We start from the raw sequence: 144,179 nt of genomic DNA on the forward strand, positions 1-144,179 counted from the left end.
GCAGGTCTTGGCGAAGGGGCCTGCACGGGCCTGCCTCTGCCATGTTTGCCTTGAACAGCTTCTGTTTTCGGCCCAATAGATTCAGGCGAAATAAACAAAATCGTGGAACTCATTCTAGTAAAAAACAAACAAAACCCATCAGATGTTCATTATTTTGCCAGAAGGTGGTAGCAAAGGTACAATCTGACTCTGGGTAAAATGTGCAGTGTCAGCACTCAATGAGAACAAACACGCCTCCCGGCCCCCCACCCCCCCAAAAAACACACAACACCCCCCCAAACCAGGAAAACAGTGACATGCGCCTGCTTATTTAATTCTTGATTTTTATCGGCTAGCCCTGTTTTTAGAACTCAGAATTATTAAAAGGAAAAAACTATAAGAGAAATAGGATTGTCACTCTGCAAGTTTGGTGAAATGGATGATTCTGAAACAATTCTTTAGTAGTCCAAGCCTCTTCATGAAACTAAATTTCTACCCTGTCAGTACTACTCGCTCTTGAATTTAGGGTCGGAAGTGACAAGTAGATGGATGGTAAGCGGATCGAGCTCCCTGCTTCTAGAAATGCGCACAGTGGTGCGTCAACCGGGCCATCCGACCACAGTCAGCACGCTCTCCAAAGGAAAGCGGTGGAACGAGAAAGAGAATCACGCCATAGCTGCTGTTTCAGAAAGGAAAGGGAACAATAAGAGAAAAAGCGGAGGGAGAGAACGGCGTCAGGAAAACCTGTCTGCATCTTCTTACCCACCTCTGGGGAACGGAGGGCCAAGGCGGGCCGGGCAGCCTGTCCAGAGCCGCGGCATCTCCCAGCCCGGCCTTGGCAGGAGGGGCCTTGGCAGGCTTCTTTAGCCTTAAAATTCTGTCATTCTGTTTCCACAGAACAAAATCCCACAGGCTCCTCTGGCAACAGAGCCGCGGTTGCAATGCCTCAAGTCTTACGGTCAGGGAGTTCCGGGGAAGTCCTCAACAGTGCTCTAATCCGTGGCTCACTTCTGAGCACGGGCACAGGGCAAGGGTTTTGCAGGGTGCGGGGCTGTGGGCTGTGAGGAGAACCAAGAAGCAAAGAATGCCTCTCTGGGCCTGTGGATTCATTAGATGCCATTTCTCAATCCGGCAGTTGGCATGTGTATGTGTGTGTTGTTTTTAAAAATATGTATTTACGAGAGGCCCAGTGTACGAATTTGTGCACGGGTGGGGTCTCTGGGTCTGGCTGGCAATCGGGGCCAACTGGTTGGGGGGCGGGGGAGGGGAGGGACCGCAGGAGGTTGGCCGACCTCAGGAGGTTGGCTGTGAGAGTGCACTGACCACCAGGGGGCAGCTCCTGCATTGAGTATCTGCCCCCCTGGTGGCCCGTGCGGTCATAGCAACCATCGGAATGGTGGCTTAGACTTTTATAGACATAGATTGATTTCAGAGAGGAAGGGAGAGGGAGAGAGAAACATCAACGATGAGAGAGAATCATTGATCAGCTGCCTACTGCACTTGATCCTGCTGGGGATCGAGTCGACATGTGCCCTGACCGGGAATCAAACTGTGACCTCCTGGCTCGTAGATGATGCTCAGTCACTGAGCCGCCGCGGTGGGGCAGCCGTGGGCACATTTGAAGGGGAGCTTTGGACAATGCAGGAGGACACGCGGTGAGCAAGCTCGTTCATTCTGTGGCGCAGCTGGCCCTGTTCCCACACGCACTGGCGCTGGCCCCCCAAGCCCAGGGCGGCTGCGTCTGCTTCAGAGCCCCAGGAGGAAGGCTGGAGAGGAGCCAGCCGGGGAAGGAGGTGAGTGAGGCGGGCTGGGCGCTAGGGAGAGGAGGGGACGGGCCAGACCCAGGGGAGGCCCCTTGTCCAGAGCAGCTGCTACTGGGCTCAGCCAGTTTTGTTCGTTTAGAAATGTAGGCCCAGGAAAGCCAGATCTGTTTTTATCTTAACAACGATAATGGTTCTTTAAAAAGTCAACATTAAATGAGCGTCAACCTATGAACCAGGAGGTCACGGCTCAGTTCCCGGTCGAGGGCACATGCCCGGGTTGTGGGCTCAGTTCCCAGTAGGGGACGTGCAGGAGGCAGCCGATCAATGATTCTCTCTCATCATCGATGTTTCTATTTCTCTCCCTCTCTCCCTTCTTCTCTGAAATCAATAAAAATATATTTAAAAATAAATTTTAAAAAACCCTCAGCATTATGTAGGTTAAGAAGCAACAAAAGCCAAAAATTGCCCCCAAATCTAATCACATTGGAGCCTTGACGTGACCCATGAACCACCAAACTTCAGACTCTGCATCTATCACAGCTTCTGTGGAGTCGCTTCCGGGTGCAGAGAGGGGGTGTGGGGGTATGGCTGCGGGAGCACAGAACCTGGGTGTGAGCCTCCAGAAACAGGTCGACTAAATAAGGAGGATTTTGGTAAGAGTAATAAAATGACAACAACAAAAATCCTTGCTTTTTTTTTAGGCTCAAAAGTCAGAGAAATGTTTAATAGACACACAGGCTGATAGAGATCAATGGCGGGGGTTGGCCCCCACAGATGAAGAGCCCTAAGCAGAGGCAAGGATTTTCCCCAAAGTTTTTAGGTTTTACTGTGTCAACAACACCTCATAACGGCTACGACTCATCCACAGGCAAGGAAGCGGAAGTGTGTCCACGTCCCAGGGCACAGAGCACGGCTAGTTGCCCCCCAAACTTCACTGTACAACCGCAACGCTCAAGCGTGGGGAGATACCGCAAACGAACAAGGTAAGCATTTTGATCAAAGGAACGGCTGTGTGGGGAACGGTTAGGTTTATTTACAGCAGCGGTTCTCAACCTGTGGGTCGCGACCCTTTGGCGGTCAAATGACCCTTTCACAGGGGTCGCCTAAGACGATCCTGCATGTCAGATATTTACATGACGATTCATAACAGTAGCAACATTCCAGTTATGAAGTAGCCACGAAAGTAATTTTATGGTTGGGTCACAACATGAGGAACTGTATTTAAAGGGCCAGAAGGTCGAGAACCACTGGTTTACAGTGATGTCCGTTACCTTATTGAATAGTCATGTTGCTGCTCTGGAAGGAAAGTTATTGCATATCCAACTCAACCCATTGTTCTGACCTTCATGGGTCAGAGACAGCTTTCGAACGACCAAAAGGAAGGAGCAGAAAGTATCTGTTTTACTCATCCAATGCTGCAAAAAAACCCACAAAAACATTATATCTTAAAGTCCCAGTCTCTTCAACCACCTGTATCTCTAGATTGTATTTACTATGTATTTTTGGTTCAGATACTTCAAGAAAAAAATGGTTTATTTGCATTTCAAATTCCTGGGTTCTGCCTCGGTTATGACTCAGATGTTCTGCTGACTGTCTCAAGACTGCTGTTTTATAACGCTTTTCTGACAAGACGCCAGGAATGTTGAAAGAAAAACCAGCTTGAGAAACCTTAGTCAAACCGAGGCAAAGATGAGCAAACGTCACCCACGCGAGGAAGAATCCCAGTTGTCAGCAGATGTTTCGAGTGGCTGGGTTCTTGCTCTGTTGAATGCCATTGCGTAAGCCAACATCTCCTGGCTGCAATCCCTCTGTGTACCCCCTCGGGCTGGGAGGTAGGATGCATTCTCATTCTTGCCCTCAGAATGGTTGAAATTCACAAATACGGTCATTGGTCTTTTCTTCTGAAGTTCAGTTGAAGTTGACAGATAATGGCCGAGGGCCCACTCTGTTCCAGGCAACAGGCTGAACATGGTGCTGTCCCTGCAAGAGACCAACCGGAATACACAGCTTCTGAGGAGGACCATGAAGTACCGCCACGGTGTTTACAGCCTCATGGATGAGGTTCTCTGAGGAGGGGATGTTTTCTGGAAGAGGAAGTGCCGTGAAACCACAGGTGCTGGTGTCTTTTGATCATGAAGTCCCTTTCCCCTGGGAGCCCAGGGCGTGAAACTGAACTTTGTGCAAACCATCAGCGAGTTGGTGGACAGGCCCCTCCTCAGAGGGGCCCATCCTTGGAGACCTTGCGTCAGCCTGTGACTACATTCCGTTCCCAGGCACCTCGCCAGGGGCCAGGCTGTCCCAGGAGCGAGGGCCTTGCCGTCTGGGTTCGTCTGCTTGGGCTGCCATGACAAATACCCCAGACCGAGGGGCTTGAACAACAGAAATTCATTTTCTCACAGTGCTGGAGGCTGGAAGTTCGAGATCAAGGTGTATCAGGGTTGGTTTTGGGTGAGGCCTCTCTCTCTCTCTCTCTCTCTCTCTTTTTAAAAAATAAATTTTTATTGATTTCAGAGAGGAAGGGAGAGATAGAGAGAGATAGAAACATCAATGATGAGAGAGAATTATTGACCCGCTACCCCTTGCACGCCCCACACTGGGGATGGAGCCCACCACCCGGGCATGTTCCCTGACCGGGATTCGAACCGTGACCTCCTGGTTCATAGGTCGATGCTTAACCACTGAGCCACACCAGCCTGGCCCTAAGCCCCTTTTCTCTATTTCCCTCCCCCCCTCGCTGGTTACCCTGGCTGTGACCACTCCTCTGCAGAAAAGACCCAAAGGACTTTGTGATCACAGACGCTCAAGGTAGCACTCTATAAGGGGTTTTCAGCTCTGCACTCTCACTTCTGCTGCTGTTTTCTCTCTACACCATCCCTGGAATGCCCCCCCTCATTTAACTGCTTTTGAGTCTTCCCAGCTCAGCGAAGCCGAAGCCTTGCTTCACCGGGGAGGCGGCAGTGTCTGCCACAGGCAGCAGAGTCACTGTCCAGCAGCTCAGGCGTCCCCCTAACCCAGTGCTTAGGGCAGAAGCCGCAGGCTCCCTGAGCTGGAGTGGCTCCCTCCTCGGCTGGCTGGGTCAAGTGTAAAGTCTGTGCGTAGCATTCCCCTGGGACAGGGCCGCAGGCCCGTCGCCATTCCAGGCAGGACGTTGGAGACGTGCTTTGCGCGGGGTCCGGTGCCGGCTCTCGGCAGCCGCGGCCGCAGCACATTGCCTCATGCCCGAAGAAGCCACAGTTGCCCTTCCAGGCTGACCCAATGGCATTTCATGGTATCTACCCTGGCCCCTTGCCCTCTGGACTCAGATCTTTAGGTTGCAGCCAGAATCTCAGCTCCGAAGATGGAGCCGGGATCGGGTGCCACCCAGTCCTGTGCGCAGGAGCCAGTCTGGATGTGCCTGTCACTTGATAGCAGACAGACACTCTTCAGCGGCGACTCAGGACTCCGGGCGCCAGGAAGCAAGTTGAGGTCAGGGAGTTTGTTTTATCTACTGATTTGGAAAAATATTTCGCCTCCCTGGAACAGGGGTGTGCATTCCGTGTGCCTGAAGCCATAACACTTGGCAAGTCCCCTGTCGGATGCCGAAAACTGTTATACAATGCAGTCTAATTTAGATTGTAAGGCTGCCAGAGGGAGCCGGTCTCGCCCTTGGTCCAGAAGTCCCCTCTGACAATTCTGAGGGCCCAGCAATCCATATCAACCCATCATGATGATGATGGCGGTGACGATGAGGAGGATATCCACTGCTCAGGTTTGACCTGCAGTTCCAGAAGCACAGCTTTGGCTGATCAGAAGCGAGAAGGGGGCCCCCAGGGACATGGGCGCACTTGTGCAACCATTTGGCCGACCCGTAAATGAAGACAAAGGTATTTGACAGTGCGAATTAGAACGGGACGTCTCCCAGCCTGGCTTTTCTTCCACAGCGGACTCTGGCAGCCAGAAAAGCACAGGCATGTTTCCTGTAGTTTTTCAAAGAAGAGGCCTGTTGCATGCCTCAGATAATTTTTTTTCCCTCAAAATTGTCTTAAAAATATTTAATTCTACTTAATTTTGCATGGTCTAGATCAGTGGTCGGCAAACTCATCAGTCAACAGAGCCAAATATCAACAGTACAACGATTGAGATTTCTTTTGAGAGCCACATTTTTTAAACTTAAACTATATAGGCAGGTACATGGTTATTAGCTTAATTAGGGCACTCCTAAGGCTTAGGAAGAGCCACACTCAGGGGCCAAAGAGCCGCATGTGGCTCGCGAGCTGCAGTTTGCCGACCACGGGTCTAGATGAATCTTCAAGAGCAAGCAGCTGAGACTTTGTTCTCTGAGAAACGAACACTGAAAGCAGACAGGTGACCTCAAAACCGGTATATCTGACACTTCCTTCCCAAATGATGAGTAATACTTGGGGGCATCTGTGTGCGTGCACAATTGTGGAAGGAGCATGCGTTTCCAACTTGTCACCCAGCAGATTCTTCAGTCTTCTCAGCTGTGTGTTCTGTTTATCACAGCACAGTGTGTTCTGTGGAACACCAGTCCGTAGGCTAGGAGAGGAAGGTCCCAGGAAAGAAAGTGGGAACTGGAGTTAAGTACAAATGCGAAATGCCAGGTTGAATCAAGTTCAACTGGCGTTTTAATTGTAGGGTCATCCCGAGCCTTTAATGTAGTAAAGTACAAGGAGGCTAGCAAAGAGGGGAGAACTACGCACATCAAAATACAATGAATATCCGAGGGCTGCCCAGACTTATCTAGATAACCGTGTTCTCCTAGACCCGTGGTCGGCAAACCGCAGCTCGTGAGCCACATGCGGCTCTTTGGCCCCTTGAGTGTGGCTCTTCCACAAAATACCACGTGTGGGAGCACACGTACACTGCGATTGAAACTTCACGGCCCATGCGCAGAAGTCGGTATTTTTAGTCGGTATTCACAGAGCCGCAGTTTGCCAACCACTCTCCTAGAGCATCTCCTGGAATTCAGGAATTTAGGAAAAGAATCACTATATTCCTCAAGACTCTTCAGGTTACAATAGGGGCCAAACAGTAGTTTAGGCAAAAAGAGAAAACCATCTGCTCAGGTAATCAAGGCCCAGGCAGGAGCAGCCGGCTGGCCAGGCCGCTGGAGCCGCCTCTGACAGTGGTCACGGGGAGGACCGTGTGCGGGCACCGGGCTCCGCAGGCACCGAGTCCTCCCGTCCTCACGGCAGCCCCGCGAGGCAAGCGCTCCATGACCCTCTGTTTACAAAGGTGGGAGCGGGCGCAGAGAGGTTGTGTCCCAAGGTGCCCTAAGCGGCTGACTCTAAGCCCACACTTGGCACCACCGCGCACTGTGTCTCCGGGGACGTGACTGCAGTCACAGTTCACCTTCTCGGTGTGACTCTCGTGTCCTTGGGCCTCTCTCTGTCCTTGGCCAGCTTTCCCAGGAGACTAGAGGCCTGGCTCCCGCCTCTGCGTGCGCCCCCTCACCTCCTTCCCAGGAACGGCTCCTCCTCCTTCGGGCTCCACGCATGGGGCTCTGGAGAAAGGCTATGCTTCGGCCCTGGCCTGAGGCATGTGCCCAGTCCTGGCGGGCGGGTGTGTGGGGCGTTGGAATCAGCTCTGCTCACACGGCGCTGTGAGGCCAGGAGAGCGGAGAATAAGGATTAGCTGCGCCCACTGTGCCCACATGGTCCTCAGGGGCTGATGGGAGCAGTTCTCCCAGAGAAAGGAGCTGTGTTTCCCAGAAGAGGCCTTGGGCACTGATATTCCAAACCCCGCACACCGGGGTCTTCTCGGGTTGGATGGGATGTGTGGGGAGAGCGCAGCATGGCTCCTGGCACCCCAGTGGGTAGTGGATTCATCGTGGCTGCTCCTTTATTCAGGCTGCAGCAGAGAAAGACCTTCCTTTGGACAGGGGTGCGACACTAAGCCGTGGGAGAACCAGCCAGGAAGCGAGCTGTGTGTAAGAGCCTCAGAGCGGGAACAAGACGTGGCCGGCAGGCAAGGCCTCGGTCTCAGCGGTCAGGACCAGCACAGCCAGGTCAGGAGTCCAGGGAATGAACAACAAGATCCAAAACGGTCAGAAGGCACAGACCTGCTCAGACAGACCGGCCGGGAGCCAACGCCTGGAGCCGGATCTGAGTGAGAGGGCAGAGGCGGCGGCCCAAGCCGGCGGGAGGTGCCGCCGCGGGGAGGTCTGGATGGACCCTGGGGCTGGGGCGCAGGATCCCCGCGGGTGAGGTCAGGGAGCCGCGCTCAGACGCAGAACCGGACACAGGAAACAATGCCTGGGACTCCAAGGTCAGGGGTTGACGACGGAGCCAAGTGATGCCAGAGAGAACTTCCTCCAGTTCCCAGACAGGAAAGTCAACAGAGCACACGGGCTTCCTTCAGCCACCTCGACCCACAGACCCCACAGGCCATCGCCGGCTGTCGGCCAGGGCCGGTGGTCAGGTCCCAGGCGGGGCCGTGCTGGGGGCCCCGGCATGCCAGTGGCTCCCGTCCCGGCTGGCGGCTTCTTCGGGCCAGTCCGCACGCCCGCCAGCCTTGCTCTGGGGACCACAGGCGCGGTGAGCCTCCTCGTTAGTGATGGCACCAGGTGGACCCTCACCACCTCTGCTGTGGTGACTTTCACATTCTACTAGAATAATTACCAGGGACTCCGTGACCTAGGACACGAATGTATTCCCTCACAATTCTGGAGGTCAGAAGTCAAAACTGGGTCTCACGTCTGGCCAGTGTAGCTCAGTGGTTGAGCGTTGACCCAGGAACCAAGAGGCCACCAGTTCGATTCCCAGTCAGGGCACACCCCCGGGTTGCAGGCTCGAGCCTAGTAGGGGGCGTGCAGGAGGCAGCTGATCGATGATGTTTCTCTCTCACTGATGTTTCTATCTCTTTCTCCCTCTCTCTAAAATCAATAAAAACATTACAAAAAATAGGTCTCACTGGGCCCAAATCAAGGTGTTGGGGAGGCTGCAATCCTGGAGGCCCAAGGGAGGCCCCCTGTCCTTCCCCTTCTCAGCTTCTAGAAGCCGCCTGCATTTCTTCCTCTTCCCGGGGCAGCCCAGCATCTCCCAGCATCTCCCCAAACCCCTCCTGCGTTTTGTTTGATAAGGGCCCTTGTGATTACATTGGACCCCACTCCCTTCCGGATCATCCCGGATCCCCTCCTCGTCTCAGCTCCTTGGCTTAGTCCCGCCTGCCAAGCGCCGTCTGCCACGCGAGGAAACACACGCACCGGCTTCGCGGGTTAGACGTGGGAATCTCTGGGGACTGTTGATCAGTCCACCGTTACTGTGTGTTCCCCTTCGAACCTCCAACCAGCTTTGGCTGTGTGTCCTATGCACACACCATTGCTTGCACCGGTGGTTCCAGATTTTGTAAGCACCTGCCTGGCCCTCCAGCTGCGTGCCCCGGATGTCTTAGCTCTCATTGTGGAGGACGGGCTGGAAGGTACGTGCTGCTCCCCCTTCTGTAAGAGCTGTGGCATGCGCTGGAGGCCTGCGTCATCCAGAGAGCCCTGCCAACCTTTACGTTTCCTCCATGAGGGGAAGAATTGCCAGCCACCTCTGGGCCCTCGCTACAGCCGTATACACCCCCTTCACGTAAGCAATGGAAGGCAAATGGGATGGATAGGTCTCTCTGGAAAATCTCGCCTCCCTGTGCTCCAGGAAGAATGCAGAACATTCATCACAGTCTTTTTTTGTTTTTTTGTTTTAATATATTTTATTGTTTTTTACAGAGAGGAAGGGAGAGGGACAGAGAGCTAGAAACATCGATGAGAGAGAAACATCGACCAGCCGCCTCCTGCACATCTCCCACCGACACAGTCTTGTTTGTAATGGTGCAAAATTGCTAACAACCAAGATTTCCTTCGGGAGCAGAATGAATAGATAAACTACTGATAAGACCCTACCGAAATCACCAGGAATGAATTAGAAGTATGCATATCAATAAGGAAAAATATTAAAACTGTAACATGAAGGGAAAACAATAGACTTTTGTTGTTTATGTATATAGGATGTAAAAGTGTAAGAATATGCTGGGGATGGATGCGCCAGCCTCAGAACAGTAGTCTCTGGACCAGAGGGATGGGGATGGCACTGGACAAGGTCATACAAAGGACAGAAGCCACATTGGTGAATTTCACTTTTGTAACGATAAAAAAATGGAAGTGATTGGGAAAAATGAAATATTTGTTATATCTACGTGGTAGAAACCATGTATATTTTGAAATATCCTATATAATAAAAGCCTAATATGCTAAGTGTCCGGTAGACAGGTCGGCCATTAAACCAATCAAAACATAATATGCTAATGATATACTAAGGCCGCTCAACTGCTTGCTATGATGTGCACTGACCACCAGGGGGCAGGCACTCTGACCAGTAGGTTAACTTCCTGCTGGGGTCCGGCTGATTGGGACTGAGTGAAATGGGCCAGACATGCCTTGGAACCCTCCCATGGCCCCTCCCCAGCCCTGATTGTGCACCAGAGGGGTCCCTCGGCCTGACCTGTGCCTCTTGCAATCTGGGACCCCTTGGGGGATGTCAGAGAGCCAGTTTTGGCCCAATCCCACAGGCCAGGCCAAGGGACCCCACTGGTGCATGAATTCGTGCACCGGGCCTCTAATTTAATAATAAAGCATTAATTAATTTAAAAATCTAAGCATAAGACATAGTGTAGTTATTTGGATGATTTTAAAAAGCAATTGTTTTCTATAATTCCATGTTAAAAAGAAATTTGAAATAGTTCCATTAGGGCCCTGGCTGGTGTTGCTCTGTTGGTTGAGTATCATCCCATGCACCAAAAGGTCACTGGTTTCATTCCAAGTAGGGACAACTGCCCGGCCCTGCAGGCTCAATTCCCAGTAGCTGGAATGTAGGTGGTAGCTTTTCTCTCTTTTTCTCTTTCTCCTTTTCTCTCTCTCCAAAAATCAATAATAATAATAATAAAATAAATAGTCCCATTACGAAGTCAAACTACATATTGAGCCAATGAATGAGTTACAGTTTTTCAACACTGCACCCCAACTAAAAATTGATGTAGCACGCCAACTTCAAGTTCTTCAATTATTATGTAATTAATAATTTGCCTCCTTGTCTTCTTAAACAGCATGGCCAGTGAGAATTTATTCTCTTATTCTCCTTTTATACAAATGCCACTTGAAAAGGGGAGAAGGAGGGTTTATACCAACACTAATTCTTACTTAAAATCTCTGTTTGGATGATTTCAACATGAACTCACAGGGTAAGATCAATGTTCTAGAATTTTTCTCCCCCAGGAACTTATGCAACAGATATTGGAACTAGATGAAAACATATGCTAGCTAAAACTTTTATAATGAATGCAGAATTATCTTCACTATAATAATATTGAGTATCAAAACAATAATATGAGAATCAACCTCAGTAGGTCTAGGTTTCTGCCTTATACAACATGTTCCAGGCAAGTTCAAAAGTAATTGCCATTTAGGAATTTAACTCCTGCCCATCGTTTTCTAGTCACCTGGCACTTGGTACAGTCTTTACTCTGCGCATCGCTTGCACTAGTTCTCCAGTCTTCTCATCGGCGTGAGAAACCTAGCTCCATTATCTTTATTTATTTACTCATTTGATCAACCCCCTGGTATGTAACTAGTCTACCACCTCCACTGCCACCCCTTCCCCTGCCCGTGTCCTTACTCCTCGGGGGCTGTCCCCATTTGCTGGGCTGCCTGTCCACAGAGAGACTGTTCTCACCCTTCCCGACACCCCATCTAGTGTCTCCCTGTGGGGAAGCCCTCCTCTTCATGTCAGCACTCTCACGAAGGAGGAGGGATAAGATGAGGTGCAGGTGGGGGGGGGGAGGAGGAGGAGGGGAACTGGATGAGGTGCAGGTGGGGGAGGAGGAGGAGGAGGGATAAGATGAGGTGCAGGTGGGGGAGGAGGAGGAGGAGGGATAAGATGAGGTGCAGGTGGGGGGGGAGGAGGGATAAGATGAGGTGCAGGTGGGGGAGGAGGAGGAGGAGGGGAACTGGATGAGGTCCAGGTGGGGGAGGAGGGGGAGGAGAGATAAGATGAGGTGCAGGTAGGGAGGAGGAGGTAGAGGAGGAAGAGGAAGAAGAGGAAGAGGTGGTGGAGGAGGAGTTACATAATATGTACTATATAATATAACTAGAGGCCCGATGCAGGAAATTCAAGCAAGGGGCTACCAGCCGTGGGCAAACCACGGCCCGTGGGCCGGAGCCGGCCCGTTTGAAATGAATAAAACTAATAAAAAAAGACCGTACCCTTTTATGTAATGATGTTTACTTTGAATTTATATTAGTTCACACAAACACTCCATCCATGCTTTTGTTCCGGCCTCCGGTCCAGTTTAAGAACCCATTGTGGCCCTCGAGTCAAAAAGTTTGCCCACCCCTGGGATAGGCCCTTGCAGTCCAGGCTTCGTCCGGAAGGTCGTCCGGAAGGTCGTTGGGCTGTTCAGTCTAATTAGCATATCACCCTTTTATTTTTATAGATATGTTCGTAGACTGACGCTCACCCAGTGAGCACACCGGCTGGGCTATGTGTGCTTTTGTTAATGAGAAGCCCCTCGTCCTAACCTCACTACAGACACGTGGAGCCATTTACGAAAAGAGCTTTTGAAGAACCTGCTCCCTGCTTGGCCTCCCCGGGCTCCGGGTCTCTGCTCAGCCCGGGTGGCCAGCTCTCAGGGCGGTCAGTCCCTTCCTCCCGCAGCCCTGGGCCGTGGAGCAGGGGCTCCTCTCCGCTCCCTCACCTCCGCAGGCTTTGTGCAGAAACGCAGGAGGGTTTACCTCCAGGCTCTGTCTCCTACAGCCCCACTTCCACCCGCGTTTCCTTTTCTAGATACGCCCCAGGAGTCACGTGGTTTCCCCAGGGCTGCGGCTGCTCTGCATGTTCCTTCTGGATCTGGAGCTTTCCTGGGGTTCTCTGGGCATGTGGCTGGCATTGCACCCGGCCTGGCCTGGCCGTCGGTGCGTGTCTACGGAGAAGCCACGGCGAGGATGGAAAGTATGCTTGTCCCGGATCAGCAGCAGAGACCCCGAAGCTTCTGGCAACACCCACACCACAATCTCCTCTTTCTTCAGCCGGAGGAGAGCGTGCCAGGAGCTGTGCTGGGAGCAAAGGGCCCTGCCTGGGGTTCTGGCTGGTCCCACATGGCTTTACTAAAGATTGAATAGCCCACTTGGCAAACGCGCTTGTAGAGCAATGCGTGCTGACGTCTTTTGGGGCAAAGAACAATACTGGAGTCCTGGGGGCGGAGGCTGGAGTTTGCCCCGAAAGGAACAGACAGCCGGACCACCAGCTGTCCTGGAAAGAGGTCAGTCCTGGGGAAGGAGGTGGGAGCATTGCGGTGGGGGAAGAGCACCCTTTGTTCTCTGAGGCCGGCCAGTGAGGCCGCCTGTGGCGGTGGGTGCCCTGGGTCTGGGCCCCGAAGGCAGGGGGGCAGGACTCCGGGACAAGGTGCAGGATTTCAACCGATGCTCTGTTTCTCCTCCAGGATTTTGGAAACTCACACACACACGCACACAATTTAACTCATCTAGACTAGAAAACAATCCTTGGCCTTATGGGTAGATTTCGTGACCTGCAAAATGCGGAGAACAGGCCTTAGCACACAGGGCTGCCGTGGGTTCCGTGGGACAACCCAGCTCAGAGGAGCTGCAACTGTGCTCGTTCAGTGTGTTTCCTTGCCGGCCAGCGTGGCTCAGGGGCTGAGCGGCAGCCTATGAACCAGGAGGTCACGGTTCCATTCCTAGTCGGGGCATGTGCCTGGGTGCGGGCTCGATGCCCAGTGTGGGGAATGCAGGAGGCAGCCGATCCATGATTCTCTCTCTTCATTGATGTTTCTCTCTCTCTCTCCCTCTCGCTTTCTCTCAAATAAAAATACATTTTAAAAACTGCGTTTCCTTTCCTCTCCATAGTGAGCGACGCGAGGAACTCCTCCCAGGGCAGCTTCTGCCTCACACACCATGGGCTTGCCGGGGCCTCCACTCCACCCTGACAAGCTGCTTCTTTCTCCACAGGTTTTATTTTGATAAAATATCCTTGTGTGTGTGTCCTGGTGGCTCACAGCAGTTACGTATCTGTTGTTCCCGCAGAACTGTAAAGAAAATAACGACACAAAATAAAAGATAAAATGTCAAAGTGGAAAGCACCTCAGGTGACCCAGGTTAGTTCCACAACAGGCTCTGCTGGTGCTCAGATGGAGACAATTCTGTTTATGGGACTGTCCTCCCCACCACAGGGCATTTAGCATTTTCGGTTCCCTTCGTTTTTGTGACAACCCAGAGACACCCTGCACCGTTCCCGATGTCCCTGGGGTGGGGGACAGTAATGTTCTGTTGAGAACCACTAACGCCTTCACTTTCACTCGCAGACATGGAGGGCTGCAGAGGTCGTAATGACTTGCTGAAATGGCAGAGTGACTTAGCCAGGGGAGAAACCCAGCTCTCTAACTCCTGTAGGGAAGTCTTATTATTTGCTTTACCTGGATTGAGAATCCGAGCTTGAGAGTGGTTAAGGACATGCCTGAGGTCACACCGTTTGTAAATGGCAAAGCCTGTGTCAGCCCCAGACCCGGCTGGTTTTAAAGCCCACCCGTGACATTCCCTCACATGACGCTCATCAGGGAGCTCACATCCCGCGAGAGAATGGAGACCCTGGCATGCTCCACGCTTTCTGCAGGGAAGGGGTACTCTACCTCTGCTCTGGTATTTCTAACATTTCCCAAGTTTCCTCATAAGATCCTGTAACAGCTGACACTTCAAAGTGATAGGGGATGCCGAAGCATCTAAACATCTTTTGGGTATTATCCACCGATTCACCCATCTTGAATCGGGCAGATAATTCAACCTGCCCCAGTCATGACCTGCCCTCTGTCCCAAGGTTCCCGGGGGATTGACTTGATGGGACAAAGTGGCTGGAGAATGGAGTCATCACAAGACTGGCCACAACACAGCCACGCCGAGTTCCACGCGCCCGCCACGCCACCTGCCAAGACCAAGTTCCGTGAGTAATTGGAATTATATTGCTTCTGTCATTTTGTTTGAATTTTAAAACCTATTGCGGCTTTATAATTTAACAAGTGCTGTAAGTCGAGAGATTTTTATCTCCCTAATTTTATGTTTGTGCACCTCTAAGTAACGTTGCCATCAAAAGTCATTTGAGATAACACTAGACGGCTTGTGAGAGCTTTCCTTGTAACCGCTTTTATTTGCTTTAAGTGGAAAGCGATCCTTTTAAGAAGCAGCACCCGAAATGGTTTGGACCTTTCTTCAGGAGGTGCTGGTAGGGAGTGTGTTTCTTTGAATGCTGCCAATGGTAGAACCCTTGCTCCTGCGGTCACGGTCACGGTGTGTCACCGTCGTCGTAGCCGACGTTTCGTGTCCCTGTGTTTTCCTTTCCGGAACGCAGTCTTGGTGGAGCTGCCTCTCACGGCGCCCCGCTCCTCTGCACCCTCGCCCCCGGCCTCGGGCTGGACACGGGTCCAGATGATGTCAGTCAGACGTGCTGGAACGCGAGGCTTGCAGCAGTGACACAAGGACTGGAGATAGTGGCAGCCGATTCACCCTGTGGTGGAGGCCCAAAGAGCCCGGCTGTGACTTTCTGTGTCTTGACTCCCAGTTTTACCTGCTTTCTGTCTTTCTCAACAGCTGGTCAGTGGTTGCTTTTTTTTTTTTTTTTTAAATATATTTTATTGATTTTTTACAGAGAGGAAGGGAGAGAGATAGAAAGTTAGAAACATCGATGAGAGAAACATCGATCAGCTGCCTCCTGCACACTCCCAGTGGGGATGTGCCCGCAAACCAGGCACATGCCCTTGACCAGAATCGAACCTGGGACCTTTCAGTCCGCAGGCCGACGCTCTATCCACTGAGCCAAACCGGTTTCAGCTGGTCAGCGGTTGCTTTAATTCCATGGGCTAATCCTTATCTTTCCACAAATCCCTTTGTTTATTTACTAGTGACCTGGTGCACAGATTCGTGCACATTGAAAGGAAATTAATTAGAAGGTGGCCAGCAGGGTGGGACTGGGCAAGACGGGCCCGTCTCTCCCAGTCCCACTCTGGAGCCAACATCCCGTGGTCCCTCCCCAGCTGGCCACACCTGGGGTGGCGCCGTGGCTTGAAGGGCCTCTATGGAGTGAGTGGGGTCCCTCTGGCAGGTGGGGTCCCTCGGCCTGGCCTATGGGGATTGGCTGAAACCGGCTCTCCGACATCCCCCAAGGGGTCCCAGAGTGCGAGAGGGCACTCTGCAAAGTTGCTGTTGTACAGGGTGTGGAACACAAATGCAGGTGTGCAGTAACCAGATTCAGGGCCAACAGTGCCCCAGCAACAACATAGCCCACAACAGAAGGTGGAATCACGCAGCCTCGCTAGGAATTGAGCTCCCTCCTCTCTGGTTTTGGGGTGCGTCACCCGAGAACCGCTGCTGCCAAGTCACTGCAGCTCAGCAGCTCCTGTGTTGAATGCCTGCCTCCTGGTGGTCAGTGTGCATCATAGCAACCGGTCAGAGGGACACTTAGCATATTAACCTTTTATATATAGATGTATTTATTTAATTAATTTATCTTTATTGTTGAAAGTATTACAGATGCCCCCTCTTTCCCCCATTGACCTTCTCCTCCCCCAGGCCTTCCCCACACTATTGTCTGCATCCATGGGTTATGCATATGTGCATACAAGTTCTTTGGTTAATCTCTCCCCACCTCTCCAAAAATCCCTTTATTTTTGATTAATTTAGCCAGACTCGATTTTTGTTACATGCAACCATTGATGGAGTCATAAGAGTGAAGCTTGGTTTGTGATAAGGCCAGGAAATTTTGTTTGGAGTCAACAAAACAATGTGGAAGTAAAGTCACATGTACAGGATTTATTGGGGCTCCTTGTCTGGCTATTTGTTCTAGAAACACTTATTGAAAGACTAGAGGCCCGATGCACGAAATTCATGCAAGGGCCTTGGCCCTGGCCCCCGCCCGCTGCTGCTGTGGCCAGGGGCCTCTGCCACCTCTGCCTTGGCCCCTGCCTGCTGCGGCTTTGTCTGGAAAGAAGGATGTCTGGTCTAATTAGCATATTACGCTTTTATTATTATAGATGCCGTGGGGACTAGTGTCATTAGAGTTGGAGAGAGCTGGTTCTCTCAGCGCCGTGTGTGACTGTGAGCATGCGACTTAGCCTCTCTGAGCGTCAGCTCTCTCGGAGGTGAATGGGGAATGACGGCTTGGAGGAGTAGTGACCATCTTGGTGTCCCACTGTCGAGGGGAGTGTGCTAGTGGGACCTGGTTAGGAAGCAGCAATCACCTGGTCCTCAGCAAGATACGTGCATGCTGCCGACGGACGATGAGCCCCAGGAAATGTTAGGGCTTTGCCATCTCGGCAAGTTTCTAGAGCCCAGTGATCTGGGCATTTGGAGATATTCCGAGCAGCGGTTCTCAACCTGTGGGTCGCGAACAATGAAAATACATCCTGCATATCAGATATTTACATTACAATTCATAACAGTAGCAAAATTACAGTTATGAAGTAGCAACGAAAATAATTTTATGGTTGGGGGTCACCACAACATGAGGAACTGTATTAAAGGGTCGTGGCATCAGGAAGGTTGAGAACCACTGTGAGGGAGAGCCAGGTTGTTGTATCTTGCCTTGCTCACCGCTGAGAGTGAGGTACACAGCTCGGTGAGCCTGTTTGGGTGTCGGAGGCATGGGTACCCCGGTTGGGCATGCTGCTTTCGCTCGGTCACTGGGCAACCCAGAGGGTGTGGGTTCGAATGGGGCCTGCAGTAAGACATGGTCCTCCCAGCTGCCCTGTGACTGGGGCAGTGGTCGGCAAACTCATTAGTCAACAGAGCCAAATACCAACAGGACAACGATTGAAATTTCTTTTGAGAGCCACATTTTTTAAACTTACACTATATAGGTAGGTACATTGTTATCAACATAATTAGGGGACTCCTAAGGCTTAGGAAGAGCCACACCCAAGGGGCCAAAGAGCCGCATGTGGCTCGCGAGCCGCGGTTTGCCGACCATGGTCTTATGAAATGTAGGTAATAAACTCTTCTTTCAAAGGCAGTTGCCTCTGTCTGCCACCTCACCTTCCTGATGAAAATAAGCCCATCTCTCCTGGCTGCAAACATTCCACAGCTGCCCCGGGTCCCAATTCTGTTTTTTTTTAATTGATTTCAGAGAGGAAAGGAGAGGGAGAGAGAGATAGAAACATCAATGATGAGGGAGAATCACTGGTCAGCTGCTTCCTGCACTTCCCCACATTGGGGAATCTCACCCGCAACCTTGTGCCCTTGATCAGAATCAAACGCAAGACCTGCCTCAGTCTGCAGGCCGGCGCGCTATCCACTGAGCCAAACCAGCTGGGGCTCCTGGGTCCCAGTTCTGTGCGAATGCTCAGGAGGTGCCCGGCTCTTGGCAGTGTCCACGCAGGGCATGTGCCTCCAAGGCCCGAGGCTCTGTACACTGTGGACACCCCCCCACCCCCCGCCATAATACCAAATACTCTTCAGCTGCTGCAATTTGTTTGTTGTTTTTAAACTGGATTTTCATGTGTTTTTCCTTGTTCAAAAGAAGAATAGGCCAACCCATTATTTTGCTTCATGGTCTTTGAATAGAAGCAAGAGGCCCCCTGGGTTTTATGTGGTGGAACATGTCTACGCCGCCCAAATGTAGACTTTGCACAATGTGGCTCTTGCCCCCAAGCCCAGTAACTGGACATGCGACAGATGTGTCACCCGCAGTGTCCGTTGGATGTGCACATCCCTGGCTGCTTCAGAATGACCGCCGCTGAGAACCAGCAGCTGCTGCTCCGAGACGAGGAAACAGGACTTCTAAGAAAACGAGTGATTCCTCACTAGAGGACAAATCGAACAGAAATAGAACCACGGGGTTAGGTACACAGTACACGTTTCCCCCCTGCAAAATAAGTGTGATAGCTTAAAACAAGACACGTGATAAAGTGCTGAGTTTAGAAAATTAAGTCGAACATTAAAGGATTGGGTAGCACCTCTACACACTTCAGGCTCGAACAAAACCCCACAGAGTTCTTAGCATAATGTATTAACGCGCAGTAACCTCCATCGGGCGAGGAATGACAGAGCCGCGGTGCCTTGGTTCTCGGTTTGCTTGGTTCCATCTGGTGGCAGTGGGCCCTCTCTTAGCTCCCCAGGGCCTCCCCCCCCTGAAATGCAAGGATTGGATGGCCGCATCCTCCCATTCTAAAATTCTAACGTGAATAATTTATGCGGGATCCTCTCTATGACTCTTCCAGGCCCATCTTTAGGTCATTAAATGGAACCTCCTGTCCCTCCCACCCCCTGTAGAGACTTTGCCTCTCAATTTATTAGCACTACCTAAGACTTTTGATGTGCCACAATATAGACACATGCACTTACATTTTATAATAAAGAAATGAAAAATAAAAAGATGAATGGCTGAAATGGAAAACTCTGACAATTATCCCTCAAAGCAAGGAGGGTAGCTCGTGTTCAGCGCAGTTAGAGTCGGGGGTCCCACCATTGGGTTGGCAGATGGGGGCTCGGAATTGCTCTCTGATATGGAAGTGACCGTTGACTTGGGCAACTTCAATCCTCATGCGGGTAGACTCCAGACCCTTGTTTTGCCCGTGGAGTGCTTGTTAGGAATATGAGCGATAGTTAAACATCCGGGTTCAAACCCCAGCCCTGTCACCTATGACCAGGGCGAATGCAGACACATTGTTCCAGGCTTTGAAGCTCAGTTTCATCATCTCTAAAACAGCTGACGAGAATCCGGCCTGGGAGTGGCTGTGGGGATTGGTGAGACAATGCACGCAGGGCACTTAGCCCCTTGCTCTTGCTGAGTGGTGCTGGAGAAGCACTTCCTGTTGTTACGCTCTATTGCCACGGTTCCCAACCTGTGGGTCGCGACCCCTTTGGCGGTAGAACGACCCTTTCACAGGGGTCACCTAAGACCATCCTGCATATCAGATATTTACATGACGATTCATCACAGTAGCAACATGACAGTTATGAAGTAGCCACGAAAATAATTTTATGGTTGGGTCACAACATGAGGAGCTGTATTTAAAGGGCCAGAAGGTTGAGAACCGCTGGTCTATTGCCTCTGCGGGCCAAAGAGGGGCCGCATACTAAACCTGACAGGCTCAGGGGAGGCCTGCAGGGTGGGCCTTACAGGCTCAGAGACCAAAAGTAACCACCCAGGAGGGTCTGAACATTAACATTCCCAGCGAAAAGCAGGTCCTGGGGGTAGTCACATCCTAGGCCTGTAGCTTCCTTGACAGAGGTCAGCCTTTACCGTAACGGAGCCTGTCTGTTGTCCTTTTGCATCGGAGATAACGTACCTGTGAAATGTCAGAGTAATCTCCTTTTCCAGACCTCTCAGGGCACTGCCACACACCAGAGCACGAGCCCACAGACACCCTCATTGTTATCTTGTTCCCAGAAATGCCATCTCCCTGGGCTGTCAATGCTGATGGTTAACTGTCCTTTACTCTTCACCCAACCTCAGAGGCTGCCCCACTTTGCTTTCTCCCGCCCCCTTCATCTCCCGCCATGGACTTCCTGCGAGCCTCCTTCCACCTCCTCCTCCGACTCTGATGTATCAACTCAGCTGCAAAACTGCCGTTTTCTCAATTCCTGGAGATTTCGTTTCCCAGCAATTGTCAGTTTGGCCCAAATAAGCTCATAACAATTCTCTACAGCAGTGGTTCTCAACCTTGGCTGCACATTAGAATCACCTGGGAATCTTTTTAAAATCCTGATTTCTGGGCCTCCTCCTCCGGAAATTCTGTTTCTTTGTGATGGGGTGGGGCCACAACATTAGTCACAAAGAAACAGAATTTCTGGAGGAGGAGGCCCAGAAATCAGGATTTAAAAGATTCCCAGGTGATTCTAATGTGCAGCCAAGGTTGAGAACCACTGCTCTACAGGTTTAGACTTTTCTTATGTCGACACCTTGGCCCTCAGTCCTGTGCCTTATGATCTTGTAGGATTAGGAAAGCTGAAGACAAAATGAGATGTGATTTGTGAACACAGTAAAGGATGCTGGAGGAAAGGAGTGTCCAGTGTAAGAGATGAACTATGTTGCGCGTGTAGAAAGATCACAGCGGAGTTGACAAAGGCAGAGGTTCACTTAAAAATTATATAAAAACCCCCTCCAGTATCCGACTGGGGAGGAACATAACGTCCGGTCTCCCGTGAGACTGTAATGCCTCAGACATTTTAATAAGCAGAGGGCTGGCAGGGAGGGCTCTGCCTGTCATTTTGATGGTAACAACAGGAAACAGCCAATGGTTTCACACCCTGTTCATGTCCCTGGAGAATAACATGAAATAGATGTGAAGCAAAAATAGGTCTTTTTCTGCTTGGGGTGGACATTTGTGTTTTTTGGTCTTTTGAGCGTCCAGCTCTTCTTTGTGAGCACCCAGCTTATGGGACACGTCTGGGGAGGGGGCAGCACCCATCTCCCACCCCGAAGCCAAAGGGCGCATCTTCTTTTTCCAACCTGCACCCACCGTCAGGCCCTGACTTATACTCTGCAAACTGGACGTGGCTCTCAGCCTTCGGCTCTTCCCCGAGGGCCGTGGCCACGCGTGGACTGGCTCTTTCCGCTGCAGGTCCTGGCCAGGCCCGGCCTCCTGAGCTCCTGGGCCTGCCTGTTTGCTGGGCCTGGTTGGGAGCTCCCACTCCTTTCAGTTCTTTGAGCTTCCAATAGCCTTTGGGTGAAATCTCTTTTTGCTGAGAGTCCCCATTGAGTTTGTACCCAGAAGAGACCCTGAGGACAGACCTGGAGTGCAGGCGGTTTATTCGGCAGGTGCAGGGAGCATTGGGGAGGAGAGTGAGAAGAGAGATGGGGAGGGGGAGGGAGCTAATGAAGGGCGTGCACTCAGCCACGAGGGCTCGGCTCTGGATCCGCAGAGGAGCCTGGGAAACCGTGGTGGGAGCCAGGGTCTCAGCATGGTCTCGCTTAAGTGGGGTGGGCCCTGGGGTGTTTATACACCGACCTTGGGTGGTGCTGGGCTGCTCCTGGGGGCTCGCCGTCCCGCCCTCTGGCTTCTGCGTTGGGGAAGCTCCAACCAGACATTGGCACTGGCCATTAACTAAGGCGGGAGCACACCGGCTTGTCCTGCGTGGCTTCAATTTTTGGCCAGAGAGTCATACCTCTTCCCTTAGGTGGCTTGAAACTCGCCATCTTAGTGCAGTATGTTGTGGATGCTCTTATAGAAAAGACAAGAGGTAAGCAACAGCCAGGGTGTGGAGGAAAGGGAACCCTTACCCTGCTGGTGGGAATGTAAATGGGTACAGCAATTATGGAAAACAGTGGCAGTTCCTCAACATTTAAAAAATAGAAGGAACATATGACCCAGCAATCCCGGTCCTGGGTGTACACCCAAAGGAAATGAAATCATATCTCAGAAGAGACACCGGCGTTCCCGTGTGCATGACAACATTATTCCCAACAGCAAGGACATGAAACAGCCCGCATGTCCTCCTGGGCAAGTGGATCATGAAAATGGGACACACACACAGTGGAATATTATAAGGAATATACAAGGAAACATTATGAAGCCACAGGAAATGCTGACATTTGGGACAACATGGGAGAAACTGCAAGGTACTGTGCAAAGTGAAATAAGCCAGGCAGAGAAAGGCCAATATTGTACAGTATCACATGTGGGATTAAAGAGTAGCTGATTCCATATAAAATGGTGGTTGGCAGGCACTGGGTGCAGAGGAGGAGGGGAAGTAGGGAGATGTAAGTCAAGAGTGTAAACTTGCACTTGTAAGAAGTTCTGAGGGCCCTGACCGGTTTGGCTCAGGGTCTGCGGACTAAAGGGTCCCAGGTTCGATTCCAGTCAAGGGCATGTACCTTGGTTGCGGGCACATCCCCAGTAGGAGGTGTGCAGGAGGCAGCTGATCAATGTTTCTATCTCATCAATGTTTCTAACTCTCTATCCCTCTCCCTTCCTCTCTGTAAAAAATCACTAAAATAAATTTTAAAAAAGAGGGTCTGAGGGTTAATAGTGCAGCATGGTGACTATAGTTAGTAATGTGGTATTGGCCGCTTGAAAAGTTGCTGAGAGTAGATTTTAGGCATTCTCACCACACACACACAACTATATGAGGTGATGTATGTGTTAATTGTCTTGGTCTTGGTAAATATCCACAATATGTATCACACAAGTTGTACAATTATATTTGTCAATTATTCTACAAGAAAGTTTGAAAAAATATTACCAGTTCTAAAAATTAAACAAAACCAAAGTAATAAGGTAGATTTTTCACCTAATAGTTAAGATCTATCCATGTCACTCTCTATGAGAATAAAAAAATAGCATAATACAATTTCTATATTGAAATGACACATGCATGCACAAGAAATACTCTTTTTCAATGATTTAGACCCATCTACATATATTAGAAACAGAAGAGTCGTATGGAGCAAAAGGAATGAAGAGAGCAATGAAGGGAAGACATTAAAATAAGATAAGAATCTTGCAGATTGGTACTGAATGTGCCAAGAGTTGAAATAAAAAATTTTGTACCTGAGGTTAAAAATAACACCACCAAAGCGATTCACTAGAACAGGAATGATTTACAACTTGAGATACTTAATACACTTACTTACACTTGAATATAAGAAATTGCCCAAGTAGAAAGTCATTTCCATGTCATACCTCAAGACTTCCAAGAGTCTGTAAAATGACAGATTTGAGTAAAATAATCTTTGTTACTCCCCCTCCCCCTGCTCCCTGCCACCCCGGCAGTTAGTACAGGGAAAAAGAAATAAAGGCTGAAAGAATATTTTTGTAGGATGGATGAAGAGCAAAGAACATTTAATGCCAAAGGAGTTACCAACAATTGGAAAATATCAATGTGGGGGTTGGGGGCCTGGGTGCAAAAGATGATGGGATTCAGCAAAGAAAAAAACACTCATAGACACAGACACCAGTGTGGCGATTACCAGAGGGAAAGAGGGGTAGGGGAAGGTAGAAGGGGGCGTAAATGATGATGAAAGAAGACTTGATTCGAGGCGATAAACGCACAATACAGTCTACAGATGTATTACAGAATTGTGCACCTGAAACCTATACAATTTTGTTAACCAATGCCACCCCAGTAAATTCAATAAACATTTTAAAAAATTGAAACACGAGAAATGTTCATGGGTCTTATTTAAGAATAATAATAAGAGCCTGGCCAGTGTTCCTCAGGGCTTGAGCATCGACCCATGCACCGAGAACTTGCCGGTTCAATCCCGGTCAGGGGGCGTGTAGTAGGCAGCAGATGGATGTTTTTGTTTCTTATCGATCCTTCTCTTCCTCTCCCTTTCCCTTCCTCTCTCTCTAAAATCAACATATTTTAAAAAGAAGAAAAGACAAAATATATAAATAATAAAATGGAGATAAACACATAGCTATTAAAAAAAAATAAAAAAATAACCGTGTAAGCTTGATGAAACAATTTTCTCCACTAATGTCAGAGTGAAATTTAATGTTAGCAACATGATCACCAAAAATATAAGAAGACAAATGTTAAGAATTTTCCTGATGTTTTCCTCATGGCATTCTATTCTATTTTAGTCTCATGCATCAGCTACCCAAGATTTAAGACCTCGTGGAATGTACTCGCTGGAAAGAAATAAAAACTATATCTTCCCACATTGTACATGGCGGTAACAAAAACTTTCCTCATCACCTTTAATTTCTGCTCACAGCATTACAAAAAAATAATGTTCTTATTTATTTTTGGGGGGATCCGGCATTTTCCTCTTTAGCAAGGAAACAATCAAGAATTAGGGGATGAGGTGTTGTATAGCAATGTGTTAAGACCTCAAAGCTGGTATTTAGGATCTTTGGCTTCTCATATTCTTTGCATAATCAGAAATCCAACATAATATTGGAATATTCTGAAAATTATTTAAAAAGTTTATATGTATATGAATTTATACATATATGCTAATTTTTATTTTGGATTTATCATTGATGAAATTAAATTTTAAGTGCCTACTTCATATATCATTCTTGAAGGAGGGAATGCAGGATTAAAGGAAAAATATCCTAGCCCTCATGGAGTTTATAGTCTCACGGATTAGTGATGGTTAATTTAGAGCACGAAGTGTTCAATATGTTGATGCAATGACACCAGGAAAATTATTTTTATAAGATGTTTTTGAAATTGAATATATTTTTGTCCTGCTCAAGTGTCTCTTAAACATAGCCCGTGTGGCTGTCATAACACGATTGACGATCACAAAGAGTTAAATATAACTTGGGTCAAATCACATCCCCAGGCAAATGAATGTCTGATACAACGGGCGTAAGCTGGAGCACCATAGCTCTTGACACACTGTGGATGTTTGAAGGCTGAATTAAACAAGAACATTAAACCCCGGGCCTGACATCTTTGTAGCCTGTGTACTTAGTACATTAGGATACATTTTACACTTTTATCACTATTAATATACACTTGATCTAGAAATTAAATACATTCCTTCTAGCACAATCCTCTTTTGCTTCCATATATTCTGCTTATTCCTCTCCTCATCCTCAAAGTCCTGACCCTTTGTACAGCCATTTCTATTTTTTCCTGTTTTTTGTTTGTTTGTTTGTTTTTTCCCTAATCACTCTGATGTACCTCCTTCTCCTTAAGGGAGCTGAGCTCCTGCTGTCTTTGTGAACTATGTAGAGAGAGGAAGGACTATTGAACCCGCTCTTGTCTCAAGCTTACCAGGAAACATCTGAGTGTGGGAACCCAGGGCCAATCTCAAGGTAATTGCCAAGTGGTTCCCCCAGGGGAGCCACCGTCACCAAACCAACGTTATTAAATAAGGTCTGTTGTGCACATTTGTAATTCCTTAACTAATAATAAAAAAAAAAAAAAAAAAAAAAAAAAAAAAATAAGGTCTGTTGTGATCGGACAATAGCTACTTCCAAACAAGTTACACATAGCCACCTCCTTTTGGGTTTGGAAGTCATTTATTTCATCGCATTTAGTGAACACTCTTTACCAGGCATTCCAGGGCCTGTAAGAACTGCCATGTATTCACTCCCCACTGCATTCGAAGGACTTGGCAGCCATCCTTTCTGATCCTTCCTTCTGCCACACCAGGGCGATGACATGGTCTCCATGTTAGAAGTGAGAAGGTTGAAGAACAGCGAGGAAACTGAAGGTCAAAGAGCCTCGGTGACCACCTCAGGACGTGTTTGTGAGGCTTCTCAACGCCTCCTGTCTTCATGGAATCCGGCTCCGAAGCCTGGTCCGCGCAGACACCCCTCCCAGAAAATGGGAAGAGAGCCGGCTGTGACCGGGAGCCCTGGAACTCGGATGGGGAGGGAGGTGCTGCGGGGGCTTTGGAGTCATGTAAAGGCTGGAGGGACAGCGTCGGGCCCAAGAGCGTCCGACCCGACGGCTGTGCGTTTTGGCCTGAGGAAACTTTTCTAAAATTTCACTTTTTATGTGTCTTCTCAAATCCTTGCTGGACGAACGCAGGGTACAACTAAATAAACCAATGAAGTATAGTCAATATTGGTGTGCGTGAAGTTGAGGCCCACCCACTGTTTTTGTGGATGGAATAATCTACATCAAATGACGTGTCCGTAAGTCAGTGATATGGGAATTCTTCGTGTGGCTTGCAAATCCTAGAAAACTCATGGTGATACTCAGGTTAAACCACGGACCGGCTCTGTATTTTCCGGAAGTCTTTCTAATGTCATTTTGTCTCAGAACATCTCCAAAGAAATGACAATAAGACTGGCTGATGGAAACTTAAGAGGGCAGGAATAGCCCTGGCTGGTTTGGCTCAGTGGATAGAGCGTTGGCCTGCGGACTCAAGGGTCCCGGGTTCGATTCTGGCCAAGGGCATGTACCTTGGTTGCGGGCACATCCCCCGTATGCAAGAGGCAGCTGATCGATGTTTCTCTCTCATCGATGTTTCTAACCTCTATCCCTCTCCCTTCCTCTCTGTAAAAAATCAATAAAATATATTTTAAAAAATTAAAAAAAAAAGAGGGCTGGAATACAGAAACAAATGTGACCCATCAGGCGATAAATCTGCTAGGGCCGTGTTTTCACAAGCACCCCTCAAGGCCACATTTGACTGCCGTTTCTGATGAAATTGAATCAGAAACTTACCTAGAAAAAACACATGACCACTATTATTTTTAGTGCTGGCAAAAAAATCTTAGATTTGTATTAAAACAAAACAAAAGGATGGGGCCAATTAACAGAGTCCCTGCTAAGGAAAGCTAAGACCTAGAGGCAAAGTTTTAATTTTTTCATTGATTTTCCTCCCACATCTTGAATGTTTTCTCAGAAACACCAACTGCATGTTAAAAATAAGATCCCAGCACTCATTTCACGACAAACATATTCCTGAATTCTGTGCAATATTGTTTCATCTTTTCTGCCTCTAGGGGGAAGTGTGTTTTCAACAATTCCGTCCTCGGAAGGTATTTTCTTTGTGGGCTACGGCGTTGGGGAAGGTCTCTAGTGTGACTTCAGGAATGGCTTGACAGGAAGAGGAGACTCTTTGACAACCTGGAAGGGCTCCTTCCAGGATTTGGGGGAGAAGGTCAGACGGACGACAGTTGGTGGAGAAAACTCTCTGGTGGCATTTCTAACAAAGAACCACATGCTAAGGTTTCCCATGTAGCGCTGTCTGGCCGGCGAGCGGAGGATGAATGTAGACAGGGGTGTTACTTCACAGAGCTGAAAAACAAGTAGTCGAATATTTTATAGAAAATTTGCCACTGTATTTTAGCAACTTAAAGTTAAAAAGTATGGTTTGTAGATATTGATGAAAACATTTCTAAAGCCTATAAAAAAGTAGTAGTGTCTGTCACATCTTGTTTAGGGCTAACATTGTTTTTAAGGGTTTCTTTTCTTATGTGTTTACTCACACGTTCCACAAACTAAATTTCATCAAACTTTAAAAATAATTTCTATATCTGTAAATAAAATTAGCCCCTTTCAGTACTGTGGGTTACAAATATTTCCCCAGGTTTTTTTTTTTTTTGGGGGGGGGCTAATTTTATTTTGCAGTGTTTCCCTGTAACTTTCTTTTGTTTTTATTCAACAATTGTAGCCTGAAAGAATGCACTCAGTGAACAGGTTAGCAATTCTTTGAGAGTTAAAAAGGTGGTGTTCCCCCCTCCCCATTTCAGTATTTTACAGATTGGAAAGAAACAATATTTAAAAATTGACAAGTTATTTAAATATTTTTTTCCTTCTTTCTGGGTGTGATTCATCTTCATGTTTATAAATGTTGCAAAAAGCCTATTATAAAATGTTAGTAATCTTACTGTGTTGTATATTCTCAAAACTTCACTCAAAGTGAATTTTTGGTATAAAGGATGGTATCATTAAAGTGAAAGCTAGCTTTGTTCCCTCTCTCACCTGGTGCATAAGGTGGGACCCGCTTTATTTCTAACCCAGTTCCACATGGACATGTTCCCAGGGGGTGAAGTTATTAAATATGCCGTGCACATCCTTTAGGCCCCAATTCTTCATCTAGTGAGTGCTGGGTGACGTCCAGTCTTTTCCAGCCTTAAGACTGGAGAACTCCACGACACTCATAATATTCACACGGATTTTCAGCTGCTTGGGAAAAATCTAATTTGATGGAAAGTAAACAAACCCATTAAATTAAAATCTGTATGCTTGTATCACTTGGTGGGTATTCCTATAGCCTATTTTCATTTGAAAGCCCCCTCTTTTTTGGGGGGTTGTGGAAATCATCATTTCTGCTCTTTGGGAAAACCTAAGGGTGCGTTGAGCGGCAGTGAGAGCAGCGGCACTGGCTTTTCTGGTTCTGCCGCCCAGGTGGGGGCTCTGCCCTTCCCGGCCTGGTGCTCTTGAGTGACAGCTGGAATCTGAGAGCTCTGGACCGGAGGCCACCGAGGGGCCCACAGGCACCCACACGTCAACTCCCTGCCCTGCGCGTGACCCTGGGCAGCGGGCAGCGCCTGCAGGGGGAGAGGCATGCGCGCCGCCCGCCCGCCCGGTGGCACTGAACTCCCAGGCTCCCGAGTGAGCCCAGGCTCCACGGTGCGCAGAACCCTGTCGCCACTGGCCGGCGCTCCCCAGACACAGGGCACAGCCGGCAGTAACGGGACACCCTGGTTCCTGGCGCGTCCTGGCCACCAATTTGGAAATCCATAAAAACCCTTGGCTTTAGCCATTGTTCTCCCTTCCTTCTTTCTTTCTCTGTTTCCTTCCTCCTCTCCCTCTCTCCTGCCTGCCTGCCACCCTCCCTCTCTCCTAGGAGTTCAGGGAGGATTTCATTGCTGCGAAGCTCTAAATTTCCATGTCCATCCTGTGGGTCTTCCCTCGCTCGCGCGTTTAAGTTTTGTGCAGATAGATGCCTCTTTTGCTACTAGTTGGCAGCGCCGATGAAATGAATGGCAGTTTTCACAGGGGTTAGAAGCCCCTACCTCAGGGGTCATGGTGCATAGTCTGAAAGGTGCATGACCCGGAGGATGAAAAGTCACCCATAATTACATTTTCGGTTCCAGAAAGACCTGCACGGAGGATGCTATGAACGGGGGCGAGCGCTGACGCCTGGAGATGCCGCGTCTCTGGAACCCCGATTTGCAGCGATGGCTCTTTGGGGCCTTGGTGTCTAAACGAACGAACACAACAAACACACACGAACTCGGATGCCTGGGCTCCAGCCACGCGAGGCACTAGTGGCTCCCAGTTCCTGCCGAAAGGGGGCGTGCGCCTCAGGCCGATGCATATTTGTGGAGAACGGCACCCAGGCGTCACATGAAAGACCATTTTAAAACATTTTCAATTTATTTTAATTTGCGGGACTTCAGTGTCCCCAAGGCCGCACGTTCGCATTGCAAATGACCTCAGCGTGTGACCACGGGATGGGGGTCAGGTTCCATTCGGAGCTCCCTGCAGCGCCGCGGACTCCGCGGGCCACGGACGGTTCCGGCTCCGCGGCCGGTCCCAGCCCCGTCCCCACTGCGGTTGCGGCTGAGTGGCAGGACCGGGTCCGAGGCAGGAGCTTCCTCGGAGTTGCAGGACCCAGAGCACCGAGCCTGGCGCGCTCCGGACTGCCCGCCCAGCGTTCGGGTCGGAGCAGAGCGGGCGCCTCACTCCGGGACCCCCAGGGTAACGGTTCGGGAGAAGGTCTCGTTGTTTGGTTACCTGGGCCCGGAGGACGCCTGGAGGATGCTTCTCAGGCTCTTCGCCGCCTCAAGAAGCCCAACCCTTCGCTCGCCGTTGGGAGCAACAAGTTTCGCTTTCCTGCTCGCAGCACCGCGGCCAAGGGTCTGTGCGCGGGGCCCGGCATCCCCGCAACGCGGAGGCTTAGCGGGCACCTCTGCGGACACCTCTGGGGGGCACCGGCGCTGCCCGGGGGCGGGGGCCGGGCCTGGGCTCGGGGAGGAGGGGTGCGCTGAACGCTGAGCCAGCGGGGCGCTCCCGGTCCGCGATCCCGCCGCCTGTTCAGGGTCCCGGGTCCCTGCTCCCTTACCTCGTGCGGGGGGGGGGGGGGGGGGTGGGGGGGGGGAGGGGGGGGGAAGGGAGGGTGTCAGAGGGAAGGTGGCCGGAGTGAGGAAGAGGCGAGAGCGAGCCGGACCTACGGGCGTTTGCACCGAAACTACCATGTTTGAAGGACCACTCCTTTCTCTGATCCTGTTTATTTTTGCACGTGGTGTGCGTGCGTGCGTGTGCCTGCGCGCATTCCTGTACTTTCGAAAGCATTTTCATTTTTAAGGCTGGATGCTGGGGAGAGCGCGCCCATGCTATGCCGGGGGAGAGGCGGGGGCCCCGGAGGCGGTGCGGGGCGGTGGGGGCTCCCGCGGGCGCAGACTCCGGCGACTTCGGCTTTCAGGGAAGGCCCAGGGCTAGCGCGGAGCGGGGGGTTAGGGACGGCGGAGGGGTGGGAAAGGAAGGGGTGCGGGGAGGAGCCCTGATGTAAGAATGTTAATGAGCGCTCCCCCAGCCCAGCCCCCACTGTGCCCCACCCCGCCCCGCACCCGCTGGAAATACAAGCCCGGCCTCTGCGCGCCCCGTGTGGTAACGCGCTCCGCCGCCGCCACGCTATTTAAACGCCGGTTATGGATCCAGGAACCGGCGCGAATCAATGAGATCAAACGCGAGGGAGATGCACCGTCAATTACAAGCACTTGGACAAGTCGAACTTTTTTTTTCTTTTACAAATGCGCTTTCAAAAGCCACCTTAGCAACGCCCAAATAGAAGCCACCTCTAAGCAAAATAGTATATATAAAGGGAGGGCGAATATATATATATTTATAATAAGTATATATATGTAAATATTTACAGGCGTACAGGTTTACACCCGGTGAACTTTTTTTTCTTTTTTTTTTTTTTTTAACGAGTGACCTTGCAAAGAAGGACTCTGGTTCCTCTCTATCTTTTGGCGAGTGCGCGCAGGGGGGCATCTGGTGTTCTTAGAGCGCCCGAGGGGGCGCAGGGACCGGGCGCGGAGCGTGGGGAGGACCGAGGAAGGGTGGGCGGGGGGCCGAGGGCGAGCGGGCGGCGCGGGCGGGCGCTTTCCTGCGGCACCATGCCGTCCCTGCGGGCGCTGGCTCTCTCCGCGTGCGCCCTGCTCGGCTGGGCGGTGCTGGCCGGCAGCGCGGGCGGCGGCGGCGGGCGCAGGGGGAGAGAGACGCCGCCGCCACCGCAGAAGATCGAGGTGCTGGTGCTGCTGCCCCGGGACGACTCCTACCTGTTCTCCTTGGCCCGGGTGCGGCCGGCCATCGAGTACGCGCTGCGCAGCGTGGAGGGCAACGGGACCGGGCCGCGGCTGCTGCCGCCCGGCACTCGCTTCCAGGTGGCCTACGAGGACTCGGACTGCGGCAACCGCGCGCTCTTCAGCCTGGTGGACCGCGTGGCGGCGGCGCGGGGCGCCAAGCCCGACCTCATCCTCGGACCCGTGTGCGAGTACGCGGCGGCGCCCGTGGCCCGGCTGGCGTCGCACTGGGACCTGCCCATGCTGTCGGCGGGCGCCCTGGCCGCCGGCTTCCAGCACAAGGACACGGAGTACTCGCACCTCACGCGCGTGTCGCCCGCCTACGCCAAGATGGGCGAGATGATGCTCGCCCTGTTCCGCCACCACCAGTGGAGCCGCGCCGCGCTGCTTTACAGCGACGACAAGCTGGAGCGCAACTGCTTCTTCACCCTGGAGGGCGTCCACGAGGTCTTCCAGGAGGAGGGTCTGCACACGTCCGCCTACAGCTTCGACGAGACCAAGGACTTGGACCTGGAGGACATCGTGCGCTACATCCAGGCCAGTGAGCGAGGTGAGCGGGAGGGGCGTGGGCCCCGCGGCAGCCCAGCCGCTCTCCCCGGCTCCCCCGGCACCTCCGTGCGCTTCTCTGCGGCACGAAGGACTCGGGGAGGGCGCGTGTCTGGTTGCCACGACCCTTCCACCCTTAGTCTGTCGCGGGGTGTAGGTAGAAAGCCCAGCGAAGGGGATGGGGCCTCGGGGAGGGGCGTCCGAGTCCGCAGCTCCGACAGGTGTGGGGAAGCCGCCTGGGCTTTTTCTCCCTGGCTCCCCCTTCGCCCGCACCTGGCGAGCGATTCGGGGCGCACTGCGGGCGGGTGCCAGGCTCCAGCTGGGACATGAAAGCATTCGGAGGCCCGAAGGACTCGCCCAGCCCTTTCCAGACGTGCGCCCCTCCGGGTGCGGGAGCGCGGGCAGACTCGCTTCAGCTGCGCCACCACTCGGCTCCCCGCTCGGGTCTCGGGTCCCCTCTGCGGCTCCCTCCGCAGACCCCGCCTTTCTCTTAAAGGCTCACTGACCGCCCCCCTCAGTGCTTCCGTGGCCCCTCCGGCCTCTTATAGACAAACGTGTGTGGTTTCCCCCGAAAACGCCTGCCGCGCCTGCACCGGCGGCCGCTCCCCGGCGAGCGCGGCATCGGTCGCCTGCGCGCTGGGAGGGCGGCTTGGCCGGAGCGCGCGCTGGAGAAGCGGCGCGGACGCCCCTTTCCACGGGCTTCCCAAGTTCTCCCCGCGGGTCTGGGGTGGGGGGTTGACTAAGGTATCGCTGCTACAGGGAGCGGGAGGGGAGCAGGTGGTCGCGGATACATAATCGCGAACGCACCCATGTGGCCCGTTTCACTGCCGAGTAGACGGTGGGGAAGGGCGGGCCGAGAGGGCAGCCAAACGCAGTTCCCTCCGGACCGGTGTCAGGTTTGGGGTGCACAGAGCTGGAGGGATCCCGCCTCTGCTCCCCCTCGCGCCTGGATTGTAAGTGGTGCAACCCCAGCAAAGCTCCTCACGACCTCACGCCCAGCGGCCGAAGCGGCCAGGGCTGAGCCAGGTGCAGGGCTATCCCTGACTGGGCACGGTCGGCCGGGCACCTGGGCGCTGGCCGCGGGAGCCGGGAGGTGTCAGCAGCCGGTGAGAGTGGGTGGAGGGGCCCTGGAGGATGGCGCAGCGGCCACCGCCCTTCCCAAGTTGGCCACTCAGCCTCGCAGGGAGCACACGCTTCAGCGCGAGGAGGAGGGGGGTGTTGACAGTGGGGGTGCGTGGCCAAGTTTTGAGCTTTCAAACTCCAGGCGGTCTGCGCAGAATCCCTGCCAGCCAGCCAGGCGGGGCGCGCCGGCTGCGCTGATTATGAAAAACGGTGCTTGTCTCCTAGGCTGCGGACTGGCCACGCCCGGCCGGAGGAGCAGCCCGCATCTGCTTCTTGCCTCCAGCGTTCCGGGCCCCTGCGGGCCCCTGTGGGCTCCTGCGGGCTCCTGCGGGCCCCTGAGGGCCCCTGAGGGCCCCTGCGGGCTCCTGCGGGCTGCTGCAGATGCGGGGCTGCTCTGGCCTCTGGAACCCCAGGCTCAGCCTGGGAGCTAGGAGTTGGAGATTTCCCAGGGCTAGCTGGGGTGGGTATGGCCCCCAACCCTCAAGATCTGCTCTGAAGGGCTCAGTGCCCGGGGTGGTCCCTGAGCACATGGCCTCGGGTTCCCGGCCCAGGGGACCTGTCATCCCAGATTAGGGCAGATCTCAGCCAGGGGCCCCTCAGCCGCACAAGGGGTGGCTGAGCCCAGGCAGCAGGGAGGGCAACTGTGCCCTGATGGGCCTGGGGGCTTCCAAGGGGTTGGACTACAGCCTGTTGCTGCAGGTTAGCTTTTCATTACAAAAGCCTCGCCCATGTACCCAGTCTTTGCTCCTTTTCGTCTAAACTTGAATTTAGTGGTGTAAGTTTGCTTGGCTGACCTGTGTATTTTACAGGGGACAAAGGGTACCATTCCTACTCTAAAGTGTATTTCTAACCGTGACTTGGCAGATGTCAGAAATACAGAACAATTTCTCCCCCTCGCCCGGAAATTCCCTACCCCCAGGAGAGAGAGCTGCTTGATGACATGGCTCTCTCTGGGGATCTTTTCCCTTTTGCTAATCGCCATTACTCTGCCATAAGCAGTTAATGGGTTAACTGGGTTCAATGGGGTTTGATTTCCAGAGCCTTTGTCCTGGCTCAGGCCTTCACTGGAGAGGGAGCTTGGGCTGTTACTAAACCTCAGATTCCTCAGGTAAAGTGGGGGGCGTAGGGGCACCCCCATCTTAGGGATGCTGGGAGGATTAAATGAGCGAACACACAGGCACGGGCGCCAGGTGTGTGGTGCACAGTGGACGTGAAGTGTTATCACAGTGGCTGGCAGTCTGTACCCATGATGAGCCTCACTGCCACTCGAAGGCCAGCCGCGTCCTGGGGAAGGACCCGGGGTCAGAGGCAGGTGCTCCGGGCTTGGTGTGTCCTCTCCACTCAGCAGCTGCTTGGCCTGGGCGCTCGCTCACCTGCTCTGAGGTGGCCCTTCCTCTGCTGTGAAATGGAGAGCTGGCCCAAGAGCCAGGCCCTTCACACTGCCGGTCGGTGGTTCTGATGGGTGCTCACTCAAGTGTGAAGATGCAATGGACTGTGTTTCTGTCTTTGAATATTAAACATCATAGAGCTAGAGAGTCCGCCCCCCCACCCCCACCACCTTTGGAGATCACATTTTAGCACTTTTTTTGGACTTAAGTTCATCTTCAAAATCAGATACAAATATTTGAATCTTTTAAAAGGTAAAAACTAACAATGCCGCCATCTCAAATACTAATATGACTAAAATTTCATTTGGCTATATGCTGTACTGTAGAAAGAAAAACTAATATATAATAAAAGTATAATATGTTAATTAGACCGGACAGCTGAACAACCTTCTGGATGTCATTCCAGACGTCCTTCCAGATGAAGCCGCCGTGGCAAGGGCCAAGGCAGAGGCGGTTAGGGGCAATCAGGCAGGCAGGTGAGTGGTTAGGGGCAATCAGGCAGGCAGGTGAGTGGTTAGGGGTAATCAGGCAGGCAGGCAGAGTGGTTAGGGGCGATCAGGCAGGCAGGCGAGCAGTTAGGAGCCAGCGGTCCCGGATTGCCAGAGGGATGTCTCACTGCCAGTTTAAGCCCGGTCCCACTGTGGGATTGGGCCTAAAACGGCAGTCGGACATCCCCCGAGGGGTCTCGCAAATCACCTGGATTGCAAGAGGATGCAGGCTGGGCTGAGGGACAGCCCCCACCCCATGCACAAATTTTGTGCACCAGGTCTGTAGTTAATGTGTCATTACTCTGGGCCTGCATGACCACTGTAGAGATTACTGTGTTTAATCAGAAGAGAGTCATTTATTTTTAGAATTAGGCTGGGGGAAATGACCAAATGGTTGATCAGCAGAATTTTTAAGCAAAGAACCCATGATAAGTGAAATAACTGACCCAGCAGCAGGGAAGAAGCACTGCAGGCTGCCCTGTGGAAATGCTGAAAACCTTGGGAGTAGCGGGAGCCTTGTGAACAACAAAAATAAAGGTGCAATCTCTATTTTGCAAATAAAACCCGTTGTTATGTAGTGTAGGATCAGCCAGAGAGAAGTCACTTTTCTTGAAAACATGTTACTTTTATGTAAGTTAGTTATACAGTTATATTGTTTACAAAGTAAGAAAATTCCAGGTGTCAGTACAAACCAGACCTACTGTCTCCTTCTCCCCATTTCTCACTGCCCAGAGGCAACTGTTTTCAACGCTTGCAGCTGTTTCTGTAGGTATTTGACCTCATACCTCTAAGTCCCATGTTGCTTTTGATTTTTTCAGTTTTAGATTTTAATCTCTTACCATCCCAGAAGAAGTTGCTGATTTAGTTCTCGTCTACTCCCTATTAACCACACACTCAAGTTTTCCTTCCAGTCTCCCCTCCAAGATGATTGCATTATAATTTTTGGTTAGCTCAGTAGTATTTAGTGTCTACATTATTATTACCTTCTAAAAATTATTTGTAGCTGAGCCATACAGGCTACTACGATGACATTTCCTTTCTCGCCCTACTTGTTTTCCTTGGGGTTAAAAAAAAGTCTGTTTTTGTTTGTCTGCTTAGTTTCCTATGGAATTACTAAATCATCTACCAATTCTATATTTTAAGTCTCCTGAGCTGCTCCAGGTTAGTTATTTTCTAAACATGCTGCATTGTTGTAACTCCGGGTTCCTTCTTCAACGTCCTCCTGCAACTCCCACCACCCCCCTCTCTGATTAGGTCCCTCTGTGTCCGTTCTTGGTTCATATTCTTGTTTTAGTGGAACACATCCTCCAGGAGCTTTCTCAGAAAGGATGAATGAGAGCTAAAGTTTGAGACATCTCATGACTGAAAATTTCTTCATCCTACCATTACATGTATTTACAGAATTCTAGATATGAAATGATTTTCCCTCAAAATTTGAAGGATTGTCTTTTAGATTCCAATGTTGCTATTAGGAAGCTAGAATTGATTCCACTTCTTTATCAATAGAATGTTGTGTTTTTCTTTTTGTCCTGGAATTGTTTGGACTATTTTTGTTGCTCCCAATGTTTTTACATTCCATTTTGATAGATTTTTATGCTAGTATTTTGCCTTATGCACTTGAGGATATTCAAGGGTAGGCCTCTTCAATCCAGAAACTCATGTCTTTTAGTTCTGGGAAGATTTCTTTTTTAAAAAAATTAAATATATTTTTATTGATTTCAGAGAGGAAGGGAGAGAGAGAGAGAGAGAGAGAGAGAGAGAGAGAGAGAGAGAGAGAGAGAAACATCAATGAGACAGAATCATTGATCAGCTGCCTCCTGCACGCACCCTACTGGGGATTGAGCCAGCAACCCAGGCATGTGCCCTGACCGGGAATCGACTTGTGACCTCCTGATTCATGGGCCAATGCTCAATTACTGAGCCATGCCGGCCGGACAGTTCCGGGAAGATTTCTTAAATTATTCCTTCAGTAATTTTATCATCTTCATTTTCTCTGTTTTTTCTTTCTAGAACTTGTTTTATTTGGATGTTAGATCTCCTGGATTGATACTTTACTTTTCTTATCCCCTTTCTCCCATTTACCACCTGTCTTTACAAAAATCCTTCTTGTCCTGGCTGGTTTGGCTCAGTGGGTAGAGCGTCGGCCTACTGTCTGTAGGGTCCCTGGTTTGATTCCCATCAAGGGCACATGCCTAGGTTGCAGGCATGATTCTTAGTAAGGGGCGTGCAGGAGGCAGCCAATTAATGATTCTCTTTCATCATTGATGTTACTATCTCCCTCTCCCTTCCTCTCTGAAATCAGTAAACACATATTAAAAAAAATCTTTCTTATTTATTCTTTTGACGACTCCCAGAGCGACCATGGAGATTGGTTTTCCATCTCTGCTATCATGTTCTCAGTTTGCGGCACATGCACACCTTGCTTTGTTGCCATGCAGAAGCACCCCGTTCCCTTTCGGGTACAGAGTTAAATGACAGACGGATGCAGGAGTCACATAGACAGTATGAAAATACGATTTTTAATATCGATAAAACTTACTGAGAACATGGACTTAGATCTGCTGCCAAAAGGGCTGCTTGTTACGTTCCCTCTGAATTAGGCAGGTTCGTCCACTGAGTTCCAGATCAGCTGTCCGGCTGCAGGCCCCCTCCAGCACAGGCCGCTGGCCCCATGACGAAGGTCAGTCACACCGTGTGCTCTCCGAAAGCAGACACATCTCAAAGAGGAAGGAAGAAAGGGCGGAGTCCAATGTGCCCAGGGTTTTCTTCTCAACTCACCGGTCAGACAATTCGCTCTGTGGGGACAGAGCGGGTAAGTGAAGGCAGTTTGAGAGCTGAGTGTCACCGTATTAGAAGTTGCTCCAAACATAAACCGGAGCCTGGGGAAAGGCACGCGTACCCCCATTTCAGGTCTGCTACCTGGAATGTTTCTGTCTCCGGATGGACTTCTATAGCCATCCCTTCGCGCTTCTCTCTGCCGTTCCTAGGGTGCCCTCGGGCGTGCACGGGAGCGAGGAACCTCTTACAGAGGACACTGGCGAGATCAGGAAGCGGAGGGTGACATGGAACATTGCAACTTCGGTGGCAACTTGGAGAAAACAGGGCAGATTGACGGAAACGGTATCCAGAAACTTAGAGTCACACCACCCTCCCTTTTAGAATTTTAAAAATTTGACCCTTAAATTAGTATTTGTATATTTAAATATACTTAAATACAGTAGAAACTGTCTACATTTTTTAAATTAAAAAATTTAAAAAAATATTTTTATTGATTTCAGAGGAAGGGAGAGGGAGAGAGAGATAGAAACATCAATGAAGAGAACCATCAATCGGCTGCCTTCTGCGCGTCCCTACTGGGGGCCGAGCCCACCACCCAGGCATGTGCCCTGACCAGGAATCAACCGTGACCACCTGGTTCATGGGTGGATGCTTAACTACTGAGCCACACGGCTGGGCAGAAACTGTCTTACTTGACCTCTGCGTTAGCAGCTTAGAGGATTAGCTGACGCCTCTTCTCTATAAACATTACTGCCTGCTGGTGAGCGCTGGCAGGGGGCCTGCAGACCTCTCACACTTGTCCAGAGGCTTCCCAAGAGCTGTCCCCAAATCTGTTCCTGCCAGTTCTGCTTACTCATTTAAGCATGTAGTTTGATGAGTTATGTAAACTGATGAAACACGAGTAGGAAGAGAATGCTATTTTAATGAAAACTATTTTAATCTCCTGATAGACCGTCTAAAGGCAGGTTTCTAAAAATACTTGCTGTTGAGCTAGGCTGGAATGAAACAACCATCCGAGATTAGGGATTATCCTACCAATCTAGGCGGATTCTCCGCTCTGCCCGCTTTGCCAGCATCTTGAAGTCCTTGCTCCAACTTAAACTGAATCGTGATTTTTATGCAAGAAAAACAGTACCCTGCCCTGAACTTGGAAGCTAAGGGTTCCCTTTGAGAGTTAAGCCACATGGTCCACACACAAATAATCCAAGTCTGCTCAGATCCACACAATGCCACTGAGGTCACTCTTGCTGGGTCCAAGGAGGCACTGACATTTAAAGAGAGAATGTGTCTGCAGAAGGAATGGGCCTTGATGATGAGGGGGACGGAGAGCAGAAGACGGGCCAGGACCGTAAAAATAGAAAGAGAAGTGACACAGAGGCCAGTGCCGGGCGGATCCCAGCCAGGACTCAGGGAAGCTTCTGCTCTGGCCCGAGGACCCAGCCTGCTTGGTCCTGGGCCGGGGAGATGTCTCTTAGACACGTAGAGTCATCAAGCCCTGATGCCTTCCATGCCTGAGTCATCCAACGGAGTGACCTGCTTCTGAGTTCATCCTCACCGTCCCCCCAGTCAGCGCACCTACTCGTACAGTGGTAGCTCCAACGAGTTCTGTGTTGTTTAGAAGCAAGTGCTCCGGAGCCTGAGGCCTGGACACGGAGCCCCTTTGCATGAGGAATGTCGGAGCCGTGGTCCGACGCTCTCCGTGCAGGTCGCAGCACACGGAACGCCAACAAGCCCTGACCCTCGCATTGCCAAGGCAGCTTTGGCTCGGCCTGGCGGCGCAGACATGTTCATGCGCTTTGGTCCTCGTTGAACTTCAGTCGTCTGCCTTTCAGCTCATCTGAAAATGGCTGAGTCAGGTGATGAGGACTCTGCCCTCCGCTAGTGATGTGCTGGCAGAAGGAGGTGCTGCGTCCGGGAGGGAGAGGCAGACTTCGGACTATGAGGAGTTATCAAAAAGTGATGAGGGCTGCGGGCAGGCCGCCTCCCGAGTCTACCTGACCCTCCCAGAGACGCCCCCTCATGGAGCCCACGCTCTTCAAACGTGTCCAGCTTCAGCCCCTTATTGGCTGTTTTGTGGGACACCTTCACTCTTTTTGGATTTCAGGGACTAGAATTAATCATTGCTGAAACAAAGCTCTAAATCATAATGAGTAACGAGGTGTTTCTTCGAAAACCCCCTTACAGAATTTGGTTATGTTTCCTAAATGTGTAAGTATTTTCATGGGCACACACAGCAGCTACTCGTACAGTGGTAGCTCTAACGAGTTCTGTGTTGTTTAGAAGCAAGTGCTCCGGAGCCTGAGGCCTGGACACGGAGCCCCTTTGCATGAGGAATGTCGGAGCCGTGGTCCGACGCTCTCCGTGCAGGTCGCAGCACACGGAACGCCAACAAGCCCTGGCCCTCGCATTGCCAAGGCAGCTTTGGCTCGGCCTGGAGTTGGTCTGACGTCTTCCCGCGCCCGTGCTTTCACAGAGAGCAGGCACAGCTCCGAGAGCCATCGCGCGGGGTGGCACCCAGCCTCTCCAGGTCGCTCTCCTCCTCTGTGTGCACCAGGCACAGGGGTCCCCGTCATGGGGACGAGGGACAGCGACAGTGATCAGTGGGTCATGGCCAGGTCCCTGCTTCACTCCAGGCCGCAGATGCTCTTAGGAGCAGGCAGCAATACTCTGGAGCTGCTCAGCGCCCAGGTGTCTGACAGCGTGGCTCTGAGCGGAGAGCGCAGGGGGGGCCGGTGCTGTGCCTGTCCCTCTGAGGCTGCACAGCCCGGGAGGAATGTTTAGAATCAGGGCAGCAGAAAGCCCAGGCCCCTCCCTCGCCCTCTGATTTGCCACCTGAGGGGCCTCCCCAGAACCACTGAGTTGGCTTTTTTTGGGAAAAGGCATTTACCATGCGATTAGGTGTGAAAGCATTTGGCACTCCTCGCTGCCTCCGATTGGGCAAACCTGGCGACTCATTGGGAGCAGTTTGTAAAACTTCATTTTGAAAGAATCTTAGGTTTTGGGAAAAGATGTAAGAAATTAATAAAAAGCCATCTGTGCTGTAGACGTCACCAGGTTTTTAGCAATTGCTAACATTCTGCTGCTTTTGCTTCATCATTCCAAATCTCTCCCTTCTCTCCTCCCCACCCCTCCCCTCCCCTCCCTTCCCCTCCCCTCCCATCCCTTCCCCTCCCATCCCCTCCCTTCCCCTCCCCTCCCCTCCCTTTCCCTTCCCCCCTCCCCTCCCATCCCTTCCCCTCTCCCCCTCCCCTCCCCTCCCCTCCCCTCCCCTCCCCTCCCCTCCCTTCCCCTCCCCTCCCCTCCCTTCCCCTTTCCCCCCTCCCTCCAAATACATACACATGCACACCACACGGACAATTGCTATCTTATAAGGAACTATCTGAGAGTAAGTACAGCTGTCACGCTCGTTGACGCCTAAGTACTTGGGTGTGTGTCCTCAGGAAAAGGACAGTCACTTGCACATCCACAGCAGAACTGTGAACAAACAAGTGCAGTACTGTTACCTGGTTTTCAGACCTTATTCAGGTTTCTCCGGTTGTCTCAATAATGCCCTTTATAGCAAAACTTTTATTATTATTTTTTAAAGGGCCAGGGTCCACTCGAGGGGCACACATTGCACTGAGCTTTCTGTTCTTCTGTGTCTTTTCGTCTAGGACAGCGGTTCTCAACCTGTGGGTCGCCACCCCTTTGGGGGTCGAACGACCCTTTCACAGGGGTCGCCTAAGACCATCCTGCATATCAGATATTTACATTCCAATTCATCACAGTAGCAACATGACAGTTATGAAGTAGCAACGAAAATAATGTTATGGTTGGGTCACAACATGAGGAACTGTGTTTAAAGGGCCAGAAGGTTGAGAACCACTGGTCTAGGACATTCCCCCAGCCTGTCTTTGTTGGTCACGAACTTGACCATTTCAAGGCGCACAGGCCAACTCTCCTACAGACTGTCCCCACACTGGCTGCCCCCCCCCCTCCCGTTAGGTTCAGGTCACCCACTTTGTCGGCTTTGGTCCTGGGTGGGCTGCATCCGGAGGCTCAGGAGCCTCTTCCTAGGGTTGGTGACATTGGCTTCCATCCTTGGCTATGGTGGCATCCTCTGCATTTCTCCACTGTCATGTCACTACCCTTCCCCTTTGTAATCCATATGTGTTCGTGAGGACACTGGCGGGGATGTGAGTACCCCGCGCCTTGCCGGCCGTCCCCCGCTGGTCTCAGCATCCTCACTGTGTCCTGACAGGGCGTCTCACACGTGTTGTTGTTCCTCCCTCCCAGTGGTGATCATGTGTGCGAGCAGCGACACCATCCGGGGCATTATGCTGGCGGCGCACAGACACGGGATGACCAGCGGGGACTACGCCTTCTTCAACATCGAGCTCTTCAACAGCTCCTCCTACGGTAACGCGGCCCCTTTCCCTTGCGGGCTGGGGTGTCAGGAAGGGGCAGGAGAGAGACAATAATGTGAGTTACGTCAACAGATTTCATTTTCATAGCTAGGAGTTTAGAAATTTGGGATCCTGAACATGGTTGTGACTTCTAAATTCTCAAGCTTTGCTTCTCTGAGAACTCAGCAAGGAAGATCCCACATAACCCTGATGCCAGGGCATCTGTCTCCGGATGGTCTTAAATCCAGGCCCTACAGACCCCTGCCTTGTGCACTTCCAACTGCAGGCTGCCTCCAGATGGACTGCTGGGATAGTTTTTAATAGGATGGGATAGACTAGAACAGTGGTCGGCAAACTGCGGCTTGGTAAACTGCGGCTCGTGAGCCACATGCGGCTCTTGGCCCCTTCAGTGTGGCTCTTCCACAAAATACCGGCTCTTTCACAAAATACCGACTTCTGCGCATGGACCATGAAGTTTCAATAGCACTGTATGTGCGCGCCCGCATGTGGTATTTTGTGGAAGAGCCACACTGAAGGGGCCAAAGAGCCGCATGTGGCTCACGAGCCGCCGTTTGCCGACCACGGGACTAGAACATATCAATGTAATGGAATAGGATACGTCAAAGTGGGTCACACATAGCATATGTATTGTTTCATAAAACTTTTATGTTAGTAACTAGAGGACCGGTGCATGAAAATTCATGCACACAGGGGGGTCCCTCAGCCCAGCCTGTGCCCTCTCGCAGTCTGGGAGACCTCGGGGGATGTCCGACTGATGGCTTAGGCCTGCTCCCTTCCTTGGCTGGCCTGGCGCTGCCCACTCGCCGGCCCTGCCCCCCACCAACCTGTGGTTCTGCCTTTCAGTCGATTTGCATATTAGGCTCTTATTATATAGGATACGTTCATGTGTATATATTTATGCATGTTACTCATATGTTTGTAATGGGCCACAATGTGAAAGAAAGAAAACAATCATTATTGTAAACCGAGGTGCAACATTTTGAAAGTCTCTGCTCCCAGCCCCCCTTCATTTCAGATTACTTATTACTTATTAGTTAAGCTCCCATGTAGAAGCTCAGGAGGCATCAACATAGGCGATGGAAAGCATTTAATTTCTTTCTTTAAAAAAATATTTGTATTGATTTCAGAGAGGGAGAGAGATAGAAACATCAATGATGAGAGAGAAGCAATAATCGGCTGCCTCCTGCATGCCCCCCCACCCCACTGGGGATCGAGCCTGCAACCCAGGCATGTACCATTGACAAGAATCAAACTCAGGACCCTTCAGTCCTCAGGCTGACACTCTATCCATTGAGCCAAACCAGTCAGGACTTTACAAAAATATTTCTAATAAAATGATCGCTATAGTATGGGTACACAGTATTTTATTTATTTATTTATTTATTTATTTATTTATTTATTTATTTATTTATTGTTTCTATTTATTAAAGATTAAGAATGCATTGAAAATATAAAACAAATATATACAATTTAATGAATTATTTGCACAGTATTTTATAATGTCGACATGTCATCTTTACTTTTTCTGTCTCCTATTTTTAAATATTTGTGTTGCTCCCAGACGAGGCTAATTGAGTGTGCATGCCTGTATGTCCACACACACACACACACACACACACACACACACACACACACTTGTTCTGTAAGATAAATTTCTAGAAGAATTTCTGGGTCAAAGGTTATATGCATTTAAGTTTTGATAGATATTGCCAAGTTATCCTCTAGAGCAGTGATGGCGAACCTTTTGAGCTCGGCGTGTCAGCATTTTGAAAAACCCTAACTTAACTCTGGTGCCGTGTCACATATAGAAATTTTTTGATATTTGCAACCATAGTAAAACAAAGACTTGTATTTTTGATATTTATTTTATATATTTAAATGCCACTTAACAAAGAAAAATCAACCAAAAAAATGAGTTCGCGTGTCACCTCTGACACGCGTGTCATAGGTTCGCCATCACCGCTCTAGAGAGCTTACCAATTTACACTTTGCCACAGTGTATGAGATGGTCTGTTTTCCTACATCTTTGTCATCTCACTGTTAAATTACTTTACTTATTTTAATTTCTTTTCATGTCCATAAGCAAAGATTCACATTTTTTCTTCATTTGAACTCTGCCGCGTTCAGTGCCCCCACGCCCCACTCCCGCCTTCCCTCTGAGAGGCGTCCGTCTGTTCCGCGCTTCTATGTCTCTGGACCTACTTTGCTCATCGGGCTATTTTGTTCATTGGGTTCCACAAGCTCCTTCTGTTTTTCCGCGCCCTCAGTCATAGTGAATTGCACCCAACCTCAGTGACACAGAGGACAGTGAGGGCTCCAGGGGCCGTGTCTTCATTCCAGGCAAGACAAAGGGGAAGCTGAGAGGCAGCTGACTCAATTCCGTGTGAAGAGCTCTCTGGAAGCCCCTCACTAACTCCTGCCTACACAGCATTGCCTGCCCCTCCTTGTGAGCGGGGCCAGGAAATGTGTACATCTAGCTGAACCCACCGCAACCCCTGATCAACGCAGGAATCGTTAGGAAGAAGGGAAGATGGCTGTAGGTAGAGAGGCCCCTGTCCATGCTTGGCCCAGCCCCCGAAGCACCTTTCCTCCTCAGAGCAGAGGCCGTGAACAGAGCCTGTGGCCGGCAGAGTGGCCCTGAGCAGGGCCCTGGGCCCTGGTGTCCATCGTCAGTAAAGGGCCTTCTCCGAAACGTGGTGCCCTAAGGATCCTGCATGTTCATGCAGAGTTCTGCAGCACCCTTCTCCCCCGTGCACCCTCACCCTGAGCTCTAATGCCCATTCTAGAGAAAGGTTCTATTTCAATTAGTATTTAATTGATATTGGATTTTTTCTTTCTTTTTTAAAAATTTAAATTCTTTATTGTTGCAAGTATTGCATGTCTCCTTTTTTCCCCATTGACCTCTCCCCACCCGCTCTTGCCCCCCAGCACATGCCCTCACCCCCTACTGTCTGTGTCCATTCGTTATGCTTATATGTGTGCATACAAGTCCTTTGATTGATCTCTTACCCACCCCCACCCCCTCCCTTGCTTTGATATTGGATTTTTTGAAAACATTTTGACAGTGTGTTCATATTGACTGATTACTAGGTTGTTTGATCCTGATGAGCTCTCAAAGATACTCTCATGTCTGCCTGAATTATATTATTACAGGAGCTCAGCATATATTATGGGGGAATTGGAATGATGGAACATAAGACTGAAAGGATAGATTTACAAAATCTAGAGCAGGGGTCCTCAAACTTTTTAAACAGGGGGCCAGTTCACTGTCCCTCAGACCGTTGGAGGGCCGGACTATAGTTTAAAAAAAAACTATGAACAAATTCCTATGCACACTGCACATATCTTATTTTGAAGTAAAAAAACAAAACGGGAACAAATACAATATTTGTATTTGCATGTGGCCCGCGGGCCGTCGTTTGAGGGCCCCTGATCCAGAGAGAAGATGACGTACGTTGTCCCCTTGAGTTTTTGTTAGTACCATGGCGGCGTCTTCTTTGCAGTGAGATGGGTGGAAGGCTACTGGGGCAACCCCGCTGGGACTGTTCGGAACTTTCCCGTCTTCTGAGAACTCGGAGGGCACAGGATGTGTTCCTTTCTGTGTAAACGTAGCAAGTGCAATGGAAAAAACAAAGTTTTAAATTTTATTTAATTTTAATTAATTTACATTGAACTAGTCACCCATGTGGCTAGTGACTCCTGGGCTAGATGGGTCAGTTCAGCGCAGTCAGTGACGTTTCCAGCCATTTCTTCCTGGAAGCCCTGTTTTCCCGAGCGTTGGTGGCACCGGCTACTTCTGGTTCTCTGTGAGCTCCTGTCTCCCCCTCCTCCTTCTGCCCCCCCAAAACAGCCTCCTCAAGTGCTGGTGCCAGCCCTCCTCCCCACTCCCCTGCACTCTCTCACCCAGTGCAGTCAGCCCCTGGTTCTGACCCTTAGGCTGTAGAAATGACACCCACATTCCTCGAGCCTTCACCCCTCTTTCTGTTCAGACTGTTGTTCCCCACCCAGCCTGGTGCTACCACCGGGCATTCTGCAGGCCGTCACCTTGGGTTGACCGTGACCCTAACTGACACCCTTATGATGTCCATCCGCCTCCTCCATCTGACTCTGCTCTTTCCTCTAATGACACCCCCTTCTTCCCCCCCTGCATCACCGCTGACGCCTCTCGCTGTTGTCCCTCACTCCCTCGCTCTGCGGAGTCTTGAGATTCCTCTTGCGCCGTCCTCTGCTTGCATTCCCAGGCCCTCCCTGTTTTTGTGATTAAAAGAGCAGTAACTAATTATGAGGGAACATTTCCTAGATTCAGAAAAACACAGCCCAGACAAAAGAAAGGGAAAGAAAATGGAAGAAAGAGAAAAACTCGCCCATGATTCTCACCACCCAGAGAACCGCGGTTGATTTTGGGGGTATGACTCCCCACATGGAACCTCTCGCCTGGATGCCTGTGGCTGTGAGCCTTCCGTGCCCCCCACCCTAATCCATCCAGGCCTGGTTCTGATCATGCATCTCTGTTCCACTCATAAATCTCCAGAGGCCCCCAGTTGTCTGTGGAAGTAAATGTGTCCCACACGCCAAGTGCCAAGCCGACCTCTGCTTCATCTCATGCCCAGCAGCCCCGTGTGGGAGGCGTTACTGACACAACACACTGAGAAACCCACAGCAGCAAGTCCTAGGATCAGTTATGTTTGCGACTAGACACCTATTTATTTTGGCTTAAGCTTATTACGCACTATTGTTTCCATTCTTTTTTTTTTCTCAGAAAACAAAACTTCAAAATCATTATCTTTTATTTTTTAATATGTTTTTATTGATTTCCGAGATGAAGGGAGACAGAGACAGACAGAAACATCAGTGATGAGAGAGAATCATGGACCGGCTGCCTCCTGCACGCCTTGTACTGGGGATCGAGCCTGCAACCCGGGCCTGTGCCCTTGATGGGGAATTGAACTGTGACCTCCTGGCTCCTAGGCTGACGCTCAACCCACTGAGCCACGCTGGCCGGGCTTATGTTTAGATGATGGTAGACAGATTTATTGGACTGGATTTCATTTCTTTCAAAATAAAAAAGGTTTTCCCTATTGTAGTAGCAGAGGGTGGCTGTTTCCAGCGCCGTGTGTTTGTTCTGGTTGCACAGCCCAGCACCAGCAGGGTTAGGCTTTCCCAGGAGAGAGCCCTCCCCTCCCAACCCCCAGCTGAGAAACTCCACCCTCTTTGCCTCAGACACACCACTCCTGCTGAGTCTTGGCACCGCAAATCAATGAGAAACGAATCAATAGAATCAATAAGCATTGATCGCAGGCCTCTGAGGAATGGCTTCCTCCACGGCGGGCAGAGGTTCTGGGCATCTCCACACTCTGGGGCCTTCCTGACAGCAGCTGGTCCCCAGCCGGCCGACCTGCAGCTCCCTCTCTGAGCACAGGCATCGCGGCTGCTCCTCACACCAGGCCTCCTCCGTGTTGGGGAGGCTTCGTGTGGGAGGAAGAGGACTTTGTCAGGTCCTGTTGGGTGGCTTGACATTTAGGCTTTGCTCACTGAGCACAGATCCAGCCCTTAATGAATTTTGCCCGTGGCTCTTCTTATTGTTGAACAGCTGCTGCGGCCGCATTTGCACCTTAGCCTGTGCCTCCTCTTCTGCCCGGCGAGCCTTCCCGTCCTCCTCGCCGCCTGTTAAAATCCTTCCTTGGAGCTGGCTGCCTCTTCCTCTACACCCTGCACTGTACCCCCTCTGTCTCCCCAGGGAGCTGCCACCTGTAATAACTCAGCTGTCACCCGGCTATCTCTACTCCTTTTCTCGAGGGGGGTGGAGACTGTTCAAGACACTTATGAAGTCCACGGGGGTGGCTCCCACGGACCTCTGACCAGGGCTCAGTGACCCCATGTTGTCCGGCTTCAGCCGTGACGGAAATCCCAAGGCCACCAGCTCCTTTTCTGTAAGAGTGGGGAGGGGCCTCGGAGCCCTGGCCTCACACTCCAGCGTCTGCCAGGGGCCTGGGCTCAGCGCGAACAAATGACTTTGGAGTCGGACTCCAAGGGCTGACTTCCCTGCTGTGTTCCCAGGTCTCCGGGGATCACAACGACAATTCATGGAAGCATCAGCTTATTGTCCAACCCTGGACGGCCAGATTTTCTTCTGGGGCGCTGAAGGCCACGTATTTTCTAAAAAAGCGAAATAACAGAAAGTGCTGGTTTTCACCCACGTCATTTGCCTTTGCTTTTGTGAAGGGAGAGCTGGGAGGCAGCGGGGCACCCAGCTTCCGGTGCCTCGGTTTCCTCTCTGTGAAATCGAGACGATCATTGTACCCACATCCCTGGGTCCTGGGAGGAAGAAGTGAGTTTCTCACTATAAAGTGCTCGATAACGGGAGATGATTGCTATCTGTCTGCTCAGTGCGTGGGAGCAGTTTTCATTTCACGGACGCTCCGGTGAACACCGTCCCGTAAATAATGTGACGGTGTTGCCAGCGCTAAGCCCTCACACTCACCTAAACGACTTCTCACTCTGAAGAGTTCCAAAATGCTTCAAGAACTATTGCCAATCTGAAACTTGTCCGCCTTAGCAGTGCCACCTCTCTCACCCTGCGCACACCCGTCATCACATAGCCATTCCTGCCACCCTCTCCGCCCAGTGTCAGGCCGATGGCACCAAAGCAACAGCTTGGCTGACTGAGTGTGAATGAGAAAGAGTGAAACTTACTTCTCTTAAAAAATGTGTTTTTATTGATTTCAAAGAGGAAGGGAGAGGGAGAGAGAAACATCAGTGAGGAGAGAGAATCATGGATCGGCTGCCTCCTGCACACCCCACACTGGGGATCGAGCCCGCAACCCAGGCGTGTGCCCTGACCGGGAATTGAACCGTGACCTCCTGGTTCCTAGGTCAATCCTCAGCCACTGAGCCACGCCGGCTGGGCGAAACTTACTTCCTGCACCGCCCATCCTGCAGCTCTCGGGGACTGAGAGTACAGTTTCACGGTGACTATAAGTAGCTGAGGCCACAGAGCTCTTATTTCTCTCACATTTCAAAGGGACACGTGTCCGGAGGGCCTTCTTCTTTGAGGATCGCGATGCTCGTTGTCACATGGTATCCAGTGCAAGACCATGCATGACAATACCTCTCGCCCCGGCTGCCCCTAGTAACCTGTCGAGACACATGGCAGTTGGGAAGGGAGAAAGGGCCCTTTATGGTGACTGGCTTGGAATGATAAATATTTTCATTTCTCCCGTAGGAGATGGCTCGTGGAAGAGAGGAGACAAACATGACTTTGAAGCGAAGCAGGCGTACTCATCCCTCCAAACAGTCACGCTGCTGAGGACAGTGAAACCCGAGTTTGAGAAGTTTTCCATGGAGGTGAAGAGTTCTGTGGAGAAACAAGGGCTCAATGAGGAGGATTACGTAAGTGCCTGATGGCGAGCCGAGGCCGCCAGCATTCTGAAAACAGTCCCCTGCTTAAACCAGAGGTGACACAGTGTCCCGTCTGAGCCATTCGGAGATTCCCAGGCTCACGTCTGAATGTCACTGTGCTTTCTCTGCGTGTGTTTTTTTTCTGGCCAGCTCCCTCCACCCCCCACCCCCCCACCCCTATCCCAGCACCCCCCAGCACCCCCACCCTGCACCTACGCTTTCCAACTGCTACAGGGAGCAAATTGCTTGTCGTGGGCGCTTGTGGTGGGCCGAGCAGATGTCTGTAGACTTCCATCACTTGGTCGGCGAGGAGCGTGCTGGGGAGAAGGGGGACGAAGGGTGCCGGAGCTCGTGTGCCTGATTTTCCCCGAGCTCGGAGGCAGGCGGTATTTTGGGGTTGAGAGACTGTCTGTTGGCAGTCGGTCTCGGCTTTCTGACAAGCCTCTTCTCTCCGTGGCTGTGTCATGGCCCCTTTGGCTGCAGGCTGTTTCCTCCCCCGTATCCCAGAGCTGCCCATCAATTAGTGCTGTTGTGACTGCGGCATTTTCCAAGAGTGGACGGGAGTCAGGTCAGGCCAGACTATGGGATGCACAGGGGCACTCGTCTCTTTGATGCCACCTCACGTGGCGCCATGTGTTGCTGTTGCGGGCAGGCTTTGCTGGGTGCCCTGCACATCCTGGAGCCACTCCTGTGCAGAGCAGGGTGAGCAGGGGCCCCAGGCGGGTTGGGTAGATGTGCTGCCTTTCAAAACTGTCCACTCCCCGAGTCCAGAGCAGAATAGAGCACCTTCTTAATTTTAAAAAAATTTGCTTACATTTTCAATGACAGGTGACTTTGAGTATTGTTTTGTGTTGGTTTCCAGTGTACAGCACAGTGATTGGATAATCGTATACTCTACAAACTGACATTTTCAGTATCCACCCAGCACCATACAGCTATGGGGTACACTACACCCCTGATCATTCTGTAGCTATGAGTCTGCTTCTATTTTGTTTGTTTATTTGTTCATTAGATTCCACACGTAAGTGGAATCACATTGTATTTGTCTTTCTCTGACGGGCTTATCTCACTTAGCACCGCACGCCCTGCAACTGTTCCGTAACTACCAACTTGTACTTCTCAATTCCTTCACCTCTGTTACCCAGTCCCCCTCCCCCTTCCCTCCGGCAATCACCAGTCTGGTCTCAGGGGAGCGGCTTTGCAATGACCGATGGATGGCGTGGGTAGTCCCTGCCCAAGGTGGATAGCAACCACTTCAAAAGAGAAGTCACTTCCAAACAGGCCTCTCCCAGTTTCTTCCCTTGAAGTACCTCGGGGTACAGGCCTTGGCCTTGGGCAGACCTCCGTTCAGAGCCCGGCTCTAGCACTTCCTCGCTGTGTGAGCGGGGCCAAATGACTTAGTCTCTCTGGTCCAAATTATTTCTCCCTGTTGGGAGGATTACAGATAATCTATCTGAAGCACTTAGCAGTATCCCTGTCAAAAGCTGGAACTCAATAAATGAGGCCTCTTTTGTACTATTGTTATAATATTATACCTGTCTCCATAGGAATTTTCCATCCAACGACACACAAAGGGTCTTATAATCAAATTGAGTAATGTTTTCCAAGCATGTCAAGCTCGCAGATGGCAGGCCGCATGCCTCGTTCATTTAAACTACATGCTTGTCTAAGATGTTGCATGTTATACCTACATCGTTTAGAATACCGTTTGTCTCTCTAAATCAGCACTGCCCAGTGATTACGCAATGTGAGCTGCCAGAGAGCCACATATGTAATTTAAAAGTTCCTAGTAGCCACATTTAAAAGAATGACAATAACCAGGTGGAATTAATTTTAATAAGACATTTTACTTGGCTCATAAAAAAGATTATTTCAACATTAACCAATGTAAAAATTATGAAGGAGATTGTATATTCTTTTTATTGTGTGAAGTCTTTGAAGTCCAGTGTGTATCTTGCCCTTACCACATACCTGTAGGTCTAGGGCTCAGGAAACATGCGCGACTGGTAGCTGCTACACTGGACAGTGCGTTCGGAATTATGACAGAAACAGGCCCAGTGGCATAGAGCCCAAGTGTAAGGAAAGCCACGGCAGTGTCATCACCGAAGCCTTTGCCCCAAGAACATGAAGGAACAGAGAGGGCGCGGAGCTTCCTTTCGCGGGCTGTCTGTGGCGGCCTGGGCCAAATGGAAGACACCCACGTCTTTCACACCTGCCACTGTGTTATTTTACTTTACCAGGGTTATATTAATCTGTGGCTTCAGAGCTCAACAACGGTGCCCTTTTTATCTGGCATCCTTCCTGAGGTGGTTGAAGTTCAAGTATTTCACTATAGGCCGTCCAACTTAATGATACTCATTGGGAAAAAAGTGGCATTCCAACACATTACTGGATCATTCCTTTTTGTTACCAGTCTTTCTTCTATTCAGACTATTAAGTCTTATTTTAAGGGTAGTGCAAGAAAACTTCATTGGGAAGGTATTCCTACGACAAAGATCCGTAATACATGCCAAACCAAGTGCATTAGAGATTATTGGTGGTTGTAGATTATAGTACTGCTTCTCTCTCATGGTGGGATCATCTAAAACCCTAAATAATAAAAGCCTAATATGCTAGGTGTCTGATCATCTGGTGACTGGTCAACTGTTCAACCAATCGAAGTATAGTACAGTGGGGCCTTGACTTACAAGTTTAATTCGTTCCGTGATGGAGCTCGTAACTCAAATTACTCGTATGTCAAATCTTAAAGTGAACGAGTGAGACACGTGATGCTGGGCTGATGTTGTGGCGTTCACTGTGACATTCGCTGCACCAACTAGCGGTGGGGTATCTGAAGCTGGCTAGTAGCCCGAATTTTAGCTCACAATTCAAAGCAAAACATCAGCCGAGAGAGACGGCTGGTATCTCGAAAAACTCGTTAGTCGGGACACTCGTAAGTCAAGGCCCCACTGTATGCTAATGATATGCTAAGGCCGCTCAACAGCTCGCTATGATGTTCACTGACCACCAGGGGGCAGATGCTCCAACTGGTAGGTTAGCTTGCTGCTGGGTCTGGCCGATTGGGACTGAGCGAGATGGGCTGGACATGCCCTGAAGCCCTCCCGAGGTCCCTTCCTGGTCCTGATCATGTACTGGTGGGGTCTCTCAGCCTGGCCTGCACCTTCTTGCAACTGGGACCCCTTAGGGGATGTCAGAGAGCTGGTTTCGGCTCAATGCCGCAGGCCACTCCCCTTGGGAGGGTGCCAGACAAAGGGCTCAAGGCTGGTGAGCACTGCTGCTGCTGCTGCTGCTGCTGCAGCGCGAGCCTCTCCCGTTCGGACTGATTTGGTGTGAGCCCGTGGAAGGCGCAATGGGGTCAGGATGAGTGGGAGCAGCAGGTAGGAGCTGCAGGTGGCATTGGACTGCGGGTTTCAGCCCAATCCTTGCAGGCCACCCTGAGGGACCTCACTGGTGCCCGAATTCGTGCACCGGGCCTCTAGTTGATTTTATAAATACAGAAAATGGTAATTTTAAGTAGAAATTGGAGCTCATTGTAATTGCTTATTGCAGTGCTGAAGGTGGTCTGCCTGTCACATCCATGCCTGTGTTCCTCAGGCTCTTTGAAGGCCAGTTGCAGAAGTTTGTCAGGTGAGCGTAGACAGGTGGCTATGGTGACCACAGTGGGAGAGGGAGACCCGGGCGCCCAAGAACCAGGAGCCAGTGTGGCTGGGACTCATGGGCAAATGTGCGGGAGATGCTAAACAAGACCAGAAGACTTAGTGGTCTTCGTTCTGGGGCTCAGCTCTTTTCTCCGTCTTCCTGCTTCTCTAATTTGTACTCATCTGCTTACTTAGACCTTAAGTTCAGGACACCCGTCATGGGCTCTTCAGCCCCTGCTCTGGATCCTACATCCAGAAACTTCCATGGACTCTCTGGTTAGTCTCCCAATTTACCACGCATTTTCTACACAATCACCTGGCCTGTGAGTAAGGACACATTTGTTTCTTTTCAATTCTTCTAAGTATGCTTAATTAAAAGTTTACTCAAGTGTATTAAATGAACTAAAGTATTTAGTAATAATAGCTTACTTTTATTGGCTGCTTCCCATGAGCCGCGCATACAGGAAGGGAATACAAAATAAACTTTGATGGGCCTGGCTGGGCCCCAAGGCAGCACTGAATACAAGCAGTGAGGTGGGCACCCTTTCCTCGTTCTCCACTTGACTAGGAAGAACATAACAGACTTCATCCCTGTTCATCTCACCACGTAAGCATGATGCTCACTGTGGGGTTTTGGGGAGCGCCTTCATGAGATTATGCAAGTTCCCTTTTACTCCTTGTTGGTGAAATTTTGTTTTGTCAAAATGACATCTTTTTTTAGGATAATTAAAAGCAAAACACAACAAACACCACACTTTTTATAATGTAGGCTGAGGGAAGACTTTGAACATAGGACCTTATTGCAAGTATTATACATTGTATTCTATCCCTGACTATGTCATACATGTTCGTATCACATTTGTCATATTGGCATGTGGGTGGCGTGTGATCGTCTCAAAATGCAAAAATTCAAAACTGTAACATTTTTTTGTAAGGCTCTATTGAAACATTGGAAGGATGGAGTGGCTATGATTTTTAAAATCAATTATTATTTTATGTTTTAAACTTACCAAATTTTGATGGCTAATGAAATTTTGTTTCCAGAAAGTTGATTTCCTCTCCCATCCTCCCCCTTCTCCCTTCCTTCCTCTCTCCTCATTCTATATCCACCTCTTGCCCTTTTAAGTATCGACTTTTTAATTGAGCGAATTGGATATTTACATCCAGTTTTAAGATGCAGTACAGAGATCACTTGTACACATGCCCGTTTCCCCCACTGGTAACATTTTGGAAATTTACATATAAAATCACAGATGGATATTGACACTGATACAATGCACTGATTTCAGATTTCCTCAGTTTCATATGTGTGTGTGTGTGTGTGTGTGTGTTCAAGTGCTATGCAATTTTATCATCTGTGAGGGTTGGGGTATTTGAATTTTATCAAATACCTTTTCTATTTCTATTGAGATAATCAAATGTATTTTTCTTTATTCTGTTATAGCATAATTTGTTGTATTACTAGATTCCCCCCCCCCAGTTTTATTGAGATATAATTAACATATAACCATGTGTAAGTGTAAGGTGTATAACATAATAGTTTGATATATATGTTTATAGTGAAGTGATTACTACAATTACTTCAGTTAACATCCATCACCTCATTTGGCTACAAACATTTTTTCTTGTGATGAAACATTTAAGATCTCTCCTCTTAGTAGCTTTCAAATGTGTGCCAGTGTTCACTACAGTCACTGTACTGTACTCGATGTCCCAGAATTTATCATCTCATGAATGTAAGGTGTACCTTTTGATCACCTGCATTGCTAGATTTTTCTAGTTTTAATACTCTCTGCGCTCCTGGAATAACTCTGGTCTCTCTGTACCTCATACGGTGGCCTTCTCTATTTCCCCGGCCGTATGTTGGAGAACATAATCATGGTTGAACCTATACAAGTTTGCCTACATGGCATTTCCTGGGCTGGGTCGTTTCAAAGGCCAGTGCTGCCTGTAGATCAGTGTCTCTGGGTCCAGTGTTTACACTGGTTTCATTCACCGCTGGGGTGTCTGGGTGGCGCATGTGTGTGGTGTGACAGAAAATAAGGCTGCGTAGGGCCGCTGTCACTGGGCTCTGGGTGTTGCATATACCGTAACGGTCTAGTTTCAGGGCTTGTATCTCCTGACAGTTTCTCCCCCATTTCCCTGGAGAAATTGATGACATTTTCAAAAGCACCTTTGTCCTCCTAACAGCGAACCAGTTGGGAACCAATTCCATTCTGACGTGTTATGTTTCAGTAGGGCCCAGTGGCGATCACTGGAGGCGGTATGCCCAGTGGTTAAACACGCAGGCTTGGGGTGTCATCCCCCTGGCTCTGCCTCTTACTAACCTTATCTCGGGCACATTTCTGAAATCCCGTGCCCTGGTTTACTGACTATAAAATGGGGGTGATAATGTTTAAACTGAGAAGGCTGTTGAAAGAACACAAGAATTGTATACGCAGGTGATATCTAATGCATTGCCAGGCTCGCAGCAAGTGTCCAGTGGATGGTAGCTGTTCTCTCTTTTAGTTTTGTTTCTTATACTCCCGACCAGGGGATTTGCTGCTCTTGCTTGCCTGATGTTCCCAGAACTGCTGACCCGTCACATCTTAACTTAGTGCCACCTTCTCCAGGCCGCCTCCTGGCTCTCCCTCCCCCCCCATGGCCCGCCTCGCAGGCTGTGATCACACACACGGGCGTGGGATTTTCTGACGAAGTGGGCCTCTGCCACCAGCTGACCTCTGTGGCAGCAGAAACATGTCTCTTTCTGCTCAGTCTGCGTTCCCTCCCTTAGGCGTGGCACCCGGGGAGCAGCCAATCAAAGGAAGCCGTTACCACCGGGCTCATTATTTTAGTTATCAGAGACCCAGAGGACATAGGTCAGCCCCCTCCTTGTACGGTGGTGGGAACGGAGGCCCAGGAAGGTGAGGGCCTCCCCGAATGTGACCAGCAGACTGCGATCGGGACAGCAGCGCTGGGGGACACGGTGCCTCGCCCTCACCAGGTGCAGAGCCAGGAGCGGTTCCGCTTCCGCTGTGACAGCTGGTGTTTGGGGGGAGGTAGTAACGGGTGTTCACAGTGGGCGTCCTGAAGACCCTCTGGGGTGTCGTCAGAAACCTGAAGTTAGACTCCAAGGCCCTCAGGCACCCGGGGCAGCCCCGACGGTGTTGCCAAGTGCCTGGCTGGCTTCTCTGTGGTTGGGGGTGCCCCCGTGTGCAGTGGCTTTCACTCAGGGTATCTTTGTGGAGGCGCTGGCCTCTGCCCCGCAGGTGGTTCCAGTGCGAGGCACGCTGTTTGGCTTTAGAAAGCGCGGCCAAGCGGGATTAGGTGCACTCCCTGACTCCTGGCTCAGCGACTCTTTTTTCACTACATCAGTCTGGCCCTTTAAGAATGATGTGCCCGACGTGGGGGTGAGCCCATGACCCGGAGATCAAGTGTCTCACGCCCCGCAATGAGCCTGGCCGGCGCCACGGGCTGCAGAGCGTCCTCCCTCTCTTTGCACCCTGCCTGCCCGAGTGCACACACGTGACCAAGGCTGGCGAGGACGTGTCTCCTCTTCATCTCCTCTGGACGGTGACCCATCATTTCCTCGCCTGGCAGAGGCTGCTAGGAGTGCTCCCAGGAGCATGGCCATGAGCTTGACCCTGGACCACGCAGTGGCCCCCTCTGCAGTGGGAGCCTCATGATCTAAAGATACGTAAGCAGGCCTGTGAATGCCCACGGCCGTGAGCTCCGGAGTCCTCAGATCCCTCCTGCACGGACGCAGGCCATCACGCTGGCACTCCCAGAGGTCTGGGCAGGATACCTCGTAGCAGCCCCGATCCCAGAGAAATGACATCAAACATGGGGAGTGGGTTCACTTTAGAAGGAAGCTACTTCCAAATTCATCCACGTTTTCATGACTCTTTCAGTGGATGAGGCTTCCTTTTTAAAAAAATACATATTTTTATTGTTGATAGCACTACAGATGTCTCCCATTTTCCCCTCATCTACCACCCTCTCCCCAGCCCCTACCCACCTCCCCCAGGTCTTCACCACCCTATTGCCCGTATTCATGGGCTATACGTATAAGTATATAAGTTCTTTGGTTTATCTCTTCTCGTCCCCCAAACCCCACACCAAGGTATGTCAGTATGTCCCATGTCGCCCTGCTTTGGGTCTTATTTTGTTGTTCAAGAGGGTTTCTTGACTTAGGTACATGAATTCTTTATAACAATGCACAACATGTGCTAACAGCACCTGTGTCTATTTCTGGAGAGAGGAGCCATCAGCCCTCATCCGATTCAGTGTCGCAGAAAGGTATGAATCCTTGAACAGGGCAGGCTGGTCCACGTGCCATTTGTCCAGCTATTGTCTCAGGCCCGGTTTGTTCACATGGAGAGGCTACACCATTGTGCATGTGCGTCTGCACCTGAAGAGTCACATTTATATTTTATTGATTGCGTAGCTGGGTATAAAAGTTTTAGTGTGAAGCTGATTCTCCCTCAGGATTTTGATGTTATTGCCGCATTGCGTGCAGCGTTTGTTGTTACCATCCTGACTAGCTATGTTTTCCGCGCTGCTTTCTTTTCGTCTATCTCTAGAAGCCTTTAGTGTTTCCTCTGCGTTGTCGAGGGCAGCAGTCAGGAACGCAGAGCTTATACCAGGTAATTCAGCAGAAGGAATTTAAAAGGAGAGACTAAATTGAAGGTGTAGGAAGAACTGAAATGCCAAATAGGAGAGGAGGGTGAGCCAGAGATTAGCACAAAGCGATGACCACCCCGAGAGCCTGAAGGACCAGGGAAGAGAGAGTTTCACCAGCATCTGAGAGTGAGGGCTCTCACGGGAGCTGGAAGCACGGAGGAAGCACAGCTTCAGTTGGAGATGAAGTGAAGACAGAGCGAGAGGGAGGAACATCTCAGCTCCCCCTTTCCTGCTTCCCACCAGGATCCTTGTCTGGACCCAGGGGAAGTCAGCTGGGAGGGAAATGCACCTGCAGGCCCTCCTCCTCTGATGGGGGACAGAGCAAAGCAGGGGCAGCGAGGGGGTGGGGGTCGCATAGGCAGACAGTTGGCGCCCTGGTGTTCTGAAATTTAACAGTGATGTTCCTGATGTGGGTCTTTCAAAAATCGGTGTGCAGGGCACTTGGTTTGCTCTTTCTGGAAATTTAGAACTTGGGTGTGTGTTCTCCTCGGTTAATTCTTTCATTTTCTCTCCTATTTTCCAATTCTGCCTTTTCCTTTTGTTTTTGGAGAGATTGCCTCAATTTTATCTTCCAACATGTCTTGTGAATTTTTAATTTCTATCATATTTTTAATTTCCAAGAGCTCTCTCTTATTCTCTGAGTCCCTTTTAAAAGAAGAACACACACACACACACACACACACACACACACACACACACACACCCTGACCTTGTTTCTTAGATGTAATCTCTTATTTTTTGGAGTATACCCTTTCATTAGTTCTAGAATACACTTCTTTAACATTTTAACTTATCTAAAGTTGGGATTCATTTTTTAACTGGTGGGCTGTCATAATTTTTCTTTCTAAGGGCATGTGAAACAAAGGGGCTTCTTATACCTAACATTTATTGAGATAAGATTTTTTTTTTTTTTAGTTTTCTTTTACTTGAAAGAAATTGCTTATTTCTTTCAAGTTTATTTTTAAAATAATACTTTTGATTTCTTTCTCTTTCATAATACAAGCTTTCCTTAAACTGCTGGCAATCCACAGCTGTCTGTTGAGCCATTAAAGAGCTGTCCAGAACATCTGGGTGTATGGGAACATTCATTTACTGTCATTTCAGTCAGGATTTTGGAGAAAATATTTTCAGTAAAATTAAATTTATTGGAGTGACATTGGTTAATACATTATATATGTTTCAAGTGTACAATTCTGTCATACATCACCTGTATATTGCATCGTGTGCTCACCACCCAAAGTCTAGTCTCTTTCCCTTAGCGTATATTTATCCCCTTTACCCTCTTTATCACCTGTAGGGAGCTGATATAGGGTTAAGACTTGAACTGACCTGTGGGCAAAGTCACAAACAATTCCCAGCTTAGAGGGCACAGTCCTCTTAGCATAATTAGGCTTGACCTTATAACACTCCCTAGATCTTATCTGGGAAGCTAAAGGGCTGAGGAAGTGCAGGAAGTATAACCATGGTCAAAACAAGTGAAACTCACAAGAACTGTGTAACTAATGGAAACCACTACCTTGTTTACCTCTCACTATAAAATAAAGGCGCAGCTTGCCTTGGGATCTCTCTCTCTGTGGCCTCAGCCAGGCACAGGGAAGATCCACGGAGACTAAGGAAAGCTAGAGAGTTTTGAACACTGTCTCCGTGTAAAACATTCTTTGCCGACTCCGTCCACACCTTTGGGAACCCCTGGACCCGCTGGGGCTGGCCCCCAGCAATCACCCTCACCCTTCTTCCCCTTTCGTAACCACCATGCTGTTGTCTGTCTGTGAGTTTCTTTGTTTCTTTGTTGCTTTCTGTTTTATATCCCACGTATGAGTGAAATCACATGGTTCTTGTCCTTTTCCGTCTGACTTATTTCACTTAGCTCAATACCCCCAGCCCATGTTGTCACAAATGGCAGTATTTCATCCTTTCTTATGGCTGGGTGATAGGGAATGTGTGTTTAAATGGTTGTGATTTACTAGAAGTCTCTCTGGATTGTTGAATCTCCATTCCATGCAAGTATTCAGAAATGGTGGCTCCATCTTGTTGGGGGGTTTGGGAGGTGGTGGTGGTAATCTTGTTATATTAAAATCAAGGAAGGAAGAGGGAAAGAGTGTGTTTTTGAGAGAGGGAGCCAGCACAATTCTTTTGGGCCAGAATGCTCTAGCTCCTTTAGAAGTTCCCATTTGGTTACAGTTTCCCTTCTGGTGGCTATTTTTCCTGATTTACTGACTAGTGCTTACTTTCGTACCCTCACAGACATGCCTGGCTTCTGTCATTCTTTCAAAGTAATTGTACAAAAGCAGCATATATTAACAGTAATACATACTCCCCAAGAAAAGGCTTGTTCTTTTACAGGTTTGTCGTACTGGTGTGTGAAGACTTTATGTCCAGAGCTAACCCATTTCCTTAAATATAGCTCTTATGCCAGTTTCACTAGAGAAAAAGAACATATATAGGAACATCATCTAGAAACCCTATTGCCCGTGTAAGTAAAAGTTTAGGTTTTAAAAGTGGATTTTAAAAAAGCCAAGTTGACTCAATCGTAAAGTTAAAAAATGGGAAACTTACATAAAAATAATTAGAGCCTGAGCAGTGGTTGAGCATTGACCTATGAACCAGGAGGTCATGGTTTGATTCCCAGTCAGGACACATGCCCAGCTTGTGGGCTCAGTCCACAGTGTGGGGCATTCAGGAGGCAGCTAATCAGTGATTCTCTCTCATAATTGATGTTTCTATCTCTCTCTCCCTCTCCCTTCCTCTCTGAAATCAATAAAATTAAATTAGAAGATAATTAGGCCTGCTCGTGTCCTGGCAGGTTATTTGTAATGTATCACAATGCATTGGTAGACATTTTACATCCTTTCTAGAACCCATTAGGACTCTTTTATTGTAAAACAAAATACTTCAGAGAAAAGGTTAAAAAACAATGGATGACATACATGTTAAGATAGTTCCCACGTGGGGCTGCGTTACCTTCCGATGCAACCTTCCACGCAGAGACCATCTCTTCTGGGTAGGACCCACTTGCTGGTAATCTCCAAGGTCGCAGACAGCATCGTTGCAGAGCCACAGGCAGTCCGGCTGAAAGGTGCTGTGGGAGAGAAGGCGAGAGAAGGCAGAGCTCCTGACCCTGGGCCTTCACAGGGGACTTGGGCTGAGAATGCCTGTGGCTGGGTCCTTTGTTCTTAGGGCTTCCTCTGTTGTAAAACCCAGGATTTGAGCCACCACCTCCAGCGGCTTTCATATTCCCAGCTTTCTGTTATTAGTTGAAAGTATCTTTCCAACTTTCTTTAGTCTTTTTTTTTTTTTTTTATAAAAATGTATCTTTATTGATTTCAGAGAAGAAGGGATAAGGAGAAAGAGATAGAAATATCAATGATGAGAGAGAATTATTGATCGGCTACTTCCTGCACACCCCCTACTGGGGATCGAGCCCACAACCCAGGCCTGTGCCCTGACCAGGAATCCAACTGTGACCTCCTGGTTCATAGGTTGATGCTCAACCACTGAGCCACCATGGCTGGGCTCTAACTTTAGTCTTAATTTAGAGGGTGTGTTTCCTTGTGATTATCTGGGTATGGATTTTACTTCTCCCTTATTGAAAGATCACAGTGAAACAATCATCACCTCCCCCTCCTCCCGCTTCCTGTCCCCCCTCCCCCCATTTTAGGATAATTTTATTTCAATAAGGTAATCTGCTGCTTGTGATATTTCATCAGAAAACTCGCTTGGAAATTTTCATGACTCTGGCTTTAAAAGACAAAAGACCAACTTTTCTTCAGCTCCAAACAGGTCAGCATTCTATGGCGTGCAGCTGTTTGCGTGTGCAAAGCTCACCTGTGTGTCCACACAGGAAGGAATCCCAATGTTTTCTGTCCAGTTTGCTTTGCGAGGGCACAGCGGCAAGTGTCGTTTTGCAAGACACAAAATTAGAGCCTAGTTTTTAAGAGTGGGTCCGCAGTGTTTTTTATTTTTATTTAGTATTTTTCCAACTAATCTCAGAGGTGGCTTTTTGTTGTTATTGTTGTCGGAGAGAGGTGTTTTAATTATAAAGAGTGTGCGGAGTCCATTTTTTAATGAAATAATGCGCATCCTTAGGACTTCAGCTTTCCAATTCGGTTTCATGCTTCTTAATGCGACCTCTGTTCTGGTCGCGGAGAACCTGGCCAATACTGTTTTTATTTCTAACCAGGTATTCTGAGCAGGCGGTGATTTTATAACCTTGGCTATTTGCTCGTTTGAGGTTAGCAGGCCACCCATAGCTTGTTTTTTCTCCTTATTTAAAAGTTGAGAATTTAACTAATTAAACAAATGTTCCGGCGGCGGCGTTGGGAGCACGGTAGCATTGTCAGGGAGGCGGGGTGTCCGTGGGGCCCCCTCCCGCCCAGGTCTCCGTCGGCACTGGGTGCGAGGTGGGAGCCGGGAGCCGGCGATGTCCTCCGCCAAGGTATTTGACCAGAGACAGGGTTTAATAAACCATTGTTTAGATAGGCCAGACATTACACTGCGGAAAGTCCAAAATGTTGCAAAACAACGCGCTCATTTCCTGCGACGAGGAGCAGGCCGGGCAGGGGAGCTGTCTGAACCAGCTCGTGTTTGCCAGGCTGTTGCACAGAAGCCGTGCGGGAGGTGACATGGGATGAAAAATGATCAGATCATCAATAACATCCTGGCCAGACACTTCACCCCCTCTTGTCTGACCTAATATCATTTAATTGGAACTGGGTACTCTTTCCGAGATGGTGAACAGTTAGCTGTTCAGCAAAGCCAGTGAAAGGGAAAAAAACTGCAGCTGATAAAGGCCCGGCTTGCCCCAGCCCTGGCGAGGTTGTGCACAGGCGGGCTTTTGTGTCTGCGCAGCTCCATCTGAATAGAAGGAGACTCCCCCTCCTCTGCCACCCCCTTTGCCCTCACCCCCTTTCTCTAAAGCCAGCCAGAGAATAATTGTGCAAATGAAAAGGCCCTTTCAGGCACTGGAGGGCTTTGCTAATTGTATTTGAAAGAATAAAAGCAAACCACAAGTTGGCGTTTAACAACAGAAAAATGACGAGTTCACATGCCAACATATTAATCAGATTAGTTTTATTAGGAACATGCAATCAGGCGGCCGGCACTGCCAGAGGAATGACTTATTAAACGCCGTTCTTTTTCCTCGCCAAGGAAATAGCACTGGGCTTTCAGAGCATATTTAAATGAAGATGTGCTGAAATCTAAGAAAAATACATCACCTTCCTTTTCTTGAAACGAAAGAGAAAGTTGCTTTCAAGTTGCTCATTCCTGTAGCTTCTAGAGCTTTCCTTGGGCCGCGCTGGAATGTGGAGAAGACTCGGGACTCTCCTGCCGGCAGTGGTTCTGTTTGCTGAGAAACCTGTTCCATTTGCACGTGGTCCCCAGCTCGCGGCCCGTGTGGATCGATTCGCTGCGAGAACGTGTTGGCCGGTGTGACCTGGAAGTGCTCGGGGAGAGCCCTGAGCCTGTGGACGGTGACCCTGCCCTGCTGCAGGCTTCGCGCTGCCCTTCCAGAGACAGTCGCTGTGGCTTCCTTCCGTCACGTGCGGTGATGTGGTTCAGCTAGAAAGCGATTTTGCAGTAACAGTGGCAATGAACTCAAATGTGCACGCTAAATAGCCATGCCACGTGGAAAGGCACTTCACAACGGAAAGGCTAAGCTATCACCCCCCCCCCCCCCCCCCCGTAGAAGGGCATTTCAGCACATTGGGCCCAATTCTTCACAATGGAAACACAGATGACCGTCCTCTTAGAACCGCCAGGTCACTCCACAGATGGGCTGCAGACCCATCAGCAGTGCGGGCTCCAGAAAGAACACGCGTGGGCGCTGACCACTGGGCCCGTCGGTGTAAGTGAGGAAGCTCGAGGCACGACTACAGAGGGTGAAAGCCCGGATTTCTGTTTTTCCTGCCTTTCTCCCCCTTTCCCACGCCTCTGTGCTCCTGGGGCCGCAGGGGCTCCGCACCCCTTTCTTCTTGGCGAGGAACTCGTGTACGCACAGCCGTGGGGCGCAGCAGGTTAGCTTCAGCTCACATTGCATTTCGAGGAGGAGCCTGGACAAGACAGGCTGCAGGCAAACAGGTCTAAAGGAGCTGCTCTGCTGTCGGGGGAGTAGACAAGAGCGTGTCTCAAACACCAGGACATCCTTTTTTTATATTTTTATATTTTCATTGATTTCAGAGAGGAAGGGAGAGGGGGAGGGGGGGAGAGAGAAGCACCAATGATGAGAGAGAATCATTGATCAGCTGCCTCCCGCACACCCAACTCTGGGGATCAAGCCCGCAACCCGGGCATGTGCCCTGACCGGGCATCGAACCGCAGGTTGATGCTCAACCACTGAGCCATACCTGCCGGCAGGATTATACTTTCCACAGGAGTGCTCTGCCCAGGAAACGGTTCCTTAGGCCGCCCTGTGGCTGGAGCAGCGTGGCGCTTTCAGAGCTTAACTCCCCGACATGAAGGTCTGCATTTTACTAGCAGGGCTGCAGCCGAAAGACTCTGCCTGGCACATAATTTGACAGGCCCCAGAGGGAATGCCCACGTGTGTGCAGCCTTCCAGCTGGGAAGAGGGGAGGCCAGGAGGCCCCTGCCAGCCCCGCTGGCCACCGCGCTCACAGAGGACTCCGGTGTTTGATGCGGACAGCAGCCGCAAGGTTTTAAAGTCTCGGGGCAGAGTTCTGGTTCATGAGGCCTGGCCATTGATGCTGCTGTTCATGTGGGTGGATGTGGTGAGGTGCCCAACGTAGTGGTCCAATAAATATTAATTGATGGGCATTAGAACAATCGATGACCCCGGGGCCTGCCAGCCTGTGTGCCAGAGACTTTAATCTATGAAATGGAGAAAACCACACTGACTTGCTCTTGGAAGTTATGAAAAATGATTGTAAAGGGGTTTATGAGCCTGAGCGCTGTGAGTGATTGTGTCCAAAGAAAACAGCCCGGCTGCCGGGAGCAGCGCATCCCTGTGGCCCGCACGCAGCGTACAGCGGCAATTCTCAGTGACATCCTTTCTGGGCCCCGGCCAATGGTCAAAGGAGAGGAGCTAGAATAATGTATTGCTGGGGACTCAACCCCCTTCGCAGGCAGGAAATCTGAAAGTAGCTCAAGCTGTAGGAAGTTATTTTGGATTAGTCTTTACCTCCTGCTCTTTCCCCCTCCTGTAGTGAAATTTGCTTCATTTTGCAAAGTTCTAAAAATCTCCCTCCCATAGGCAATGATATAAAGGTAGGGAGGAGGTGAGCAGAGGATTTTTTTTTATTATAAACGTTTGACAGTTGACCTAAAGTTGGGGACCTGGATTAACTATTTCCTTTACCAAGTCATCTTATGTGGGATGATGACTAGATCCCCGAAATCAGCCGTGCTTCTGCCTTATCCTGTGGACCGTCAAGAGCTGTAATTCATTAGTCAACAGTCCTGCATCGGATGGCACCCACTGTTGCCCTACAAATCACATTCCTTTTGATTTTAGGGCATTTTTTCTTTTCTGTACTCAGCAGCAATGTATAGTTACGGTAACCATGTGTCCAGGAATTTCTTGGGTAGAATAGATATCAGACACAGTTCTATGCCCTCTAAGTGCATGCGTGTTGGTGTTGACTCCGTGACCCCGAGTGTTGCTGTGCAGATGGTAAAGCCTGCAGATGGCTGTTGATCAGAGCTGGATGCATGCCTCCCTGCACCCACCGAGTCCCTCCTCCGGGCCAGGCATTGTGCCAGGTCCTGTGAGGAGCGTTCACACCCGGGCGGGTGTCTCTTGAAGGATGGGTCAGAAGAGACCAGTACGGAAGAGCCTGCCAAGCGAGGCCAAGAGGGAATCCAAGCGTAGATGAAACATGGCATTAGACCCATGCAGGGAATCGCAAAAACAGCCTGGCTTGAAGCGGGGGGATTGGTAGATGAGTAGATGGAAGAGGTTCCCTCTTTTTTGAAATCTGCCTCTCCCGGGCTGCCAAGACACCACCGTCTCTAAGCTCTCTGCCTACATTGCCGGTCTGCCCGCGTGACTCCTCTTTTCCACTTCTCGGCAAATATTAGTGTTTCCCAAGGTTCTTCTCTTGGCCCCTTTCTCTCCAAACACGATTTCTGGGCAGCACATCCACTCGCCTGGGTGGGATCTGCATCCCGGTGCGGGTAACGCCTAAATTTATACCTGAGTCCAACCTCTGAGGGCAGGACCCTGCTCCCACTTCCCACTGGCCTCTCTGCCTGATTAACACCGTGTCTACCCCGTCTCATCCTCCCGTTCATCCGCTCCATTCTGAGCTCTCTGGAGCATAGAGAGGAATCAGGAGGATGGAAGTCTGAGCTCAAAGAACTTGTTCTGCACACGGAAGTGGGAAGTAGGAGGTTGGCGTCAAATGATTTTCAAGGGTTGTGACAGGAGAGCAGCCTCGGTGCTGTTAAGGTCAAGGGTCTTGTTACTCAAAGGTTGTCTGTGGATCCAAGGAACCATAATGCTCCAACCCTCACACCTACTGAATCAGACTCTGCATTTGAATAAGTTCCCAGGTGAATGTATGGTCTAGGGCAGTGGTCGGCAAACTCATTAGTCAACAGAGCCAAATATCAACAGTACAACGATTGAAATTTCTTTTGAGAGCCAAATTTTTTTTTTATTTTTTATTAGTTAAGGTATTACAAATGTGTCCTCATCCCCCCCATTAACCCCCAACCTCCCCCCCCCCCGCCCCGCACACTCATGCTCCCATCCCCCTGTTGTCCATGTCCATTGGTTTGGCTTATATACATGTATACAAGTCCTTCTGTTGATCTCTTCCCCTTACCCCCGCCCTCCCCTACTTTCCTTCTGGGGATTGATAGCCTGATCGCTGTTTCTCAGTCTTTGGGTCTGTCCCTTTTCATCAGTCTATGTTGTTCTCTATAATCCACAAATGAGTGAGATCATGTGGTATTTATCTTTCTCTGACTGGCTTATTTCACTTAGCATAATGAGAGCCAAATTTTTTAAACTTAAACTATGTAGGTAGGTACACTCAACTTTAAATCCAACTTTAAATTCATGGTTTTTGTCTTCCGTTTTTCTTTGCTTCTTCTTTGTAGCCATCTCAAACATGGCACCTAAAAAAATGTTTCATTTTATAATAAAGCCACCAACACAAAAGAATTACAGTTCTTAAATTGATGACAAAAATACCTGTACGATTTGCAGCTGGTTGGAAAAATACAGGTAACTTTATGCTTCGAGTAGGTACTTTTGTCACCTACACGCGATTTGCGGACGCGACTAGCACTAACCACTGCACATGAGACTGCTGACTGACTGGCTCACTCAACTCGTGCATGAATCGCGCGCCTCCCCCGAGCTGTGTATCCCGCGGCCTGCGCCACGTCTCTCCTTGCCCGACAGACCGACCCCCCCCCCCCCACACACACTTCTTCTAACGCCACTTCTTCAAATAGACTCGCCCAGGCCGAAAACCGACCTCTGCGCATGGGCCACGAAGTTTCTATCGCACTGTACGTGCGCACCCACACGTGGTATTTTGTGGAAGAGCCACACTCAAGGGGCCAAAGAGCCACATGTGGCTGGTGAGCTGCGGTTTGCCGACCACTGGTCTAGGGCAGTGGTGTGTGGACCACTGGTGGTCTGTGAGGTCCAAAAGGCTGGCGACCGCTGGTCTAGGGTATGTGTAGGAGAGAGTGAGTTGATGAAACTGAGTGGAGAGGAAATTTATCCAACAATGGTGGTCGGAGAACCCAGAGGCTGCGGTGCAGAATGAGTGGATGGGGACGTTGATGCGCAGGGGCATGGAGACGGCCCAGTGTGAGTGCGGTGTGTGGGTGGAGAGGAAGAGTGTGAACTGACTGCCAAACTCCTTAGTGCGTTCGCATGCCCTGGCAGTGAGGGGGGGCCGTTGCAGGAGGTAGCGGTGATATTTGACACAGGATTTTTGATGTCTTTGAGAACAGAGTCTCTGCTAGGAGTTTTCCATATCTCAGCTCTTAAAAAATATGGCAGGTCCTTAAATAATGACATTATGAGCAATAGGCTCCAGGAGATTAACCTGCCGACCTCCCCCTCCCCCCCGCGCTTTTACATCAATTTACAATAAAACAACAACAACCCTGGAGCTGACTTTAACCATCTGGTATCCAATACCGTCTTTTTCTTTCCCTTGATCCTGTTTCTCTGACAGTCAATTAAAGCTGTGTTTGCTAGGGCAGACTTTCTCATTCTTCTTTCCTCCCTCCTGATATGCAGATACCATCTTGGCCATCTTACGCATGGTAGAGGAGTCATATTAAGACTTGAAATAGGAGGCTGTTCACCTTGGTTCACCATCCCTGAGTGAGTTTGGTCTTTAGGGGGTTGCCTGACTTGATAAACACATTAACGCTGTGGGTGCAGGTGCTGGGCTGGAGACAGACGACTTGAGGTCCACTTGCAGCTCTGTCCTCGCTCTCTGTGCGACGTTGAGTGAACCAGGCAACTGTGGTGGCTCCACTTCCCCACCTACACAACACGCTGGTTGGCCTGTATGAGCTCACAATTCCCTTCAAGTCGTCAACTTTTGCGTTTCTGCCATCCTTTTGGGCTGTTGTGAAATGCCCATGAGGTTAAAAGAATGCATCTCCCTGAGACATGTGCCCAGGGGTCTCTCTTTTGTTGTGGCAAGTATATTCATTAGGCTCAGTGTCATTCGACCTTTAAAATATTGGGACTAACTCCATGATAGTCCTGCTGCATCTGCATCTAGAACACTCTGCATGATTTTGGTAATGTTCTTAAGAGAAACCAGTCTCCTCACACTAGTAGAGTATGTTACCCTAAACATTTTTTAAAAAAGAAATGTAGTTCCTTTTAATTGCCCAAGGGGATGAAACAATTTTCTTATGAAGTAGACTTAAAAAGATCCATCTCTTCAAAAATGTTTAAGATGTGGCATGATCCAACCTGTGAAGACTATGGGGCTTTTCTTAAAATTTGAAGACTTAACTGAATTCTCCAGCTGTAGACCTGAAGGGATACTTTCAGGATAATTACAAGGAATGCCTGTTTTTCCTGGTAGTTAGTAAGCATATGAAAGTCATTACTCTCATAGTTTCCAAAAGCTGTCCTAAATGGGTTCCAGAATGATTTAGATCAGCTCATCATGATGGGCCCCCAATGGGGTTAAGATCGTGTTGGTCACTTGTTGTGTTGCCTTATTCTTTGAGGTTGATGTTTGAGATCTTTTAATGTCTTTTTCTAAAAAAGTCTTTTTTAAGGATAGTTATTGGTTTAAAATGAAAAAAATTGATTAAATGATAGAAAACACAAAACTGGACAAAACAGAAATGTTGACCTTATGTATTTTCATATGTTCCAATAGGACCAACTGTAGAAAGGTTTCCACAATTTTCCAGGTTTTGGTTATTCATGTAGGGAATTGATTAATAAAGAAAACATTTTATTATGGGAATTTTAAGTATATACAAAACTAGTGAGTGCAGTATAGTGTAACTCCATGTCCCTGTCACTCAGCTTCAACAATTTTCAACTCAGTCTGATCTTATCGGTACCTTTTCACCACCATTACCCCACTTCCTGATAATTTTGAAGCAAATATAAGCCACCCTCATTTCCTCTGTAAATATTGTAGCATGTATCTAACAGGCAAGGCTCTTTATTATTTTATTAAAATAAAATTTATGTGTCTTGACTAATGTGAGTAATGCTGTAATGAACATCGGGTGCAGATATTTCTTTGAGATACCGATTTCATTTTCTTCAGATATATACCTGGAAGTAGGATAGCTGGATCAGATGGTAGTTCTATTTTTAATCTTTGGAGGAAGTGTCATACTGTTTTCCATAATAGCTGCACCAATATACACTCCCACCAACAGTGCACAAGTTTTCCATTTTCTCCACATTTCCACCAATACTTGTCACCTCTTTTTTTAATTATTAATAATAGCCATTCTAACAGGTGTGCATTGATATCTCATTGTGGTTTTGAGTTACATTTCCCTGATGATTGGTGACGTTGAACACCTTTTCATGCATCTGGTGATCATCTGTACGTCCTTTTTGGAAAAAAATGCCTATTTAGGTCCTTTGCTCATTTTGTTAATCAGATTGTTTTTACGTTTGCTATTGAGTTGCATGAGTTCCTTGTATACTTTGGATATTAAACCCCTTATCAGATATAAGATTTGCAAATATTTTCTCCCATGCAATAGGTTGCTTTTCATTTTGTTGGTGGGTCCCTTGCTGTGCAGAAGCTTTTAGTTTGATGTAGTCCCACTTGTTTATGTTTGCTTTCATTGCTTGTACTTTTGGTGCCATTTCCAAAAAATCTATTGCCAAGAGCAATATCAAGGAACTTTCCCCCTGTTTTTTTTTTTTCCCCTCCAATAGTTTTATGGTTTCAGGCCTTACATTTCTTTAAGTGTTTAATCCATTTTGAGTTAATTTTTGTGATGGCATAAGATAGGTGTTCAATTTCATTCTTTTGCATGTGGCTACCCAGTTTTCCCAGTACCATTTATTCAAGAGACTACCCTTTCTCCGTTGTGTAGTTTGGGTTCCTTGTAAAAAGTTAGGTGGCCATATCTGTGTGGGTTTATTTCTGGGCTCTTGATTCTGTTATATTGGCCTACTTACCTGTTTTTATGCCAGCATCATACTGTTTTGATTACTATAGCTTTGTAATCTAGTTTGAAATCAGGAAGTAGGATGCCTTCAACTTTGTTTTTCTTTCTCAGTATTGTTTTGGTTATTCAGGGTCTTCTGTGGTTCCATACAAATTTTAGATTTTTTTTTGTTTTCTTTATGTGAGTAAGACTACTGGAATTTTGATAGGAATTGCATTGAATCTGTGGATTGTTTGAGGTAGTATTAGTATCTTAACAATATTAATTCTTCTAATCCAAGAACATGGGATATCTTTTCTATTTATTTATGTCTTTAATTTCTCTCATCAATGTCTTATCATATTCAGTGTACAGATCTTCCACCTCTTTTATTAAATTTATTCCTAGGTATTTTATTGTTTTTGATGTAACCACTCCTTATTTCTGTTATCATATTTGTTTTACTCATTCTTTTTTAAAAAAAGATATTTTATTGATTTTTTTGCAGAGAGGAAGGGAGAGGGATAGAGAGTTAGAAACATCGATGAGAGAGAAGCATAGATCAGCTGCCTCCTGCACACTTCTTACTGGGTATGTGTCCGCAACCAAGGTACATGCCCTTGACTGGAATCAAACCTGGGACCCTTGAGTCCGCAGGCTGACGCTCTATCCACTGAGCCAAACTGGTTAGGGCTGTTTTACTCATTCTTGAATTCATTCTTGAGTGGAATCATGCAGTATATACTCTTGTGTCTGGCTTCTTTCACTCCCTGTTCTGCTTTTGTGATTCTGCATGTATTTCATGTATTAATATTCATTTTCTTCTCTTTTTGAATTGCTGAGTAATATTTTGTTGTATAAATATAAGTATAATTTGCTTATTTATTTTGTATTGATGGACTTCTTCCTCCCCAGTTTGGGACTATTATGACTAACGCTGCAATAAGCATTCTGGTATAAGTCTTAGAGTGGACATATATTTTCATTTTTATTGCTTGCATGAATACCTAGGAATAGAATTGCTGCGCCATCACACAGAGGTGTGCTTTATAAGAAACTGCCAAAGTAGCATTGTTTTACATTCCCACCAGCAATGTAGGTCGTGGATAATATTTTATAGAGATTGCATTTAGTTCTGTTCCTCTGAAGAGAAATTTTGTGCTATCAGGCAGTTTGACTAACCACTTTGAATTTTGGGAAGTGTGTGTTTTTTTTTTTAAAGAAGAAAGTGTTTCTGTTTTGGTTTGTTTTTAGTCTTAGTTTTTGGATAAAGTCTTTACTTCTAAGATGTAACCCATATAGAGTCTTACTGGGAAGCCTGAGCCATTTCCCAAGTTCCTCTAACCTGGTGGCATTCAAACTCAAACTCCCTCTGTGCAGAGGGCAGCGTCGAGGCGCCTCCACTTCTGCAGCCTCCCAGCTGCTGCTTTTACTGGACGTCTTGGTGTCGACCCTGTGCGTGCGCGACCAGCAGTCTTTCCCTTAGCAGGCGCCCTAGACCAATTTTTATGGCAAGCTCAACTTTGTGGGGCCCACTCAAGAGCTAAGAAGTCTGTGAGAAAGGCCTTGGAGCCGTTACAATGGACACATACTCTATTAGTTTGTCACGGGGGACTCCGTCCAACCCTCACTCAGAACCCACTTACCCCACTTTACGTAGAGCTGTAATACACTTCGGGATTTCTTCCCCCAGTTGATGGAACATGAGCAGTGGCAAGTACCAGAGGGCAGGATGACATGCTAGAGGCAGTGAGAGTAGCAGGTAGTGGCAGGTGACAACCCCTACTGAGTGCAGTCTCCCTGTCGCAGAGGCAGGGCGAGGCCCTAGGGAACCTAACACACCCACCGTGCGGCCTGCGCATCAAGGAGCTTGCGGAGCGCCAGGGTAGGCAGGCGCACCGAAGTAAAGCAGACCCGTGAACAAAGGGATACACGTTTGCACAGATGTAATACGGAGGAAAGGAGGAGTGAGGTGGTTCAGGGAGGGCTCGAGCAAGAACAAGTTTGAGTGGCTCACAGAAGGTGGGTGTATCCATTGGGTCCTGGGAGGAAACAGAAGACACACCGGAAGATACTATTACACAGGTGTGTGCACAGCTAAGGAAAACCACCAAAGGAGGGCAGAGAACCTCTTGCCTGCAGAAGTGGGAAGCTGTTACCACCCTAGATCAGAAGGGGCAAGAAGGAGAGCTTGTGCTCCCCACTCACCAGTTCCAAGAGTCCAGCAGCATGGAACCCTCTACCTCGTTTCTCCTCACAGGCGGCCGGGCAGCTTTCCTTGCTGCATTTTGCTCTTGTGAGTGGATGCCACGTACCAGCATGAGGCCCCATCCTCAGCACTGCTGTTCCATTCATAAAAAGGGCAGCCAGCTGCTGTGTTATAGGAGATGAATGAGAGGCCATATATGAATTAATGATCTTCCCAGGACTGTTTAATGATCCATTTCATTTATTCTTAAAATATGTTTTTATTGATTTCAGAGAGGAAGGGAGAGGGAGAGAGAGATGGAAACATCGGTGATGAGAGAATCATTGTTAAGCTGCCTCCTGCACGTCCCCCATTGGGGATCAAGCCCGCAACCCGAGCATGTGCCCTGACTGGACATCGAACCATGACCTCCTGGTTCATAGGTCGATGCTCAACCACTGAACAACACCAGCAGGGCAGATCCATTTTGTTTTTGATGACGATAGCGAGTGGTACCTTTCTGCTTCTATTAACACTTCAGGCTAAAAGGTCTGAGTTCATGTGTCAGTCTAGGGCACTGCTACAGGGGCAGAGCTGAGCCCAGGATGGAGACCGTCATTTGGGCAAGTGAGGGCAACCCCCACCCCAAGGGAGTCCTAACTTCAGTGCAGGAGAAAGGAGGCTGCCGGATGGTATGGAGGTGCTTTGGTCAAGCATAGAGCTGGACCCTGCTCTCCCTGACCCGCTACCTGACAGTTAGTAAGACACCTGCCCTTTGCATCGCCTCAGAGGTCAGCCGGGATAAGGATGAAGATTTCCAACTGCACTCTTTTCAAGGCTAAAAGTGACCAGGGGAGCTCCATGCAGGCAGCCCTGTGTAGAAGAACAAATGTTAAGTGTCTGTCAGGAAGAGGAAGGACCGCCTTTCTGGTGCTGAGGAGGTTGTGATACCACTTGATTTATGGAGTTCCTGCTCTTTAAAATTGTAGATTTTTAATTTTATGATTCAAAAGAAAATTGAATGAAAACAGATAGTATCCATGTTTTTATTGTACGGAGCTCATGTGCACAGTGCTCATCAAATAAATAATATTCTTTAACTTTTTGCCCACATGCTACATCCCCAGGACACGTCCTTCTGCTGGCCACCATCTCAGTGGCCTAGGAGGGGAGGACAGGTCCATTTTCAGGATCATACTGCTAATTAGACAATATGCTGCTGCCATTCTTCCTGCTGTGATGGGGAAAGGCAGGTCTTGAGTCCATTTTTCCTCTTACCTTCCTGCCATCAAAATTTCCCTTCCCCCACAACTTCCCTTCAGTGGAATGGAAGGTTAAGGGTCATGTCTTTTCAAAAGACTCGAGCCCAGCCGGCGTGGCTCAGTGGTTGAGCATTGACCTATGAACCTGGGTTCAATTCCTGGTCAGGGCACACGTTGTGGGCTCAGTCCCCAGTGGGGGATGTGCAGGAGGCAGCCAGTCAATGATTCCCTCTCATCATTGATGCTTCTGTCACTCTCTCCCTCTTCCTTCCTCTCTGAAATCAATAATAATATATTAAAAAAGACAAAAGACTCTTGAGATATGCTGCCCAACTCTCCACTTTCCTTATTTGCATTGGGAACCATTGGTTTATGGGAAGGAAGACGGAGCCACCTTGTGATATTCTTGAGTTCATTGAATACCACAGGCAAGATCTCCAGGCAGCCTAGCCTTGCATTGAGCTTTGGGAGCTTTCTCCCGGGACGCTATGGGGCAGCTTTTCAGGCTGTCTCAGATACCCAGACCACCTGGGAGGTGGATTACTGCGGTGTTATTCACTATCACTGCACAAAACAGCTGAGACAGGCAACATCTTTGCTTACTTGTTTGAAACACAAACATTGAGGAATTCCTCTACGAATTTGCCTCCCCAAAGAGAAATGAGAAAGATGCCACTCCTGCCACAGATGGGAGCCATGTCATGAATGGTCACTCTTTATGCTCAGTTAAAAAATAGCAACATTTCTCTTCGGCTTTCCCCATGAGAGATGAAAAACACTAATAAATAGACACGGCTGACAAGTGCAATCAGAGAGACAGGCCAAAGGCAAAAATGGCATTCTTCCATCTGGCATACCTGCCGCCGGCCAGCTCCGGAGGGAAAATCAAGAGAACGGAGATGAAATGACAGAGAGTTAATGCCAGCATGCTGCCCTGTTCTGGCCCAGTTCCCAGGATGGGTGGAAGATGGTGCGTGATTTCCATCTTGTTGGATGATACACAGCACGATAGTGATCGCCCGGGGCTTGTCCCTCATGGTGGGCCCCTTCACAACCGCCTTGCGCAGACTCCCTCTACGTGTCCGCATGGAGCTGTGACGCTGTTTGGTCAAGACTGCAAATCCCCAGGGCTCTTGAATTGTATTGTTCTCTCTGTTTGTTCAACATCTAGCAGGGATGGCTGCATTTAAGAATTTAATGAAGACTTATGGCTGATGACAGTAAGGAGGAGATTTCTGGCTAAAAGGATGCTGAATACTGGAGAGGTTGTGCAGTCTGTCTGTCAGGACTTTGAGGTCCAGGTGCTGTTCTGACAGGCTGGGTAGGGGGCAGACCAGATGACCTACTTCCTTTTAGCCTGGAGGTCCAGTGGAAAGTGTTCCAAAGGCAACTTAATACTCTGGACTTTTTTCCCCCTTATTTTTTCAAAAATTTGCACTTCTAATTTGCAGTGTCTATAATGTGCTAATGGGCTTTCCTCCCACTTGAAAACATGTGTGGATGTGAGAATGTTCTCCTGGAGAACAGAAGGTCTCTAGGGTTTTGCTTCTGGCTCGAGGGCCTATGAGGTAGGTGTTATGAAACCTCCTCCGCAGCAGGTTGGGGTGCCAGCAAACCTTGGTGGGGGTCAGCAGCTCTCCTGCTAATTTTGGCAGGAGAGGGAGACACTCAGCTACTTTGAAAGAAAGGACGTACAATTTTCAATCCATTTGCAAATCAGGATAGAATGGGTTTTCAGACTTGGACATGTGTTTAGAACCAATCTATTTTCTTCTACCATTAAACCTGGTAGGAAAAAGTAATCCAGGTTCATGTTTCCCAGCCAGATGATCGTGCTTTCCATCCTGGGTTGTAGCGGGGGCAGCACAGAGGGCATATCAAGAAGGAGGAGGCCCAGTTGCTGTGGCTCAGTGGTTAAGCATCGATCTATGAACCAGGAGGTCACAGTTCAATTCCCAGTCAGGGCACATGCCTGAGTTTCAGGCTTAATCCCCAGGGTGGGGCATGCAAAGGCTGTTCAATGATTTTCTCTCATCATTGAAATTTCTATCTCTCTCTCCCTCTCCCTTCTTCTCTGAAATCAATAAAAATCTATTTAAAAAAAAAGAAAGAAGGATGGGGGAGAGTCAGATGAGGGTGGTGCTGGGGCCATGTCAGTGTTTCAGGTGGCCAGCAGTAGGCAGGTGTTATGATGGCCTTGGTTTAGGACTTTGGGAAGGTGTCAAGAGGAGGAGGAAGAGAGGCGGAGGCACTTCACAGTGGAAGCAGGGCTGTCCTAGGCTCCCCAGGAACAAGGAGTACGAAGGGAACAGCCCTCAGGTACAGAGTGCAGGACGATTGAGTGTGGGCGATGCTCTTTTGATCTTCCAAGTAAGGAGAGGGTTAGGCCAGAGCTTTTCTGAGCACCTTGCATCTTCCACTCTCCGTGACTCTGTGACTTCCCTCTGTAGCAGGATGGTGTGTATATAATTATCAAAGAGGAGAAAGAGCTTTTGAAAAAATATGTTTAGTGGCCCGAGAATGAAGTTACACAGCCAAAGTTCACTTATTAAAACTCATTAACTCATCAGCATGCGTACTTTCTCAAGCCACAATGACTTCATGGTCTAAGTGAAAATTTCATATTCCTTTGGAAAATTTAATTAGCATAGCCGAATCAGCAGAAAATTATCTTTGACTAGTAGATGTTATTTCTACACATTCTGCTTTGCCTAAGAAAATAATGACTCTGAGACTTAAGCGTGACGGCTAAGAGCAAGAGCCATTGTCTACTGTTTGCTTTCATGGTCCCAGGAATTGTTTTAGATGTTCTACATGCCCTCATTCATTTCATCCCCAGAAGAGCTCTAGGAGATGAATAGGTGCTAAACCCCCATTAAACCAACGAGGAAATTGAAGATCAGAGAGGTTAAACAACGTGTCAGGGCTAGGATTAGATTTTGCGTCCAGCAGCTGATTCAGAGCTCTCCTGTGAGCCAGCACTCTTTTCTATCCTCCACCCACCCCAGAGGGTCAATTGACCAGCTTGGGCTGCACCCATCATACTTGGACAGAATTAAGGACCGGACATTGAGGAAGTAAGAGAACCAGTTGGGGTGTCAAAGCATGAACAAAGTTTCCGTTAATTATAAATGGGTCAGTAAGATATGTTATACCAGTAAGTTGATTAATACCACCACTAGAAATGAGAAGCTAACCCGGACCCCTCGCTTTATAATTCGCCATCTCTAGACAATAACAACAAGAACTAACAGTGAATACTGACTCCTTTACATCTATTGATTTGTTTAAACACAACGGCACCCCCCCTGAGATAGGTATTACTATCTCCCTCGTTTTCCAGGTGGGGAAAACTGACCCAGCGTGTGCGGAAACACAGCCAGGAAGTGTGAAGCTGGGCTCCCTGCAACTATTCTGACCTGCCTCTCAGCAGTAGGCTTGGTCAAATCTGAACTATTTGCTTCTGAGACACAAACAGGGCTTTACCGGCCCCTTGGGTGGGAAGAAGCCAAGTAGAACTGGATGTTGAAATGTGTCTTCTGTGAATGTTTCTGTATTTGAACTGGGGGTGGGGCAGGAAACAGCCTCAAAGGCCTCACCCTGATCGTCGGTCCGTGGGATGCCCGCTCATTCTGCTGCGTGGCATTACATTCCTGATGCTTTCTCCTGAAAGAAGGCTCGATTTTTCTTCATGCTTTTGTACAGTATTTGTCAGCTACTCAGTGTTTCAGGATCGTATTTGCTCATTTCATGTTTATTGAATGTTGCAATGGGTTTAAATGTGGTATTAGAACTTACAAATGGTGCTTATAGGAGGAAATAAGGCTCAAAGGGATTTAAGTGAATTTCCCAAGTCCACAGGAAGCTGTAAGTTTCCTTACTTGAGCCAGGCCTTTTCCCATTCCTGTCCTTGGAGCTTGGCAGGGAGTGGAGCTGGGGAGCACTGAGATGCACTGCAACGACTCAGGACACACATTAGAACGAGAAACGAAGATGTTATTGCTGATAGAATAGAGAGCATAAATGGCGGCAGGCAGGAATGGCGCAGCCCAGTCCTCTTGGCTTCCTGAGCATTCCAGCAGGCATTCAATAGCATTTGAATATGAGCGAATGGATCCCTACTCTTCTTTTAGTTAAGTTCCAAATTCAGAGCGTGGAGAGATCAGAGGGGCTTTTGAAGGTGGAGAAAACCTCAAGGGGGAGGTGGGACTCAAGTTGGCTGGAGGCAGAGAGCAACGTGGGGAAGGAGGGCTCCTGTGCAAAGGGAGCTGTGGGCAAGGGCTGATGCACCCGGAATACGTCACCTAGCCAACAGGTGCAGGTTTCTTAAAATTCTGTACTCTCTTGTCTGCTTTCCAAATTCCCAAACTGGGGAAAAGTTTTCCTCACTAAACCAGTGCCAGGAAAACCATGCCACCATTCTTGTTAGCTACGCCTCTGCCCGCCTCTGCCATGCTTGCAGGCCTGGAGTCTAACGTGCTGATCATTTTTATTCGCTTATATTATTCCTCAACTTGAGTCATTTGGCGTTTGGTCTCACCAATGGGGTTTCCTTTCCAGGTGAACATGTTTGTGGAAGGGTTCCATGACGCCATTCTGCTCTACGTCCTGGCTTTGCACGAGGTGCTCAGAGCTGGTTACAGCAAGAAGGACGGAGGGAAAATTATCCAGCAGACGTGGAACAGGACCTTTGAAGGTGAGGCTCCAGTTTTTACGTCGACGGCACTTTGCAGCTCCTTGAGCTGCTTCTTTGCTGGTTCTATTTTGCTCTTAAAACTGTGGGGCCTTGCTTTCCTCAGCTGTGCAGTAAGGACAATAAGTCAAAATCAAGCCGGCCCACAGGCTTGCTGTGAAAATTCAAAGAGATAAAGCCCATGCAAGGGCTTTGAAAGAGTCCCACTGAAATGGGAAGTGGCTTAGCTCCTTCTGATTGTTGGGCAAACTCCATGTTTCTTAAAATTAAATTCATCACAAGCCTCATTCACAACAAACAATCAATCTGTGAAGAGTTCTGTAGTCAGTTTTAAAATGAAAGATCCCAGATATACATTTCTCTGTTCAAACCTGAGTGGTTTGAGATGATGAGCAGGTCTAGTGAGCCCTCACTTCTTTTATTTATAAAATGATGAATATTAGCTGTGGCTTTCTTAACAACAACCAAAAAATGGCCCGTCATCTCATCACTCAAGCAACCTCTGTTGACGTTTAAAAATTGTACAAGAATGAGACTATTCTTGGCTGGAAAATTTAAACAGTCCAGGAATGCACAAAATGAAAAGTGAAAGTTTTCCTCCTCGCCCTGGTCCCCTCCCTCCAATGTGATCACTATTAACAATTTCCTATGATTCGGTTTAAAAATATTTTGTCTTCTGCCAGCACATATGCATTTGAATTATATCGTATCTAAAAAATTTACACAAAAAGCATCATACCATGAATACCATTCCTCATCATAGCTATTTTACTTCCATGCCAAAAACGTTCCATATGAGTACTCATAGATTCAGCACATTTTTCAACGATAGTTCCATAGTTTTCCACCATATGGCTGTACAAGGACTTCTTTAACCAATCTCCTATTGATGCACACTTGGGCTGTTTATAGTTTCTGCTATTATGCATCTTTCGTGTCTTGATGAATTTCTGTGAGTACATCCAACAGGGAATATTTCTAGTTGGGGGATATCATTAGATATTGGCAAATGTCTTCTGGATAGGACTACTAGCTTATATTCTTGCCAACAGTATATAGAGGGCTGGCTTCCTCTGGCCTCACCAGCACTCAAAGAAAATTAACACGAGACTCAACATGAGCCCTGCAGTTATCAGCTTCATATTTACTCACTCATTCGTTCATCAGATATTCTTGAGCACCTCCTATGTGCCAGGCACTGTTCAAGGTACTGAGGATTTAGCAATAAGCGAAAGACATTCCCTGCAGTCATATGAGCTTCCATGGTAGTGGAGTTAACTAATGATAAACAAATAGATACGCCATTTCAGGGGCTTTAAATAAAGCAGGATAGAGAGATAGAAAGTGTCGTGTGGGACTATTAATTTAAATAGAGTGATCAGGGAAGGTCTCTCTGGTAAGTGGCAGTTGAGTAGAGAACTGAAGGAAGGGAAAGAAATTATGTTCATGAGAGAACATTCCAGAGAGAGCAGCAAATGCAGAGACCTTGAATGTATCTGTGGGACTGTCCTGAGTGCCCCCAGAGAGGCAAGGAGGCTGAAACAGCATGTGAGAGGCAGTGTGATAGGAGTTCAAGTCAGAGAGGTAGTGGGGGCTAGATCCCGCGGACCTGGGAGCTGCACCAAGGATTTGGGTTCCACCCTGAGTGAGATAGAAAGCCACCAGATGGTTTGAGGAAGATGATCTATCTTGAGTCTTTAAAAGGGGTCCTATGGAGGCTGTGTGGAAAATAAACTACAGCATGCTAATGGGCCTCATGTGAGAGCCACTAACATAAGAGTACAGATCGCTGGACCAGGAACCCTGCGTCCTGGTCATGGGCTCCACCCTCAGTCCCTTGGCTTCTCCATCACCTAACCCTTGGGGGTTGGACTAGTTGATGACTGACAAGAGTCCTTTCAGTTTTGCATTATGCTACCTCCTCCTTTGAATCCTTGAATGCACTGGGGCTAGGCCTATATTTATTTGCAATCTAACTAATGACATTTTCAATGATGGGAACAAGTACTTCTAAGTCTAGATTTGAAGCACACATTTTTTTTTTTTCCAATTGGGACTCCTATCCACTCCACTGTCTTGTTCTGTTCTCAGTTATTAGAAGGGGTAGGGCAGTACAAAGGGGTCATGTTCCATCTAGAATTGTCTTGGCCTTAGCTATGGTGACAAGTGGTGGATTTCATTGCTCCTTGGTGGTTTATGTGGATGCCACATCTTACTCAAAACTAGAGTGACATCTGATTAACTTTTGACAGATTGTAGAATGTGAACAAATAGGCCTCCAGGATTGTCTTGCTCAACCTTAGACTGCTTTAGCTGGGAGCTGGAATCAAGTAGGATAATTCAGGGGGCATATTAGGACAGAGTCAAATTTTCCAGAAGTTGTGCCCAATACACTGAGAAACTGGTGTGTGTGTGGACACAATCTTGGTAGGCCACATCCCGTTCTTAGCTATTCCTCACTACGTGGTGTGGTCATTTGTTCTTGGTCTTCTGAGAGAGGTTGTTAAGGGAAGGGCAGGTGCCCACAATGGCTGGATTCAGTTTTGTTTAGAGGGCATGAACTAAATTTTCCCATAGGCCGTCTTGGTCTTCCATTCTAGGGCCAAGTCTACACAGGCAATAGGAAATGAGTTCTAAAACAATCAACTGTATGAGTTCAGCTTAAATGCAGAACCTCATTTGTCTAAATGTAAAGACAGTTAAAGCCAAGGTAAGTTTCCATTCTCTTTACTAAACAGTGATCCAGCTGAGGGTAGCCCCCAAAAGACCTCTAAGAAAAACTTTAACCTTTCTAAATTTAAAATCAATTTTCATTTTAATGGTCACCATAAGGGACCATTAAGTTCTTAAGGGAAAAATACTCTGGATGTTATTTGACAAATTTAGATTTTACTACCGAGAAACCTATGACCAACTCTCAACCATGGCCCGGGAAGAAGCTAAATTGCTCTCTGTGTGAGAGGTCAGAGTGACAAGGTAAATAGGATTGTGGCTCAAACCGTGAACTCCACTACAGGCCCATAGAAATGAGGGTGGGATGTCTCAGTAATTATACAGGAAAGTTCTGCCGCAGCCTGCCCATCACACCTTATGTACAGTACTCTCAGGTAAAGTCTCACTTGCTAATCGGCTGCCCTGAGGGTTCTCACCTCATTTCTTGGCAGAATTGTAATAGCTTCAAGTATAGTGAGGTCTTGGATTACCAGGGCCACCTTGTCTTAGAACACTCTGCAAAAACACTTACAGAACACACTATCATAAAGCCCTCTGAACAGAATAAAAAAGGTTTTGGGATAACCAATACGTTTGGGGATATATATATATATATATATATATATATATATATATATATATATAGTTAAAAAATGGCATGACTTAAAAGTTGTATAGGCTGTCAAGGATAAACAAGTTCGAGGTAGGTGTACCCTTTGTAACCAGTCTATATTAAGAAGACAAAACATCCAGATGAATGGCAACTCCATTCTGTTTCTGGCAAAGTAGACCAAAGTCTGGAAAAATCGGCAGGCCTTCAAACCACAACCCAAGGACAGTAAACCCAAATACTTGTCCTCTCCAAGCCACACTTGAGGATGGAACTTTCCCTTGGGATCCCTTTTCCCAGACATTCATTTTACTTCCGGAGAGAACCAGATCAATGGAAACACCAATTAAGAATTACACCGAACTCTGCCACAGTTTGAAATAAAGGAAAATAAATAGCCGTGGTGACTTAGCATGTAGCTGACATTTGCACTCTATTACTTAGTTAATGAAGATTACAATATAGACATTTAATATCAACTAAGGAGCCATACTTGCTTGGTGGATTAGCTGTTGTAAGCCACCATTGCTGGCCAAAGTGAATTCAGTCTTTCCGGTGGGCACTCGGGGCTCTCCATACTCTGGCCACTCTGGTCCAGCCTTCCTCTCTGCCCCCTTCCATGCACACGGGCCACCTCCCAGAAACCTCTTGGCCACTCTGCTTCCTCCAGCGTCAGCGCCTTTGGAAACGCCAACAAGGCTAGCCTTTCTGCCTCAAACATCCCCCGCTCTCTGATGGCTGCTTGTCCAAATCATGGACTTCACCCACGTGCCCATGAAAGACTGCCTTGGCACTGGGCCTCCTGCTCTGCGTGGTGTGGGCACTGCCGGGTGTCCTCTCCCAGAGTTCAGGCCTGGCAATAGTAGCGATGACGGCAGAGGAAAGCAACCAACTTCTCTTCAACCTGCGTTGAAAGGGCTTTACCGGTTTCATCTCGTCAACAGCCTCTTGGCCGGGAGGCACTTTTATGACTCTTTCATGGTCCGGGAGACTGAGTCTCACCGGGCAAAGTCCTTGCTCAAGGTCACGGCGCTTGTAAGCATGAGAGCCGGGATCCAAATGCAGACCTCTGGGTTCCACAGGCTAAATCCCTCCTCGGGGCTGCCCCTCTCTTGAGCGGAGAATGTGTCCCATTCACCTTTGCCTCCGCGGCAGCATCACCACGCAAACATTTGGGCAAACAATAAATGACTTACTGTTTCTCTGTGAGATAATGAATAGTCGCTGAACTTGTGGTGGTGATCCTTTCACAGTATATGTAAGTCAAAGCTTTATGCTGGACACTTGAAACTCAAACAGTTATGAATGTCAATTATACCTTAATAAAACTGGAAAAAACTCCCCCCAAACAGAAACAGAACAGCTAATGAAGATAGTGGGAGAAAGATGAACTCTTCCTTCACTCTCAGCTCCCATGACCGGGGGCCGGCACTCCCCATCCTGCGCACCACATTGCCCGGAGCGGAGCACATTGGCCGGGTCCTGGGCCTGGAATAGGGTTTCTCTTCTGACGTTTGTCTAGTGATAACACGAACCCGTGACAAGTCCAGGAGCTGGCCACACCTCCACTTCTCCTGCCTGGCAGTTTGCTTTTGTTTTAATTTAATAGAAAACTCTGGGCTAAGCATGCTGCTTTCAGGATTAGCCTTACTCTTCTTTAAAAACACACATGCATATTTCTCAAAGAAGGTCATTTATTTCCTTTTCTTTTCGTTTTTAAATGGAGAAATGTTAAGAATTTAGGAATGCAGACACAGATGAAATTACAATGTCTTTCCCAAGGCCAACACAAACGCTCCGCGTCTGATGAGGTTCCCTGTGGCCAGAGGGCGCCTGAACAATCCCGTCCGTTCATGCCTCATTTTCGTTGGCTCAGCGGCGCTTTAAGTAACCAACTTGGTGCTCCTCTTGTGTCATCCTCTAGGTATTGCCGGGCAGGTGTCCATAGACACCAATGGGGACCGGTACGGGGACTTCTCGGTGATCGCCATGACCGACGCAGAGGCGGGCACCCAGGAGGTAAGCGAGCGAGGCTCTGCCGTTCTCCTGCTGGTTAGGATCCCAAGGAATGTGTTCATCCTGATGTCCCAATAGCTGTCCCAAAGGCAGCCTCCAAATGAGAATGAGCCCCAAACCTGGGGTTTCCAAGTAAGGAGGGCTCACTTCAGTTGAGGGGATCAGGGAAGACCTCAGGAATCGGTCCCCTGGTTACCCCAAATGGGGAAATCATTCCTTTTAAGTGGCCACCAATCACAGATCAGTCCTACGATGCAGGAGGGATGTGGGTGAGAGAGGTGAAGTGAGATGGTGTATTTCTCTCCTCCCTTACAACCTGACTTTGTTTTGGGCGGGGGGTGATGGGGCTACAAAATGGACAATTGTTAACGTTTCCAAAGATGGTGGTGTTTCTGGACAGCATCTTGGAGTGGGAAGAGTGCCTTGGACGCAAAGATGAGCCTCTGACTCTCACTGGGAGGGCGCTTTCTGCCTCAGTTTCCTGGGCTGTCACATGGAGATCTTCCTTGCTCTCTCGTGATTATGAGCCCCGAATGAAATGAGACCTAGGAAAGGTCTTTAAATGATCAGTCTATAAATAAAGATTATACATATACTAGAGGCCCAGTGCATGAAAATTCATGCACTGGAGGGGGGATCCCTCAGCCCGACCTGCCCCCTCTCACAGTCTGGGAGCCCTCAGGCGACCCGGCGATCAGGGGAAGATGATGCCCCATCACACCTCTGCTGCTGCCACTGCCAGCAGCGCGAGCCTTGGCCAGCCCTGGTTACCTGAGCCTCGGACGGCCCTGGGAGGCTGGGGGCTGAGGGGACTGGGTGCCACCATCTTGTGGCTGTGGGTGCCGCCATCTTTGAGGGCATGGCAGTTAATTAGCATATTCCCTCCTTATTGGCTGTGGGCACCGCCATCTTTGCGATGGCATGAGGGTCAATTAGCATATTCCCTCTTTATTAGATAGGATGCAGTGTTTCAGGTCGGATCTGCTGCTTGGGCTGGTTCGGGTCTGGTGGGTATTCTGGTCTCCCCTCTGTGAGGGAGGGTCACTGTGGGGGTGCAGGGTGACAGCGTGTGAGGTGCTCTGTAGGGTGTCAGGACACAGTGATTGTGTTCTGGTGATTGTGGAGAACGCTTTTTGCCACTCCATGGAACAGCCTGGAGAGCCAGCTACACCTCCTCAAAAGGGATGGGCAGAGGTGTGACAGCCACTCGGAGGAGCGGGCTGGTGACAAGAGAGATGGAGCCCGAGGACCCGGATGGCGGTGCCTCTAGATCAGGGCTGAGGAGCTGATGAAAGGCATTTAAACCTGAAACTGAGAGAGACCCTTGGACTGAGCATAAATGAATAGTGATTTTCCAGGAACCAGAGGGACCAATCAAAGAGGAGTTCCGCCTGGAAATGGGGTGCAAGCAGGGTAAACTCCTCAGCCAGGAGAATCTAATCCCGCCTCAGGGGTGTGTGAGGCCAGGAGTCCCTAAGAGCTACTTTCTTTAACACTTCCATTATGTGTGGGGCCGACCGAGTGGTGTGAGGCCATGCTCCTGTCTTACACTTCCCGGCCCGAGCAGACCTGGTCTCCCAGCCCAGAGGAACGTGGGCCTTCGGAAGGGCTGGCCACAGGGGCTGCTCGGCAGGGATGGGTGGACAGCAGCCTCGGATCAGCAAGGGAAAAGCCGTGAACCCGAGATCATGGTTCCCTGTGTAACCACCCACCTTGCCTTGAGGGGCCACAGCCCTCCCTCAGTGATGCTCACCTCCAGGGCGACTCAGCAGCTGTAAATCCCAACTTACAAAGTCCTCAAACACACGGCTGGGGTCAGGGTGCACCACCGGGAGCCCGCCCTGCGCCTCCTAGGGAGCCAGGTGACTCTGACCTCTCAGCTGGTCCCCTTGCTTTTGGCCTTGAAACAGGTGATTGGTGATTACTTCGGAAAAGAAGGTCGCTTTGAAATGAGGCCCAACGTCAAGTATCCCTGGGGGCCCTTGAAGCTGAGGATCGACGAGACGAGGATTGTGGAGCACACCAGCAGCTCCCCCTGCAAGTCGTGTAAGTCCAGGGCGGAACCGCTGCTCCGCCATCGGCGGCGTCAGCATGATGCGGGGTTAGAAGATGTGTGATCCGGGGGCTCAGGTCGGAAGGTTCAGATTTCTCTTCTGTTGTGGTCAAAGCCACAGAAACAACTCACGAACTGGCGTCCCACCTTCACCAGGAGCTTCTAGGTCTTTCTTCTCTTCCATCTGTTTCCAAACTGGCTAAAGCCTTCTCCCTACTTGTTCATCTCTTACTATAACCTTACTGTGAGCAAACTCTGAAAATCAGAATGAGGCTTGCTATGAGAGATGAATGAGGAAATGACATTGAGTATTAGAGTTACCATTTTAGAGACAATCAAAACACCAAATAATAGACATCACTCACTTACTCATCCCTCGTAGCAAGTCTCATTCTAATTTTCAAAGTTTGCAGTTTCCGCTGATCCCTCAGAACCAAACAGATGATGTCCCTTAAACACCCACAGATTACAAATTGGGGAATGAGTGTTAAGTCTGTTATTTATGTATGGCCTATCATAAATACAGAAGCAAGTGGACATTCTTATAAGGAGCTTACAAATAGGAACAGCATTGGAAATCATTGCTTTAGAAGACCCTATTTTTTTATAAGCGAGTGAGGGAGAACAAAGTTAATAGCGTTCTTTTAGGCCACTTGGTCACATATGCTAATATATGTATGCACATTGTGTTTGGGTCTGTGGGTATTTTTGCTTAGGCAGTGATTCCAGGAAGGAGTGAGGCGGAAATGAGTAGGAACACAGTCTCTGGAGTTATGGGGCCTGGATTTGAAGGCCCATCCTTATCACTTCCTGGTTTCGTGGCCCCAGGGGCATTCCTGTGTTTTTTTAAACCTCAGTTTGCAATCCCCAGAGGGAAGGTAGGGGAGGGCGGGGGGGTACGGGGAAGAGATCAACCAAAGGACTTGTATGCATGCATATAAGCCAAACCAATGGACACGGACAACAGGGGGACGAGAGCATGAGTGAGGGTGGGGGTGGGGGGTGGGGGGAGGGGAGGTTGGGGGTTAATGGGGGGATGAGGACACATTTGTAATACCTTAACCAATAAAGAAATTAAAGATTAAAAAAAAATGAAGGGAATCTGCCCAACTCTTAGGACTGTTTTGAGAATTAAACAAGATGATGGGTTGAAGGCTGTACCCTAAACTCTTTATAGACAAGCTAGCTATTTATCATTTTTATATAATGACTAGGACACCACTGAACTTGACTGTTTCTGCTGTTACATTTTCACAGTGCTATGTAGGACATTTCAACATGAAACTCTGGCTTTGGTGAGAGAACATCTAAAAAGAGAATGTTAACCCAATGAATTTTTCACCAAAGCTTCCAGCGCTTTGGCGTGTCCCCACCCATCTGTGAAAGTAAGGCACGCGGGTCGATTCCACGGTCTGTCCAGTTGTCCTCTCTGACTGTAAACTCACACAAGTGTGGATGGAGCTGGACACCTGTTCCACTTTCCCTCGAGTCCTCTTGAGCCGGCGTTCTTCCCGTTGTCCTGTAGCAGGCTGTGTGCTCATCTAGTGTGCTCCCTGGAGCAGGCAGTGTGCTCATCTAGTGTGCTCCCTGTAGCAGGCTGTGCGCTCATCTAGTGTGCTCCCTGTAGCAGGCAGTACGCTCATCTAGTGTGCTCCCTGGAGCAGGCAGTGTGCTCATCTAGTGTGCTCCCTGGAGCAGGCAGTGTGCTCATCTAGTGTGCTCTTTGGTGCTTCTTAGGAAAAGTGCAGGATCCCCTAGAAATCTTTCTCAAAAAAGAAAGAAAAATGTTCTCAAGTGGGAGACTGAGAAACACCGTCCAGAGAACGAAGCTTTTCAATGAATGAAAGAAAGGTTAGGACGTATGAATTCAGGGTTTGAATGACACCTATTCATTGAAATGTCCTGAGATTTTCTTTATGATCTAGTATGTGATGGATATTTGCTAATATTCTGTATGTGATGGGGAAAATAAATGTGTGCTCTTATCATTCAAAAACAGAAAGTTTAGGAGGAGACTTTTCTGTTTCTCAAAATGAACTCTGATGATCTATTTTTTTCTCAAGCAGGTGGCCTAGAAGAATCAGCGGTCACAGGAATTGTGGTGGGGGCCTTACTAGGAGCTGGTTTGCTAATGGCTTTCTACTTTTTCAGGTTAGGACCTTGTAATCAGGTTTAAAAATTCACTCTATTATTGCCTTTGTCACTTGCCTTTGCATGATCTTTCTGTGACCTGCCCATATCTTGCTCTTACCCCAAAAGCATGGTGGTTGGAAGAACAAAGCCATCTGTTGGTGGGCCCCCTGGTGTGGTGGTCAGTGGGCTAGCGTGCTAGGGATAGGGCAGGGGTTCCTGCTGCACTGCCTTGTGGGCCACAGAACAGCTACTATCCTTTGATACAGATATTCTGACCCGAATCCCTACCACCCACTCAGTGTGTATGTGGAGAGGGAATCTGCACAAAGGGGAAATAGATGGCCCCGTTCTCAGGCTTCCTCTGGGTCAGAAGGAGGTGCCTGGGTTCACCTTCTGGAGAGGAGGCGGCAGCTCCTAGCGGCCCATGCTCTCAGGCTGGTTGGTGCTGAGCATTTGGAGACCCCACACACTTGGTTACCACTGTGGTTAAGCCCCAAGGCTTGTAAAATTGTCATATTTCTCTGTGTCCAAGATACCAACAGTTTCGCACCACAAGGGCGGTCAATCCCTTTGTAATCTTTGGTGGTTGAGTTTGTGGTTTATTCTTAAGCCATTAGACCACAATTTCTTCATTTCTGCATGGAAATGTAGCTCTGGGTGTCTGTGGCTCTTGGTGGGAACAATTGTATTCCTGTTCCTTTGGCTCAGTGCACGTAATCTGATCTTTATCTGGGGCCTGTCCTGGGAGTTGGGGAGCGCTTCTGTGGCCCAACAGGCACGACTGAACCCACCAGGCGCCCAGGGAAGAAGGGAAAGGCTTGTTCTATGGCATTTCAGAAAGCAGGCCAATTTTCCTCCTTGAATAAGGTCAGGGCGCCTGGGGGCACTCTACTTTAATCTCTGACCAGGGTTTCATATTCTGTCACTTCTCATTTATCAACCCCAACCCAGATGTCCCCCAAGGGCATTCTTTGTAAGAGAAACCATAGTATTTTGTAGCCAACGGAGGTTTTATTACTACACTCACTTTCCCTTTACCCAGGAAGAAATACAGAATAACCATTGAGAGACGAAACCGGCGAGAAGAAAGAAACGTCGGGAAGCATCGGGAGCTCCGGGAAGACTCCATCAGATCCCATCTTTCGGTGGCTTAAAAGGAAGCCTTTGCTTTCAGCCCGAAATTCTTTGGGGAGATTGATGGGATGAAAGACATGACTGGAACAGAGGCGTGCTCTTGAAGAACTCATTCTTTTAAGCATTTAGTCATTTCGTTGTAAAATTTCTTTAGAAGCTCAGGAACTACTATTAGTCATCAGATGCCTCTTGGCCTTTCATCTCATGACAAGAAAATACCAGAATATAATGTCACTCTGTTAAACGTGCACACTGTTTCCAGGGCCTGTGTTGGATTTATGGTTTGAGAATCTGATGTCTCCCTATCTTGCTGGCTTTTGGGGGCATTTCACACAAGGCTATAAAATGGGGTTTTCTCAAATGAAATGTTTTATAGCTAGAATAAAATCATTTTTACAAGTAGAATATTGTTAGAATTTAACACCCAAGAAGAGGAAAATGTAATGAAATATCTCAAGGTGGGAAATACGCTCGCGCCTCTCTCTAGTGCTGGCTGGCCGGGTTGAGTTGAGGACGGCTTTGTCCAATGTGTGCATTCAGGTCCTGACTTCCTCTCTTGACAAAGGATTCCCTCCTGTCTCCTTCAGTGTCTCATAAAAGCTGCTCTGGACAGTTGTAACTATCACCGAGACGAGAGGATGTATACAAGAAAAGCAAATCTAAAATGTTTCATTTTTTTAAAATGTAAAAAACAAAGCCCTACTTCCCACTAACATTTTATTTTTAAGTATTTTGATCTTATATTTTGCTATTAGAAAATGTGTCTATTTTTTCATTTTTAAGATTAAATTTCACTTATATTTGAAAAACATGGGTATAACAGTGATGAAAGATGCTTCTCTCTCCCAACGCCCGCTCCCCCCCCCCCCCCCCGTTGTTTTCTTCCCCTGGGCCAGACCCAACTGCAAACTGCTGCTTTAATTCCAGAGACCTAGAAATGTCTTCTGATTACAGACCCTGCAGGAGCACATTAATTTACCTGCTTTAAATGCACGTTGTTTTAGGGATAGATCCCTTCCAATTCTGGCCAAATGATGAGTTTCAGGATCAAGGGTGAAATGTACTAGAATTAAGTAGGATGTCATAAGGGGAGGCAGCCCTTTTTCCTCAAGAAGAACTTTATAAGAGAGTTAGAACTTGACAGTAAACACAAAAATGATAAATACATGGCATTTTACCAAAACTTACAGTGATGATTTGGGTTAAAAGAGAGAATCTGCATAGCGACTATATTCCCTTTCAGTTAATTCTGCAGAGCTCTGTAGTCATCCACCAGTATCCTGTGTAACAATGGTTGTGGGTGTGGGTATAAGGACTTTGGACAAAGTTGAATAAGCCTTTACTGAATCTCTAGGCTGCACCCAGTACTCTGCACACAGGTTGACATTCAGGCTGTCACTGTATGATTTGTGGAGAAAATGGACGGTGCGGGCAGAATGGGACATTGCTGGACTAGCTAGCATATAATTAGGTCACTCGGTCCTTGATAACATTTGAGCATCTGGAAAATAGTTTTAAACATCATCTTACTATCTGTAACAGACCATGTGTAGGGAGGTCAATAGTGGAGTTTGAACAATTCCTGGGAGGTCATAGCTCGTACAGGTGAGGGCGGAGGCCGATGAGTGGAAGCCGTGTGTCTTGGAAGTTGGTCCCACCTTGCTTCCTGGAGGAGCTGGCTCCTGCCACTCCTACTCCAGTCAGTCACAGGGAATGGATTATTTCTGGGTGAGGCTCATGTTCCCTTTATGGCTTAAAAATGTTATGCAGCCAGCTGGAGAACATGATCAAAGAATTAAGGATGATCAACTGGAACAATGATGTTGTAGTTCTCCATGTGGGATGCAAAGGAAAAAGTACTAAATTTAAAAAAAGGATGGAAAAAGAAAGCAAGAAAGGCAAGCCCCAGAAACCCTATCATAGGAAGAGAGCCTGGGAAGTGAAAACCAGAGAAGCAAAGCGATGAGCAGCTAAGGACTCCTCAAAGCGAAGGCCTGATTCCATTTGGTTTTTATGAATTGAGAACTTATTTCTCTCTAGTTTTTGTTTTTCAGTGATGTTTGTCATGACTTTTAGAGATACTCATTTTCTTTTATCATGTGTTTGTAAAGAGACATTTTAATTTTGAGCCTATGTGCTTATTTCAGGGGGAAAACACTCTACCTGGTTGCAGTCGTTGGGTATAAACATTTCTAGCCTTCCTATAATCGACACAGGGTTCCATTAACTCACATTTTTAAAGCAAATATCTTTTATTTCTACTTTAGGTAGAGGAATAGTTCTGAGGTTAATATTATTATGTCCCCAGATAAAATTGTAAAAATGAGAATTTTAGTCTTTTAAAAATGGCAGAACAAATCATGAGGTTTCTCAGATGTGGATGCCATTCTCTTCCAATCTTAAAGCAATCATAGGGCTCTTAAGATTGATTGCTTATGTCTGCTGTCTATACTTTCTGCCTTGAACTCATCATATGACTTACAAAACTCTCTTATGTTTTGGAAGACTCCATTCAGTTGGAAATATTTGCAAAAAGTGTAGGTGTTTGGCCCAAGGTTACCCTGGGTTCAGACCTGTGGAGATTGTAGTTTTGGAGTATGTTCCTGACTGCTAAGCAACGTCTTTGACAACTAGTCATTTATCCTCCGCCAGGAGCCACATATCACACAGTCAAATAAATAGGGCTTTAGTTCCTAAACCATTCTATACAGTTTTCCCCTGAAGGCCAGGGAGTTCGGGTTTAAAAAGAGGTCAGTGCCAGCTGGCCAAGCCAGCCGACATCGACGCCGGTCAAGGTATATACTTTTCACATCTACTTATGGTGTTGGAAGTAAGTGTAGCTTTTATGTTCATCATTGTCACCTTCTCAGATTGTTTTCCTGGACTCAGAAATAAAAGCTTTCTCCAGAGGGTCACTTCCATCCAGAAAACACTCTCTGTATAGAGGGTGCGTCCTCCTCCCACCCTGACCGCAGGTTCTGCGAGGAATCCCCTGTAAACATTATGTTTCTTGGAAGCACCATTAGCGTGTCCTTTCCTGAACCACAGACACGGCTCCACTGGCTTTAAAACAGTTCTCTACATTTCAGAAGCAACATTTCACGGAGGGAGGGGAGACGTGTATGGAAATAAATTCCTGAAATTCTAAGACTTGATGGTCAGACACTGCTCCCTTATTCACAGGCTTCTAGGGTCACAAATTTCTTCAAGGCCCCTGTGCCCTCTTTGCCCCCAATTTCCCACTCTCCTTCTGTCTGGCGCTGGGTTTCAGAGGGTGAGACAGGCTGTTGGCAGTGAGACGAAGGCCATTGTGCAGGTCTCACACAGTGACAGGAATTCAGAAGGGACGTCCCGTGGCACCCCCTTCTTGGGAGTACGCAGTGGCTATTGGTGGAAGTCTCTGTAGGAAAGCACATAGAATATCAGGCCGTGTCTTAAGGGAGTGTTTCTAAAAGGAAAGGCACGCGTTTCTATGTTTCTTGGGACACAAAGAACTTAGGTGCTGACTGGATGCTGGCAGAAAGCCAAATGCCCACCGAGAGCAGGCCCTTGATCTGTGTTTGGGGGCTTGTTTGGTTACGCGCTGTGGCCCAGTGCTTCCTGAGGGAGCTGATCATGGGCCGACCTTCAGTGGGAAAGCGAAATTCTCTAAGACCAAGGCCTGTGTCTGAGGGTCAGGGTGGCAGCGGAGAGAAGGAGGTGGTGTTTCTTGGGGTTGTCTTTGGAAGTGCGGAGTAGCCAATAATTTAGTCCTCTTCAATGGCCAGGCTCAGCCAGAAGCGCAGGCCACACCCAGAAAGAATCAGGAGCGCCGTTCTCTGAAAGGAACAGAAGGTACAATTGCAAATTGCCTCGTCTTCCCCTCCTTCCTCCCGCACCCCACTCACCTCTGTCCTGGCTGCGAAGGTGCGCCAGCTCTTCCCCGTGCAGGCAGAAGCTTGCCGAGGGACCCCCGCACTTCCCCAGGAAGACGGCCACCGCCCGGTGCTGGCTGTGAGCGGGCAGAACGATTCCGTCGCTGGCTTGCAACCAGAACCCTTATGTTAACTTGACCACACACGCCCTGGGGGCACTTCAAGCCTGGGATGTGCATAGACGCCAACAAGCCTGGCCTGGTTTTCAGCATGCCGGTCTCCCAAACATCTCTTGCAGGCGTACCCCACAGCTAGACTCTAGGATTAAAACAACTTTCAAAAGGTGCTGGATTGGAGCTGGTTCAAGTTTCTCATTAACCACTAACGTTAATTCCTACCAAAGGCAAAGCAGTTCTACACCAGCTGCTGCTGTTCACGTTCGTGTCTTCAGCTGCTTCAAACACCGGGGCAGGGTTGCCATGGGCGAGAGGCTCAGAAGTAAAAACCCATAGGCTGTCCTCGCTCTCTGATGGGTCGGGTGTGGGGTGATTCCTGGGGGAGAGATTGGAACAACCAGAATTAAGATTTAGCAAAAAATGCTGCATTGTTCTGATTCAGGAGTTAAAGACCTACATTTCTACGCAGGAAGGAATAAAGGGCCCATTCACCCAGGGTGAGTCGCAGCAGAGCCCGCCAAAATGTTTCTCATTGGGGAAGAGAAAACGCAGCCACAGCACATGATAACTGGGCAGAGAAGGGACATGTTGGGCTTTGAAGCAGGCTGTCCTATGCATTATTCAATACCAAAGCTGAACGTGTTCCATGTGGCGTGTCTTACTGACAAGAGAGCCATGAGGTGCCCGAGGCAGCCGGGAGAGGCTGGGCGTTTGCAGACCATTGTGCTGGGACCTGGGAACCTGAGCTTTGTCCCCTGTGCCTGGTGGGTAGTGACACCAAGAAGAGGTCCAGACGCTGTGGAGGGTCCCTCTGCAGCCCTTGTCTTCTGGGCCGGGTTAGTCATTGTTAATGTAAACACAGGACCGCCGAACAGTACGGCCTCACCACGAGTCCGGTAGCAAAGGAAGAGTGAAAGCCGCACCTGCTACCTACGGTTGATTATTCTAATGTAAGTAGAACTATCTGCATATAATGTGATTTAATTTATTGTTGTGTTGTGTAGAAGATGAGAATTAATGACTGTGGATATAACCCCTGTTTTGTATAATATATTTTATTTCCGGTGCAAACTGGTCCTTTAAAGTATCTACTTCATTTGGTGTTTGGATATAAATGTGGATGTGTTCTTGTAAATGTTTTTATTCAGCAAGAATGCCACATGCTCACAGTATAACAATGTGTTCTCATTAAAAATACATCCCACAGCAAGCCTTTCCTGTTTGTGATTCAGCCACCCCCACTGCCCAGGTTCATACCCTCCAAGGACCGGGTGGGCTCCCAGGAGGAGCTTAAGTAAAAGATCAATCCGTGGATGGGGTGGGTTTTATTGTTTGCCTGGTGCCTATGAACTAACTCAAGAATTTTCTGCCCAGCAAAGGGAAATTTACAGAAATAAGAAAAGAATATTATTTAAATGAGGGGTCTTCCTTGAATTGGCTGGTGAGGGAAGAAAGGTGAGTAGTATGATGTGTCTACAGCAAGCATGTCAAACTCAATGGCTAACACGGGCCAAATAAGCGAGGTTTAAGTTTATGTGGCAGCAAAAAACCAAAAGATTCAATTTCCATAGAAACGTAGGTTGATTTAGAAAAGTATTGTGTAAAAAAAAAGCATAAGAACAATGATAAAATTCATGTTTTCTTCCTGATACTTGGCATCTCTTCTCTGCTACCATCTTTCCTGCTTCGGGGGAGATCTTGTTCACAGGGATTACTTTCAAACCGACCCACGGTGAATGTCAGTAATCCTGGATCTGACAGGAGACTTATTTCCTTTCATAATTGTAAGTAACTGCTCACGCCGTTATATTGGCTGGGCCGCAAAAATATTCGTTGTGCGGGCCGCGAGTTTGACATGCTTGGTCTACAGCTTGAGAACACCGCACTGTTACACCATGGGCCTCATCGACCTAGGATGTCCCTGCCCCCTTTGGCGAGGCCCTGAGTTAGTTTGGTCACTCTCAAGAGCACCCCACGAAGCAGACCAGCCAGCTCAGGCATCCCCCGTGGCCTCTGAGCTGTAACACGTTGCTTCACTGTCTGGGACGTCACTGGTGGTTTATTTCAAGCCCCAGAAACACGTGGCGATTCTCATGGTCGGAGCAATGTTCCCTCGGTCCTGCTGCTGCCACCACCGCCACCACCACGGGGCCTCCTGAGACCACAGCACCCCTCACCCCGGTGCAGGGGCTTGAGGCGATCCTGCAGCAGGAGGCTGCCTTGGGGGTGAGGGGTGGGAGTCGGGGGCAGGGCGAGGGGCCCTGGAGGAATGAAGGGGGGCCAGGAAACGTCCAGGAAACACAGGATGTCTCCCCCGTTTGTGTTGCTGTAACAAAATGCCACCGACCAGGCAGGCTTCTGGAGGCTCTGGGTCCTGGTGAGGGCGGCTTCCTTCTCGCTGTGTCCTCACGTGGCCCGTGCGTGTGCGTGTGTGTGTGTGTTTGTGTATGTCTCTGTGTGTCCCTGTGTGTGTGTGTCTGTGTGTGAGTGTGTGTGAGTGTGTGTGAGTGTGTGTGTGTGTGTGTGTGTGTGTGTGTGTATAGGGTCAGGGGAGAGATCTCTCGAGTCTCTTCTTTTTGTTGTTAATCCTTACCCAAGGATATTTTCCCATTGATTTTTAGAGAGAATGGAAGGGAGAGGGGGAGAGGCACATTTACTGGTTGCCTCCTGCAGGGGCCCTGACCAGGGCCGGGGTGGAACCTGCAACCAAGGTGCGTGCCCTTGGCCAGAATTGAACATGGGACCCTTCAGTCCGTGGGCTGACGCTCTATCCTCTGAGCCACGCCGACCGGGGCTTGAGACTCTTCTTTTAAGGACACTAATCCGATCAGATCAGGGCCTGACTTTTGTGTCCTCATTTAACCCGAATTACTTCCTTAGAAGACCCTTCTCCAAACGTAGACCCCTGGGAGTTCAGGCTTCCACGTGTGCGTTTTAGGGGAACACAAACATTCAGCCCATCACGCGGTGTTCCCGCCGCTTTCCCGTATCGCCTCGGGACCAGGGCTTCCCTGAATCTTCCCACCAGGTCTCAGCTCCCCAGCCTCCTGACCTCTTCACACATCCCCGGCCCCACGATGCGCCCCAGGTGCCTCAGGACTGCGGCCATGGGGGCGTGTGTCCCGGGAGGAGCTCAGGGAGTGCCCAGCACCATTGATTTAGGGCCCCACCTGAACCTAAACCCATGGGCTGCTGGGTGGACTTAAATAGCAACTACTATTGGATTGGGAGAGGTTCCAGGGCCTGTGTGTCTTTAAAAAAATAGCAATTTAATGAACCATCTATTAGCACCAAACTAGAACCAAGAAAAATAATTCCTCTGCGGGCTTTGTGCATCCCTGACCGCCCTCGGCTGGGAGGCTCTGTCCCCATTTCTCAGAGGACGCCGCACTGAGCCAGACCCCCCGGGTTTACAGCCTGGCCCGCCGCTCTCGGGTGCAGACCGGGTGCAGATGGGAGCAGCCAGGGCCCAGCTCCACTGGGCGGCCCCGAGGACCTCAGACCTGGCTCACCGGGAGCATCAATGGAAGGACTGTTACCCTCTCCCAGTTCCTTGGAGAGGGAGACACAGCCCGCAGTTGACCATTTTTGAGGCCTTTCAAGGCAGTTTGGCTTGGTGACAGGTAGTCCTGCCCATTGGGAGGATGAGATGAGAGGCAATGAGGCGGCAGAGTCCCTCTTCGGTGCACTGTCCCCAGGGCAGAGGGTCCAGACAACGGCCAAGAGGGGACAGTCAGGGCCGCACTGCCTCTGAAGCTCAGCGCGCCTCATTCACACCTGCTCTCTGTGGATGGAGGTGCCACAGCTGGGCCAGCGGGTCACACCGGCCACGCCTGCTGCCCCTGCCCCGGCTGGGAGGGCCGCTCCCTGGACACCGGCCACTGGGAAAACGAGGCCAGATGTGACCTGTCAGAGCAGCACCTGCTCCTCCGCGAAGGACCCTCCCGTCCTCCCCAGGGGTGGCCCTCACTGCCCGCTCCCTGGGGGAAGCTGGGACCAGGGCAGCAGCAGCCCCTCTGAAGCGTGTTCGTGGGTGGGGGCATTCCCCAGTGTAGACAGAAGCGGGATCTTATTCCATAGCCCCTCCCGTGGCCCAGGAGAGACCAGGAGTCACGCAGGACGGTGGGGAATGACTGTGACCAAGCCACACAGCTCCTGGCCGGAGGGCAGCCTCCTCCCGGGCCCCAATGCCCCAGGGACCAGCCAGACACAGCCACTCTCCACAGGCCCCGGCCGGGTCACCAGATCCGGGAGGCAGCACCCCAGGCCCCATCACCCCTCCCCCATCGGTTAGTACAGGGGCCGGTGCTGGCACCGCTGGGGGTGGGGGGAGGCAGCTCCGTGCGTGCTGGCACCGCTGGGGGAGGGGGGCAGCTCCGTGGGTGCTGGCACTGCTGGTGGGGGGCAGCTCTGTGGGTGCTGGCACCACTGGGGGGGGCTCTGTGGGTGCTGGCACCGCCGTGGGGGGGAGCTCTGTGGGTGCTGGCACCGCTGTGGGGGGGCTCTGTGGGTGCTGGCACCGCTGGGGGGGAGCTCTGTGGGTGCTGGCACTGCTGGGGGGGGGCTCTGTGGGTGCTGGCACCGCCGGGGGGGGAGCTCTGTGGGTGCTGGCACCGCTGAGGGCGGGGGGGGGGCAGCTCTGTGGGTGCTGGCACTGCTGGGGGGGGGGCTCTGTGGGTGCTGGCACCACCGGGGGCGGGGGGAAGCTCTGTGGGTGCTGGAGGAAAGCCAGCTGTGCGTGAAGGGCCAGGTTACCCCGCAGGGCGTCCTGGGCGGTAGCAAAGGCATTTTACATTTTCAGGCAAAAACCCAGCAAGAGACTGACCTGCGACCTGACTTCTTAACTGGGCCCTTTATGACTCTCAGCATCTCACGCAGAAGGAAACGAGGACGCACGCGCCTTCTCAAGCCAATGGTGGCGGCGATGTAAGGAGCGCTCTGCTGCCGGACCGGGCTCAGCTCCGGGGGTTCACCTGGCTAACCCGCACGGCGACCCAGCCACCTGTCGCCTCTGTGGAGGAGGCCAGGCCAGTCTCCTCGCTTTCGAGCTGTGTGACCGGAGGCACAGAGAGGGTAAGTGACTTGCCCACGGGGCCCAGCTTCTACGGGGCAGGGCTGGGGTTGAAGTCAGGCTGCTGGCTCCAGGCAGCAATGATGCCCAAGGGCCGAGCCAGCAGCGGGCAGTCCCCTCTCAGGAGACCAGGCTTCCTCCTGTCACCGTCCACACCATGTAGCTCTTGTGATGTTAATACTCCGTCATGTGTCTGCTTTTCCATTTTCTTAAAACTGGGACATTCTTACTGGCCTCTGATAAGGACTCTTGAGCCTAAGTCCCTGTTTCTCCATTGACCAGTGCGGCCCCGCAGCCCAGCCTCGCTGAGCCTCAGCTTCCCCTTTGTACAATCAGGACAGTAACAGCTCCGTGGGGGTCTCACGCAGCGCCTGCCCGCAGCGGCCAGGGAGCCGAGCGCACAGCTCTCAGGAGGCCGCCCTCAGCGCCCGCAGGGCCCAGGCTCCTGCTGGGCTGCACTGAAGCGTGAGGCCAGGCCTGTCTCCCGCCAGCCTTCCTGCTGCTCGTAAACCAGTGGCTGAGGCACCTGCCACCCATCCTCTAGGGCCGGGCGAAGCCTGTGTCCCAGCCCAGGTTGCTAATACTGTCCCGCTATCCACCTGGGGGACCCTCGCATTCTGACTTGTCAGGTGACTAGCAAGTCAGTTCCAACCAAACAGCAGGCCATGCAAGCAGCTCAGCCCTGTGCTCCCCACGGGGGGCCTCTGCTTCTCCAGGGCTCTTGCTGCTCCTCCAGTGCCCTCACTGCTCCTCCAGGGCCCTCTGCTCCTCCAGGGTCCTCACTGCTCCTCCAGGGCTCTTGCTGCTCCTCCAGTGCCCTCACTGCTCCTCCATGGCCCTCACTGCTCCTCCAGGGCCCTCTCTGCTCCTCCAGGGCCCTCACTGCTCCTCCAGGGTCCTCACTGCTTCTCCAGGGCTCTTGCTGCTCCTCCAGTGCCCTCGCTGCTCCTCCAGGGTCCTCACTGCTCCTCCAGGGTCCTCACTGCTCCTCCAGGGCCCTCTGCTCCTCCAGGGTCCTCACTGCTCCTCCAGTGCCCTCACTGCTCCTCCAGGGTCCTCATTGCTCCTCCAGGGCCCTCACTGCTCCTCCAGGGCCCTCTCTGCTCCTCCAGGGCCCTCTCTGCTCCTCCAGGGCCCTCACTGCTCCTCCAGGGCCCTCACTGCTCCTCCAGTGCCCTCACTGCTCCTCCATGGCCCTCACTGCTCCTCCATGGCCCTCACTGCTCCTCCAGTGCCCTCACTGCTCCTCCAGGGCCCTCACTGCTCCTCCAGGAGCCTCACTGCTCCTCCAGGAGCCTCACTGCTCCTCCAGGGCCCTCACTGCTCCTCCAGGGCCCTCTCTGCTCCTCCAGGGCCCTCTGCTCCTCCAGGGCTCTTGCTGCTCCTCCAGGGCTCTCACTGCTCCCAGGACCCTCACTGTTCCTCCAGGGCCCTCTCTGCTCCTCCAGGGCCCTCACTGCTCCTCCAGGGCCCTCTCTGCTCCTCCAGGGTCCTCACTGCTCCTCCAGGGTCCTCACTGCTCCTCCAGGACCCTCACTGCTCCTCTAGGGCCCTCACTGCTCCTCCAGGGCCCTCACTGCTCCCAGGACCCTCACTGCTCCTCCAGGGCCCTCTCTGCTCCTCCAGGGCCCTCACTGCTCCTCCAGGGCCCTCACTGCTCCTCCAGGGCCCTCTCTGCTCCTCCAGGGCCTGCAGTGGGGCACTTCAGCTGTGTCACAGCCACTTCCATGGTCACAGGCCACCACTCACCAGCTTAGAATAACAGCGATAATGACAGTGAAAATATTGCCACAGCATGTCAGAGACTTCTGCTCAGTGTGCCCTTTGAAGCGAAAACATTAAAATGTTGTTATTTAATTTTACTCTAAACTTAGCTGCTTTGATGGGAGAGAAGAAAAGTAAAGCCCTTGATGCCCACGCCCTGCCCACCAGTATGGACACTTTTCCTGCATTTTACTCTCATTTCTACCCACCCAAGGTCCTATATCTTCTCATTCCAAGAAGGTTTGGCCCAAAGCCTTTCTCAGATTTTATTTAAGAATTAATTGGCCCTGGCCAGGGAGCTCAGTTGGTTAGAGCAGTGCCTCGATATGCCAGGGCACATGCAAGAACCAACCAGTGAATGCGTAAATAAGTGAGACAACAGATTGATGTTTCTCTCACGCAGTAAATAAGAAGACTAATTGCCTCTCTGGCTCATTTCTTTCCTCTGAAAGAAACCACGGGCGACGGGCTATGGCTGGCTCGTGCCGGCTTGTGAGAACAAGTTACTCAATTGTCAGAAACTTTGTGAGCTGGTTGGTAAACAGAATCATTCTTAAAAACTACATTATATAAACCTACAATTAAATAAATTTCATTAAAAGCAAAGGTAATAAATACTCAAAACATCATCTAATTATCCCACTGCATGTGGCTGTTACCTATGCATTTGAGGTTGTCTCTACCCACTCTATCTGCAAGGTCTCCATGCGGAAGTACAGAATAAGGGTGCCACCATACATCTCTTCCCGGCTCCCCATTCAGTGACGTCACACTGGCAGCTTGACATCAGCCATCATACGGGTATTTACACCCGGGAATCAACAGATGCTACAAACCATGGCATGTTCCCTTCGGAGACCTGCTTGCTAAGGCTTGCTAAGGCTTCCCCACACACCACTGTCTGCCCTTCCCTTCCACCAGGTGAACCCGGCCATCGGTGACCTCTCTTTCCCTGAGAAGGAAATCGATGTTCCGGGAAGCTAAATGGTGTGTTCAGAGTCTCACAGCGGACAGCCAGTGAGCCCAGGGCTAGAGCTGCAGGCTTTGCGCGGTTATGCCACGGAACGCAGGGCCGGACTGTCGGCGGAACCGCCTCCTTAACCATGGCCCTGGACAAAGTTTTGCCCTGAGCCTCTGCCAAGAGATCAAAGGTTCTGATTCCTGTAACAGAAATTCTTAAAAATCCAAAAATGCTTTTATGGCCCCAGCTAGTGATCTCCCAGGAAACCTTCAGTATTTCGGCGAGGTTTGCGTATGCATAGCAAGTTGGGTGATGGGAAGGGGGAGGGGGGCACAACGGGATGAGAATCACAGAGTCTGACAATTGGAAGCTTTGTTGTTGAAGTTTTTAGACCCTCCCTCTTCCTAAATTGGCAGCCGCCACTCCACAAACCACGTATTCATACAAGGCACACATGGGAAAGTTGGAAACATGATAAAAACATAGAAATAAAAATTCAATGAGAAACAATTGATATATCGTAGGCCTTCCAATGAGACTTCCTTCCATATCATTTTGCATAACGCTACCTCTTGTGACATTTTTAATATTATAGTGTAGAATCAACCCAGGCACACGCATAGTACAGCACAGAAATTTCACCACCTTCCTCAAGAGCCATGGATGTCATTCCCTCAGGAGTCATGGAATGAAGAATCCCGCATCGGCTTCCATTGGGAAACCATTTGTGCTAACTCTGAAAACTCTAGAGAACCAGCACTATCTTTTAAACGTGTTTTTAATGTACTTCATTTTATTCCATAAAATTAATGAAAGAAATGTAGTGACTGATAATACATTAATGGCTTGCCTCATCTTTTCAGGACGTGATCTATTTGGCCCAGCTACTGCCCTCAAAGGCCTCAAGTTTCTTTTTCCCCTCCTGGCCGAGCATGCTCAGTGCCTCCATAGGCCTCACATCTATACTTCTGTAAATGGTCTTTCTGGCTCAGTATTTGACTCTTAATTTCACCCCCAGCCTCCCATCATTGAAACTTTATCTTTTTTTTTCTATCTTAGGAACTCAGGTACATTGTAAATGTTCCCTTGATAACTATAATAGAGGCCCGTTGCACGAATCTGTGCACCAGTGGGGTCCCTCGGCGTGGCCTGCGGGGATCGGTCTGAAACCGGCAGTGCAATGTCACCTGCCGCTCCCGCTCATCCCAGCCCAGCTGCGCCTGCTGCGGGCTCACGTCCAGTTAGTCCTGATTGGGAGAGGCTCATGATGCCACAGCAGTGCTCACCAGCCATGAGCCCTGCCTCTGGCACCTGCTGGTCAGTTGAGCGGAGCTCCCTCTGTGGGAGTGCACTGACCACCAGGGGGCAGCTCCTGCATTGAGCGTCTGTCCCCTGGTGGTCAGTGCATGTCATAGAGACCGGTTGACAGGTTGTTCCAGTCATTCTGGTCATGCCAGTTGTTCAGTCAAAACAGTCACGTAAGCTTTTATATATATAGATGGTGTTAATAATAGAGTTTGTCTACATGCTATGTTATGCTTAAAAATGGGCAGGGAATGTTCTCCATATTGAGCCTTAGACTTGGGTATTCAGATTGCTATGATCCCCTGTGTTTTTAAGTATGAGTGATGCTTTTTGATATATAAATGAAGGACTGTGGCTAGGCAAGAAATGGAGACAGTACATCCATGGCCCTCATGGATGGTTGGGGGTCATGTAGATGCTCACACGATTCTTCTCCTCACTATTTTTATATCCAAACACAGTATTGAGTGTAGAAAGCTTACACTGTTTACTTTAGCACGGAACTTTCAATGGAGGGAGAGAAGATCTGGCTGAGTAATCTTGGTAGATTTTCCGTTGCGGTGCTCCTATACTGTGTAAGATATGGAGTCCAGGCATGCCCTGTCTCCGTTAAAGCCACTCTCTGATTCCCCCATGACATTTGGTGAGGAGGATTCCTGGTGTGACTCCGTCTTCTCACCCTTTGCTTGAGAGGCCCATGGTAACTCTGCTGGACTGGTCAGTACCCAAGGGCTTCATTCCTTAAATCCCTTTCGAACATGCACAGGAGACATTCCTGCAGCCTACTTAGGAAACTATTTCTTGAGGAACAGTCATCACATTTCTGAAAAATTATGGTGGCAGCTGATCCAAAATCTTGGCCTTGAACTCCAGCCAATGTTTTCTTGACTCCAAAGTGTCCTGCCAAAACAAAGCAATTGCACAGCTGACAGGACCTCTCTTGTTACCTCTTAGGAATGACCATCATTTACAGCCCACAATGCCCATGGGGGTCTCCCAGGGATCACACAGTCGCTCTGGGTGCATGTCAATGAGTCATCTCAGGTCTAAGGCCCTTCTCACATTTACCTTCTCAGGAAAACACAGATCCTTGTTGGAGGAGAGTGGACATCACGAGAAGGAGCTGTTTTCACTGTAACTGTGTGTTCCTTTCATCCTTCCAGGTGTCTACTGGTTCCCTAACCGGACCCTTTGGTGTCCTAACCGGAGACCTCCAATTCTTCTCCCAGGTGCTGGTTCTAGACTCAAGGTGGCCATGACCAAAGCTGCCACTATGGAAGACATCATATTTGGCTTTAAAAACAGGCAGGCCCTCTCCTTCTAAAACGTGTATGTGTTTAATTTTTCTGAAATGTCACTCTAGGCTTGACTGTTCATTTTAAGGCAAAGTAGGTTAAGGATCATTTGGGCTGTAGATTCTAGGATCTAGGAGCCTTGTAATGGGGCAGTTAGGGAGCTGTATCCTTAAACTTTGTGAACCTGGGTGAGAAGATGAGGATCGGGAGGCTCACGAGGGACTAAATGCTGCCAATAACAGAGGATCGGAGGCTCTTCAGGGTTGGTTATTATACTTAAAAGGCTTCTCTGTCCTCTGCTTTCTGAGATAAATGTATCTGGAAGAAGCACTGAAGAAATTTCATTACGTTCATGGGAAGAAAGATCTGGGACTGGTTTTGACCTGGAGGCTAGAAGTCACCCAAGGTAACCCAAGAGAGATGCATGATTAGTTATCAAGAGAGATACAAGATTATAGAAAAATTTCGCTAAAATATTTGTTTTCTGTTCCTGCATGGCTGTTAAAACCCATGTCCTGGTTTCTGTAAACTGACAAGCTCCCCACCCACTTTGTACCCATGGCGCCTGCTCTGACTGCTCTGGTATTCATTCAGTTCCTTCAGTATTTTGGGCCCCTGGAGCTTTCCCTTGAGTTTAGGTGCACTCAGCTATGCATTTACAGGAATGCTTGTTGGATACGTCCTTCTGAAGACTGCTTTGATAGTTCAGGTAGTACAGATTCTAAGGAGGAGAGGCTGGGTGGGCCTGTGCTATCAGAAGATCTGGATCTAGCAAACCATGCAGAATTGAGGAGGCCTGCAGTTAGCGGAAGGGGTGTCTTGCATGAACTTCTTCAATCCCTTTTGTATTCCAAGGTTATTATCTCAGCTCTGTCTTCATTTACACTCCGCAGACTCAATAGTTCCCAAGTCCAGACCTCTTATAACTCTTCCGTGTTCTTTCCCCTGCCCTTCTTCCTGTTATCTATCTCTCACCCAATCTCTCCTAAAGTTAAGGGCCAATGGGGGAATTGGCAATGTCTTTTTTTTTTTTTTATTGTGGCAAAAGCTACATAACATAAAATTTGCCATCTGAGCTATAATTAAGTGTAGAGTTCAGTAGTGTTAAGTGTATTCGATCTGAGGAACTTTTCTATTTTGTATATCTGAAACTCTGTATCCACTAAGCAACAACTCCATCCTTCCCCCTCCTCCAGCCTCTGACTACTATATACCTCATATACTTGAAGTCATATGGTATTTGTTCTTTTGTGACTGGCTAATTTCACTTAGATTAATGTTTCAAGGTACATCCATGTTGCAGCATGTGACAAGATTTCCTTCCTTTTTAAGGTCAAATAATATTCTTCTGTATGTAGACACCATATTTTGTTTTCACATTCATCTCTCGGTGGGCACCTGGATTGCTTCTGTCTCTTGGCTATTGTTAATAGTGCTGCTGTGAACATGGGTGTGCAAATAGCTCCTTGAGACTCTGTTTTCCATTGTTTTGGGTATGTACCTAGAGGTGGGATTGCTGGCTCATATGGTAGTTCTATTTTTAACTTCTTGAGGAACCTTCATACTGCTGTCCACAGCACCTCCACCATTTTACATTCCCACCAACACAGCACAAGGGTTCCAGTTTCTCCACAGGCTTCCCAACACTTGTGGTTTGCTGTTTTTCTTTATAGCACCTGTCCTAACGGGTGTGAGGTGGCAATGTCTTTCTAACATTTCCTCACAAGATCCCTGGAATTATGGGTGTCTTAAAATACTGAATCAGCCAACCCTTGGATACTCAGTTAACTTTCAATGGCAGATGGGGATTCAAATGATCTTCAAAATTCAAAGAAGTGGTAACAAATTAAGAGTTTCTGATCAAGAGGGGGAAGCATTCAGAATATTCATATTTTCTTTCCATTCAAAATTATCGCTCAGTTAATATTCACCACCAAATCTCTCCTGGGTTCATTACACAGACTTTATAGAGCTCTCCTTCTGAGCCTGCGGTGTGTTTTCCTAATCATGGAAAGCCTGTTTCAGCTTGACTTCTGCTTCTCTTCTGTGAGCGCATGCTGGAGCCGCTGTGCTGCCTCTTTTATAAGCTTGGACCAGGCTGAAAACATAAGGGCCATTCCCTTCTGATTCGAAGTCTTGGTCTTTCCTTAAGCTGGGGTGGGTGGTTTCTTCTGGAGGTCAGAAAGGTCACCTTGGCTTTAAGTAATGACCACCAGCGACATATCGTTTTCACTGCAAATGACTTTCTTGTTTAACAGATTTTATTTGCAGCTGATACTGGATCAGAACCTGGTGTATTTAGCTTGGCAGCCCATGTTCCTGTCAGCATCATGCCATTCCCAAAGAGGGTATCTTATGGTGCCTTTCAGCCTGGTGTGCCTCTCCTCTAACTCATGGCTCTAAAATAAGAAGTCCTAGTTCCTACATTCCCTTTCATTTCCTTATCATGTCTTGAGTTACAGCCCTGCTACCATTCAATGCAACAAAGTACATGGCAAAGGGAGGATTTACAACTCACAATTGATGAATATTTTTATCTTATTGGGAAGGAGATTGAAGGCAACACAGGTACCAACCTATGCCTGACCAAACACTGTTAAACATTTCGTCCAATACAACTGAATGCTTCTGACCTTGAAACTCACTGGCTGCTGCTATTTACAGAGAAGTCGGTTTGGGACCATCGTATTTATTGGCCATGTGATTAGGGTGGTAGTTCTCAAAATCAAGTGTCCTGGTGAGGAAGCAGCAGGTGCCCCTACCTATGCACACTTGAAAATACCTTGAGGATTAGGAGGTACATCTTGGACATATTGAATGTAAATTGCATTTAAGTTTTCCTAGTAGAGATGCCAAGTGGGCAGAGAAAGATATGGAATGCAGAAATGAGATCTTGTCCAGAGAGATAAATTTAGGAGTCACTGATATATATAGCTACTGAAGTCATGAATATGGATGGGTGAACCTGGGATGAATCCTTGAGGAACTTCAATATTTAATGACAGGAAAGAAGAGGGTGAGCCGCCACAGGAAACAGAATGAGAGGCAATGTGGAGGGTCTGAATACCCTAAAATCAGGGCATGGATTTCCATTTAAAAATCCATGGGAGATTCTGAAAAAAAATAAATTAATTAATTAAAAATAGAACTACCATCCAATCCAGCAATTCCACTTCTGGGTACTTACTTGAAGATGAAAACAATAATCTTAAAAGATATATGCACTCCCATGCTCATTGCAGCATTGTTTACAATAACCAAGATATGGAAGCAACTTAGATGTCCATTGATAGATGACTGGATAAAGAAAATGTAGTTTACATATACAAAGGAATACTTCCCATTTGCAACAACATGGGTGGACCTAGAGATATTATGTTAAGTAAAATAAGTTAGGCAGAGAAAAAACAAATATTGTATAATTTCACTTATATGTGGAATAAAAAAAAACCCAAACTAACTAACAAGCAAAATGAAACAGAAACAAACTCATAGATACAGAGAATAAATTGATGGCTGCCAGAGGAAAGAGAGGAGAAGGCTGGGTAAAAAAGCGGAAGGGAGTTAAGAAGTACAAACTTCCAGTTATAAAATAAGTCATGGGGTGTAATGTACAGCATAGGGAACTTAGTCAATGACAGCATAATAATTATGTACAGTGACAGATGGTTACTAGACTTATTATGATTACTTCTTAAGGTATATAAGTGTTGAATCACTATGTTGTACATCTAAGATTAATATAACTATATTAATAGTTACTATAACTAAAAATAAATTAATAAAAACCATAGGATAAAGGATTGGACTTCTCAGAATTCTACTACTTCTGAGATCCTTGATTCTAAGATACTTCTGATTGTTCCATATTGTGGCATTAATGATAAACACTGTTGGATCTTTTTTGAATCCTGCCAAATCTTAAATAACCCCCCTGCCTTTGAACTCACAATGCATATTCTCTGTACTCATCTTAAAGCACATCCTACCTTGTACTGTGTTTGTTTGTGACAACATCTCATTTCTCTCACTAGACTAGGTTTTTCTTAACTGCTAGGAATTCTGTCTTCTTTCCAGAGTGGAATGGCTGAAATTTAAGTTGAATTCTCGAGCATGAACTAGAAAGTCTGATTGAACTCAAAAGTAAATAAAATACCCATCCTGTAGAGACTTAAGGGTCATGGAACATTCCCCTGAAGTTTTCCACCTGAAGGGCATCCAGATGTCTGCTTAAGGTCATACGACCACTACCAATCACTGGCTTACAGATTTCTGATTCAAAACACGGAAGATGAAGTAATCCTTTCTCAGACTGACCAGGCTGTCTTATGCCTAAGTTCATCATTTTCTTATTTTATCTAGTACTTGTAAACAGGATCCTTCAACAGTTGAGGAAGAAAGGAATGTTGCATTTGTCCAAAGCAGACTTCAGAAATGGATTTAGCATCAGAGATTGTATAATCTGCGAGATCGTCAATATTATCGGCTTAGTCTTACTATAGTCCAGTTTCGTGACTGTGTTTTTGACTGATGTCCATCCAACACAACACATTTAACGTTCAGCTGAGTTCATTACAAAATCAAAGATTTGGGGGGGGAAAAAAGGTCCATTACTATGCGGCAGTTGAATAAAGCACAGAATGAATGAAAGATAAAATGAAGCCCACTTTTATCAGTATTTCCTAGTTGTTGGAATATTTAACATTGCTATTTCATTTGACAAGAGGCATAAAGGCATATGCACATTTGTTTTCTGGTTTGACCAATATGTTTTGAGTAATTAAGAATTTGGATATTATTAGATCATTTATAATTATAAATTTAAAATAAAAATGAAATGATTTCAAGGTTTTTAAGAAATCTGCTTTCAATTATCCAACAATTCCTCACAAATCACCTTTCTGAAGCTAGTAACCATTAAGTTCCTCTTAAACCCAAACTAAATACCAGTTAATACAGCGGACAAAAAGCCAGATAGGTCTGGTTTGGGTATCAGTAGTGTCTTTGTTGTGGAAAGATATCAGTTTTCAAGTTTTCACTACACTGTACAGATCTGTGTGTCTCAGGCAACTTTACAGCTCAAACCCCACTCCTTGGGGACGTATAGCAACTTGTAAATCCATGAGAATTTTTCAGCAAAGTTCTATTTCTTAGCTTATTCGTGGATTAGACTTATAAGAGCAGATTCATTCTAAGGCTCTAATGAGCAGGCTTTTTTTTTTTTTTTTTTTTTTTTTTTTTTTTTTTTTTACACTGAAAAGAACATTTTCTTATTTTTTCCAACATTCAGCTTATGATGGTTTTAGAATTTATGTCCTCAGTTATATACCCCATTGGCTTTGAAATCTTAGAAAATACTCACCGTGGTTCTTCCCAGCCCAGCACTGTTCAAAGCCTTCCTTTATGTCGCGGTAGAAAATGGAGACCCACAGAACTGTTTCACATGAGTCTGTTGCTCTGGTTTACCTCTAAGAACATCGGCCCTGCTCTTGCGCCTCACCGGAGTCATGACCGCGGTCTAATAACTGAGCGCCGTCTGTTATGAGGGGTGGAGAACATGAAGAGAAATTCCACGCTGAGTCTCTTAGCGTTGGGCTGCGGGTAAGTTCTTTTTTCTTTCACTGGAAGAGATCTGAGCTAGATTTTAAAAACTAGATGTCTTCAGAAGGAAATCTATAAAACCCAGCTGGCAGATACTAATGATCCCAGCGCTCACCTGGCTGGATGTGCCAGCATTGTGTCTGTAAACTGGTCTGAGTCACTTCATTTCATTGACTTCTATGGGGCTATCAGTGTATGAGCTTTAACAAAACATTTTTATTGATTTCAGAGAAGAAGGGAGAGGGAGAGGGAGAGAGAGAGAGAAACATCAATGATGAGAGAGAATCATTGATAGGCTGCCTCCTGCACGCCCCGCACTGGGAATCAAACCCACAACCTGGAATCCAACTGTGACCTCCTGGTGCATAGGTCGACACTCAACCATGGAGCCATGCTGGCTGAACTGTGCTTTTTGAACTTTCTTTTCAGAGCTGAATTTTTTTTTATTCTTCAATACTTGCTCATTTCTGTTTCGTTATTTCCAAATTCCATTCTAACTTCTTTCTGCTTCACCTCAGTTCAAATGCATTTCAAGGATATCTATCTTCCTTTGGGGCCACAGGACATAAAATATTTGAGCCTAGAGGTCCTTTAGAATTCACCCACTAGGATGTCCTCATTTTACAGATGAGAAAAATGAGGCACAGAGAAGGGAAGGGAATTGCTGGTCATAATTTAATGGGATTTGTCTCAGATATTAGCTCTTCTGAGTAGTGATTCAGTTACCTGCTTAGAGAGGCAATATAATCCGAAGCAGGGATCAGAACCAGGGCACATGTCCTAACAGTATGTTTCTGCACAGTATGACCCTGTATTAGTTTTCTATGCTATGTAACAAACTGCCACAAACATAGTGTCTTAAAACAATATGCACCTACTCTTTCACTATCATATACTAGTATATATACTATATCTTATACTACATATTCTATACTATATATCTTACTATTTCTGAAGGTCATGAATCTGATCAAGGCCTAGCTGGATTCTCTGGATTCAGGCTGCAATAAGCAAAATATCAGCCAGGCTGTGTTCTCATCTGGAGACCCAACTGGGGAAGTGTCCTCTTCCAAACTCTCTCAGGTTGTTGGCAGAGTTTATTTCCCTGCGGCTGTGAGACTGAGGGTTCCAGCTTCCTTCTGGCTGTCGGCTGGAGGCCGTCCTCACTTCCTAGAGACTATCCTCACTCCCCTGACCTATGGGCCTCCTGACATAGCCATTTACGTCTTCAAAACCAGCAAGTGAGAAAGTCTCTAGCAAGACAGCCTTACTTAGCTTCACAGGACCCAGGAGAGGCATTGCATCACTGCTGCCTATTCTATTGGTTAGAAGCAACTCACAAGTAGCACCCAAACAAGGGCATGAATACCAGAAGATGAGGATCATGGGGGGTCACCTTAGGGTCTGCCCACTACAACCCCAAATAAGTGATTTGCCTGGGCTAACATAGCAAAACATTCCAGGCAAACAGGATTTTCCCTGTGGCTCACTGTCCAATAGCAAACATGTTTCTAGTGGTGTTTCTCCAAGCTCTATTCTACGTCATCCAGTAATTTTACCCTTTTTATTTTATTTTTAAAATACATTTTTATTGATTTCAGAGAGGAAGGGAAAGGGAGAGAGAGATAGAAACATCAATGATGAGAGAGAATCATGGATTGGCTGCCTTCTGCACACCCCCTACTGAGGATCGAGCCTCAACCCAGGCATGTGCCCTTGACCAGAATGGAACCTGGGACCCTTCGGCCCAAAGTCCGATGCTCTATCCACTGAGCCAAACCAGCTTGGGCAATTTTATCCTTTTTAACAATGTCTTCATGAAGGAACAAAAGGTAAGGTTTTCAGATTTATGAGTGAATGAGATCAGAGTGTTAGCAAATAATTTGGATGACACAATTAGGTTCCATTGTTATTTCCATGTTATGTAATGGAGAATGATACTTTTGACTTATATTAAAATGATTTTTGCATTTGAATTTCCTTCCATGTGACCTTTTCTTCTGCCAGAGGCATCCATCAGCCTTGGGGAAAATTAGGATTTTTTTTTTTACAGCAAGAATGTAAGGACACAGGCAATGCTGAATTTATAAATTCCAAAATGGAAGTTTTGAGTTCACGACAGTTTGAAAGACAGGCTTTGGTGAGAGAAAATAGAGTTCCTAAGCTTCTTTTAGCTTCCAGTAACATTTTTGATGACTGAGTTTTAACAAAAATAACAGGGCAGAGGGAACTTAGGTACAAGGTCACAGGAGCCTCTGACACTAAGGAGGGAAGGAGGCTACCATGTAATCTCGGAGGCTGTGGGCAGGAGAAAGGAGCCGGAGTGGGGCCTGGAGGTCAGATGGTAGGGTCCTGAGGGTTCTTGTCCCAGGCCCACAAGTCAAGGGCTGCGGGGATGCCCGTAAAGGGGGGGTTCCTCATTTGGGATGATTGGTCATTTTCCTTAGGTGTGGCTGCGGGAAGCTGGAAACTCTGGAATTGGCCTCACAATGAGCTGGGCAGCCGTAATGTCCATGTGGTGTGTCACGGACAGAGGGGCAGCTGACCACTGCTAGCCTCCCATGTCTTTGGTGTCATTCCTGGAGCCCAGAAATTCTCACGCACCCCGAGAACCCCCTCCTGCAGCCAGTCCATATGTTGAGAAGAGCGGCAGGATCTACTCAAAAGGACCAAATCCGTTTCTTCCGGCTTCAAAGTCTTGTTTGAATGAGACGTCATTTACTGGAAAATGATTATTTTTTCTTGCTGCCTAGCCTGTCTCACGAGGGTGACTAGCTCTGCTCCCCAAAACGTACACAAGCCACATTTTCTTAGCACAACCGACAGCCGTGTGTGCAAGCTGTGCCTCGCCGCCCGGAATCACGAATGAAATACCAGGCGATGTTCCCCGCGGCGAATGGGAGTCCTGGCCTGGAGTGAGAAACGGCAAGCACGGGACGCCACTGTGGGGGCCAGGGGCGGCAGGGCAGCGCTCAGGAGGAAAAATTAGGGGTCTTAGTCAGGAATTTTTTGGTTGCAACTTACAGAGACCCAACGGGAATGAGGCTGAAGGGCCAGAAGGGAACTTATTGGTTCTTGGAATCCAAGAACCAGCCTGGGGGAGGCAGGGAGGCTGAGCGGGGAGAGGGACGCACAGCCAGGCCTCTCCCCGTTCCAGCCTCCAGCGCTGCTCTTGGGCGGCCTCCCTGGGGTTTCTCCTCTCACCCTCTCGCTGCGATAACCGATAACTGATAACCTAACCGATAACCCGCACCGGGAGTGAGGCCCCCCAGGCTGGGAGCCTCGCCTCTGGGCCTTTGCTCCTGACTGCACAGAGGCTCTTAGAAAGGCGGTGGGGGATTCCCCTGGGAAACCTGGTCAGGGCTGCCCTGTAGCCGGTGAAACAGAGTCCTGTGGGAAGGGACAGGTCTCAAAAGAGCCCTTTCAATGTGCTTATGGGGCGGGACGGGCGAGGGCCATTGCGAATTTCAGGGCGCACAGGGGCTTTCCGCTCGGCAGCCCACGGGTCCCTGGGAAGCCAGCGAGGGCGTGTTTTCCGGCGCAGCTGATGCGCGGGAGGCTAGGGAGCGGCAGTCAGCACCCCTGGAGGGTGGTCGGTTCTGGGGTCACACCGAGAGGAGATTATAGACCAAATGAAGGGCTTTGGAGGGAGGCAAGCGGGCTGCCGGTAACTGAAACTGAAGGGACAGAACGGAACTTGAAAGAACTAAGCAGAACTAAGCAGAAATGCACCCTCCTCCCTCTTCAAGGACGAAGCAGGGACATACTCTTCTCCCTCTCCTCTATCTTGTCTTGCAAGGCTGGGCCCTCAGCCAGCCCAAGCCGCCCCCCCCCTCCCCGAGAGTGACCACAAGAATGCTGGTATTGTCCTAACTCTCCGAACCACCCACCTGAGTGGACCAATGAAGCTCCAGAAATGTAGCTATGGTCCTAATAAGGCTACAGTGGAGGACGGCTCCAACCTTCAGAATGTGATGGTCACTTCCTGACCCTTATGCTGTAAAACCCTGACCAATCTCTGTAACTCACGTCACCCCTAAAGCCCACCCCAAATAGCTAGCCCTATATAACCTTTGTTCTCCTGGGACACGCTCTCTCGCCTCACCGCTGTGCCGGATAGAGGCTGGGAGCCAATTCTAGAATTGATCAATAAAGACTCGTTGCTTTTGCATCGGAGGAGGCTCCCTGGTGGTGGATTGTTGGGGACCCCGAGCTCTGGGCATAACAAAACCATTCATGTTGTTGCCGGTGGGTCTGTCCGGGCCCCTGCAGGCCCCGGTGGCGTTTCAGCCGGAGGGAGAGGGGGGCCCTGGGACACGGCAGCTGTCGTCAGCTGCTCAGACTCTTTATGGACGAAAACGGGAGCTTTGGGGCCGCAGACTGATTCGCTTTAAGCCCCTCCTCATAATGGAACTGTCCCAGGATGGGTGGGCGCGGGCGGGGAAGCAGTGAAATAACAACACAGGGCGGTACAGGGTTCTGCCATTCTCTCCTTCATCCCCGCATCCTCAGCACATCTTTGCTCCTGAGCAAACAGACACCATTAGCAAGCAGACAACAAGGTCTACGGCGCAGCTCGTCGGCGCCCTCCCCACGCCCTCCCCACGCCCTCCCCACGCCTGCCCGGCGCACCAGTGCTAGGCTAATATTCGTTATGGATGAGAGCATATGGGATGAGTGCGGGCGTGGGCACTGTGCCGGGCGCTGGAGATGACCATCTCGTAACATGGACGACGCTCTCCACGCCCTGACGCATGCGGGCCCAGGTGGCGTGGGAAGGACGGAGGAGTGGTGTTGGCAGAACACGCTCCCCGAGCTCACAAAGTGGGAGAGGACTGGGAGGAACATCAGCGGCAGAGGGTGCAGGGAAGGGAAGGAGGCAGGGCCGGGGGGCCGCCTGCTCCGAGGTGCTCCGTGATCATGGAAGCCCCTGCAGGCCTCGGGGTGTCCTGTTCTGTTCCTCCCATTTCCACATGGCACTCCCGGCTCCTGCCCAGTGACATGTGCAGGAGTGGTGGGGGGGGAGTGGGGGGGTGCGGGCAGCCAGGGCACGCGGGGTGTGCTGAGGGGACTTCAGCCTAGGCCTGTCCCCCTTCTTAGGGAGCAAGGCCACAGGCCTAGGACCCCCAGGGTGCTCTGACCTCCTTACTGCACCCACCCCTTCCTTGGAGCACTAGTGTTCTCACTCCCACCCCGCCTTCTCCAACCTGATCTCCTTTCTCTCCTGTGATGTGATGGATGGAGGTGATGTCATGTGATATGTACTCAGTATCATAAAGGTGTGAATAATGGACCAAGTTTCATCTCTTACTCATTCAGGGTTCATTTACATTTTAATAAGAGAGAACATGTTTAGCCAAGGCAATGGCATCCTCAACGGGAAATTTTGAGTCTCTTCAGTAACAGTGGGATGATTTGTGGGAGGGGTTCTCAACCTTCCTAATGCCTCAGCCCTTTACTACAGCTCCTCATGTTGTGGTGACCCCCAACCATAAAATTATTTTCGTTGCTATTTCATAACTGGAATTTTGCTGTTGTTATGAATCGTCATGTAAATATCTGATATGCAGGATGTATTTTCATTGTTACAAATTGAACATAATTAAAGCACAGTGATTAATCACAAACACAATATGTAATTATCTATGTGTTTTCCGATGGTCTTAGGCGACCCCTGTGAAAGGGTCGTTGGACCCCCAAAGGGGTTGCGACCCACAGGCTGAGAACCACTGATTTGTGGTCAGGATTCACCACTTTGTTCCCACCTTTTAGAGTTTTTCACACTGTGGGTCACGGATTGGGAAATCGATGTTGTGGGTCACAGCTAGCATTTTAAGAAGAATGACATAGGATGGAATAGGATAAAATGGCAGAGGTGAAAATATCAGTTCACAGCATGCACTAAGGACAAGTTATGTGTCACAAAACACATTTCAGATAACTACATATGTGTGCACAAATGACATAAAATATATTTGTGCTATGAGTTGTAGTAGAAACAAAAGTTTGAAAAATACTGTCTGAAATTTACCTTCTAGAAAAGTACAATTTGCTCTTGCCTGAATGAGTTGGCTTTTCCTTAGAACGGGGAGGCTCTTGGCTAGTTCAGCTTGCCTTCTGTGGCTTCTAAGCAGAATATTTTAATTTTTTTCTATGTCTTCTATCAGAGGGGTGGAAGTTCCCCAGTTTTTCTAAGTCCTCTCAGGAAATGAAACAAAATGAAATGCTAACAATTGTTCCCGCCTTCCTTGGCAAATGATTTTCCTGATGTTTCCCCAGAGGCCATTATAAGAGACAAAAAGTTGATTCAGGTTTCAAATTGCCTTTGAGGCGTAGTCATTAATAACGCCTATCTGTCATCCACAAGAGTAAACGTGAATTTCCTACGAACTTTCCATTGGTTGAAGGCAGGAGAACCAACACGGCTTGTTTAAATCAAACAAGGCCACTGTTTAAATAACGAATCTTGAGGAAGAAAAGCCAGACCCACTACTGGTATTGCAAAGTGCCTCCCTTTTCCCAGAGGCAAGCCGAGCACCAGGTGATGGAGCAGAAGTCACACAGTGTCTTTCAATGATCATTCCAGTTTCGGGGAAATGTAATGAAAGTGACGGTCTGTGGGAATACACGGAAATGCCAAGTCTATTTGGTTTAAGGCAAAGAGATCGCACTAGCCCTTCACAAGGACGCGTAGATCGCACTAGCCCTTCACAAGGACGCGTTAGAGAGCGCCTGCCCCAGGGAAGCCACCCAGAGTTATAAACAGGCTGTTGATGTGATGAGATTTGCTGAGAGCTTGTGCCACCCAGATGGAAAAAAAACAAACCCGAAATTTTGGCCAAATTGATAGTGAGTAATGATTAGCAGGAGGTTGTTTGTCTTGGCTGGGCTCCCAGGAGAGAGACTTTCTTTCTCGGGCGGCGGGAGGAGAGGCCTGCTCGGTGCGCTCCCCACGACCCGGAGCGGCGAGGGCAGAGCTAAGGCCCTGCCGACAGGTGAAGTTCCCGGCTCAGGGGGCCTCGATGGGCCAGGCTGCCTCCTAAGTACATCCTGGTCATTTTGGAAGTAAAACTCAAGGAAGCAGTGGGCCAGTCAAAGCCCTCAGACCCATGGAGGTCAGAGGTCACCTTAATTAGATAATCAATGCAGAGCTTCAAAACATAGCCTGCTCCTCCCTGTCACACATATCACCTTCGCCCGCTGAATGCAGTTTGCTGGGAGAAGTCACCTCCTCGCCTTCTCTGTTACAGGTTTTAGTAGGAAAGCGTTTACCTAAAGGAATAGGTGGGGGAAGGCTGGGAATAGAAATGTTAGTGGCCTTTCTCTCACATTTGGCCCCATGCAATTCAGACTTGTTCACAGTTGGAGAAATAAAAAAGTGTCTATAAAAAAGCAACGAGTTAAAAGCGGCACACAGGGCCCAGCAGCCACGCTTTCAGGGAAGTACAGACCGGCCACACAATGTTCAGGAGGGAGGGCTGTGTGATTGGCACCCGGGTCTGAGTGGTGGCAAACACGGTCTTTTAAAAGAGAGGTTTGCTTCGGCATGAATGGTCTGCCTCAGATTCTCCCAAAGTTACAGGAATTACACTAAATGGGCTCCCAGCTTCACTGGAAATGGTTTATGGAGCAGAGAAGTATGTTTGGAGAGACAGTTGAAGAAAATTCAGTCAACGCTATGAAATGTAAACTCATCTAAGAGGCTGGACCCTCCACGAATGCCTGTGGGAGTCTCTCCCACGCAGGGTTCTTCCGGGAATGTGGCCCTGGCTGCCTGCTTCGCTCACGCAGCCTCAGGCGTGTTCCTCCTCTGAGCGAGTGGGCACGTGCATACTAACGCCTTCCCTGTCCCTCTTGCTTAGCGGAATGCACGAGTTTCCCATGTAAAGGTCGGGAGGAAGGAAAATGAAAGAGAAGGAACAAGAAAGGATATCAGTGTGAAAAATGGAAGGAGAAAGAGAAAGAGAAGCAAATCTTACTGGAGCCTGGAAAGCAGGATGCGGGCGGACATGGAGGCAGGCCCCGTTTATCCTGCTGCGCAGTCCGGCTGCGGCCAGGACTGACGTCTGCTCCTTGTCCTGGGCACAGGCAGGCTCTTGTCTATCTGGGTCTAGGATATGACCAGGAATGAGATTCTAGAATAAGCAGTACTCACCAGGCCCCCTAGAAGGCCCCAGTCAGGTTAAGCGGATCTTAGAGATGAAAGAGAAAGAGAAAAGGAGAGAAAGAAGGGCCCAGAAGACATTATGCGGGACAGAAGGAAGCGAGTGAGTCTATTTCAGGTACACAGCAAATGCCTTGCAGGTGTGCCAACTAAGAGGAGATACAGGAGGGTGGTCTTGGCACAGAGTAGGAGCTCAGTTAATAGTCTGATAATGGGACCTGGGGTGGGCAGAGAAGTAGGTGCTAAAAGGCATCAGGGAATACATATATGGAAGTATTTACATTTCAAATTGATGTGCCAATGATCTCTCTCTTTCGGTGAAGCGGGTCTTCTAAGGATCTTGTGGGCAACATATTTTTGGTTCTACTGTGGTCAGCAAGCGGACCACTTCCTCATTCCAGACTCCCAGGTCTGTTCTTCCTGGGGATTGTAGCCCAGGCTTATCTTCCTCCGGGCACCACCGCTTCCCCGAGGGACCACCTTTGTGTCCCCCTCTCCTCTCACTCCCTGTTTCCAGCCCTAATGGCACTCAGCAAGAACTGGGACCACCATGCACAATGTGTGCAACTGCTGCTGCTTGCCAGCGTCCCCTGAAGACCCAGACTTCCCCCAGCACCCTGCTTCTGCTTTCTGGGACCCCCCTCTCACCATGGGGGGCTCTGCAGATGACCACGACTGGGACAGCAGGGCCTGAGGGGGGTCCCAGCAACCACCCCCTGAAGTCTCGAGTTGGAACTCGGGATGTTTTAATGTCAAAAGCAGAGTTGAAAGCGGCGATGCGATTTCACGGTAGTGTTAGTGTAGTGCTGGGTTTCAGGCACAGAACCAGTTAAGGAAGCATCTGGGGGTTGGCTCAGAATCTAACCACAATGTTTCTATGGCAAATTGGCTATTAATTTGCCAATAATCAACTTTGAAATGACTATGAAAATCAAGACATACTCTCTGAGAACTAATGAAACTGAATATGGTCTGACAATTTCATATTTTGCACAGCACTCAGATGGATCTAACTTGTCTGAATTAGGGCCGTCACATAAAGTAGATTGAATGCATCCTATTCCAACAGCCTTGCCCTCATTACAGGCCGATTTGCCCACAGGGAGAGAGGCAATAAAGTCTGATACTCTGGTGGTACTAACACCTTCTGGATGTTTATAGAAGGAGCAACCTTGGGCCAAGTGAGCAAGGAGAGAGGAAGTTCCCGAACCACTTGCAAAGGGTTGAGGCTGCGGAGCAGATGTCTCCGCGCTGCCCAGACGGCGGCCACATGGCCCAGCAGCGCTACCGCTGCCGAAACCCCAAGTCTGCAACCCAGGGTGGTCTGGAAATAGAGGATTGTTTTCCCGAGAGCGGTTTCAAGAATGTAGCTCCTCACCTTATAAAAGGAATGTGCAATGATTAACTGGGTCTAATATTAGCATCTGCAAAATAAAGGGCAACTGGGCCGGCTCTGAAAGAGAACAAACCCTGCACGCACCCGCTGCCAGGCGAAACCGGTTCCTTTTTGGTCATAAATCTTTCTTGGACGCCGGAGAAGAATTTCACTTCCGTCAGAAACACTGGGTGGACCGGAGAGAGAGAACATGCTGTTTTGGAGATGAAAGCATCTTGAGTTCCAAACTCCAGGTGTCTTTTCTGCCTTTTTTGCTGGCTTCCTCCTGATGGTGTCCTTGCCTGGGCAGTGCCTGGCATTGTTTTTGATGGGATGGGGCAACGGCGGGGAAAGGGCAGCATGGGCCCGTGGCCTCAAGCTTTAGCTTCAGTCAGAGAAGACCAGCTTTTGACCTTGAATCTCACTGTTCTCCAGGATGGCCCCCTGGTTAAACTTCCTTGAACATCACCCCCTTCATGATTGCGAAGAATACGTCAACAGTCTTTAGGGTGTTCCTAAACTCAAGAACACCACGAATTGAGACGCGGAAGTTAAACGGACTTGTTTACTAAACAAGGTTGTCATGCTTGCCGAACCAGAGCGTCAAGCTAGTAGCAGCCACCTTGCTTATCTTTGTCTTCGTGAAACCCTATGACGTAGGGCAGTGATTCTCAGAGTGGGGCCCTGCCAGTGTCAGCATCACCTGAGATCTTGCCAGAAAGGCACATCCTAAGGCCCCACCTCAGACTCGCTGGGCTGCAATCTGTGTTGCAGCAAGCCCTCCACGTGCTTCTGATACACACTAAAGTTTGGGAACCTCCCATGTAGTAAACACTGTCACCACAGAATTGGTTATATGCCATCATATCTTGGACCTTTGAAGTCTCTCTCTTTTTTTAAAAAATCATCGTTATTGTTGAAAGTATTATAGATATGAAGTCTCTTCTAGCTAAAACTTTCAATGTTAAGTTCTAGGTTTCCCAGGATCTGCAGCAGAAAGCATGCAGTAAGCAGTCAATACATGCTGGGTTTCGATAGATGCTGGGTTTCTGAGCTAGTAGTCATCTTTTACTTTTCTTCCATTGTTTCCTCCCTCTCCCCCTTTTCCCTCCCTCCCCCCCTCTACCCCCTCTCCCGACGTCTTTCCTTTCTTCCTTCCTCATCCTTTCTTTTTATGTCCACCCTCCATCACTTTAGAAAACACCTTCTTCCCCTTTACATGTATTTAGATGGGGCTGACAATCAAGTGGATCCTATCTCACCTGCCCCTTGGCAGGCACGTGACTGATGCTGGCCAATCGAAGTGCTGTACTCCTTGGACACTGACTGGTCCCATGGCTCTATCAATGCCACCGAAAACCTTTGGGGTTGCACTCTATGAAGGAGAGACTCCTTATTCCTGACTCTGTGAGCACCAAGAAACCAGATGAACTTGGAACTTCTGGGAGGAATATTTATCTCCCGTGGGGACAGTCTGCCTGGGAATGAAGCCAACTCAGAGGAAAGCAAAGCCAAGTACTGAAGGGGCCGAGGGTCGGGAGCTGATGGCATCTTTTGAACCTACAGAGCCACTATACCTTGAAGCCAGAGTCCACTCTCCTTGGATTTCATATTTAAGTCAACATTCCTAGGATCCTGGGAACATTCATATTGGTGATTCTTTTCCTTATTGCCAAAGTAAGAAATACACATACAAAAAATCTGAACTAAGTAGAAGTATGACATGTGGAAAATTAAATTCCCTGTGATTATCCCACTTCCCTGAAAATCACTGTCTATAGTTTTGTGTGTATTCCTTTAGATTTTTCTATCAACATACTAATAAAATGGGATGTTAATTGAGAATTTTCTTGATGTCTCAGTTTTTCTAGAGGCCCACTAAGTCCAGAATAAAACAATAGGTGCCAACACCTATATTCTAGAGTGAGGTTTCAGAATATGCAGGATTTGCAAAGGAAGCGATCCAGGTCTGCCATTATTAGCTCATAGAAGAGGTTATATTTTAAAAGGCTATGAATTAATAGGAAGATTGACAAGGCCAATGGGAGCACATCTCTGGAGAACATTGTAGGGTGGTGGGATAACAACCCCCAGCTGAGTGTGGGGGCTGGGAACACTTCCCTTTCCCTATAAGTCAAATTGGGAAAGAAGACTCCGGGAAAATCACTCAGATGACCTTATATGCATATACCGAAATCTGGGGAACGCTGCGCCTGAAACCTCATTCATCCCATCTTCTTACCTACAAGGCCACAGAGGGAAGAGAGGAGACTGAACTCATAATCTGATTTTATTTGACTTGATTTCCTCCCTGATTGCCTGCCAATTGTCTTCAGTTTGGAACTGTTGCAAAACATGAACTCATGCAGGCAGAATGCATCCACCTGGTTTGGTTGGCGCTGGGACGCCTTCCTCCGTCACATCCACTCATGGCCTTTCCTTCATATTCTACTGACTCGTTGCTCCCATCCTGGGTTGTCTCTACGTAGTGTGTGAAGTGATTTAAAGGACCAACTACACATACAATGACTTTAGCTATGAGTACACAGACGTGGATATCTTTAAAATCATTTCCGGGTCTATGTCCCAGTTAACATTGGAGTTTCTGAAACTATAATTTTTATTTTGTTAAAAAAATATTTTATTGATTTCAGAGAGAAAGGGAGAGGGAGAGAGAGATAGAAACCTCAATGATGGGAGAGAACCATTGATTGGCTACCTCCTGCATTGGGATGGAGCCAGCAACCCAGGCATGTGCCCGGATTGGGAATTGAACCATGATAAGTCGATGCTCAACCACTGAGTCATGCCAGCTGGGCTGGAGCTATAATTCTTTTTCTGGACTCTAAATCTACCTTTCCACCTCATTTCCTCTTCCTGCACCTAAGTAAACTCCCCATTCTGCCTACGACATCTCCCCTCATGGAATCTATCTACCCTTTAGGTTTTACTCCCTTGGAAATATTCTAAGAGCATTGTTTATAACAACCACTTGTTAACCTCAAATAAGTGCATTCCTTGGCCACGTCATCTCATTTCCTCCTCACACTATCCCTGGGAGCTATTATGGTCCCAATTTTGAAGATGGGGACATGGAGGCTCAGATGGGGTTGGGGAATATGCCCCATGTCACACAGCAAGTTAGCAGTGGAGCCAGGACAAGGGTTCAGATGTCCCTGCCCTGCAAGGTCTGCGTTCTGTTCCTTACAGCCCATCCCTTCAGCTGCCTCAGGATCACATGCAGGTACACCAGTTCCCACTCATTCTCTCTGCTCTACAGCCCCGTCATTTCTCTTCAAACTCTTCAGCATTTCTTCAGGCTCTTTCAGAAGTATCTACAGCAGAGTTATATTTCAATTACTTTGACTCTGACCAGACTGAGGGCTGCCCACATACAAAGGAATTTGGGGGACCAAACTGCATTGGCCAACCTGAATATTTGAGTCTTCTGTTCAATTAACCTTTCTTCAGAGGTGTTTTCTTTTTCTTAAAAAAATTCTTCCCTCTGAACAAAAAAAGAGTCTGGAATTCCCATTTGCAGGATTAGTGGAGATATTTTAAAGAAAAAAAAAAGACTTCTAAAACACAAGCACTTGAGTCAATATCTGAAAAATGTTGGTAAATTAAAACATTCGCTCAACAATCATTGTTTCGTTATCATCCTGTATGTATGTACACATTTACTTTTCTTCGCATTTAGCACTCCTGGCTACTAGCAGTTTTTATGTAACCTTTGTTCTATGTAATTGTTTTTGTAACTTTTCAGTTAAAAAGAGAAAAAAAGATGATCTTAATAATATTACTTGCTTTTGATATCATAGTATTTAAAAATAGTTGACATTATGTAAATAAATTAATACCTATACCATGTATACGGGGCTGTTTCTTTGGTACATAACTGCCTAACCAGGTGCTAAGTGATTTTTACTGCTGATTTCACAATTTAAATCTTTAAAAAAAACACTTTCAAGTATATTAGTTTTTATCTTAATTTGCTGAAATATTAGGCTTCCTGGTTTATATGTTCACTGAAGGTGGTATGAGTTAACAGCATTCATTCTTGGTTCGTGGGGAAAAAAATAACATAACTTCCTAATTTCATATGTCTAAAAACACGAATACCCAAACAGCATTTACAGTAAATGTTTACATACACAACCTCACTTGACCTTCCAAACAACCCAGTGAAATATTATCATTACGTACAAGGTGAGAAGTCTGGAGGTCAGAAGGCCCTCAATCTGTAAGTACTGATGCAGGTTTACAGGGCCTAGGAGAGGAGGGGTTCCGTGGGGCCACTTGATGCAATCTGAAAGCCTTAGTCCCGTGGTTCTCAACCTTCTGGCCCTTTAAATACAGTTCCTCATGTTGTGACCCAACCATAAGATTATTTTCGTTGCTACTTCATAACTGTCATGTTGCTACTGTGATGAATCATAATGCAAATATCTGATATGCAGGATGGTCTTAGGCGACCCCTGTGAAAGGGTCGTTCGACCGCCAAAGGGGTCGCGACCCACAGGTTGAGAACCGCTGCCTTAGAGGGATGCTCATTTTGGCTGCTGTTTAGTGGAGATTTTGTCCATGGCAACAGGGTCTGTCCTTGTCTCTGATGACGATTTCAACCTAAAATTATGCTTCTATTTTTCTCAGAAAGCCACATTGCTGTCATTTCAGAAACGGTGACAGTCCCTCAGAAGGACTAGGAGATGGCAAGCCAGTAGGGTTGCCAGATAAAGTATCAGACCCCCTGTTCAATTTGAATTTTTGTTAAACCATGAAAATATAAGCATGTCCCATGCAACACTGAGACATTCTTATCCGAAAAAAGTATTAACTGGGTGTCTTGTGTTTTTTATTTGCTAATTCTGACAACCCTACAAACTGCCTCCTAGAAGCAATTGGTGGCCTGGTCTAAGCTTTGAGGAGAGTGAATTCACTAATAACCCCATGGGAGGCAGACGAGTGCAGACGCTAACGCTGGGCTCTGTTGTTTGCTACCATATTCCGTTTCCATTGCTTATTAGCTTACTTCACCCCCTGAGCCCCAGCTCCCTCTTCTGTGAAACAACAGGAGCAAGTCTCTGTTTCCTTTGGACTGCAGTGAGAATTAAAGGAAATAATCCAGAATACCATTCCCAAGATGAATGCTCAATCAACTTTGTTTTTACATTAATATTTTCACACAGTACCTCCTCTTCCCGGAGATCATAGTGATGTGAATCCTTTGAGTTACCCATAATGCTTATGTCTACATCACCTAGATCTACATGTACATACATGTGTGGAGTTTCTGACTGGCCAGAACACTTGTATCCAGTAGCTGCATTCTTTGGTGAATCTCCTTCAAAAATAATTTGTGAAGTGTTTGGCATTAAGCTGTCCATATTTATTATTATTGGTTTCAACGCTGTCTTAAGAAAAATACTCAGTTTTGAAATACTTGAATACAGAAATGTTTAATTTCAATTTTTTTATCAGCTACATCATAATATTTGTAAATTTTTAATGTATTATTTATTGTAAACTTTTGATATATACATAGTTTTTAACTTGCTAAATTAAAAACTAATTATTTTTCCATTACATATAAAATTTTCTGAGTTTAGATATTAATTAGGAAATAATTTAGGTAAAAATGCAACCATTGTATGCTCTGAATAGTGCAGGTATTGGAGTTTCACAAAACATCACTCTCTTCTGTCTGTATATGTTGACACGTATATCTTTGTGTATGTGCTTATATGTATATCACAAATGTTTTGGAATTTGTCTCTTTATCTTTTAATTCGTGGTTACCATATGATTCTAACCTGAACCTCATAGTCTAGTAATAGCTACACATGCGGGTGAGAGATAGCACGAGGGACCTCAACATGTCCAAGCTGTCTGCATTTTCCTGATGCTTCAGAAAGTCTGGTGAGGGCCATGCACCAATCACTGCTAAGCATTGTGGGATCACGCAAACTTGCATAAAACCCAAGGGTGGAAGGATGAGGGATAAAACATACATAAAAGTAACTACACTAAAAGCAGCAAGTGAGCCCAGCCGGTGTGGCTCAGTGGTTGAGCATCGACCCATGAACCAAGAGGTCACGGTTCGATTCCTGGTCAGGGCACATGCCTGGGTGGTGGGCTCTGTCCTCAATAGGGGGCGTGCATTTCTGATCATTGATGTTTCTATCTCTCCCTCTCCGTTCCTCTCTCTGTAATCAATAAAAGCATATTAAAAAAATAAAAGCAGCAAGTGATAAAGAACTTATGATGAACACTGATAACATATGGGGACTAGATGCTTTTGTCCAATACAATGACAAGCAATGGATCCAACTGCCACATTTCACAATGACAACTTTAAGGAAAGACATTTCCATTGTGGTTTAATGTTCTCTTTCCTTTTCTTCTCTCCTCCCTACCTCTCCTCACCTTTATTGTCAGACACAGACCTGCCCATTAAGACCCGCATGAAGGTGGCATTTCAGTGTCAGTTGCATGACATCACTAAGCAGAATGCTTAGGTTTAAAACATTTTTAAAGTTTTGATTATTTTTTAAAAATTGCAAAATATTTCAGACGCGCAAAAACTACATAAAGAATATTTAACTTGAATAAAAATGAAATTAGGCTCTTTTCGAATATTAAATGAACAAAACTGCTTATCAGCACATGCCCCCCCCTCCCCGCCCCCTCCCAGTGCCTAACCCTATATAGTCAGCTTGTCCTGGGATTTGCTGGAGTCACCACAGCCTTCGGCACAGCTATCTGTCAGTGCGCCTCAACAATGTTGATGCTAATCCTGCATCTGAGCAACCGGCTTGAGAAAACAATACAGGGAAGAGCCGGGCACACACATCAGGGCCTGTGTGCACGTTTCCTTCGTTTATCTAGGGCTACATGTTTGGGGAAACGCTCGTAATGTTTACCTCCATACCCGTATTTCCTGCGTGAGGCCAGACCAGGACTGCTTCCTAAGGGGGGGCCCTGCAGGTGCGTAGGTTCCACGTGGAGAAACGGGTTCATGCCTGGGGTTTCATGCTCCGTGGTCATCACCGGGGAATTCTTAATAATTTTACCTTGTTTCTGTGAATTGGTGTCTTTCAGTGAAGTCCGATGGGACAGTCCGCAGCCAGAGGGGGGGAGCTGGGTTTCCTTGTGCTCTGTCTCCCGCCGCCTGTGTTCACTGCCTTCCACTCCCCAGACGCCCCGTTACTGCTGGGCGACGACCCTGGTGGAGGTATAGGTGCGGGAGGAAACTGGGTCGGGGTCACACATGAGCACCCCACCTTGCAGGGAGAGGCCTGGGCACCCGTGAAGGTCTCCCCGTGCCCTGAGGTCCCTGCAGCGCAGGGAGTGCAGCATCCACTAGCAGATGGGCTGAAAGAGGCAGCAAAAGGAACACTCCTTTCCGGAGCCTGCGTGGTGCAGGCGCCCAGCAGCCCCAGGGCCGCCCGGGAACTCAGAGGGCTCGGGTCCCAACGCGGCTTTTCCAAGAAGTTGTTGAGATAAAACGGGACGAAGGCAAACCCTCCCCTCAGCGTCGCACCCAGGCCGCAGATGCAGCTGGGAAGAGCGAGGAGGCACAGGGCCCTGGCATTCCCACGGGCACAGCAATGGTTTCCCCACGCGGGTGTGAAAGCCGCTTCAACTCGTGGCCCTGAGAATTATTGCCTGTGTGTGTGTGTGTGTGTGTGTGTGCGTGTGTGTGTAAGTCTGTGTTTCCCAAGTTACTGTCTATAATATTTCTTGGGGCTTTCCTCTCTGTTTCCTTTTTCCTTCCATTGGAAGAAATCTTCCTATTATTTGAGACAAGATTTGTCCCAGAGTTTCAGTTCTTGTGTGTGAGGATTTTTTTCAGAGAAAAAAGAATTAAGGTAGATTGAGCACGCCAGGCAGACCCAGCCTCGCCTGCCATTGGGTCTGCCACTGAGTAGCCACTTGGGAGGAAACTGCTCACCCCTGTGGGCGAGTGAACCCTCTCAGGGCTCTGGGCCTCCAGCAAGGGCCGCACTATGGCCTCCGGCCAGACAGTGCCTCGTGGGGCCTGGCTCCGCGGCTCTGCCCAGGAGCAGCCTGTTCTCTGGTCCCAGATAAGCGTCTGTTTGCTTTCCCTCTTCCTGCAGCAGGGCTGCGGTCCCTTCAGAGAGGACTGGCGTGTAAGCGCACAGGGGCTTCTGGTGGTGGGAACAGGTATGTAAACTCACCAAGAGTCCCTTTGTTTGACGGAGGAGAGAGCGAGCAATAGGAGTCCGTGACGTCAAGGTGAAAGCTGAGGAGGCCATTCCTGCTTCCCGTCGATTCATCTCTGGGCCATTGGAAGGCAACTGTTTATAAAGACATGCCAGCTCCATTGGCACTTGCTCCATAATTGTTCTCACAAACTGGCATTACCTTTTCTTTCCTACTAGAGGCCTAGGACATGGATTCGGTGGTGTCCCTAGGCCTGGCTTGCGCCCTCTCTCAATCTGGGACCCTTTGGGGGATGTCAGAGAGCCCGTTTCCACCTGATCCCTGCAGGCCAGGCTGAAGGAACCCACCGGTTTCGACCCAACCCCCACAGGCCGGGTCAAGGGACCCCACCGGTGCATTGATCTTTGGTTAATCTCTTCCCGCCCTCTCCCTCCCCCCTTCCCTCTGAGATTCATTAGGCTGTTCCATGTTTCCATGCCTGTGTGTTGAGCATCTGCCCCCTGGTGGTCATTGTGCATCATAGCTACTGGTCGAATGGTGAACGGTCGAAGGGTCGCTTAGGCTTTTATATATAGATAACATATTCCAAATCACATCTGGTTGCAAGAGCGGTCAAGTGAAATAGTAACCCATCCAAATGAACAATGTCAGATCACCTCTTTCATCCAATAGAGGCGCTGGAGATAAATACCCTGATAGGGAAGTGGAATTCCTGTGTTTATGCTTTCAGACGATTTAACTGAAGGAACATTTAGCTGCCACTCCTTCCTGTTTTGAAAGAACCCTCTGCTTTGGAGGCCAATGACTGAATTCACAGCAATATTCTGCCTAAAATCCATCAAGAGGAAGGCCTCTCTCCTGTTGAGTGGATTCCGTAGCACAAAAGCCTATGTGTGTCTTTACCTGCTATTTGGAATGGCCTGGTACCTCAGAGAGTCAAAATCTCCCAATGACCTTTATGACATGGGGACTCTAAGAGAATAATTGAATTCATAGCTTTGTATAAAACATACTTACATTTTGTAGGCCCATCCTTTAGAAGGCACAGAGAATAATGCTCTCTCTGGAAAGGACTGAGCTAAAGGAGAGAGATTTATCTTTGGGGCACAGTAAGAGTCTAAGAAGGCAAAATCCCAATTTAGTTGGGGACCAAGACTGTTGGAAAATTTCCCAAAGTGCTTTGTTCTAAATCTCTGCAATAATAACCTTGGATTGTGGTTTTGTGTTGACTGGTTGATCTATTCCACTTGCCTCAGTCCTCTGAACCTGGTATCTGGAACAAATATAATCCCTAAAGGGTTGGTTTCTGTAGGGCGTGAGCTATAGAATCGGGAGGAGCAGTCAGGGTGTGGCAACACCCAGAGCAAAGCGACTGATGTGTGTTTAAGGCCTTGGCCTCAAACAAGCCAAGATGAAAACATTCACAGGGAAATGCTCCCTGAAGGGAAGAAGGTATTGGCAACAGCCAAAGTGTCTTAAGCAACATCGAACAACTTACAGCTCTTGACAGATGGGCAAGGAATTTGGAGCATATATGCCCCTGGGAAATCAGCCAAAACAATGCGTGGCTATATATTTTACGTCTATAGCAATGGCGTGGACAAATTGCGGTTGTTCTCAACTCTGACCCGCTCAGGGCTCCTCCCTGGCCGACCTGCTTTCCTTCCCCCTGGTGTTCTCATCTTACTCCCTGGAAGAGAGCAGAATGTTCTGCCTGGAATTTTATCTTTGAATTCTTGGGGCAGCGAGGAGAGCCCCAGGGCATGTCTCAGGGAGCGGGCAGGGTCCAGGTGTGCAGCCTGCTCTTTTTCGCAGCGGTGATGTTAACACTTTAATTGTCTAAATCAGACTCACCGATCTAGGAGCCTTTGTTGGAGGGAAAATCATGTTTGAAAACGAATCCAATACGGTTCAACTAAAATCAAGCCTGTTACCCAGCATTAAAGACCATCTGTCTACCTATTTCTAAACTGTCCTCTAAATAGAGTCGTGAGAAGTCACCATTAGAATAATGCTCTTCCGCAGGCCAACCTGACACGACAGGTACGCTTATCAGCGAGCAAAGGTGACATCAGGACTGGACATGCTAGTCCAGCCGTGGGCAAACTACGGCCCACGGGCCGGATCCGGCCTGTTTGAAATGAATACAACTATTGAAAAAAAAGACCGTACCCTTTTATGTAATGATGTTTACTTTGAATTTATATTAGTTCACACAAACACTCCATCCATGCTTTTGTTCCGGCCTCCGGTCCAGTTTAAGAACCCATTGTGGCCCTCGAGTCAGAAAGTTTGCCCACCCCTGGGATAGACCCTCTCCATTGCTGTGATGGAGGTTGTCAGCCCCAGGCCTGTGCCTGCTGACCTGGTACACCCGACATCGTCCTGTGTTTGACAGTTACTACTGTAGGACCCTAACACCCTTCTGATTCAGATGACATGGCCTTACTCCAGCTTGGCGTCCCACAGAGAAGAATGTAACCTGCTGGGCGTGGCTAGTGTGGTGGAGAGCAAAGCATGAAGGTCAGGACCCTTTCCCTCTGGGCAGCTTAGGTGGGACCGGCTGACAGCCCGCATTGAGCAGAAAGGAATGGTGGTTCCTCCAGGCGGCTTAGTCCTCCAGGCGCCCACTAGTCTGGCTTCGTGCCTCAGCCTGCGTCCGCCCTCTGGGGCTGACACTAGGCCGGCACCTGGAGATGGGGACTTAGTGAACCGCCCTCCCCTGGGCAGACACCTTCTCCATGAGGACATCCTTTACGTACAGAAGAGGGAGCTAAGCAAAGGGAAAAGCTGCCTGCGATCACAGCACCAACAGACACCGGGCTGAGGAGAACCTGAAACTCATCCTAACCAGGGCCTTCCCGGCCCCAGCAAACCCTCCGCAGGAAGGCAGTGTCCGGGGGAGGCTCTCTCTTCCTCAGTGACTCCACTCGGCCTCTAGTGTAAGGCCCATTTCTTGGACACAGTGCTTGGAGCCTGGTGTGGTCTTGCTCACTTTCCCAGCTTCATTTCTTGCCTTTCCGGCCTCAGACTTGATGCACTAACAAGCCTTCCAGGTGCACTGGCCCTCCTCCCACGGCCTCTGTCCACCACGCCTGCAGTGGCCGTGCAGCCACATCACGTCTGGCTCATGTCTTCTTTAACCTTAGGGTGCAAGTTGGACATCATTTTGTTCAGAAAGTTTCTTTGACTCCCAAGACTGAAACAGGTTCCCTTCCTGGGCAACCACGATAGTCTGCGCACATCTCCATGGCTGACGTGGGGACAGCTGTGTGTAATGATCCATCTCCTCTCCTTTCCCTATCGCAGAGGGCGGGGCCCACCTTCAGGAATGAGGAACATGTCCCCTGAGATTCTGCCAGCGCCACTGGGGAGAGCTCCCGGCAGGGACTGCCTCTGTTGCAAAGAGCTGCCTGAACCAAGTCACGTCCCTGCGCTGGGGTGGTCAGCCCCTGGGACTACTCAGCCCTCACCCCGGGTTCAAGTCCAAGCTCCCCGAACTGCCCAACTCCCTGCAGGGCCGGCTGCCACTTCCTTCCCATTGAGGCTGCATCACAGCTCGGCTCCCATGGAGACTCAAGAGCTGAAGTGACTGGCCTCTTCCCCTTGCCCGCCGGAGGGGAAGGTGCCTAAAACACGCCCTGTAAGCTGCACACTGGAACGCACGCATTACACGGGGTTTAACTGAGAATACTCCAAGGGCAGGTCTGACTGAAACCCTCCCCAAGCTTAGGAAGAGTTGCGGCAGACAGTGTTACTGGTTCCGGGCCGGAAGTCACTCCGGTGCCTGCTGGCCACCCCGCCTTTTGATTAGTGGGGCCTGGGGTTGGAAAGGCCAGCTTTCTGAGTGTTGACCCTGTGCCCTGGCATTCCAATGCTTCGGTTCGTGCATAAGCACACCGCACATCTTCTTCTGAGAGGGGCTTCCGCCTTCCGAGCGCCTCTTCACAGCTCAGCGTTATTTGGAAGAACGGTGGCCCTTGATTTATTTGCTCAGTGCTCATTAAAAAATCTCTATCACAGCTTGTCTAACTCCTACCGTAGCTTTCATCTCCCACCCAGGGGACTCTGGCGGGACTACAAGTCTTTTGGAGTAAAGGAAAAGTGGCTAGGCTCAATATAATTTGTGGGAAATTTAGTTTTTAAAAACTAACAATGCTTTCATTTTATGAAAATGAAATAACTATCATTTATTTATTACTTTTTAATTTTCATTCTTCGTTTCTGTATATGTTGGGGATATATGAAACCTAAAACGCCAGAGAGTGCCGGGAGCCGGTCTATCCTTGCTGTTTCAAGGGAACTGGCATATATGGTATACTGTTCTTAATATGTTTGCTCACCTTCTTGGCACTATGTGTTTTAACCAAGGTCTCTGAGAAAGGTTGTTTCCCCAGGTAGGGATTTCCCCCTGAAGTTAGGGAGGGAATAAAACCCCTTAACTAAGTGCCAGGCGGGTAATTGATCACTTTAACTACGAACAATCATGCTTAAGCTACATAATCTTTACTCCCTGGAATGGAGATAAGAAACGCCCTAACCTTTGTAATAGAGATTGATAGGATTGAATCAACTGGTATAAATACAGTTGTAACAAGACAGCAAGAGACAGAAGGAGACAGAGAGAGACAGAACCTAGGCACAGAACCTACACAGAACGTTCTCTAGAGACAGAAGAACTTCGCTGGAGAGAACATGGCAAAAGATCCTGGACAGAAACTGGCCTCAGAACCTAGACACAGAACCTAGCGAGAGAACATAGCAAAAGATCCTGGACTGAACCTGACTACAGAAATTGGCAAGAGAACCTGACTAGAACCTGGTGACTGAACCTGGCTGGAGAACCTAGCAAGAGAACATGGACACAGAACCTGGCTGGAGATCCAGAGCAGAACCTCTCTGGAGATCCAGACCAGAACTTGGCTGGAGCTCCTGGCTAGAGATCCTGGCTAGGCTGCTGATCAACTGAACGCTGCCTCCGTGTCATTCCTTCTTCGCCGACTCCGTCCACACCTTTGGGGACCCCTGGACCTGCTGGGGTTGGACCCCGGCAAGAGAGTTTGACTTTTGTGTGTTCCTTAGCAAAGGGGACTGTGGAATGTGTGCCCCTAACGCAGTTTTATCCCTTTCCTCCCTCCCTCCCTCCCTCCCTCCCTCCCTCCCTCCCTCCCTCCCTCCGTCTTTCTCTCCTTCCCTGCATAACTGCTTACACACATACATTCATTTAGTACATATTTGCGAATACCTAGCATATGCCATGTACTCTTCTAGGCAGTAGAGATACAGAGATGAACAAACTGAGAAAAAGTGCTGCTTATATTCTAGTGGGGAGAGTTAGACAATAAACAGGGTAGAGAAATAAGAGGTACAGTATGCTAGATGTTGGCAATTGCTTGGGAGAAAAATAAACCAAGAACGGGAATGGGGAGAGTGGGATTGCTGTTTGTCGGAGTGACAGAGGAATGGCCACATTTAAACATATGGCTCTCGACCGACGTAAGCTGAAATTATGCTCTTGATTACAAACATGCAGTTTTGGTTCTAACTCCTTTGACGGAGCCTTTGGGTGATGCCCTGAGGTTCTCTGCGTCACGCCTCTCACCTGTAAGGACAGAGGCTGAGGGGGGCAGGGTGCAGAATGCTGTAATCCTAGTGAAATGGTCCAGTGAGACATGTGGACACAATACTCACAGTCATCCTTTTTAAATTTTACTTTTCAATTACAGTTTACACTGTGCATTATTCTGTATTAGCTTCAGCGTACAGCATAGTGGTTAGATAACCATAGACTTTATAAAGTGATCCCCCTGGTCTTCCCGGTATCCAGCTGGCACCACACATAGCTATTCTGACATTACTGACTGTATTCCCTGTGCTGCACTTTGCATCCCCATGACTATTCTGTAACTATCAATTTGTACGTCTTGATTCCTTCACCTTTTCCACCCAGTCCCCCATCCCCTCTGGCAACCAGTAGTCTGTTCTCTGTATTAATGAGTCTGTTTTGTTTGTTCATGTATATTTTTTAGATTCCTCATCTAAGTGAAATCATATGCTATTTATCTTTCTCTAACTGATTTATTTAATCGAGCATAATATCCTCTAGGTCCTTCCATGCTGTCACAAATGATAATATTTCATTCATTTTTTATGGCGGAATAGTAGTATTCCATTGCATATATGTACACAACTTTTTAATCCCTGGTCTATTGATGGGCACTTGGGTTGCTTCCGTATCCTGGTTACTGTAAGTAACCCTGCAATGAACATAGGGCGCATGTCGTCTTTCGAATTGGTGTTTCATAATAATTCTTGATTCCTCCCTTTCTTTCACAGTCTGTCAGCAAATTCTCTTGGCTCTGCTGGCAACCCATATCCATACTCAGAGCACTGCTCCCACTCCCACTGCCACTGTCTTGGTCTGAGCCACCATCATGTCTTGTCTGGCTTATTGCAATACACACCTCCTGGCCTCCCAGCTTCAAATTCTACCCACACCAGCTAGCGTGAGCTTCAAAAAGTCACTCCTTTGTTCAAACCCCGCATTGGCTCCAAATCCACACAGACCAACCTCCTAAGTTCTGGTGGTGGCCTTTGAGGCCCACTCTGACCTTTCCCAGAGCAGCCGCCCTCACTCACTCCCCTCTGGCCCCCCTGGCATCTTCATTCTTTCTTGAATGTCAAGAATTTCCTGCCTCTTAGGCTTTTGCTTTATCTTCCTTTGACTGGAATGCTTCCCCCGACTCATCCACTTCACTGACGCCCTCAAGTCTTTGCCCAGCTCTTTACCCCAATTAACCTCCACCTCTCCCTCACCATTTCCACCGAGGACCCCATCTCCTGCCCAACGTCTTATTTCCATAGCGCTCCTCACTCTTATACATTCAATAACATTTACGAAATGATTGACTGGTTACGTTTGTGTGTGTTTCCACCTGATACAATTAACTCCATAAGGGCAGCCCTGGAATAGTGCCTGGTCCAGAGCAGGTGCTCAGAAAGTATTTGTTCAGAAATAATTAACATGGCGCGCACACAAACACACACACACACACACACACACACACACACAGTTTGCCCACCTCCTCACTGTCTCGTGCTGTCCTTGCTTTGAACCACCTCCATCACGCTCTTTGGTCATATCCTATGTCGGGGCTGAATGTCTGTATCTCCTGCTACATTCACATGTTGCCTGGAGTTGGAGGTGGGGCCTCTAAGGAAGCAGTTAAGGTTAAATGAGGTCTTGAGGATAGGCCCTGATCTCCTAGGCCTGGTCCTTACACATAGAGGTACCAGGGAGCTCGCTCTCTCTTTCTAGCCTCACCCAGCACTGAGGAAAGGCCAGGCTCACTAGGAACTGGATCGGCTGGCGCCTTGGTCTTAGCCTTCTAGCTCCCAGATCTAGAGAAGTAAGTTCCTGTTGTTTCAGCCACCCAGGGTCTGGTGTCTTGATGGCAGCTCAGCAGACGAATACACCTACCCATGCACTTAGACTCATCGTCCATGTCTCCTTCACTGAGCCATTGCCAAGTATGTTAGTCCACAAGGGCATCCACTTTCTGATGTTCAATAGCATTTTAAAATTGTAGAGTTTGATTCCAGTTTGCATTGACTTGTCTCTGCTTTTTGAGTGTGCATCTATTCTCCCCACATGAAGTGTTAGCCATCCATGAGGGCAGAGGCTGAGACAAGTACAAGTTCACTGTGCCAGGTCCCTTGGACGAAAGCCTCTTGGTCATAGAGAGGATTACAGAATTATTTAATTGCCCGAGGTCACACAAATGGTCTTGCAACAGAATCAGATCCATCCTCATAAATCCTAGGCCAGGACTCCATGTTTGAGCAAGTTCGATTTCTGGGCATTACAACAGGTGCCCACAGCTAGAGGCCGATTCATAAACAGATGAGACCTTTATAAAAATACATTCATGATAAAACGTAGTTTCTAAGGACACCAGAGCATGTCGACATCAAATGAAGAGTAAGGGGATAAGGAAGGAAATCCTGGATCTCATCGAATCTCTCAGTTATCTATAAGGCCACCCCTGCTCCCCCCCCCTCCCTGCCCCCATCCTGTGTGGGTGAGCTGGTCAGGGTCAGAGCGTGACTGACTAATGAGGAAGAACAGGAAACTAAGGGAAGGAGGATGAACTGTGCAGTCCCTGAGCAATTGAAGGAGATACGAGGAAAACACAGAAAGTTAGAGAATGACCCTGTGGGGAAAAATAAGCAATGGCCCTCCAGCGTATATCAGGGAAGGGGGAGGCTGCTGTCCTGACTTAAACGTGCACAGGAGACATGAGACATGGGCACGTCCATCTCATACATTTCTACACCCCACACCAACCCGGCCAGCTTCACTGGGCCTGAAGAAACCCTTCTCCTGAGTTACCAAGGCATGCTTGGTGGTTGGGCTCCCAGAGCAGCCTGCAAAGGTCTCTTTGAGCTGAAATATCACCATTTCGCAGCACAAGCTAAGCCCAACTGAAAGAATACAGCTCCCGCTGATGGCCAAGGAAAGGCTAGCGCATGTGAGAAAAGGAGAGCGCCGATGCACATTCCTGCAGAAGTTCCAAAGGAGTTTTGGGTACCTCTCCATCTTGGACTAGTGTGGTTGCTATGAGGTCTGTTTCTACTTGTAAAGGCACAGCTTTTGCTTTCTTTGATAGGTCCCTGGTACCACTTCGCATGCAGAACAAGCCGGGCAAGGACGAATGGGAAAAAGAAGACAGGACTTTTTATCAGGGCGCTGAGTAAGCGGGAGCGACAAGAAAGGGGTCAGACAGGGATGCCCCCTCTCACCACTCCTGTTCAACATAGTACTGGAAGTGTTAGCCATTGCAATTCGGCAAGAAGAAGAAATAAAAGGCATCCAAATTGGAAAAGAGGAAGTAAAACTGTCCTTATTTGCAGACGACATGATATTATACATACAAAACCCCAGAGACTCCATCCAAAAGCTACTAGACTTAATACATGAATTTGGCAATGTAGCAGGATACAAAATTAACCCCAAGAAATCTGAGGCATTTCTATACACCAGTAGTGAACTTTCAGAAAGAGAGATTATAAAAGCAATCCCGTTTACCATTGCACCAAAAAAATTAAGCTACCTAGGAATCAACTTAACTAAAGAGGTAAAAGACCTCTACTCAGAAAACTACAGGACGTTGAAAAAAGATATAGAGGAAGACATAAACAGATGGAAGAACATACCGTGTTCCTGGATTGGTAGAATCAACATCATTAAAATGTCCATACTACCCAAAGCAATCTATAAATTCAACGCACTTCCCATTAAAATACCAACGGCATACTTCAGAGATCTAGAACGAACTCTCCAAAAATTCATCTGGAATAAAAAAAGACCCCGAATAGCTGCAGCAATCCTGAAAAAGAACAAAGTAGGTGGGATCTCAATACCAGATATCAAGTTGTATTACAAAGCCACTGTTCTCAAAACTGCCTGGTACTGGCACAAGAATAGGCATATAGATCAATGGAATAGAATAGAGAGCCCAGAAATGGGCCCAAACCAATATGCTCAATTAATATTTGACAAAGGAGGCAAGAACATACAATGGAGCCAAGATAGTCTCTTCAATAAATGGTGTTGGGAAAATTGGACAGATATATGCAAGAAAATGAAACTAGACCACCAACTTACACCATACACAAAGATAAACTCAAAATGGATAAAGGACTTAAATGTACGACAGGAAACCATAAAAATTCTAGAAGAATCCAAAGGCAACAAAATCTCAGACATATGCCGAAGCAATTTCTTCACTGACACAGCTCCTAGGGCACTTGAAACTAAAGAGAAAATAAACAAATGGGACTTCATCAAAATAAAAAGCTTCTGCACAGCAAAAGAAACCATCAACAAAACAACAAGAAAACCCACTGTGTGGGAAAACATATTTGCCAATGTCATATCTGATAAGGGCCTAATCTCCAAAATTTATAGGGAACTCATACAACTCAACAAAAGGAAGATAAACAATCCAATCAAAAAGTGGGCAAAGGACCTAAATAGACACCTTTCAAAAGAGGACATTCAGAAAGCCAAGAGACATATGAAAACATGCTCAAAGTCACTAATCATCCGAGAGATGCAAATCAAAACAACAATGAGGTATCATCTCACACCTGTCAGACTGGCTATCATCAACAAATCAACAAACGACAAGTGCTGGAGAGGATGTGGAGAAAAAGGATCACTTGTGCACTGCTGGTGGGAATGCAGACTGGTGCAGCCACTATGGAAGACAGTATGGAGTTTCCTTAAAAAACTGAAAATGGAACTCCCATTTGACCCTGTGATCCCACTTCTAGGATTATATCCCAAGAAACCAGAAACACGAATCAGAAAGGATATATGCACCCCTATGTTCATAGCAGCACAATTCACCATAGCTAAGATCTGGAAACAGCCCAAGTGCCCATCAGTAGATGAATGGATTAGAAAACTGTGGTACATCTACACGATGGAATACTATGCTGCTGTAAAAAGAAAGGAACTCTTACCATTTGCAACGTCATGGATGGAACTGGAGAGCATTATGCTAAGTGAAATAAGCCAGTCAATGAAGGAAAAATACCACATGATCTCACTCATTCATGGATAATAGAGACCATTATAAACTTTTGAACAATAATAGATACAGAGGCAGAGCTGCCTCAAACAGATTGTCAAACTGCAGCGGGAAGGCCGGGGAGGGTTGGGGGGCAGGAGGGAGGGGGGTAAGAGATCAACTAAAGGACTTGTATGCGTGCATATAAGCATAACCAATGGACATAAGACACTGGGGGATAGGGGAGGCTAGGGGACTGTCTAGGGCGGGGTGATAAAATGGACACATATGTAATACCCTTTGTAATACTTAAAGCAATAAAAAAAAAAAAAAAGAAAAAAAAAAATAAAAGTTAATAAATACTATGAAGAAATTTCTCAAAAAAAAAAAAAAAAAAAAGAAACACATCAACTGGTGCCTCCTGCACATGCCCTGACCTGGGCCCGGCCGGGAAGAAGCCTGCAACCGAGGTACGTGCCCTTGACAGGAATCGAAACCGGGATCCTTTCAGCTGAAGGCTGATGCTCTATCCACTGAATCAAACTGGCCAGGACATGTAATACTTTCAATAATAAAGATTTTGAAAATCAAAAAAAAAAAAAAAAAAGAAAGGGGTCAGAGCAGCGCGACTGCGTGTTAGAGAGTGAGCCAAGGTGTGGAAGAGGAAGGAGGGGCTGGGTGTGCGGACGGAAGGAGGGATGCTTTGGGGTCCCACCTGACCTGGATTTACATTTTGGGGAAATTGTGATTCTGGGTAAATTACTCCTTTAACTCCTCAGCCTCCATTTCCTCATCTATAAATGGAGGACAGCCTGGCCTCATAAGCCCGGTGTGGGGATGGAGAGAGCGCGCGGAGCTGAGGCTGAGGGTAGGGGTGCATGAAGGAGTCATGAAGGGAGCTGCGGGGCAGGCTGCGGGGTGGATTGGCAGAGGCCAGGGCCGAGCATCCTTGGCTGTTGTCAGGAATGTACCGGAGCAGGAAGGGGGAGGGGAGGGCCCTGGGGGGGAGGGGGGCTGAAGGAGGAGAGCATGTGTGCCTTAGGGCTGCTCCTGAAGCACACGCCCAGGCGCAGTGGAGGGAATACATGCGGGATGGGATGCGTTATGCTGTGTTCTGTGCCGCAGGGGACCTGAGCGCAGCCCCAAATCTTTCTCACTGAGGAAGGAGCAATGTCTCTGGGGTGTGTACCTGCAAACCCTGTGGGGTTGGCTGTGACTGTTATAAAGAAATGAGGGTCACAGCCCTGGGGCGCCCTCTCGGGGGCCTGTGCTCTCAGAGGGACTGAGATATTTGCGCTGAAATATCACTGTGATATTACCCACAAGGGTAATTCTCTGTGTTTTCCTCGTATCTCCTTCAGTTGCTCAGGGACTGCACAGTTCATTCTCCTTCCCTTAGTTTCCTGTTCTTCCTCATTAGTCAGTCCCGCTGTGATATTTGAGCTGAAATATCACAATTTTGGAGTGCAAGCTAAACCCAACCCTAGAGTCTAGGGCAGTAATGGCGAACCTAAGACACGTGTGTCAGAGGTGACACTCGAACTCATTTTTGTGGTTGATTTTTCTTTGTTAAATGGCACTTAAATATATAAAATAAATATCAAAAATATAAGTCTTTGTTTTACTATGGTTGCAAATATCAAAAAATTTCTATATGTGACACGGCACCAGAGTTAAGTTAGGGTTTTTCAAAATGCTGACATGCCGAGCTCAGAAGGTTCGCCATCACTGGTCTAGGGGAACAACAGGGCATCGCTCTGGGGAGCAGTGGCTCTGATCCCAGCGCCCCGGGGACTGTGACGCTTCTGCCAGGCACAGCGAGGGTGCAGTGAGCAGCACCTTCCGCAGCTTCCCTGGGAGCAGGGCACTCTTCTCTGAGCCCAGCGTGGCCAGCCGCAGCCTCTACCCCAGGATGCTGCTGCCACAGGGATGCTCAGATGGGCTTTAGGGGCTGTGGGGCGGGAGGGGGGGCGGGGGGAGGGAGGAGAGGATATTAGAAACAGCAGAGACGCTTTTCCTAATGCACAGGCCAGCGCCCCTGGGTGGGGTGGGCTTCGGTGACGGGTGCCCTGCCCAGAGGATCACCACCAGGCCCAGCCTTTCCTTCCACAGCCTGCAGTCCACTCTCTGAAGAGCTGGCTGTTTCCTCAGCCCGGACCTTGCGTGGGAAGCTTCTCAGGCAGGTCTCATCGCCTCTCATCCATCCTTAACCCAAATGCCCTACGATCGCAGGGAGCCGGGTGCATTCAAGGAAGATGGGCTTGTGGGTCAGCTACTTAGATTTCCCAGAGGCAGTTGTATGCAACTTTGCAACTATGTGAACACTTCATTGCAAAACAGACTGCGGATTCGCTATGTGACAAGAGTCAGCCTCCCAGTTTTCTGCGGAAGCTGACGTTTGTGGGGAAGGATGGAGAGGTAGCTTGTGGCTGGGCAGGGTGATGGGCACTTTTCCCAGGGAGGTGGGGAGACATGAAAGAAGCACTGGCTGAGGACCCGCCAGGCCCAGGAAACGCTGCCCGGGGCCTGGAGTCCTGACCATCTTCCCACTCACTTTCCCGACATCCTGCAGTCCAAGAGATGGTCCAGATATCATATTTCCAAGGCAAGAAAAACCTGCTGGGGTTGAACAGAATATTTGAAAAAATCTTTAAAATCCACAGCTCTGCTGCGTGGCCCTGAGGAATGCGCCCTCCGGGGTGCCTGGAGACCATGGAATGCGCACCAGCAGCGGGCCTTACCTCATCCTCCCCCTCCCTGCACCCTCCCCCTCCGTGCATCCAGGCCTTGCTCTGCCAGGTGACCTCCTGCTCCTTGCATCTGCAAAACTGTGGATGGACCAGCCTTGCCTTCCAGCTCATCCAGCTTGTCCTCCGATGGCACTTTACACCCCATGCTGCCCCCTGGCTGCTTGAAACTCATTTGGGGGGAGGCAGTAGATTAAAGTTTACAAAGCGGTAGATAGCCTGTTTACAGATGTTTTAATTTTTAATTAGCACTAGTTACTAACATTTGAAATTCAGGAGGTAAGAGTCCAGATTCTTCGCTTCTCATGAAACAAATGCAACGTCCTAACTTCACTAGAGTGCATTTCCTCACATCACAGAGCTATTCCCTTTAGATGGGTCTGGGCTCTCGAGTTTGCTACAGTCCTCACCTCTCCATCTTAATCTAAATGGACTTGTTTCACTCAATTAAAAAAAAATCTGTAGGCCCACAGAGACTGTGGTTTGCTGCTCCCCCGTAGGCATAAGGCTAAGCAACACCGGCATTCATAGGACTTGAACCTCAGCCTGTGTGACGGAGGGCATGTGACTGAACTCGGGATGTCTTCTCTTTGTCACCAGTGAATGAGGATCATCATGCTGCCTCCTGAGTTTTCATGGAGATGATACAAGGTAATATCTACACAGCACCTAGAATGATGCCTGGCCTGTAGAAAACTCCCCAAAAGGTGTTTCATGGATTACACCTTTCCTAATCCCTTCCCTTGACTTTCCCTATTCTTATCTCCAGCTCATGAAAACAAATAAAATGTTTTTTTTGCCATTTATTCAACAAATACGGAATTAAGTATCAATGCCGGTCAATGTGTTAGATACTAGAGGGAGTAGGGTGTAGGGGAGACATATCTCCATGAATAAGACACAGTTCCATGTCTCAAGGAGTTCATGGTATATAGTAATGTTACAATGTGATCCATGCTGCACTTGAGCTAGATATTAAGCCCTGGCAACACCAAGGAGGACACACAATGAAAACAATCCCTGGGGAAAATATAGAAATTTCGATTACTATTCATGTGATTTCCCTCTTTTTGCTCATTCTCATATAAAACCTAACTTTTGAACCTTAAGTGAGATCACCACAATAGCTTATTGCCATCATATGCACTCATTCATTTAGTCACTCATTCAATCCATTAGCCAAGCAATTAAGTTGTTATCTATCATGTGCCAGACACTATTGTAGGCACTGAGGATACAACAGTAAAGAGGTAAAAGAAGGACGCCGACTGGTGTAGCTTAGAGCTTAGACACAGACCAGTTAAATCAGAAGAATATGGTGGTGCCAAGGCTATGTTAGGACAGATATGTGAGACATACAAGCATGTTTCAGAGCTTCTTGGAATTACTTGCGGAGAGGACTACACTTTTGAAATCACACAGGAAGAGGATTCAGACTCAGTTATTGGTCATTCATATGAGGGCTGTTTCTCCTGAGGGCAGGAGAACTTGGAAATACCCATTACAGTTATTTTATAATTAAAAGTAAATATTTCCACCCATCCAGGCTGGCCTTTGATTTAAGGACAGAGAATTGAGATGGCTTCACACTCGGGCCACGTTGGTCCCAACCTGTGATACTAACCCAACATCAAGGCATTTCACATGCTACAATTAAAACTTCCTCGCTCGATACATGAATGGTTACGAGTGTTTAATACCAGGCAACGGGCATTTAAAAATGCATTATAAAGAAACCTGGAAAATCCTGTTAAAATTTAACTATCAGTTACATATCCTTTTTAAAACTTGTGACTTTACAATTATATTTAACTTGGAACTAGCAGGCTCCTGACTCACTCTTCTTAAAAGAAGATGAATGTCTCAACTCTGCTCTCTTCTGTTGGCCAAGTGCAGTGACAAAATACCACATAAGGAACCACTGGCTGTCAAAAAGCTCAGCGATACCAATTGTAGAACACTGAGACATAGAAAATTGAGCAATGATGAAGAATTCCAATATTTTATCCCTCCCCCAAACTTATTTTGCATAAAATATAGGAATTCTTTAAATTCAAAATCGGGCAGAGAAATGTGGACTACCACATAAAAGTAAAGACCGTTACACAATTTCCCTTAAACATGACCATCCTTTTCTTCAAATACATGTGATGAAAAATCAATCTGTGTCATATCTAGGCAGGATACAGTCAGAAACTTCAGGATCTGTGTCCCTCATGTCTTTAACCTCCTGTAGCAGCCACATCAGTCTGAATCTCCAAGATGCCATCGCCGGGTTTAAGAGACATCAGCACACTGCAAAGGTGGACTCTGTTGTAACCGCTTATTAAAAACAAACCAAGCCAAACTTGTGGTTTAAAAATTGGGTCCAGATGATGCTTAATAAGCATGAAATACTTTCAGTGTTACAAACGAGAACCAGGTGTGGAGAAAAGCAGCTTGGAGCCGAGCACGGCCACCTACAAGCAGGGCTCATCTTCCTCCCAACGGGTGAGAGGCAGTCACCAGCGACAGAGCCTGGCCCGCCTTGTCTGCCGTGGGGAGGTGTCCCTCGGCAAAGGGAAAACGGCGCATTCTACCCTGAAGGAGAACGTGCAGGCTGCCTCTTTGAAGATGTGTATGTGTTTTGAAATCAAACCACCTAAAAGCAGACAGGGAGGAACTGAACGCTCAATGGCAATGCAATTAACAGGGCTTCTGGAGAGGGTGGCTGCTTCCCTAAGTGTCTAGCCATGAAGGGCACCAAACCCTGAGCAAGGTGAGTCTGACTTCTGCCGTAATGAGCCTTCTCTTTCAGTGAGTGCCAGGAGAAACATTGGGTGACCTCTGGCAAGTTAGTTCATCTCTGTGGGCCTTGCTTCTTCTCATTTGTAGAATGTGGGAGTGGGGTTACTCAGCAAAATGACTCCACGGTGTCTCTTCATCGTGTGTATGTGTGAGGGAGCAATTAAAAGAAGGCCTCTCTATTTCACTCGAATGTCAAGTTGTGGCCACCAAAGCCTTTTACCTTATTGGCTGTGGCTTCAAAGGAGCAGGATAAACAAATCCATTGCCCAAGAGAAAAATCCCTTCTGCTGTTTCCCCCTCGATTCATACAAGTTCATTAAAGCAAAGTACTCTAAGCCCAAGTATCTCCCCATTGTCTTGCAGTGGGTCTGTACAAGATACCCCCATCGGGTTGACAACCAGGAGAAGGGAGAGGGCAGGAGGAGACAGGCTTTCAGGGGCTGACAATGCCACCGTCCCCTGGCTGCCAGCTCTCAGCATACCCTAGAGCAGCCGTGGTCAAACTACGGCCCACGGACCGGATCCAGCCCGTTTGAAATGAATAAAACTAAAAAAAAAAAAAAAAAAAAAAAAAAAGACCGTACCCTTTTATGTAATGATGTTTACTTTGAATTTATATTAGTTCACACAAACACTCCATCCATGCTTTTGTTCCGGCCCTCCGGTCCAGTTTAAGAACCCATTGTGGCCCTAGAGTCAAAAAGTTTGCCCACCCCTGCCCTAGAGTCATCTGAAGGGCTTGTTAAAACATGAGGACTGGGTCCCACCTTTAGAATGTCTTATTCAGCAGGTCTGGGGGAGGGGCAAAGACTGCATTTCATCATGTTCTCAGGCGCTGCCGGTGCTGCCGCCCTTTTAGAAGCATTGCCATCCTGAGCGCAAAGATGTCAGTGTTCTAGGGGAGCAAACGTGACATTACTGTCTCAGGCCATGGCTGTTTCTATTGGGCCTCACGACATAGCATTCTGTTAGGCACCACGGAATATAAATAGCCTCAAATATGGAGATACCTTTTAAACTATGTCCCTACCTACTGTTTTTCTGCATTTGAGCAGAAA

The 144,179-nt window shown here is 48.4% G+C and overlaps 1 protein-coding gene across 2 annotated transcripts; it reads left to right on the forward strand.

The window, feature by feature from the left end:
• The first annotated feature begins 31,077 nt into the window (after window positions 1-31,077).
• On the forward strand, window positions 31,078-91,124 carry NPR3 (natriuretic peptide receptor 3). 2 transcript variants are annotated; one of them, XM_081089100.1, is made up of 8 exons: window positions 31,078-32,001; window positions 42,049-42,171; window positions 49,402-49,568; window positions 78,467-78,602; window positions 83,846-83,940; window positions 85,848-85,983; window positions 88,054-88,141; window positions 89,166-91,124. In XM_081089100.1, exons 1-8 carry the CDS (start codon window positions 31,266-31,268, stop codon window positions 89,275-89,277), a joined length of 1,593 nt encoding a protein of 530 aa, XP_080945226.1. In that variant the 5' UTR covers window positions 31,078-31,265; the 3' UTR covers window positions 89,278-91,124. The 2 variants fall into 2 exon arrangements, with proteins under 2 accessions (XP_080945226.1, XP_080945227.1); XM_081089101.1 differs by having other exon boundaries at window positions 88,057-88,141; window positions 89,166-91,118.
• The last annotated feature ends 53,055 nt before the right edge of the window (window positions 91,125-144,179 follow it).

Source organism: Myotis nattereri, assembly GCF_964212035.1.
Source record: "Myotis nattereri genome assembly, chromosome: 4".
Classification (NCBI taxonomy): domain Eukaryota; kingdom Metazoa; phylum Chordata; class Mammalia; order Chiroptera; family Vespertilionidae; genus Myotis; species Myotis nattereri.

Bases quoted from the DNA above. Each gene is read 5' to 3' on its own strand.
- NPR3 (XM_081089100.1), top strand. From the start codon at position 31,266: ATGCCGTCCCTGCGGGCGCTGGCTCTCTCCGCGTGCGCCCTGCTCGGC. The intron at 42,172-49,401 runs GTAACGCGGCCC...TTTCTCCCGTAG, and splicing joins CTTCAACAGCTCCTCCTACG to GAGATGGCTCGTGGAAGAGA. The intron at 78,603-83,845 runs GTGAGGCTCCAG...GTCATCCTCTAG, and splicing joins GTGGAACAGGACCTTTGAAG to GTATTGCCGGGCAGGTGTCC.